This window comes from Rhipicephalus sanguineus, chromosome 9 (assembly GCF_013339695.2).
Source record: "Rhipicephalus sanguineus isolate Rsan-2018 chromosome 9, BIME_Rsan_1.4, whole genome shotgun sequence".
In the NCBI taxonomy this organism is placed as follows: Eukaryota; Metazoa; Arthropoda; class Arachnida; order Ixodida; family Ixodidae; genus Rhipicephalus; species Rhipicephalus sanguineus.
The window spans coordinates 39,576,762-39,720,940 of record NC_051184.2 but is presented as its reverse complement, the minus strand read 5'-3'; the positions used below and the strand labels follow the sequence as shown (position 1 = coordinate 39,720,940).

At 46.3% G+C, this 144,179-nt stretch overlaps 2 protein-coding genes and 1 non-coding gene across 9 annotated transcripts in view; 1 reads left to right on the top strand and 2 right to left on the bottom strand.

The window, feature by feature from the left end:
* The window catches only part of LOC119405035 (catenin delta-2), a 136,145-nt gene extending 97,664 nt beyond the window's left edge, over window positions 1–38,481 (top strand). For 5 of the 7 annotated variants that reach the window (XM_049419165.1, XM_049419164.1, XM_049419162.1 and 2 more), the window contains 10 exons: window positions 912–1,032; window positions 2,008–2,124; window positions 10,184–10,344; window positions 11,357–11,601; window positions 12,472–12,737; window positions 20,993–21,143; window positions 22,552–22,784; window positions 25,110–25,365; window positions 28,747–28,892; window positions 35,715–38,481. In XM_049419165.1, coding sequence (XP_049275122.1) covers window positions 912–1,032; window positions 2,008–2,124; window positions 10,184–10,344; window positions 11,357–11,601; window positions 12,472–12,737; window positions 20,993–21,143; window positions 22,552–22,784; window positions 25,110–25,365; window positions 28,747–28,892; window positions 35,715–35,861 — 1,843 coding nt within the window. In that variant the 3' untranslated portion in view covers window positions 35,862–38,481. Of the gene's footprint in view, window positions 1–911; window positions 1,033–2,007; window positions 2,125–10,183; window positions 10,345–11,356; window positions 11,602–12,471; window positions 12,738–20,992; window positions 21,144–22,551; window positions 22,785–25,109; window positions 25,366–27,412; window positions 27,433–28,742; window positions 28,893–35,714 lie in introns of all 7 variants that reach the window. The other 2 variants (XM_037671789.2, XM_049419161.1) reach the window with 2 other exon arrangements.
* Window positions 38,482–44,308: 5,827 nt separating this feature from the next.
* LOC119406126 (U6 spliceosomal RNA) lies at window positions 44,309–44,411 on the bottom strand. The gene has a single exon (XR_005186553.1). It is a non-coding gene; the product is annotated as a U6 spliceosomal RNA (small nuclear RNA).
* A 10,126-nt stretch (window positions 44,412–54,537) lies between these two features.
* LOC119405034 (uncharacterized) lies at window positions 54,538–106,179 on the bottom strand. The gene is made up of 21 exons (XM_037671786.2): window positions 106,060–106,179; window positions 100,296–100,448; window positions 96,959–97,161; window positions 96,369–96,569; window positions 95,533–95,644; window positions 94,735–94,876; window positions 93,907–94,041; window positions 92,650–92,739; window positions 90,829–90,933; window positions 87,358–87,684; window positions 81,349–81,402; window positions 80,578–80,712; window positions 74,217–74,255; window positions 72,744–72,842; window positions 72,270–72,383; window positions 69,931–70,047; window positions 67,678–67,855; window positions 65,312–65,512; window positions 63,129–63,346; window positions 56,603–56,798; window positions 54,538–54,636 (listed from the first exon to the last, which is right to left on the bottom strand). The coding sequence occupies exons 2-21, from the start codon at window positions 100,395–100,397 to the stop codon at window positions 54,585–54,587; spliced, it is 2,820 nt and encodes a 939-aa protein (XP_037527714.1). The 5' UTR covers window positions 100,398–100,448; window positions 106,060–106,179; the 3' UTR covers window positions 54,538–54,584.
* Window positions 106,180–144,179: the final 38,000 nt, after the last annotated feature.

Below are 144,179 nucleotides of genomic sequence, written 5' to 3'. Positions count from 1 at the left end.
GAGGAAAAAATTGGCTGCGTATCTGCGTGCTTCGCTGCAAATGTCGTCGAAAGACAATAGAGGAGGCGCTGCGTGAGATATGGACGCCATCTGGCAATACGTCGGGTAACATGAGCTTGTGCAGAGGGCACTGAGGAAGGAAAGTTCTTTCTTTCCTCCGTGGCAGAGGGCTTTCGTCAGCGTGCATAGCGTCGCATTTTCAGTGCAGCTTAAGAAACTAGGGTCTTTAGAATTACGTATCTATGTATGTTCTGGTAAAGGAACACATCACCTCATACTTACCTAGTAATGTTACGCCTCAGATATGCGTAATGTTTGCTTTTTGATCGACAATGTACACAAGTATGAACCGAGCCACAAGTTCAAGATAGCTGGGCCTTCAGCAAGTGGTTCAACTTTGGCCAGGTGGCTGAATCGGGTGACAGACAGACAAACAGAAAGACAGACAGGTAGACCAAAATTTCTGCGTTTAAGTTCCCCAAGAAAGACTATCGTCTTTAAGAAAACGGCTTGGCCGCTGAGTGCACGTTTTTAAAGGAGAGTCCATATACAACGAACTACTGATATAGCAACCACTTTTCGCGACACTTTCGAGTTCGTTATAAGCGGGTTCGACTGTGCTCAGTATTTGTTGCAATGCATTTTGGTATTTTTATTTGCCATTTCTTCTTTTCTTTTGCTTTTCATCACATCTTTATATTCTGGTGCATTTCTGCAATAAAGTTTTGTTGTAAGTCGGTCTATTGTCACCATTCTTTTTTTGTTAACGTTTTTTCTGCGCGGTAAGCCTTTAACTAGAGTTGCTGTATTGGTTTCCTTAAGGAAATCAGAGTTTCGCTTCCGTTTCTCATATGCCAGTTGCCCCCATGCTGACAAAATGGAACCTGAAATTAGTTCTGTGGTTATTGCAGAGCTTTGGGAGGAATCCCGCTCTTGATCGAACTTCTGAACCAAGACTTCCCTGAGATTCAGAGGAATGCCTGCGGTGCCCTTAGGAACCTCTCTTATGGCCGGCAGAACGACGAAAACAAGGTAAGCCTTGGCCAGTCTTGAAAAAAAAAAACTGCTTGTTTGTGTACTGCATAGAGGCAATAGCTTTCATTTCTGCTAAGCATTTTGGCATATTCGAAGTTTTTCAGCCATTTCATTCTTACAGGCATGTTGCCGCAAAGTGTGAACTAGTATCTGAAATATTATGGTGAATTTACTTTAAGATCCCGACACGTTACACATTGTTTTTGAAAAGCTGTCACACATTGTGTAAAACTGAGCAAAAGCACTTGAAGCCACAATTTTCTATCATGTAGAGTGAAATAAACAGTTATTTTGTAATTACCTTCCCAATGTAAACTTAACGCCATTCGCTGTTTTCTAGTAACAAATATCTAGATGCAGGTGACATGTTGTCACTTGCTTTTCAGCATAGCTGTCATGCTCGCCGTTTCTCCAGTTCATGACGTAGACAAGAAACTGTGATCATCATGCTGGCACGCACTTGCTTCGTCATCTTCTGCTTCACTCCCCGACACGTGCCATGTGCGGGTAATTTTTTTGGAGGGTACTTGGATTAGTCGAGCTTCTGTTAGCATTTAACGTGTTTTCACACACTCCTTTTGTGGTGGTGTGTTGTGTTATCTTAACGATATTTCTATTTTGCCCTGGCACATTTGAGTTGTTGCACGTCAAATAGCGGACTCTGTTCTCGAGTTTGCTAGATGTGAAAGCTTTTAGTAGGGGAACCTGTGGACTTGCAACGTTTCATTTTTTTTGTTGCTTTCATGGAAACATTTCTTGGAATTATTTCATCACGATAGGAAATTGGGAGAGTTGGTTTTGACACATGTGCGAAATTGTGCAAAAAAAATGTTGTTCTGTATTGTCATCTTTTTCGCACCTTTCCACATGATCAACAATTTCATGCTTGAGATGTCTCATGTGGCAGCCGTGATTTGTGAACGTCAGCTTCATCCGCTGACATTGCACATGACTCTCTCTCCCGCGGTGCAGAGAGCCATCCGCAATGCGGGTGGCATACCGGCCCTCGTTCGTCTACTGCGAAAGACGCCTGACAACGAAATTCGCGAGCTGGTGACCGGGGTCTTGTGGAACCTCTCTTCATGTGAGGTAAGTGCATTCTGAAAATTGAATCTTCTGGGTTCGTGCAGCTTTAAAATGTTGCTACTTTTGAAGCCATTTGTAGTAAGCGTTCTTGTCAGCCCTCTGCTTTGCATGATGACTGTCTGGCATTGAGAGCTTTCTTGGGGTTGTAGTCTGAAAGTGTGGAGGACAAGGCACTGCAAATAACTGAAATTCTGAAAATTATCTTCCTTTATTTTTTTTGTACAACAAAGGGGAAAGCATTGTAGACAAATGCCACATACTGGTAGCTCAATTGCTTTGAGGGTAAGTACATAATTACAGCAGGCTCTCAGTAAACAGAAATTGCTTAAAAAGAACTGCTGCTTAAACGGGACAAGTTCCCCTGATATAATTGGTTTCATACTTGGATTCTGCACCCCTGCTGCTGTCTCGGTAAACGGAACTCCCGTTAAACGGAACACATTTTCCTGGTCCCGTCAGGTTCTGTTTAATGAGAGTCTAGTGTACATTGTAGAGAAGTGAAGATGCCGCAGAGAGTCAAAATATTAACTTGAAGTGTCACTACAAACTAGTGTTGAAAGTTGGGTGAGTTGGTACGGGCTGAGCTTCTAACAAACTGCTGTGCGGATTGTTAGAAGATGCTCGTCTGTCTCTTTGTTTTTTGTGTCCTGTTCTGCTGCACACTTTGCTACAAGATGTCACTACACAAGTTATCCTCAGTTGAAATAACATTCACTCGTCAGGTATGAAAATGTTTCAGCTTAAGTAGACTTTCAGTATATGGGAATCTCTTAAATGGAATTGCTGCTTAAATGTAACAGCTGCCTATAATGGGGTTGCTTTCGTACTTGTAATTGGCATTCCTTTTAATCTTTCAGTAAATGGAATTCCTGTTAAATGGAACATATCTTCCCGATGCCTTCAGGTTCCGTTTAACGATAAGTTTTTAGAATCCATCAAGTACGAGCAGATTTACATTGATTTGCCACACGTTTCAAGTGCTTTTTCTCTCCTTTTGTACCAGCGAGCGTGCTGAAAGCTACGCAGGCGGGGGGAATGACAAGAGGGCAAGAAGGAGCTATGTCTCTTCATCGGCTTACATCATGACTTTGAGCACTTTCTTTTCTTTCTTCGAATGCGCGGCTTACTTTCAGGCCCGTATTCTGAAATGCTCCTTACCTCAGCGAGGGGGCCTTAACTGCTTGAGGACGCCTTACCACGTATTTTGGAACGCTCCTTACTAAGGTTCTCTTACTGAGGCCCTCCTTGGTGCTCCCTCAAGTTAAGGTAGCTCTGGGGCTACCTTGAGGCCTCCTTACCTTGCTACTTGCACTGAAAGGGCGCTTCTCTGCAGTACTTTGTCAGCGACAGCATGTCCGATTTCTTATTTTTGATGGATGCCTTGCACTTGTACACACGCTCGCTATAATAGACCTTTTTCAAGCAATCCCAGAACCCCTCGCGGGCGCGTGAAGCACTATGGGAAAAGTGTGTACGGCGAGCCCGCCGGCTGTTCCGTCGCTTGCTGCGCGTTGGCACCGTGGGAGCACCAAACGCAAAAAAACGCGTCGCCGCTGGTTGACTATTATTAAATCCAAAATACTACACATGTCTGAACGCACCTGCATGTATCTCTACGCATGAAATGCGAAAGGAATGATGCAGTACGTCAGTGTAGGTATTACCGAGCGGATGTATACCGGATGTAGCAGTTAAGCGGCATGCGAGTTATCACGGGCCGACACATGCAGTCAAAACGTGCTTTCGTGAGCAATGTGAGCTGCAACACCGAATTCGTATTTATTCAATGATTACTTGTTCACAAGCCGCTATGGCATTTAATGCCATAGTGGCTCGTGATCGGGTTCAACCAAAGTGTAGAGAGGTGTTACAGTGTTCAGGTATACAGGTGAATATTTGATTTTAATTGACAAGTCACTCGCTGTGCAAAGAAGTGAGCACATTCTAAACGTGTGTAAAGAAAAAGGGATGGGACTAGAATTCACTTGCGAGATGCCTCGCTCTGATAATTTGCAGTTTCTTGATAAATGCTTTTAAGTTTCACTGCGGAGCTTGTTTGCGGGCAGTATAACCCGCGTTCAGTGAAATCTGTGTTTAATTTCGAGTCGGCGCATTAGAATATTATTAAACGAGGAATTGTGATGTCATGATTATGCAAGGCATTGGAAAAAAAAAACTTGCGCACATAAGATGAGCAGTAGTTTCCAGCTGCAAAGTGATCAAAGAGGCGGGATGTCCTGCGCATCGTTGTATCAGTTTGCGAAAATCTGTTCGCATGCATGGCAAAGAAAGATTAACACGGACGTCCTCCATCCGTAAATAATGAAGAAACGATAAATATTGCAGTTATTTCACACATGTATAAGAAGTCGCATGGCCTGAAGAACGTAGGGAAGCGATATGGGGGTGAAGGTTGTGTTTGCCGCCCCAACTAAGCTTAGTCGCATTAAGGTCGCAGGGGTCTGCGGTTGGCAAAGAAAAATGCGGTCAGAGGCATGCCAATTGTTTTGTAAATTGTGTAGGAATTAACCGCAAATATCTCTTTCTTGTGTCAACATGCATGGCCATACTGGTTGACGTATTATTACGCGCCTCAGCGAGCATCGAAATTCATTGAATGGAGCCGTCTCATGTCACATCGCTATGTCAGTCATGGAAATGTAATCCCATCTTTGAAAGCACAGTAATTTTGTACCATCAACCTAATCAGACAACGCGAGAAATTTCCGAGGCATATCATGTCACAAATAACGCCACACTTTGTGTCAGTCAACGTTCTCAGTCGTTACAAGACAAGGAATTCAACTTTATTAATCGGCTGTAAGTACGCGCCCTGATTGTTTGACTTTTTGTGCCTCTTTATGACACGCGCGACGCACTCCCATTTTTGTATATACCGTATATAACGCGTGTAAGGGCCGCACTTCTTTTTCAAGAAATGAGGGCCAATTTTCAGGGTGCGCCCCATACACGCGACATTATTTTTTTTTTAAGTAAAAACGCACCAGTTAGCGATCGAAGAGCGTTTATTGCAGTATACGACATTTCTTGCAACATACGTGCTCAATCGTCGTCACTTGGCGAGTCCTCAGACTTGGAGTTCGAGATGAGATGGTGTGCTGCGAAGCGCCTTCACCCCACAAGCAGTCATCTTCCGTGCCATCCAAACTGTTAGATATCCGGTGACTTCAAAACTTCGGGACACAATGTCCGTCGACACCGAGCTCCATGCAGATAGGATCCACCCAAGTACAGTCGCCAAGGCTAGTCCCTTCACACGCAGCATGTCCGTTGTGAGTGCAAGACCATCATTCCGCACTTCAGTCACATAGCGGAGCAAGTCTTCTTCCAAATCGGGAAACTTGCACTGCTCACCTCGGAAAGCACGCTTAGTGCTGTTGGTGTTTCGCAAGGCTTCTTTTTGAGCACACCAACGTCGAATTTTCTGCCGGCGGCACGTTTCCCATGCTCGAGAGCATACTCGATCACCTTCAACTTATAGCCAGCAGTGTAGCTATTCAGGTACTTGCCCATCTTGCCAAAACGTGAACGCCGTGTAGAAAACAAGCTAGCACGAAGGTCATCGAACAGTGCAGAAAACTACAGCAAATGGCTGGCTGAACTGCACAAACCGAACAACGCGAACGCCATGCCAAAGTTGGTGATGCTAATGCCGATATGGATAGTGCCGATAGCGCGTTTGTATAGAGATGTGAGAAGCTAAAGATAAAATCCTGCTTTAACCTTTTATTGGCGGGTCTATGAATACTAATAAAAAAATTAAAATTTTTAGCCCACTTCATGAACATCTTAACACGAATAAAATCCAAAAATATATATACAGTCGAACCCGGTTATAACGAACTCGAAAGTGTCGCGAAAAGTGGTCGTTATATCAGTAGTTCGTTGTATGCGGACTCGTCCTTAAAAACGTGTGCTTAGCGGCCAAGCCGTTTTTTTTTCTTTGTGCACTTTTATTAAAGTTCTAACAATCCCTTCGGTGACAAGCTAAGCCTTTTCGCGTCGTGAAGCGACGCCTGCTGCGTGCTCACGAGTGAATTAACTGCCTTTGCAATGAGCTGACACCGTTTCACCGAAGCGCGGTACCGCGACGTGGAGCCGATCATCCCTGGCTAGTTGCGTGCAGCGCGTCGCCTACTCGGCTCGCGGAGTCGCTGCCGGGCTGCTTGCTGTATGCCGTATGGGCGCGTTTGTACATTCGCGCTTGCTTCACTCCGGACCATGCACGGGTGCGGCGACTAGCCCCTTCGTTCAACGCGGTGAAAACAAGCATTTTCCAAGCAACGCGCACTCTACGTCTCCGCGATGCTCTCGCGGCCCTGCACGACGACGCGCGGCTCACTTGAGTTGTCACCTAATCAAACACGCAGTATACGCTCGCTGTCAGTGCATCGACGTTTCTCGGTGCCCGCGCCGCTCAACAACAGCGAGCTACTTTCGTTTCTACAAAGCGACGCGCACTTTAAAGCGGTCTCGCACGACGCGGCGGCGGTGAACTTGCGAACGGCAGCATAACTAAGCATGGCGCGCTCGTACCGCCGTCAATCCGCAGTGTACGGCGTACGCCACACGCGCAGCCGAGCAGATATCTACAGATGACCGTGATAAGGTTGTCAACTATAAGGCATAATGGCACGTTCATCGACGGCCGCCACCTCGCCTTCGCTCTTTTCTGATGCTTATCCGCGAAGGCATCGCCGCAGTCGCACGGAAGTCGTAATCACCGATCGACCGGTCTCTGCTGTTACCGAAAAGACCCATGACTTTTCGCGGCACCTTGTGGCGTCGACGAGTTTAGGGACGCAGTGAACCTTTTTGCGATGGAAAGTTATCGAGGTTATCACTTCTTGCATTTATGCCTTCTCGCGTTCCAAGGCATTGTTTGGTTCATCGCAGGCTGTCGTAGCTGCAGAGAACGGCGTCAGGAAAGGTTACTGTGCGAAAGCTGACATCAAGGCTTCATGCTGCCTACTATTTTTTTTTCCCTCACTGCCATTCTACCACTGAAGAAACGCCTGGAAAGTGAGCGACCTCGCTCGCAGCGTCTGAAATCTGCGTGCAGTGCTCGCCGATCTGGGTATCTTAGTCGCAAGTAAACTGGAGCGGGGCACGCGCGAGCGCGCGCCCCTGTCACGCTTCAGAAGGCCTGTTTTAACTTTTTTCGCTTCGTATGCACCATATTTTTACCGCGACCGCGTCTGCAGTGTTCGTTGTAGAAGTAGGAGGCTTTGAAAAATGTTCGCTATATCTGGATGCAGCTTCAATGGTTAGCATAGGAAAATCGTAAGTGCACCCAAATATGGTCGTTGTAACCGATAGATCGTTATATGTGGGATCGTTATAAGTGGGTTCGACTGTATATACTCTGGTGATGATGATGATGGTTGCGTTTCCTTGCGCCATCTATCGACTACGCCTAGAAGCTTACGCGCGCGCGCATTTTGAATACGTATTAGTTGAGGAAAGTGTGGGTGCGACCCTAACGCGGATTTTTTTTTTTAGAATATGCACTTCAAAAAAACGGGGTGCGGCCCTTACACGGGTGCGGCCCTTACACGCGTTTATACGGTATGCTTTTTTTCACGCTTGCAATAAACTTTAAGTTGTGTGTGAGCGCTGGTTTGTGCATTTCCTTCCTTGTACTGCTCCTTTCTTTTCTCGCTCCAAGTATTATTCCAACATGTAGTTATAGCACCAACAAAGGTACTAACCTTTGTTGGTGCTATAACTACATGTTGGAATTGTTTGTTGCATATATGGTGCGAGAGACCCAATTAATGTATCTCATTTCCCCAAATGCCGACTACACTTTCTAGTGTACTCTTAAAATATCAGAACCTCACACTGTACTCGTCGACAGTGTCGATGGACGTTGATACCAAATGCATCTGCGAATTATAGACCGCTCCTGCACTTCATAGGCAACAGAGTTTTTTTTTTTTTTTTTTTATGCCGTAAGGCGCACTGGCGCCAAAAAAAAATTAAATGAAAGGTGACGCTTCTGAGCCGCTCAACTGGTCCAACAGTGGGACAGACGGAAATCTTCGAGAGGCCGTCGCAGCTAAACACCTAAGTTCGTGATTGAATTGCGCAGTAACATGTTGCACCTTGCCAAATTCACTGTGTCTAAGAAGTCCTGGCACGGCGCAAGCGGAAAGCTACAGCGCGAGGCCCGCGCGCCCGCCGCGGCGGCTGCGGCTGCGTACACACATTTCCCATGAGCGCTTGCGTGCCCGTTGGTGGCGCTCGTGTGCTTGAAAAAGGTCTATTGTATCCCCGTCGTTGTTGGAAAATTGCTTGCCAGGCGTGGTTTCTAGCGTGCGGCTGAACGGCTGTCAAGAATTTTCGTAAAGATTGCGCAGCGCGAAGAGGACAAGGCATTTTACAGGAACAGAGAAAAAAGAAGTGACTCGAGGAAAGCGAAACCCCCTCATCGCCCACCGTCTTCCAGGAATGACAGTTCTTGTTTGGATGAGGCTAACGATATCCCTATCGAAAATTCTCATATGACACATATGCCTCATATCCAATAATCTCGTATGAACACATATGAATCATATGTGTTCATATATGAATCATATGTATGATCATACGAGGTTAATGAATATGTGTCATACGTGTCACATGAAATTTTTCAATAGGGATGGCTTCTAGGGGCGATATACATTGTTCAAATATTCCGACCATCTGTGACCCCGACGCACCAAACTGTAAGACTAGAAAGAAATCGTCCACATATATCTCAATATTTTCAGTACTTGGGTTCCTGGGAACCGCTGCTGTAAGACTCGTCTTGCAAAAAAAAAAAAAAAAAAATCAGGTCTATTTATCAAGGCGCGACGACCCGATAAAGGCACCCTTGTTGTGAATGTAAGCATAATAATTTACTTGAACATAAGTACAATGGAGACAAATTTGCACCAAAGTGAGGAAATTTCACAAGCTTAACACTGCTCGGTTATGAAAATCAATCGACGTCTTCAATTCTTTAAACGTTCTTTATTTCTCGATCCCACATAACAGGCCGTTGAAATGCATCAATGAACACAGTGAGCTCCAAGCAGTGTACACGTTATTATTCATCGCTATACCTAAAAAATATTCCTTATTCTTGCTTGAAAACGGACGTTTAGTCCGTATTTCACACGTACTGAAACACACGCCTTACCTTACTGAGGCGGCCCTTAGGAAAGGAAGGTTGAAGGAAGCTTTTGGAATACGCTGGCTCTCTCGAGGAGCTCCTTAAGATAAGGAGGCATGAAGGGCTCCTCACATGAGGTGACGAAATGGTCTGAGGTAAGGAGCGTTTCAGAATAGTGTGATTGTGAGCGTGCGTAGGGGCACGTGGCGGCATCCCGCAGTGGACACGGCAATGGCACTGTCATTTGAGTTTATGGCATCATTTGTCGAGAGATGAGGGAGTGATTTCTAGCTGACTTTGAGAATTAATTGAAAATTGCAAGCCGCGTGCTGTGCTGGTAACGTTTGGCTCATGTGTTCTCAGGAGCCTCCACTACTGACAGGCAGCGTTTTCTGACCATGCTCAAAAAATGTTGCAGGGTCCCTTTAATATGTCACTACACTGTTATCCTCAGTTGAAGTAGTGGTCACACAGGTTAACATTCACACATAAGGTTTGAAAATGTTTCAACTACATCTGAAAACACTGTCAGAAAACTAAAATTTCACGCATATACAAAAGGTGCATAGACGTTAATTTTGTCTTCTCGTTTGCCATAAAGCTGTATTAAGTGCAGACTTGCACTAACCCAATTGCTTAAGTAGGATGGAAAACTGGGCGAGTTGGTGTAGATTCATTGCAGCTAACAGCGCGAAACACGTAGACGAGGAAGCAAGAAGTGGACACAGCACAGCGCTTGTCCACTTCTTGCTTCCTCGTCCACGTGTTTCGCGCTGTTAGCTCCAATTTCCTAGTTCGCTGCCTGTCTATTGGCACAGTTTGTTGAGTGTCCCTGCACAATCTTGGCTCGCATAACAATCACCCAATCCCTGTGACAAAGTAGCCGATCTCTCTGTGCAGGAGCTGAAGAGGCCAATCATCGACGATGCCCTCCAAGTGCTGGTGAACCACGTGATCATCCCCTTGTCCGGCTGGGACCGCAACCGCGACAGGGGCGACCACACGAAGCCCCAGGAGATCTACTGGACCATCGTCTTTCGCAATGCCAATGGAGTCTTGAGGTGAGCGTGACAGTTGACGTGCACTCTAACTCGGCGCACACACTCTGCAGGAATGCCCTCCAGTGAGGAGGCAATCCTCTGTATCTACAAATGACCAGGGCAGCTTTTTCAACGTACAATGCTGTTGACACTGATTTACAAAGTACGGTAATAACGTACTGAAATGCGAAAATTTACGGCTAAGTAAAGCATGTGCAGTTCTTTGTCATGTTGATACAATTTTGACTTAAACACTGGCATCAGAGCCAACATTACCTTCAGCGGCCAGGTTTGCCACCACATGGCACGCTTATCACAGGCATTTGCTCATAGCAATTGTTTTGGTGAAAGAAAGACCGATGCTGTGTTTCAATCTGTGAGAAGCGTATGTGTGGCACTCACATTTCTAGCTGCCAGAAATTATTTAACGCAGTTAACATTCATTAGATACTTCATGTGCTTTCCACTATCCATCTCTGGATTTAACCAAGTTCATTCACACCAACTGGGCTAACTGATTATGTGCTGCCTCTCTTCATCATAATGGGATAGATTACTGATCATATTACAGTCTTCAGTCATCTTCAGAGGATGGATGCACTGTCAGTGTTCATTTGTCAGCATTATAAGGCGCAAGGTGGAAAGAAGTGTTTAAGCTGACCGATTATTTGTGGCTGGCCTACCATATTTGCTTGCATAATACTGCGATATTGGCTACCATGTTTGCTCATGTAATACCAGCACATTGTGACAGTGTTCGCTATAAAGGATGGTATCAATGATAGTGTTCGATATCAGTTGTTCCTTCCCCTCCCCCCTTCTTTAAATGAATGGTTTTAGTGGGTATGAAGGGGTGAGGGCTCAATGCGTGCGAAGGCTACGCTGGTTTCCCTGCGTGTGCTACTTTTTCATTCGCAGTTTTGAACCATTGGGACAATTTTAACGGGAAACATGGTCGCGAATGGATTCGTGTCACACAGCATATACATCTTTCGAAACACCTTCTCGCTGTGGCGTCCATTTCTCTCACCAGAAACGTGAGCTCTGCCGGGGAGTACGCGCGGAGGAAGCTACGAGAGTGCGAGGGCCTGTGCGACGCCCTGCTCCACCTGATGAGGACGGCGGTGCGCAAGAACGACATGGACAACAAGAGCGTGGAGAACTGCGTTTGCACGCTGCGCAACCTCTCGTACCGGCTGCAGGAAGTGGAAGACCCCGAGTACGACAAGCACGCGCCGGCCCCGACGCCGTCGCGCGCGACGGGCGCTGCCATCAAAGGTGCCTTTTCAAACGTGTTCCATTGTCTTATCATTTCTGTACGTTGCAGATCGGTTGAGTGGAAGCTGCTAGTTGTAGGAATGTTCACGAAAGGGAGAAATTGTAATTCACGGACTTATAGCACAAAGATGAAAAGGAAATTGGTTAGGATTCCTCAGCAAGAAAGCTTCTCAGTTGACGAAAAACTTATTTTTCCTATTTGTTGTTCTTATTCTTCAGTATACAGGATCTGTCCTTAAAGTAACGCGACTGGGTCTGGTAATAAAAAGTTGTTGATACGATCAGTACATATTCTTAAAAATCTTTAAAATCGTTTCTTGGGCGCCAATGTACCGATTCCAGCACGATTCCCGCGCTTCACAGGCTTCCTGAAAGTGAGCTGCGATGAGCTCTTTCAGAGACTGTAACAGCCCATTGGGTGGAGGGAACACCATTGAAAGGGTGACCTATCTGGCTTCTCTTGAGCTTTGGGAGCAATAAGCGTGCCGGGCTCACGTCATGGCTGACGCAGCCCTGATACAGCCCTGATGTGAGCCCGGCAGACTTCCTCCTGTTCCCAGATCACAAGAGAAACCTGAAAAGTCACCATTTCGACAGTTTTCCCGCCATCTAACGGGTTGCCACAGTCTCTGAAAGGGGACACGGCGGTCGACTTCCAGGGAGCCTTCACAGCTTGAGAATTGCGCTGGAATCGGTGTATCAACACCCAAGGAAACTATTCTGAAGAATTTTAAGAATATGTACCTGATAAGATCAATAATTTCTTCTTACCAGACCCAGTTTCATGACCTCAAAAATAGACCCTGTATGTATTCCTGGTAATTGTTTGAAACTTGTTACGCATGTTGTTCTCTCACGCTCCTCGTGCAGTGGGTGACAGCTTGGGCTGTTTCGGAGCCAAGAAGAAGAAAGAAGCCCTGGAGAAGCAGAAGAAGGAGTCCTCCGGATCGGCCCTGGCGTCGGCTTCGGCCAGCACGTCTCCGCGGCCGCAGTCGGATCCCCCGTCCGGCATGGAACTCCTCTGGCAGCCAGAGGTTGTGCAGCCATATTTGGCCCTGCTGTCCGAGTGCTCCAATCCGGAGACGCTAGAGGCAGCAGCGGGTGCCATCCAGAATCTGGCCGCTTGCTACTGGCAGGTAGGCTTTCGGGAAGCGTGGGAAATTGAAGCCAAGTGTGGTACGTTTCTTCGGGTCTCAGTACGTTCAGCTGGTCGCTGCTGCACTCCAACCTGAATTGTGTTAACCTGGAGCCTGCACCTGATGCGAGCCAGAGGAAGCATGCCAGGGACGAACGTGTAGTCGCTAGCCAGGGCAGTTTGAGGCTGAACAATAAAACATTGCAATACTGTGCACCAAAAAAAAAAAGCATGAAAAGAGAATGTCAAAAATCTGCTACTACTGTGGGTACTACTCGTGTAGCTCACTACTGCACCAAGAGTTACAATTCTAGGTGGTCCGATTACTGAGGAATTGCTCCCGAAAGGTTCAAAAGAGTAATAAAATTAAGCTTTTGAGAAAATGCAAGAAAACCGGTGAAGCTCATTTTGAACATCATGTAACAAAAGATGTTAAAACATTTTTGTTAGATGATTGGTAGCCACCAGTGATGTAACCTGCATGCCTACTGCTGGAGCATACATCTTTCAGCAGCAGCATGGCATGTAAGGTCTAAATTAGGGGTGTGCGAATATTCGAAATTTCGAATATTTTTCGAATAGTGTTTGCTATTCGATTCGATTCGCACTGAAATTTTACTATTCGAACTATTCGAACTTCCCAAAGACAAATGCAGTCAACGTCCGGTTGAAAGTGACCCCTTCAGAGTTTCAATATGCTTCACCTCATTACACTCTCGTATTGCGGCAAAGCCGCCTTTCAAGCTCCGTTACGGTCGAACTTAGCCAAGAGACAAAGTTGATGTAATCGGGGGTCTGCCCAGAGGACCGGAGCCAGCCAGAGTCCCGGGGAGATGTCGAGGAGAGGAGCCCGGAGCTGTTAACAGTAACGTTTATTACATATTTACAGGTAGCGTGTTGCTACATGATGGGGTTAGCATCATGGAAGCTCTCGGAGCTCGTGAGAGCTTGAGAGAACTTGTGAGAGCTCGACGGGAGCGCATCGGCGCTCGCATTTTATGTCCTGGCCTTCCCAGGGTTCCCTGTAGGAAAAAACAATGGAGGCCAAGACAGTCCAATGAAAATTTCCATCTTCACCTCCGCCCCCAAAAGGGGAAGGTGAAACGCCGCCTCCTTCCCAACCCACGAAAGGAGAAAGAGGCACATCCAGTTCGTCCCATGGCGAGGGAAAAACACTGCCCACCGCGCACACACGGCACAGCACGAAGACGTTGAGTCTTACGTGGAAGTCAATTTCGTAGTCTGTTGCAATGATGGGTATGCGGCGCCAGGCAGGCCACGTGTTGTGGAAACAGCGGCAACAAGGCGCCACGGGGAACGTGGGAAATGCATCCGCAGACGGTTCCCAGACGCTGGGTCCTTTGTCCGGGGCACCTTGACGACAAAGCAAGCCGCCTCGACGGCCAACAACTCAGTTGAAGCACTCGACCAAGCGGACAGTTCAGCGTCGGAGGTGCTTTCCCCAGTACCTATCGATGTGACTGAGCCGGATGACCAATATGGTAATGTGAACGGTGTTGAACCCAATGCAAAGTCGGTTGAAGGCGAACCAGAAGAAGACAGCCGATTGAAAGGGCATTACTCTATGATCAGCGATGAACCTGATGCGTTTTCCGTGGCGTCTCGGGCCGCAGAATGTATTTCCTATAAGGTTTTAGGTTCGTCAAAAGTTCGCGTGCCAGAGGAAGGCACTCCCGTAAGCGAAGACGTCGTTCAGACGCTGATGTCTCGATGTGCCTGGAAGCAACGCCTTCAGTTTCGGTTGATGCCTGGTTACGCTGCGGCTAGAAACTCCGCTGAGCGTCCGTGGGGTCTCATGCAGGGGTACAGACGCGCGTTTCAGCAAACGGGCTTCACAGCGTCTTTGAAACGGTTGTTTCATGAGCGTCTGAATGATGCCACTCGTCTGGTTTGGGACGCTATAACTTGAGCGTCGAGTTCAATGACCGGTCGCTGCTATGGGTTCCTGACTTTGGATAACGGATTTATATGTTTTGTAAATATCCGAGTTTTGTATGTGATGTGATGTACAGATATTGATGTCGGATGTGAGGTGAAGTGCCTAGCTTATGTGGCAGCTCTTTGAGTGTAAAGCGATCAGGAAATTTCGTATGGTTCTTTGTCCGTGCATTGAACAGTTGGGGCTACCGGAACTTTATGTTCAATGGAAGTGTAAGGGTGCAAAAGTGCATTGGCTTGGGCTATACTAGTAAAGTGCAGTGACTATTAACTGGTAGACTTTGCTGTTACCCGTGCAGCATTATGCGATCGCATTGCAACACTGGTTGAATTGTATATTTACTTGTCGTAAATGATATACCTTGTGTGCGCATTGACTGTATCCGAAACGGGTTAGTAGACAAGAGGTGTGGTGCTTAGAGTCTGTCGGTGAGTGTTACGCGCACTGAGCGGCAGTTTTTCGACCAGAAAAACTTTTCGAAAAGGGGGCCTATGTGATGTGTGGTGCGCTTTTGAATTGTGCGCCTTGGGAAAGTGCGCGTGATAAAGAGAGACGACAATTGGAGTGCGCGCGCGGAGGTGGGCAGAGTGCCGAATGGACGACGACGACGACGAATACCTTCACGAGGGCACGAGGCGCAAGGATTCGACGTACAAGTGGCCCAATCAGAAACCAACACGGATCAGGTCAGGGGCCAATTACTTGCTAACACCGAGGTCCAGCAGTCTCCAATGAGGAGTGGACAAGTGTGCCCGAGGGCAGAAAAAGCATGGACTGAGGAGAGCCGGGGAGTTCGAAGGGAACCAGACAAGCGGAAGGTTGGAACCGGACCGGGCGCTGAAGACAGGCCGTCGGGTTTCGGACCCGAGCCTCCAGGACTTCAACCGGCCGTGGCCTCCTGCCGTCGCGTTCCCGAGCGAGGGCACCACAGCCATGGTACCCGAACTCCACCCCAAGGCCTGCGGACTCCAGTGCCGGCAGGCAACGTAGCAGCAGCAGTTGGGCTACGGGCCCGAGCTGTGCATCGAGTTGCCTGGCCGAGTTGTCAGTTGGTCAGGCGTGCCCAAAGGGTTTTACGAGGGGCGCAGACAACCTGAGAATATTAGACGAACGACCTTCGTGTTGTCGCCGCTCTTGGGGCATCTCTGGAACCGCTGACCCGGAAGAAATCAGGGTAGTCTTAGCCTCAACGTCTCATGCGTCAAAGCGGCGCCAAGCCAGGCAGGCCGATCATAACAGCCCGTCCACCGTCACAGGAGGTCTCGAAGGGGTTGCAGCACCAAAGCACTCCGCAGAGACCGTAGATCTGCTCCCTTGTAGACGTTGACGCAGGCTGCACCAATCTCTGGACCTGAGCCATGGCCAGCAAACGCCAGAAACGAACCACGCAAGACCCGAGGCACAACAAACATAGAGCACTCAACTGACCTCGAGAAATGCCAGGTTACAGTTATGGTAAAACTCCCTAGAAATTTACAATTGGTGCGCTCACTCGTGAAAATCAAGAATCAGATAACGAAGCCATAACAAACTCAGACCTACTACGTGCGAAGCAAATCAACAGCCTAACGTTTTGTATCATTTCCCAGAGAGATTCACAGCGTTCAAGGCACGCAGGTGCTACGGGCGAAACAAAACGAAAGGAGGTAGTTAATGAATTACGCCTCTCACAGTATAAGTAAAACTCAAAATCAAACTTGCGCGTATGAAAATAAAACAAACAGAGAAACAAAAACCTACACTACACTGATGCGCATACTAACAAGTGTGCTGCAATTTACACAAGGTTTATACAGAGGCTTTTACCCTCAGCCTACTTCTCTGTTAAAAATCAACATGCGCAAAACCCTCTACACGGGTGTTAGGTTTCGCTAAATGTAAGCAAACACTCAGTTCATCAAGTATCTTAATGTCTGCAGTTATCATGAGGAAGAAAATAAAAGTTACAAAAATCGACATATTCCTTGCTCATCTGCAGACACGCGAACATTAAAAGCAAAACAATTCAAAACTGGATACAAGAGAAATTCTTGGTAGCCTTACACTGTCCGAACATTATGCGGATAAAATAAAATCAACAAAAGCAAAAACCTACACTACACTGCAAAAACATAAGGTTTAAACAGAGGCTTTTTTTTTTACCTTCAGCCTACTTATCTGTTAAGATAAACTTGCGCGTAAAACATAAAACAAACAGAGAAACAAAACCTACACTTCACTGCAAGAACAGAAGGTTTAAACAGAGGCTTTTACCTTCAGCCTACTTCTCTGTTAAAATCAGCGCAAAACCCTCTACTCGGGTGCTAGCTTTTGCAAAATGTAAGCAAACAAGCAGTTTAGCAAATATCTCAATGTCTGCAGTTAAGATGAGGAGGAAAATAAAACTTTCAAAAATCGACACAGTCCTTGCTCATCGGCAGACATGCAAACGTTAGACAGCTAAACAAAACAATAATAAAACTGGATACAAGACAAATTCTTAGTATCCTTCGTGACACTGCGTAATTTAATGCGGCACCCTTTCAGACGTGCTCTGGGGGGACGCGCATACCACAGTTGTCGATGGGCCAGATCGCGACGGAGGGACAAAAAGCCAACCCGTCCGAAGCACACAGTGGCGGTGACCTTTGTTCCGCGGGCCCCGAACTTCGACAAAGAGGCACCCGGACGCTTAAGCTTCCTCATTGTGGGTCTCCCAGAACAGCGGTCACCCTCTCGCAAACTTGGGGGAGGACCTTTGTCGTTACAGTCGCGTACGCACCACCTCGCTTTACTCCAACGTTTAACCTTCACCAAAGATGATGAAACCAGGCGACCACTTCGGCGTCTCTTTTTCTTGGCCCTCGCGACACGCTTTATGCCTAATCTCGATTTGTGCGAGACCCGCAACTTTTGACTTTTAGAGAACTTTTTCGGGGTTTCCAGCCTCCGCTCGTGGCAACTTGGACCTTTCCCCTTTCCCCGAAGTTTTCGCTGGCGCCTTTCTCTTTCAGGGCGGCACGGAACGCTCCCCAACTCGGCAATAATACTCGGAAGTACATTGCTCAAAACTCCAGGCGGCTCAACTGGCTTATCCTCGGCGTTATTTCTAGCTGTCTGCTCTTCAGAAACAACGCTACAATCGACACTTGCTAAACCAGCCGGCTCGCCATCAGATGTCTCTCCTTGATGAGAGTCATCACCTCGCGCTAATCTAAGCGCTTCATCCTCTCGTGGTAAGCTAAGCGCCTCATCATCTGAACTTTTACAGTCTGCTTCGTTAGCGCTTTCTGCTTCCGGAACCTCATGAGCAGACTCACAGGCCATCGGATCCGTCATAGCTGCCGCCGATTCGTCACCAAAACAAAGGCCTTTCGAAGGCATATCCACGTCATTCTGAGAGGGATAATGCTCGGGCAGGTTTTGGGACACCAAAGTTTCCGTGGCGAGCAGTCTGAACGGTCCCTCACTCTCAACGCGGGCTAATGGCAAACACACACTTTCATTTTCAACTACTTGCCATGCACACGGGCGTTCCCCTGCGGTCACCTCATTTGTCAAAGAGTACGGATGTACACTATCAAACGTTGCGGAAGAGTCCCGCAGTACGTTTTCCTCAACTAATTCCTGAATGGGGGGTTTCAATTGTTCCAGATTATTGTCGCTGCTGTCCCGAAAACAGAGAACATTCCTAGGCTTGCGGCAGCCGATTGCGATGTGACCTAGCTCTTTGCAACGGTGGCATACAACCGGCTTCCTAGCCTTAAACGCCTTTTCTTTCTTTCGATCTTCTGAGTGGCTCACTGTAGACGTGGACTTAGCAGGACTGCCTTTCTTTTTCTTATCTGAGGCTGCTTTCTCGTTATTCGGGTTACTTGATGCCTGATAAAGTACTAAAGCCAATCGCCTTTTCTCAATTATCCTGTCTTCTTCAGCCCATCTTTTGTTCTTCTCAACTTCCTCCCAGCACTCCTCAATTTCATCATCCTCCGCCCCGCATTCCTGAATAGCCTTAATCAGCTGTGACTCTCTCTCTTCTCTCCCAACCTTAATTCCCAGCTCTTCACACAGTAGTAAGAGGTCTGGTCTCTCTAGCTTCTTTACCAACTCCATGGTCTTCACGAGTGAGGACTTTCTACCCGCCGTGACGTTAGGTAGCGAACAAGCGAAGCCTAGACGCACGGTAAAACACTGCCAGTTTTAGAACATGAAAGCTAAAATGGTGAATAGCTGTGACGTATGGTAGCGGTACAACGAAGCCTATACGCACAGAAGATTACACACAGATTTAGAAAACTTCAAAAGCTAAAACCTGGCAAAACTCAAAGAAAGTCAAGCACTCACCATATCGTTGAGGCCCGAGTCAAGCATGGGTCATCCCGTTGCTGCTAACCAGTTGGTGTGTTCCAGTTGTCAGCAGCATCACACCGCTGCCATCCAGTTGATGTGATCGGGGGTCTGCCCAGAGGACCGGAGCCAGCCAGAGTCCCGGGGAGATGTCGAGGAGAGGAGCCCGGAGCTGTTCACAGTAACGTTTATTACATATTTACAGGTAGCGTGTTGCTACATGATGGGGTTAGCATCATGGAAGCTCTCGGAGCTCGTGAGAGCTTGAGAGAACTTGTGAGAGCTCGACGGGAGTGCATCGGCGCTCGCATTTTATGTCCTGGCCTTCCCAGGGTTCCCTGTAGGAAAAAACAATGGAGGCCAAGACAGTCCAATGAAAATTTCCATCTTCACCTCCGCCCCCAAAAGGGGAAGGTGAAATGCCGCCTCCTTCCCAACCCATGAAAGGAGAAAGAGGCACATCCAGTTCGTCCCATGGCGAAGGAAAAACACTGCCCACCGCGCACACACGGCACAGCACGAAGACGTTGAGTCTTATGTGGAAGTCAATTTCGTAGTCTGTTGCAATGATGGGTATGCGGCGCCAGGCAGGCCACGTGTTGTGGAAACAGCGGCAACAAGGCGCCACGGGGAACGTGGGAAATGCATCCGCAGACGGTTCCCAGACGCTGGGTCCTTTGTCCGGGGCACCTTGACGACAAAGCAAGCCGCCTCGACGGCCAACAACTCTTCCTAAACTGTCAGTTGGTCAGGCGTGCCCAAAGGGTTTTACGAGGGGCGCAGACAACCTGAGAATATTAGACGAACGACCTTCGTGTTGTCGCCGCTCTTGGGGCATCTCTGGAACCGCTGACCCGGAAGAAATCAGGGTAGTCTTAGCCGCAACGTCTCATGCGTGAAAGCGGCGCCAAGCCAGGCAGGCCGATCATAACAAAGTCCGGTTGGAAATAGTCCCTAGATTTTCAATATGCTTCACCTCATCACACCCCCGTACTGCGGCAAAGCTGCCTTTCAAGCTCCGTTACGGTCGAACTTAGGCAAAAGACAGTCAACGTCCGTTTGGAAGTGGTCCCTAGATTTTCAATATGCTTCACCTCATCACAACCCCGTATTGCGGCAAAGCTGCCTTTCAAGGTCCGCTACGGTCGCAAATGTACTAAGAAAACGCTGGTTCCAATATGGAGATGAAAGATGTGGCAGAGTTGGGGGCTCAATTAATGCTGTTTTTGACCTGAAATTTGGGCAGGAAGTCCGAAAAATCGGACGCCGAAGCTTTTTAGCATCCAAAATTTCAGATGTTCTTATATATCGACGTCTACGAGGCAGATTTGGAACTCCGGACTTGAAGGGAGCACACCCTTGTCCGCCACATCAGTAGGCCTTTCACAGCAGTTGAAAGAGGAGGAGAGGTTGAGGAAATGGCATCTCTGCCTATCACGTGTAAAGTGTTGTCGGCAACACTTTTGTTGCACCAAATCATGTACATAAATACAATTCGGCCTCTACATTGCCTCACTCTTGATAAGAAAGACAACTGTGAAATATGACCCCACCAGCGCTTCATCAACCTAGCGAAAAGAAACACTTTCATGTTGCGATCTCACAAGAACATACTTAGGAATTCTCTGCAACTTTTTTTGTAATTTCACTTCGAATTATTCGAAAAATGTTCGAGAAATATTCGAAAATTATTCGATTCGATTCGCACTCAATCTTTATTATTCGAATTCGCTTCGCACCCAAAATTTTGCTATTTGCACAGCTCTAGTCTAAATGCAAAAATATATGTGTGCTTTGGTTTAAGTGCACATTAAAGAACACTGGGGGGTAAAAAATTAATCCACAGCACTCAGCTACGTCATGCACCATAATCATGTTGCGATTTTGCCACATAATACCCCAGAATTGAATTCACTGTCGATTTCCTTTCTTTTGCACGTTAACAATGAATTGTGTGTGCTTGCTTGCAGCCAAGCATAGACATCAGGGCAGCTGTGAGAAAAGACCGGGGCCTTCCTGTTTTGGTGGAGCTGCTCCGGATGGAAGTGGACAGGGTAGTGTGTGCAGTGGCCACGGCACTACGCAACCTTGCCATGGATCAGCGGAACAAGGAGCTGATCGGTGAGTTGTTCAGCCACTTTCATTGCAAGGGCGACCAAGACTTCCTTTACTTATTTACGATACCTCGAATACTTCGAAGAGTGGGGTTCTGCATGAGGGATGGGTAAGTCCATCTATAGTTGAATGCTTATACATCAATGTGGTCTGTATAAAGAAATACTTGCAAGGTCCTGAGAACTTCCTTATAAAGGTGTTTGGCTGCAATTACCTGCTAATGTGACTGTTGAAACCTAACAACCATTCTCATTGTAGTCAAAATGCATATCTTAGTTTCGCGCTTTTTGTATGCCATAATGCGAAAGGATGCGCGAGTTTTGAGAGTTTCAAAAGGAATCAAGACATTGTAAGGAATGGTAACAGTTCAAGTCTTCATAAAAAAAATAGTAACAAATATACTGAAATAGCTAAGAATGACAGTGAACAGCAAGAAATAAACAGAACATATGCAGTGTACACATCCTAGAAATGTCACGAGAGCAGATGGCATTAGTACCTTGTCATTTTTACTGCTTAGCATTTTTTGCAGCACCGACACTAAAGTCATAATTATGATGCAAACTTTCCTTGACAGCTTGCTAGCTTGATAACAACCTTGCGGCATCATTTACAGTTCTCATGGATTAATATGCTACAGTTAAGGGCTAAGTAATGCGCATACTTCTGTTTCCACAATCTTCAGTTTGTGCCCTATTGATGTAATTTTTACTCATAAAGTTACATCAGGGCCAAGATTACCTTTAGCAGCCAGATTCGTAAGCAACATTTAGGTTATCTCGAATGGCATATACCAGTTGGGTTAAGAGTTATGTTTTGTTTCAATCTGTGGGCACTGTACATCTAAATGCACAAACGTTGTGGAGATTATAGTAAATGCAGTAAACCTTGAGAAGAAGAATGTGAATGTGCTGGAGTTAAAGGGATGCTGTCTGAAGAAATGAAAACTCAGAGTCCCTCACGCATTCGCCTAACTCGACTCCAAAGTGAAAGCCATCTTTTCTTCTTTTTCTTCTCAGTCAAAAGTATTGATCCCCCCCCCCCTCCTTCCGAAATCTTTCTGCAGCTGACATGGTTTTGCACTGCCTCCATGATCGGCCCACCTTTGACCAATCGACGATGTCATGTGATGACGTCATCACGGAACGTCATGATAATGTCACATATTTTGGCTGTCTGTGATGTCATGGTGACGTCACCACGTAATGCTTTTTTGCATCACTCGTGTTGATGGCAGCGCCACCAAAGCCGACGGCCAATTTTTGTGTTTGATCAGGCATCTAAGAATTTTGCCTTACAACTTCAGTGACTCTCTGATGCAACAGACAAATTTTGTTTGTACAAAAGTGCGATTGAGAACTTTGTTCAGTGTATATCTCTTACGCGTTTGTCTAATGCACATGGTCTGTTGCAGGCAAATATGCCATGAGTGATCTGGTCCAGAAGCTGCCAAATGGCAACCCGCAGCACGACGTGGGCACCTCCGACGACACCATCGCGGCTGTGCTCGCCACGCTGAACGAAGTGATTGTGCGCAACAGTGACTTTGCACGCTCGCTTTTAGAAGCTGGTGGTGTCACGCGGCTAACCTACATCACCAAGCAGAAAGGCCGCTTCTCGGCACGTGTTGTCAAGTTCACGTCTCAGGTGCGTGTGATTTGTCTACATTTACTCATCGTACGTGTTTTGTAGTTTCCTTGCGAAATCTACCAGAGGGGTAACTCTGATCCTAATCAAATGTGGTGATCCAGTCAGCATGGGAATTGTGGACATTGCATAGATTTGTGTTAGCTTCGTCCTTTTGCCTTTGCATAACTTTGTGACTTTGTAAGCAGGAGTCACGTGCGATAAAATGGCGCGTTTTGAATGCGACAGTTTGCCGTGGTTACGCAAATGCAGAGTAACGACTTAATTACCTTGACCTGTTTGAAAAACCTGTACCTTGAAATCTAGGAAGAGAAAGAATGAGTAATTTTTTTTCCCTCAAGTCGACCTCTTAACGCCATCGCCAAAACGTCGACTGAGGTTGACGGATGGGTTATGTTCCTTTGTTGTTTGGGTAGCATGTTGGACTTCTCGTTTCGATCCTGATAAGACCTCAGTCAAGAGTCAAGATAAATATTGATCTCAGAGTGAAAGAAGTGATGGCTGGTGCTTGGAACATCGTCAAGCAAACGCTCTCATGAACTGTTTTTGTAAAGCAGGCTTTAGTGCCAGGTGACAACCTTTCTTTAAGCCCTAAATATGCATGCTTTGTACTTGAAATCATCAATATACAGTCAAACCTCGATATATCGAACACGGACATATCGAATTATTGCCTATATCGAACGGTTCCTATATCACGTGGGAAATCGCATGCATTTTTAATTTTTTTATTTCGAACGAAGTTTGACGTATAATGGATATATCGAACTTGGCCACCCCAAACCGCCCCCGCTCCGTTGACAGGCGGCGAGCTTTCCCGCAACTCTCGAAAATAGCGGTAGCGCGGTGGGCGTTTACGACTGCTGCACACATCGATGGCGCCGAGTGCGCCACTTGAACGTAGCGGCATACGCACGCCGCAGCCTTGCAGCAATGACGCAGTGCACTTGTTGCACCAGCTCCTCCTTGATAGTATCGCCAGGCATCCGTCGCATCGGTCGTTGTTGTGCTCGTGTGTTAGGCCTGCCGCGCGTTGTGGTGTGTGTAGCGATGGCTGCAGACGCGAAGAAACGGACGACTCTGACTTTTGCAGCAAAACTGGAAGCAATCCAGGCTGAAGGCCTGGGATTCGGACCTGGTGCGTCAGGGACGGAAGGTATGCCTTATCGTCGATAACTGCACGGCACACCACACCGATGCCCAGCTGAGCAACATCGAAGTGGTATTTCTGCCGCCCAACACCACTTCGAAGCTCCAACCGTTGGACCAGGGCATTATCCGCACATTTAAGTCTATCTACAAGCGTCGGCTGATCGACATTTTGCTTGTAAGACTCCGGATGGGCCAAGATCTGAAGATCGATCTTTTGGGCGCCATCCAAATGCTCAAGGCGTCGTGGGAAAACGTCAGGCAGTCGACGATAGCCAACTGCTTTCGGCATGCGGGCTTCGGTGGATGCACTGACGAAGCATCAGTGGAAGAATCCGAGGAAGCTGAGTTGGCATGCGCAGATGAAGAAAGCGAGCTCGCCGAAACGTGGAGCAAGCTGGAGAGCTTTGTTGGTGCAGAGCCGCAAAGCATGTGCATCGAAGACTTCGTTGGAGGTGACGACAGCACTGGTACAACGGCGGAGCTAACGGATGTAGAGATCGTCGCCGAAGCTACCGCTGAGCAGCCGAATGAAGACGCTGCCGAGGTGGATCCCGCAAGCGCTGATGGTGCCCCGCTCCCGACATCAGCTGAGGTCGTAGCCGCTTTGGCCCTTGCGCGCCGCCACTGCAGCGCGATTGAAGGCACCGGCCTTTCACTTGTGGATCGCCTGGACTATGTTGAGGACGCAGTCGTCAAACACGCCATTGCCAACAAAAAGCAGGCTACTCTTTTTCAGTATTTTAAGCCAACACAATAAATACTTTGTTTGAATCTTCAAGTGAGTATTTACTGCACCACGATTGGTTCGTTGGTTGTTTTCCACAAGTTCTTGACGCATTTTTTACGTGATTTTTTATATCGAATTCTGGATATATCGAACTATTTCGCGATCGCCGTGCCGTTCGATATATCGAGGTTCGACTGTATTGAACTGTTTCTGACCCCATGAAGTTTGATCTATCCGGGATTGACTGTATTCATGTTGTCCGCGGGACCGGTTGTATTCATGTCGTCTGCTATGAAAAGCTTGTCAAGCTTGTCATGAGCTCAGCATTTTCAGGGCGTATGTTTTGACTACCATTTGGCACATGTTTATCTCGCATGACTTTTTGAAACGTCGTTCTTCATTTTCATTAACGTTTTTTTTCCCTATTTTATTTTTTACCGTACTAGCTCCTGTACAACTTGTGGCAGCACGTTGAGCTGCGGGAAGTCTACAAGAACGCCGGCTGGCGCGAGTACCACTTCCTCACGAGGACGCTCGTGGCACGCAACTCTTCATCGTCGCCCCCGTCGAGCGCCAACAACACGCTGAGCCGGCCAATCAGCTCCCAAGGTGGCACCCGCTACGAGGACCGCACCCTGCCACGTGTGGCCCGAGAGCTTAACAGCGGGCAGCCCCCTGGTGAGCATCACTTGCATAATTGGGGTGGTGTGTATTTGCGTGCGTGTGGTGAACTCTAGAGCAGTTTTGTCACTGCCACCAGTAGCTTGAGCAGAGAATGGTTTCATCGGGCTAATGTTTGTTTTACCATGAAGTAGGACAGACAATTGGACGAGTTGGTATGGATTCATTATTATAAAAACGGCGTGACAGAGAGATAGAAAGGACTGAAAACAAACGATACATTGGCGCTCATGCTCATATGTTTTCAGTACTTTCATCTCTTTCCTTCTTGCCGTTTTCATAAAAATGTTTTACTTGCTCTCTTCTTGTAGCACTTCTCATATAAGTATGTCGTTTTCGTTCACAACTTTGGTACTTCTTCTAAATCTGTAATTATTTCTGTGTTCAGTGCTTACTTGCATGTGGTATAAACCCTTTTCAAAATCTGCAAGTGTGCTTCCCTGCACTGCATATTCGCCCAACTAATGGCGGAACCTGCCATCCTTCAAGTGGAGATGAGGTCCGAGTCGCACATGCTGGGGCTTGTCTATTATGCATGTTTATATCAAGGGAGCTGAGTCTACGTTTTCTGCATCATAGCGCATTTAAACTGCGCTTGAACACGCTGTTTGCAGTAAGCGACTAGCCGCGATTATAAGCTAACTGCATCAGAGGAAGGCTAGCCTTACATTTATGAAAAGGGTCTGTTCTGGCATACACAGTAACATATCTGCCAGTTCTCCTGATTTGCCCGGTAGACTCCAGAATTTGGAGCAGTCCTCCAGAGTATACCGGCACAGACATAAATCTCCCGAAAAATAGCACTAGTGCCACTGTGAAAATATAATAATAATAATAACTAGACACATTAGTTCTAAAATTTTCTGATCACATGCAAAATGCTTAGGCCACTGTTGCCGCAGTACACTATAGTGTCATGCTGAAAAGCACGTTAAGATTGACAAGGGGTTACTAGCTGTCACGGGACACAAATTTTGTCCCTTAATTATGCATGCGTGCACACGCCGTACAATTACAGCGAAACCTCATTAATTTGAACTCGGTTATTTCGAAATCCCACTTAATTCGAAGGATTTCTGTGGTCCCGTATTTTGCAATGTAAATTTAAGTGGATAATTTGAAGCGGCGGTAATAATAGCCCACCAGTGCGGCCATGCACATTTATGGCTCTGGTGACTGAGTAATCGACAAGCTCTAAGATGATGTAGTTTTTTGTTTTTTGTTTTGAGAAACTTGTCACAGGACTTTGAAGTTCCTTGAATATCCTTGAATTCTTTTCTTTGAGACCTGTACAAACCCTGCCTACATTTACGCATTGTCATGATACAGAACAAAACCTATGCAACTCACTTTAAAACTGATTACACACTTGAAATTAGCGTTAAGAGCTCTATAAATGGTTCATGTTTTATTGGTCTAGGATAAATATTAAAAAGTGTCTTCGAATAGCAACTCCCCTTAAATACAAGCTAATGACACTGAATAAATTATTTGTGCAGCATTTAAAAATACTAATGACTAACGCAAGCAACGCCCATCAGCATGTGCCATGATAATCATTAGTGTAAAGTTCTCTGTTACCTTTAAATTGTTGGTAATGTTTAGTTGGGACAGGCCTTACGAGTCTAGCACTGGCTGCCTATCCGGGCATACCATTGTAGCTGGCTTCTAAAGGCTGAATTTCACATAGCGCTGCCACTTCACAATGAGTTCTGTTTAGTATTACTGTTTGAATGCACTAGCTACATGTTTCGTTCAGAATGAATTAAAGAAACACTCCTTCCAAGGTGATACGAAACGAAGTGTGCAGCCGATCGCACTGAAAGAGACAGTGGTAAATCTGTCACAGAGGTGATAAAAAGTGCATATGTCTTACTGTAAAAGTGACACATCGTGCCACTATGTATTTCACTGCTAAAAGATAACATATTTGCGATGTCATTTGTGTAGATGACACATTCCTCCGTATTTCTGAATAACTTGTGCGATTTCGTGAAAACCCCAAGCTACTTTTAAAGCTTGCTTTTCTCTAATATATCCCCTCTCTGTTTCTCTCTTTTTTTTTCAGTGAACATGCCATATAGTCGGGTAAGCTCTTTGCTTTTTTTTTTCTTTCTTTAATGATGTGGGGATAGTTAAAGGGGTCATGAACCACTTTCCCAAGTAATGATCTAATGACCTCAGTATTGGAGTTTACTGCCTCCCGAATCGATTGCCACAAAAATTTCTCGAATCCGTCAAGAATTAGCGGAGTTACGGGGGTTTGGCGCACGCTCTCAGCACTTTCTCTCTTTTCTCGTGCCGACAAGCGCACTGGAAGCTAGACAGGGAGGGATGGCACGGGGGAAAGAAGTTATGTCAGCGCGCGTCATGAAACGTGATCGCTCTCCCGCTGTGATTCGCGTGCGCGAGCGCGGCTACCGTGTACTGAGGAGTGTGGCGCCGGCAAGTGGCGGCACCCCGTGGCAAGAAGCGCATCTGATCCGAACGCCGCTCTCGATTTACGTCGGCTATCGGCCAATGAGGATGCTATGTCTTTTGCGACGCGTCGATGCAGATCGCGACGTCAATCGGCAGACGCCCCGCCCACCGACGAGAGTGAGAACCGGCCTCTGTTTGAAAATAGGGCTCCTGAGAAAACAACAACATCGCGTTCCGCTTGTAGCCTTTAGGCGGCGCGCACGACTGCGATATTTGGCTGAGCATTTCATAGCCGTGTCAGCTTTCCGCAGGATGTGTTTTTTCAACAAGCCCAAGGGGTGCTTCATGACCCCTTTAAGCGTAAGTGAAACGATAGTGAACCTCTGAAGGGTTGGTGTTATCACTTCTTAGCTTCGTATCTTTTTTAAACTGTTCTTAAATTGCTACCTCATATGAAGTGCATTTCAGCTCTGTCCTTAGCACAAGTAAAGATGATTGTGTTTTGTTGTAAACTAGGCAATCATGTCCCAGAATGTACAAATTTATTCTCGTGTATAGGAAATATTATGTCAATGCCTCCGCCGGCACTCTCAGGTTTCATTACTAGGGGCTATGCGTTGCAGTCTGGTCGGCTGTCATTCATCTGTTGCAGTCAGTGTAACATAGCTAATTGTAATGTTAATGTGTGGATCATAGCTAATTAGCTGCTAATTATGTTGTCAGTTTACTCTTGACAGAGCTTACTTCCCCCTCAGAAATTCTATTATCAAGAGATTTAGTGTTATCTGAAATGCCAGTCTGTATGAATTTATTGTTTTTTAAGTCAGCATTGTTGCTTTGCAAAAGAAAAGGAAAAGCTAGAATTGTATAACAGAATGCAGATGACCAGTTGCTGTGAAAACAGATGAACAGATTTGTTAGCTGTTCTGCTGAGAGCTCTTCAGCAATTCATTATATATTGATGTTTTGTTATCCAGTCAGAGGAGCTTCCTCTGAGCGAACTCAGCCACGGTGGCGGCGGTGGCAGTGCCGAGGGTCAGCCGGGCTCTCCGCAGCCCGCACAGCCACAGCAGCCGACGCTGCACCGCCCACCTGTTGGTGGAGTCCCGATTTTCCCACCGGGCCCTGTAAGTGGCCATCCTGGCATTGCTCTTGCAGCTTCTTCTTTATCTGTTGTTCTTCATCTTCTGTACATCATTTCATAATTAGCAGGGCACACTGCTGAAACGTAGGTATTGCACTGGTGGAAGTCTCACTCCGCACATTGATGATGTGAGCGCTTTCGTACGTTAATTTTCTATGGAATTACCAAAACTGCATAACTTCTACAGGCAGTGTCGTAGAAACACTAGTAATAAAAATTGTAGAAGTCTCACTCCATACGTTTCACGGAGCGGTTGCTTTTTGTCTGCAGTAATTTCTATGGAATTAACAGGCAAATGCAGGTATGGAAGTTACGGAAGTCTCACTCAGCACATCTTGTTCTTATTTGTTGTTCTTATTCGTTAATTTTCTAAGAAATTAATGGAACTGCATAACTTCTACGGAATGAACAGGTGGTGTCTTAGGAACACAAGTAATAAAAGTCGCAGCAGTCTCACTCTGTACATTTCGTAGAGCTGTCGCTTTTCATCTGCAATAATTTCTACGGAATTAACGGGCAGTGTCCTCAGTATTGATGCCGCAGGAGTCTCAGTTTGCACATTTTGCGGTGCGGTTGTTTTCGTCCGTTCATTTTTTATGGAATTAACGAAACTGCATAACTTCAACAGAATGGAACAGGTAGTGTCGTAGCAACCCAAGTAATGAAGTCTCGCTCCGTATGTTTCATTGAGCTGTTGCTTTTCGTCTGCAATAATTTCTGCGGTATTAACGGGCAGTGTTGCAGACACGATAGTATTGAAGTGACAGGAGTCACACTTTGCATGTTTTGGATCGCAGTTGTATTGTATTTGGGTGGCTGCGTTTTCTATGTAATGCATAGGCACTTCACATATTACACGATTACAACTTGTAGATGTAAAGTTGTGCCAATGCCCCGCCACAGTGGTCTAGTGGTTATGGTGCTCGACCGCTGATCCGAAGGTCGCGGGATCAAAGCCCGGCCGTGGTGGCTGCATTTTCGATTGATGCGAAAATGATTGAGGCTCGTGTACTTAGATTTAGGTGCACGTTAAAGAACCCCAGGTAGTCGAAATTTCCGGAGCCCTCCACTACAGCGTCCCTCATAATCACATCGTGGTTTTGGGACATTAAACCCCAGATATTATTATTATTAAAGTTGCGCCGAGTCGCACATTATTCGTTCGCCTCCGCGCTTCCAGTGTTCCACATACCGTGGCTTTGTTGCGACAAACATGTCACTCCGCTCGTTCGGTCGAAAGTAGCTGCATGTTTGCGACACCTTCCATGCGATGATTGCATAATAATTGAAGTAAATGTACAATAATTAATGTTCCGTCAAGGTACACGACACATACCTGCATTTCTCATCTAACACAGCATTTGGCTGTCCGCGAGTGATGGGAGAAATGTCACTGACCTGCGAAGCATGAGCTGCTGCATTAACAGGTTTGCCATAACAATGATGAGGATATGGAAAATGATATGAGGACAGATTAGCACATGTAGTGAATTACTGGTCCTGAGGCAAGTCCTGCATTGTTTTCAACCTGGATATCTTGAGTTGTTCTCGTAGCTGGTGCAATTGCTTAAGCCATGAGTGTGTGTTAAAGCAAGCGTAAGCTTTCTCTCTCTACCATCTGTTTGTTGTCTGTAGTATAGATGTAAAGAATTGTTTGTGTTCCACTCCTCTGTCTACCTCTTTCGGTTGTGGTGGCTAATATTAACGCGAACTAATAACCCTACTCTGCGAGACTGTTATTAACCAATACTATTAGGGAAAATGTGTTACGTGAGATGTCTGGTTGTACTAACGTGCATGTGTTACTACGCAAATTTTATCCGACGATAACCGCATTGAAACATGAGAGGGTTAATTCAGAACTGTGAGTTCTCTAATTGGGAACATTTGCTAACGCAATGCCCAAAGTTATCACCTCTCATTATATTCATTGTCAGTTCATGAGAAACGCAGATGTGGCCAATGCATCAGTGTTTTGAGTGAAAGCACAAATTGGAATACGTTAGAGAGAACTAAGCATGGAGATATGTGAACGTTGATTGGGTGAGCTGTGTTCTTCAGGCTGTTCTCATTCATCACCAGTTCTCGTCTCTCGTGATACTTCTGTTTGACTCACCAGTAAGTTTCTCTTGCTGATGCAGTTTTTCAGCTGTAGTTATGTAGCCATAAATTGGTACAGGCATTCTGTTGGTGATTGGGGATAACTCTGGGTGTTGTAATTGTGCCATGTGCTGTCTATGATTAACACGTGCTTCTGTGTTCACGCTTGTGTCGTTCCGTGCCATGTCTGACTAACTGTGCTCTTTCCTTCAGCCGCCCGGTTTCTAACATCTTCCCGACCTGGTCTTACACTCCTTTAACTAAAACAAAACGTGGTGGGTTTTCCTTGGCTTTTTCTACTCTCGCATGCTTCCCCCTTTCTCTTGACCATTGCATGTGGCTGGGACGTTGCTTATGAGAAGTGTGTATTGTTTCGTTCGTGTTGCCTTTTGCTGTGTCACACGTACCAGTAATGTAGTGATTGCGGTCAGCTTGCAGTAGAGACCAGGTTTCATATATAGTAAATGCATAATTTCATATTAATCTGTAATTCCATATTGGATCCAGACCGAAAATCAACTTACAAATAATGCTAATAAATAATACAAGTTCAAGTTCAGTTTTATTTGCAAAAGTGAACTTGAACTTGGACAAACCAAGTTGATCTTCTTGGCAATTTTGTGGCAATTAGGGGTTGCACATAAGCTTTTCTCGTGTGTCTATGCTATTTGCATTGGTAACGATGTTTTGTTTTCAATTAGGGAGAATAATGTTATTTCAGTCCTTCAAAATGTTTTTTTGGATGCTTGGAAGTCCATAAAAGCACTTTTACATTAGTTCTGCAAGTAAGCTACAGCGATGTCCTTTGTTATTCAGTACATTTATTCTAGTTAAACACTCTAAGCATCAGTGCTTCAGCTACAGCTGCTTATTAGTTGCTTGGGCAAGGAGCACGGTAATTGCTGAGTTAGCTGCTACTAGGCAGGCAACACTTGGCATGTGTGCATACTTACAGTGGGGTTTTTTCTTCATCCTGAACTCCCATAATTAACAAACATTGTGGCAAAGCATGCTTGAATTTGCTTATTGCATGCTTTCTTCTTAACGTAGCTGCACTTAAGAGCCGTCTATATTGTTAGCTTGTTGCCAACATATTTCTAATTCTTTGTCAGTGCAACGAGAATCTGCAGCATGCCTTACGTTGGTCATACATCTATGACATCTTTAACAGAATGCAGCTGTCCTGTTAACTTGAACAGTGCAGCTAAAACATTAGTCATAAGGCTTCCTGTAGGCACTGCAGTTTAAGAATGAGCGCTCTTGGTTTAAAATTATGTCTGATATTATGCACCTTTCCAACGAGGGCTTCTTGGGCGCCACCATAATCTCTTCTGGGCTGTTGTAAATATGCGTGACCTCCCGAAAATGCACTGCCGAGACATTGATGTTGGCCTTTGTATCTCCATGAAACAGTCCAGAAAGGAGGTGTTCCCTCTCTCTAATGGAAAGGTCTATACGCTGCTAAATGTTGATGCTAGCACAATAAGTGCATCTGCATAAAACCATATCCTTGATCTATCATTCTGTATATCTATCTGCTCAGAACTAGAAACCTATATTTTATCTTCGTAGGACACTTCACTACAGCTGGCATTATTTTACACAGTATGGGCCTTACACTCTTTATGGTGACTGGTTTAAGGCTGGCTTGATGCTTAATGAAGCATTCTACTTAGCGGCCTTTTGTTTGCTGTGTTGACCTCGAGCCCCAAAATATAGGGGAACTCAGTCATAATAAAGTCGCACATGACACAAAAATGATTCTTTTGACACATATGACTCTTTTGCATTTCCTTCATGAAATACTCATCGAAAGCTTACATTCCATCAGCAAAAATAAATACTTTTCGTAGTTGGATTTATGCAAAAGAGACGCCTGCATTTGAACATTAGAAAGGTTCTCCCATCATTTAGATGGCCTGCTGTCAGTAAGTGCCCGCGTTACAGATGAACAATGCTGAATGGCAAAGACGCTTTTCATCTTCATTAATAGTACACAACAGTGGCATTGATGTTATGCCTTGACAATGTGCGCGGTCTAGCCAAACAATATTGTTGGAAAAAACATGTATGTTTGCTGAAAACATCCTGCTTCAAGCTGCTCTTAAGTGTTTCCAGTTGCTAAGCAAACTGTAACTGTTATTGTCTCAAACCCATCCTCAATGTAGCAAACACTGGTGTTGCAAAGTAAGTCAGAAACGCATCTCGCCACAGTATAACAAATAGTTGTTTAGTACAGGTGTTGTTTTTTTTTTATCATTTTATTACCTTAAAGGGGGTCATTACATAAGGGGTGGGCATGTAAGAATTACCTAGTACCTAGTTGTCCTGACATTAGGTTATAAAACACTAGTTATTTTGTCCAAGCTGAAGTGGTGATGGCAGCGATGTGCTAGCAAAGGCCGTTCCAGTCCTTTGCTAAGCAATGAAAAAATTTGGATGACAAAGGTGGCAGTACACAAACTTTAGCAAGCAACATACCGGGTGTTTCAAGAAATGCGTCCAAAATCCTCAAAAATGAGGCAAATACGATATTTGCTCGATGCCTTCAGAATTACTTCTTCTGTAGCCACAGGCATCTTAAGATGGTGACAGACAATCATTGGGGACAGTAATTAAGAAAGCTCCATTAATTGCCTTTTAATTAGTGGAGTTAGGCAGTTATGTCAAACAGGAGAATTGAAGTCCTTCATGCGAAGAAGCCATTGCAGCTTTGAGATGTCGAAAAAGCGGCCTCTAGTAATAATTGCAAAGTAAAGAAGTTCAACCAGATTCAGCGGCGAAACCGAAACGCGCAAGAACGCAACTGCCATATTCTTCCGAGACGTCCAGTATGAGTGAGCATCATTATACCAACCATCAACCGACTTCGTTGAGTGGGTGTGCGGGCTGCGCTTGCAATTATAGCACGCATGGCACACATACGTTAACGAATGCCGAAGAACTACACCTCTGTAACCGCTGTTTGAAGAGCGACGTCATTCTGGTCGTCTGCTTGTTGCCCTCATCGGTGCTTCGGTTTCGGTTTTGCCTTTGAAATTGGTTGAATTTCGTTACGCCACAATAATTACTAGATGCCGCTTTTTCTTTATCTCAAAGCCGCAATGGGTTCCTCGCGTCAAGAACTTCTATTCTCCCTGTGACATAACCGCCTAACTCCACCAATTAAAAATTTAATGAAGTTAGCTTTCTTAATTACTGCCCCAAATGATGTGTTTAACCATCTTAACATGCCTGTGGCTACACAAGAAGTAATTCTGAAGGCACAGAACAAATATTGCATTTCCCTGATTTTGGAGGATTTTGGATGCATTTCTTGAAGCACCTGGTATAGTGTATGGCCTGTGTACAGCAGCACATTTAAAGGTGTTAGAATGTAATGCGCTGTGCAAAGCGAACTGGCGCAGAACTTGTGCAATAACGGGACACAATACAGCAGCCGTAGGGCAGGTTGTCCAAACTCTATTCTACTTAAATGATGGTATGTAAGCAATCCGTCGCATATGATGAAGCTATCTTTTTTTGTGTGTGTGTCTGGTGCGACTTCATTACGATAAGGTTAACCTTCGCACAACGGTGCTGTCAGGTATGTGACTGCGAAAAAGATGAGAACGCAAAGACGCTAACTTACGGTCAGTCTTGGGCTCCGTTACTAAAGGTGTATTCAGACGGGGGAGGAATGCTGGGGGGAGACGGGGGGATTGTGACCGCGACGTCACGGATTAGCGAGTGGGCGTGACCCCCCCGCGCCTCCTCGGAGGAGACCGGGGCCGAAAGGACAAACGATCCCCCTGCGGTGGGGGATGTGGCCGAATTTCGGGCTCTTGTTTGGCCACATTATTGCACTTGCTCCTGCAGAGAGCGGCAGTGGGTGTCCAGTCTGCAGCTGGATGGTCGTCTGCAGCTCGTCGTCAGCAGCTCGTCAAACGGGTGGTGCAAGCCACCAGAGTAGTCTAGTAACACTGGTCTCCCCCTCCGTTTGCCTCATCCGTGTGAGTGGGGGGCATTTGTGGAGACTTCTCCTCGCGAGCTGACGTCACTAGGCTCCGCCTTTACCCCCCGAGCATTTCTCCCCCGTCTGGATACCCCTTTAAAAGCCAAATGCTTGCGCTTAAGAAATCGTGATGTCGTATTGATAAAAGAAAAGTCAAAAGAGAAAGGCAAAGGTGGATGACACTGGTGCTTGCATTTCTCGCACAAAACACGATATCCATTTGTCGTGAATTTAAATCAAAATCTAATGCATTGCATGTGTACGTGACACTTTAATTACGTGTAATTCGAAGGTTGTGGGTTTGAATACCATAGATCAGAAGGCTGATTTTTTGTCCACTTTAATTCATTTCTACTGATGTCATAGTTACTATGCTACAGTTAAAGACGACAATTAATGTCTTCTGTGCTTTCCCTGGCCTAATTGTGTGGTGGATTCATTTGGTTGTGTCTAACTTTAATTACTAGTCTTACAGTAACGGGAAAATGATGAGGTTACTTGGTCAGCAGAATGTGTAACTGGGTTACTTTTCCGCTCTAGATGACTAACTGTCCCACAGTTTAGTTCTTTATGGCATTAGGCCCATGAGTATGCAGTGTGTATCTTGTGTATTTTCGTGTCCTTGTTTAGTTTATGCTTTGCGTCTGTTTTGTGCTGTTGCATCTGTTTGAGCCCGTCTTCTCGGATATCCATTGCCCCGTCTCTCAACAGCAGCAGCAGCAGCCTATGAGGTCTCCGCCTGAGCCCGTGTACGCCCAGGTGAACAAGAAGAAGGACCGGTATCCGAACGATCAGGGGCCCCAGTACCTCGCACTCGACAGCCAGTCGTCCCAGCCCGCCGGAGACTCCTGGGTGTGAGATGCGACACTGTGGCCACTGCGACTTCGGCTGCAACGGCTTCTCATCTTTCTTGTTTCGCCATGTTTTGGGACGTTCTCACACGCCAAGGCAACATGGGAGAAAAAAAAACAGGAGGGATAGAGCGGAAGAAGACTGTGCACTACTAGCCTGAGGAAGACGGCAGTGTGTTTTTATTTTACGTTCGTGACATTTATTTTTTTTCTTTGCTGCTCTGATTTCCAGTTCGCATTTTTTAATCATTGAGAATTATATCGAATTTTATTAGAAATTTCGCGCATGCGCGCGGGTCAGGTGCAGCCGAGGTCTCCGCCGCACACCCTCGCGTTTTTCCGGGGTGGCGCCTGCACTCGCGTGTAGGACAGCTCGAAGCCAAAGCCAGTTCCTTGTTTTAGTCTCTCCTGCTTGCCAGTGACGAGTCTGTATCTCTAAAATAGCTTTTTTTTTTCTTTTTTTTTTCTTCATGTTTCGCACAGTGAAGTCTTTCTCGTGGAACAGCACACCTGGATCTCTTGCAGAGAGATCACGCGCATTCTCCCTCCCTGGTCTGCCTTTTGCGCAGGTAGCAGTCGTTGTTGACACGAACAAAAGACGAGGAGACAACGGATGCCTAGGAGATGCTCTCTGACTGTGTGCGCGCGGGCGGTGAAAGCAGCATGACACGCACTCACCGAACTTGTTTAAAAAGGAACAAAAAGGAAGGAACACAGGGCTGAATTGTGAAATGGAATCAAGGAAGTCAAGACCAGGTCTCCCCACACTCTCTCTAGAAACGCTATTTCCTGCACCCCCCTGTATGCTGCGCAGGGGGGCGTGCGGGGCTCCTTTAACGCCATCTCGTTAAGTGGCATAGCAAGCAGCTGTTTGCAATCAAGGCAGCTGTCTCTCCGACGTCAGCCGCGGCGTAAGGATACAGGACGTCGACGCAGAAGTAAAAACAAAAAAAAGGCGGTGCGTTCCCCTCCGTTACTTCAGTGCGAGGGGAAAGGTGTCAGGGATATATATACATATATACCTGGGAAAGTGGGAAAGGAAATTTTTTTCCCCCATTGCCATTTACTACTCCGAACGCTTACTACTACTACTACCGAGTACGCTCTGTCATCATTACTACGCTGTACTATTCCTGATCCTGCCAGTGCCAACAAGAGTGTTTTTTGCCGTGGTTTGCGGTGATCTGACCTTTTTTCTTTGCTTTCGTTTCGTTTTGGTGAACCGCGTCGTGTGTGTCTCAACACCCTTGTCCCGTCCCGTTCCCCATGCTACCCGTTTCTCGCTCCCCGTCTTCCCGCTTCGTTCGGTTGAAAGTTTTTTTCTCTCTTTACGTCTTTACCGTGGCAGCTCTCAGTTCTGCTGGTTCCATAATTGGGTCCTTCCATCGTTGCACACGTGCCCGTGTGCGTCCGTCTCTCTCTCTTCTCAACGTAAACCTTTCACACGGAAACTTTGCTCAAGTGTCGCAGGGGTATCTTGCGTTGCATTTCTTGGGTTGTGCTGACGACGACAGAGGCGGGACGAAGGGATGTCGTAGACGAAGAGCGTCTCTTTTCCGCGTGGTCGCAGCCGACGACTCCTTTCACGAAACAAAACGTCGTTTGGCGGTGCGCGGCTCGCGGGGACGAACGGCCCGGGTAACATTGCACCGTGCACTAGGGCGCCGTGTTGCCAGACGCTGGTGCTGAGTCTTGAAGCGATTGCGGCCCCGGTTGGTAAGTTGACGATGAGAGCGGCCGAACGCCGCGTTTTGCCCACTCATCGTCGTTTTAGTGGCTCGGGCTGCTAGGAGCAAAACAAAACAAACAAAAAAAAGTACCACAACTTCCACAGCCTGCACTCTTTGCCATTTTTGGAGCCGTTTTTGTCTCCGCCATTCCAGCAGCTGAGGTTTTTTTGTTGAGAAACAGTGCTCTCGATTTGCCTTTTTTTTTAAATTATCCCTCCTCTTGTTGTTGATGTTGCTTTTCCTGTCCTCATTGCCGCATAGTACTTGCATTCATTTGTTTCATAGGCAGCGCAGATCTACTTAAGCACCAGTCATGTGTTGCACGTTTTACTTGCGTTATATTTTTTTTCGTTGCGGTGCATTGGCCAGCGTGCAAACGAGTCTTGTGTCATTATGTAGGTATACTCGTGTGCATTCTTTGGACAGTATTTAAATACTTTAGCAAGTTTTATTTCGGCAGAAAGTAATAGTGTTCTTTTAGCTTCTTTTTTTAAATATTGTTGACATTACTATAGGCGCTGTGTTGCCCCATCATTCTGCCAATGTTTGCTGTACAGTTATAAACCCTCACCACTGTTTCCTTGAGAACAGTGGTGCAATGCTTTATCTCTGTATTCAGCCAGTGTGCTTGTCCGTGCAAAGGTTTCACATTCCATTCTGATTTTAGTGAGGTTGCTTAAAGGGAGCTTTCTTTTATCAAGGGATGATGAACTGTAATTTTACGCAACCTTTTCTTGATTCTCGTGAACATAGGCAACTTTTTATAATGACGTACCGTAACTTTTACATTATATACCTTTTTTTTTTTTCAAATGAATAGTGTACATTTTTTTGGTTGTGTAAAATGTATCTGACAAGAACTGTAACATCTGAAATAAAGGTGATTTTGAGGACCAACGTGATGTGTGGTTCAATTCATACAGCTTATATGTGGTTTATGTTAGACGATTAGCGATGCTATATGTCTTGCCGAAAATTTAGTGTACTAACACTGAAGCATAGACACGGTAAGCTTATTTGCTTGTTTGTCAGCACAAAACTGAGCATGGATGCACCTTTCACTAGACAGTATAGAAATTGTTTTATTAACTAATGTAAACAGTGTCTGATCAGTCTAGAGTATCTCTACAGCCATTGTACCTATAATGCCTTGCCCATGGAACAGGATGCACCTTTGCAGAATTACACGTTGTTGTGCCATTTTCCATAAAAAGTGTAAAGAGAGAATGCACAGGAACTCTGTGAGGTACAGTAGTATACATATGTTCATACGTCAAGCCCATCACCACTAGTAAAAAGTCCTTTGTGCCATCAACCACCACATATCGCCATCATGATCACCACCACTAGGAAAGCCATAGACTGCTGACATGCTAACGCAACCTTATTGATTTCATAAGGGACAAGTTTACGGCTAAAACAGTGCTATGACAAAGGGAGGACGACAAAATGTTCACACTGGAGCAGTGTTGATGTCGAAGGAGGGAACGTTGCTGTGGTGGAGGTGGACACTCAAGTGAACAGCGAAGTGCTGGTACAAAAATGCTTCAGGTTCAAACTGCACAGAATAATCGACGTGAGGCGTTCAAGGAGATATAACACCTTTTCACAGGAGCACCCTCGCACCCATGCTCGCACCAGTGCGCTGCAGGGGTCGAGGGTATGTTTTCAGTGTTGCCATCGCGCTTTGGGCTGCGCATGTTGTATCTGTATGCTTGGTACGCTTGGATGTTGTGTGTGAATTAGGCCCTTCCTTGCGATAAAAAGCGATTGTCATGGCCGGAAATGGTGCGTATTCAAAGAACCGATCGTCTGGCCATCACTGTGTCGTGCACGGGTGCACGAACAATCAGCGGAAAAGGAACATTTTAGGCGTGATTGTGTGCCCGCAGCACAGCACGCCGCGCGAGGATTGCAAGTGTGACATGTTCTCGCTGTATCACTTTCCGTCGTCGCCGGAATTGCAGAAGAAATGGGTGGCGTCGGTAAATCGGAAAAACTTCCGTGCTTTGGGCTGCGCCAGTGCTGTGTGTGTGTTGCTTCGGTACGCGTTTGTGTGACTGTGTTATGCGCCTGTGTCCGATACGAAGTGACTACCATGGCAGAAAATTTACTGCATTCGCATAGCAAGTCATCTGGTCATCACTGTGTCGTGTACGGCTGAACGAACAAGCAGCGGAAGAGAAATATTTAAGGTGCAATCGTGTGTCCGCAGCGCATGTACGCCACGCGATGAGTGCAAGCGTGGCATGTTCGCGCTGCATCGTTTTCCTTCGTCGCCTGAATTGCGGCAGCAGTGGGTGGCTTCACTAAATAGTAAGAACTTGCGCGTGTCGCCCTGGTCACGCCTCTGTTCCCGGTGTTTCGTTGGCGGCAAGAAAAACGACGAGAACAACGTTCCCAAGCAGCATCCTAGATAGGAAAGAAAGGTACGCAAGCCACTGATGGCTCACCTACTAACTCGTGAGAATGTTGCGGATTCACACTTCATATCGTCCATAACACAGCGGCCGACACAGCTGCAAACTCCGCCTTGCCCGGTTACTCATGTGCAGCCTGCGCGCGCCGTACTTCAGCGGACGGCCTCGCGGAAACCCACGCGCGATGGGGCCTACTGTTCACGGCTTGCGATGGTGTCACATTCCCCTTCACCAGCACGACTTTTTCCTTCACTGCACGTAGCTGCGCGACTCCAGTGCCTCGTAGTTGCACACCTGGCGAAGACCCCACGCATTCGCCTCAACGAGATATAAACAATGTTCGCTCGCGGTATTTCTGGCCACTCACAGGTCTCCTCGACCTAGTCTTCGACGTCGTCGGGGTGAATGTAGGTCAACTGTATCTGTGAAGGATTGTGCGGTGTTTACAGTTTACAGCTGACAAACTTACGCGCCGCGAACGAGTATGCGCGGAGGTTAGAAACTGATGGATAATCCGTAGACATTTAGTACGCCAATAAAGGAAAGCGGTAGACAGCTGCAAGAACGCTCTAGTTACCGATTATTAACACTTCACGCCGTGATCGACCTGGTACTACGCTGGCTGCTACTGGTACCGACGACGAAGCACTGCCGTTCGCAGACGCGGAGCTAATTCTTGCGTCGCACGGGCGAATGCGCGCAGCTGAACGGTTCAGACAGCGACGAATAAGTCAATGGCAGCGACGATACCAAACAAAACAGCTTAAAAAAAACGAAAGATCAGCAAACACAGGCTTTAGCAGGGACCTCACACCAACAGATAGCGCGCCGGTTCGAGTACGCGCAGCCCAAGATGGCGATTTCGCCAATCTTGCACGTTAGACGGCGCGCATTTCAATATGGCGCCTCCCTGGCGTGAGAATTTGAAAAGGTGTATATAGAGTGTACTAGTGTATACATGATTGAGTGCTTACTTTTGCATCTCCTTTCTTTTGCACCTTGCATGTCTCGATTTTTTTCATTTCTTTCCATGCCTTATATGTTTATTGTTTTGCACAGCACACGAGTTAACATTTTCTTCATGAACCAGATTAGCTTGCCAAAAAGTACTCTTCAAACTGTAGGCCTTTGCTTGCCCTTCTACACTCTCCTTTGTTTGTTCTCTTATTCACCTTTTTATTTATTTAGAGCTTAATCTTATCGCTTTTTCTCTGACAGCATAGGTATGTACTAGGTGTGTCAGTGCCTGTCTGTCCTAAAACTCAAAAAAGACACACCTCTGTCCTGAACCCAATCGTGCATTTAGAGTCAAAGTTCGGGGTTCTTTTTATGCCCTCTTTGAATAGGCAATGAGCTTCTGTGAGCTCAAATCATGGATGTCTAATCGTCGACATAAGAGCGGGCTCCCGTGGGCACTGCTGTATTTGATCATGTGGTGCCTTTATAGCAGAATATAACGCCGGTGTAGAAAGATACAGAGGTGCTGCCAGGGCTTGGCTACCCCTCCACTTCTGTTAACACTTCCAAAGTGCACGGACAACTCACCGTAGTTTGTACAGACTGGGGTTCTATTCTCGCGTGAGAGCTAGAATTTCCAATTCCAGTTTAATTCTCACTAAATGCCATGAATGGACAGTTGAAACATTTGATTCAAACAGCAGTAGTAGTAGAGTTCTTGAAACAGTCGCATGCTTTTATTGTTATACTAGAAAACAACCTTGCATGTCGGATATCTATTTATTTATTGGGAGAGGGATCAATTCCAGGTAGGACATAAACGTAAGAGCCTTCGATTCATAGTAATATGTTCACAATATTCACAGCAACGCAGCACCCTGGAATGTTGTTTTCAGATGGTATCGGCATGATGTCTCTCTTCTTTATTTTTTATTGTAATGGCAGTTTCATAAACAGTCGAAGCGCACTTTTTGCCGTCGCCGTCATGTTCCTGTAAAGACCATATGGATAAGATCGCCCCGCGCGTCGTAAATTGTATGTGCGAGACGGCTTAAGAGATCCGTCAGAAGTGGTCTAATGAGATGAGTAGACAGCTTATACCTATAGGCGTGCGCAGTGTTCCCCATTAATGAGGGGGGGGGGGGCAATGTTTCGTCGCAGCGCCCCCGCCCCCGTTCGTCGAGTCCAAAGGACAGCATAGTTCACAATGGAAGAAAAAAAATTAAAATGAACCGATGACCTGCTTCTCACAATGGCCTGCCTTTGGTCTATGGCTTTCCGGGAGCGAACACGGGAAGTAAACAGTTCCTGGAATGCAACATCAGGGGGCCTTCGGCCACCATTGCGCTCAAAAATCGGAGTGGCCGTAACCCTGTTCTTTAAACGATGAGGGACAGGTCCCGCTGAGTAAACTTACGGGCTGACTTTGCGTGGCCACCCCGTGATTAGGGGAGGCGGCCACGCCTATGCCCATACGCTTGTATGTGCTGTAGTTTCACCGCTTACTTTGCGTTGAGGGGCACACAGCATGAAAACCGCGTCGCTCCCTGGAGCGGCCGCATTCCCTTATGCCGACGTTTTGCAGAGTTACGCCAGATTGGATCTTGATGGAGTTAGCTGCTAGCCTTGTTTCGACTTTGCGGCGAAACTTTTTTTTTTTTTGTAGCTTTCGTTGGCGTCTGGAATGGCCCATCCCACGATAATCGAAATGCGTGTATGGCCCCAGCCGTCGACTTCCCGGTAGACCTCTACTGAGCGGCGTTATCTGAGTATCGTAATATGGCTCAGTTGCACAGTTCAAAGCGAGCGTTCAGCGGTATCTGAACAAGCACAAAAAAGGGTTAATTTTCGGAGTATAAAAGATTCGGATAACGCCGTGTTTATGAGCTTTATGCCAGAAGAAAATCTCCGTCTTGGAAACTGCTTCAGCCTCTTCAAACAGATCGTCGTAAAATGTACGGATGCATCTGTGTCTGTCAAAAATTTGATTCCTGAGTAAAATGCTGTTGAGGAGCTAAACTTTGTCATTTGCTCAACAGAAGTTTCTCCTTTGAAGATGGCGGTGAAGGAAAACGTCATTGTCGGACGTCCTACTCCAGGCGCAAGAAGGCGGAGATCGTTGGTGCCGTCTCCACGACCATAGGCGTGCGCACGGGGGGAGCAGGGGGGGAGCCCCCTCCCACCTCTAGTCACCTAAGAGGGAGGGGGTCGCAAAATCTGCCTCGTACATACGTTGACTTAGAAAGGGGGGGGGGGCGCTGCGATGAACCTCCCCCCCTTCCCATCCCGGATGGGGAACCCTGCGCACGCCTATGTAAATGGGCAAACTTGTCCATTGTTTATTGTCACCGATCTCGGAGGCGTGTGCGCTGGAGATAGATTGAGAAGGCGCAGGTAGGCACAGCAAACATAATTTAATTACACACAAGAAAAACTATAAGAAAACACTCAAAATAACTAACAGAGAAAATCTTATAACCACAAAAGAAATATGCGAAAGTTAACAAACACACTTCTCAGTACTTTGAGACCTACGACTAGCGTCGCTACTGGAGTGTCTGGCCACGTAGGCCTCGCCGTCGAGTCGTAGTCTGGATGGAACACGCTTACTTGGTTCCGTCAAACTCCCTGAGTCCCGCCTCCGTGGGGTTGGATCCGCAGTCGATGTTTCTGACGATCCTCTTCAATCGTCGCTCCGATACGTGTCGGTTAGCCACGCTGCCGTAAGCCTCTTCCCGGACGCTGACGTGGCCAGGCGTCGCTGCCGCTTAGGCCTAAGTACGAGCTCGGCCCCTGCTGTACATGATGACGTGGCGTCCCGGGGATTGTTGCTGGCCGAAGTTTGAAGGGGGACTGCTGCTGGTGCGTCCGGGATTGCCGCAAGGATCAGGGAGACAATGTGCTGGAAAATTCATGTAAATGGGCAAACTTGTCCATTGTTTATGAAGGACACATTCCACTGGAATTTCACTGGCTATTTAATCTGTGACGTCATGCATGTTCAGGATCAGGGAGACAATGTGCTGGAAAATTCAGGACAGGTGCTTTTAAAAGGTCTGGACAGTTTGAACTTGCTGGTGTGGCTTCTTGAAATCAAATTTTGTTACAGTGGTTCTTTCAGTCGACCTACTAAGCAGTGATGCTGAGCAGTTCCGTAAAAGTACACCACTCCATTTTCCTCGCAATAAGAAAAAAAAAAGTTTTTCTCGGATCATTCCTCTTTTACTGCACGTAGGAATGAAGACCTGCACATGTTTCTTTGCAACATGTACGTTAAATGAATCGGCAAAAAAAACTAGCTAGCAGTGTGACCACTGAAGCATTGGTGATTTCCACAAACGTGCTAAAAAAATGTGGAACGCTTCAAGACTTTGCGTGTCATCCTTGCGCAGGGGCCATGCTAATCTTCTCTGTATAGTTCCAATTTTAGTATATGTACTTTGGAAGTCCACTACATAGCCATTTGTTCAATTATATATAGTCAAGAACTGAACGGTAACTTCGAAGCAGTGAGGCTTCTCCAATACTCATGGATATTGCAGTACAGCATTTAGTAATCTGTAGATAGTGCAACTGTTGACGATTATCCCGACGCTTGGCAAGGACCTATTATGTTAACAACTATAGACGTACTACTTCAGAACGAAACAAACGCATCTAGGCACCCTAAACGCATTTACCCGGTCCCGCCCTCTCGTGGCTGATGTACCAGTTAACACAAGCAGGCGCGTAAATTCAATATGGGGATAACTCCTGGTTGAATTCAAAAAAAAAAAAATTGCAGTGGCTTAGCTCGGCTATGCCAGGATATACGTAGCGTTAGCAAAGGTTCAGCTGATTATTCTTAGCTTTCCAGATTGTCTAGAATTAGCTTGATTGTCATGCTTACTGCTGCACCAATGACACACACACGGTATACGTATTATGTGGCACATGCATATTTATTTTTGCTCAACGTCAGGTTGCTTCTCTATTGCCACAAAGACGGCTTGGTGGTCAGTGAAGTAACACGCTCCCGTCGCTCAGCATCCTGGCGATGCCGCTTTGCTAGACGTTCCTCCCTTTCCTCCAGTGTCTCCGCAGCACGTTTAGCCTTCTTCTGGTCATTCTTCGTACGCTGAACCGCTAATTGCCAGGTAACTACTTCGGGATCCGATGAGATAAACTTCTCGGCTCTTCTGCGCCGTCGAGCAGCATTTGAGCTCTCCTTCTCCATGGCGTTACCCACCTGCAAACGCCAGTCAGAGGCGCTATCAAGCGGCCCCAGCGCAGTGTCAGACGGCGACTGCACAGCGAAGGCTAATAGCTGCGCGCGCGCTGGCGCCACTGTGTCTACGACGTCACTCCTCTCGAATGCGGCGCAGACCAGCAGCGGCGAGCCGCGCGCGGCGGTGTCGGAGAGCGCGTGATGGCAGCTCCGGTGACCCATCTGTGTGACATCACTGATCCTCGCGCATGCGCTGCACGGCTCATGACGCTCCACGCGAAATCGGCTCCGGCTAGGCAAGTGTAGCTAACGCTACAAAAATCGGGCGTTGAGCCGACGCTTCCCCTCGGCTTTACTCTGCAGATTAACAGGAGTTCTTGCGCATAAAAGTGGGCGCGTGCGCACTGCGCATTTCCGTCACACTAGGCGTAGTTGTGGCGTCGGCTGTTGCTGGCGGCGCTATTTGGCGGCGAGCGATAGGGCGTGTACGCCCTTGCGTTTGCAGGGACGGCCGCGCAAGTACGTCCCCCCCCACCCCTCGCCTGAAGTTTTTCAATATAGCATCTGCATATATACACGCACACATACGCACTCACGGACATACATAAAGTATGGTTAAACTCCCCCCCCCCCCCCACCCCCCAAAAAAATTTCTGTCTACGCTGTATACTGTCGTGCGTGATCATATATTTCACTTCGTTTTGTGCGTTTTCCACTGCGCAATCGGAGATAACAGCGCACGTGTAGCCGAATATTGCGATATCTTGACCGTGTCAGTGCTTAGTGCTGGCATTGTCCACGTGTTTTATGAACAAATAAGTGGCGAGGAAGATATAGCGCTTGTAGAAAGGGTAGTGACGGCGAGAAAGAAACCGCTCTCTCGTCTTTGAACCATGAGTGGTTTAGGGTCCCTTTAACGGAGAACACTGTGCACGCCTATGCGCAAACCATCCCGATTTTCTTTCCAGGCAATGTCGATATCTAATGCTGCGTTATATCATGCACCCTTTCCCGTTCCTGTCGTGATAGCGGTGATAGGCGATAATTCGCGTTGCATGATAGGAACTTCGTTGCGGCGCGAATCCACCATGGCGGTCGGTACATTGGTGTCGCGTTAGGATGGCTTTTTTTCTATCGCCGTTTCAAGTTCCGCGAAGCGACGGGCGCCGTTGTAAGCGAGTGTTTATGCAACGAACTTTCGTGCTTTGAAATTTCCATGGTCGAAGGAGCTAGGCCATGGAATGTGCAGCCTGCTATGCCCGGTACAGCTTGGACGCTTCCCAAAAAAAGATGCGCCAGCTTCCGCGGTGCCGCTGGACAACGAACTGGTGCCACGTGGTGTGGGTGAGACGTGACCGGTGCGCTCTGCGAATGCGATCGAAGGAGTTCTAGTAGCATGGTGATTGCCGACGTCGTGCGGTGTTGTGCGTGTCCGACAGTGGCGAGTGTGGGACGAGACGTGACAGACCGTGACCGTTGTTCTGGCCGCACAGCAGGAACTGCTCTGCGGAGACATGTTTCGTGCGTGGTGCCGTCGCTGCTTCAGCTGCTGGTCGCCGTTACAAGTGCATGGTGGAGAGACCACTGCTGCGACCACCGTCCCGAGCTCACGGCACTGTGTAAAGTTGGTGAGCAAGAACCGTATTCAGTTCAGTTTTATCGAGTTTGTAGAATCGGCAGCTTTTGCCTGTACCTTTCCACTTCTTTTACGAAGATGCGCGCTTACGTTCAGGTCATCAGGCCATCAGGTCTTCAAATATGATTGGCATGTTCGTACTGCAAGTGTGGTTCTTAATTTACAGTACAAGCATCAAAGAAGGTTGATGTCCGAACGGCTAGTTTTTAGTGTTTCTGGTGTTGCGGACAAATTAACTTGTAACAGCGTAGCGCATTTAAGCGGGTACACAAAAAGTATACCGCGTAGGTGTCATGAGTTGTATAGATGTGGTACAGTTATAAATCAATTAATTGTCATGAGTGCGCCCGCTCATGCGGGCGCACTGATATAACATCGAAGCGGTTATAGTGTATACCATGTGCCGTCGTCGTAGCAGCTACCTGTCACGCAGTTCACGTGACCAGTGAAGGGGGAGAGGATAAATAAACCAAATTTTGATGATGATGATGCTCGAAATGGTAATGATGCACGTGCGTACGTGATCTCGCGCGCTTACAGTTTCCGCTGTCCGAAGGTTTTCACGGCGTGCAACTGGCTGAATTTTTTCATACGTTATTAGCGAGTATAAGCAAAACAGCGCAAAATGAACGAGGACTAACGAAGAGTGGACACCAACGTGCCCAGTTCTCAATGCTTTTCATACGTTCTTTTATGTATTTTTTTATCCTAATGATCACTCTGTGCAAATTCATCACGGACGGTCGCGATCCGCTGTAACCTACTGCTTCAATCAGATGGCAGGTGCCAAGTGGGTGGTTGTATCCTGATGATTTAAAGGCGTGAAGTTTAGAAGGGCGTTTTCGGTTGGGCTTGTTTGTTATTCACCGTATACCGCGAAAACAATACGGCGAAAACTGACGGAGAGAGCAACAATGTCTCGCTTGTGTCCTCGATCTCTTCGTCAGCTTTCCGCTTTGTTTCATTGTTCGACGTAAATGTATTCTACTACCACTCGGTACTGATAAAACGACTGGCATTCGGTAAACGACTACCACTCGGTACTGGATAAAACGACTGAAGGGAAGTGAGAGTGAGGTGTGATGGTGAGGGTGAGGAGAAGGGGAGTAGGTAAAAGCATAGAGGAGTACATGACTGCGAGGATAATGTAAAGAAAGTGGAGAGGGTACAGCATAGCATAGTCATGTACAGCCATAGCCATGGTACAGTATAGCAAAGGGGTACGTGGGAAAGAAAAGTGGGTGTGAGGAGAGAAAAGAGGAGGAGAAAGGGTAAAGCATAGCATAGCCGTGTATGGTATAGACCAGATTTTTCTTAGCCTCGTAGCGCGAGTGTCAGCCGCGCCGCTACTCTCGACACCAGGCGCCGCCTGGTGGTGCAGACGACGGCGGGGGCTGCTGATGGCGGGAGGTGATAGCCGCGCTTGCGTCGCGTGTTCGCTTGTGTCAGTGCTTTCAGAGCTGTTAGAAAGTTGCAGTCTTAGTTGCTTGCTTGCCGCGTACTAGGAACGGCATTGCAATGTATAAAAATTCGTCCGGGTGGCATTGCGCCGTCGGGGTGCCCGAACAACGAGAGAAAAAGGAAGCGGCTGATGCAGCAGACCTGCGACGTTCACGGGAACACGAGCGGCTTGTGTTTGTGCAGCGTGTATTCCAGACGTTTTCAAGGCCCTTGATTTCGACAAGTAATAAGTGAGCTGGTGCTTTTGCTCAGGAGGCCATATTTTCTACCTATTCAAACGGCTGCACTGCAAGTGTATGGGTTAAAACAGGACCACCTGCTGGATGAAAAAAAAAAATAAACTGAATTACTAGAACGACAACGACGAATCTTGAATTGAGAAAGACAGTATTCATGCACCTCACCAGATATTTTCTCAAACTGCGAAGCCAATTAACAAATGTCTCTTAATTTTGCCTGAAGACTTACAGGGGCCACCGCAGCTGCTGAGAGGAAACAAGCTTCAGTTATTAACATGCACAGAAATTTGAACACGCGGTTGTTTCATCTTGCTTCCGAAATCAAAATGCGGCCACCTTGGTTGTAAATTTGTTCAAAAAGGCGCAGGTAAACCTCGATGTAACGAACCGTTTCACTTTTTACAACTTCATGTGTATAGAACATATGTATTTTGAACCTCACAGCCGCGAGGTATGTCGACCTGTGGTTTCATAACAACGAAGTTTTACTGTGACAGCAAAGGAAGGTCGAGGCGATAAATCCTGATCCGGCTCATTTGTGATCGAAAGTGCCCGTGTGACAGGGATCTTGTCATTGCAGGGGCGATCGTTCAATTGCAGTTAAGTATATCCTGAACGAGGCACGTCGCGACAGAAAGCGCACGCGTGTGCGCCGCTTGGTCAGGATCGAACTAAATCAATATCGGACTCAAACGTAATCTTCGTCTGTTTTGATAGTGATTCAAAGCACCTGTGCGACGGTGTGTTCTTGCAGACTGCTCTTTAAGAACACAGAGGTTGGGGGCCGGCATGCGCGCTGCGTCTAGCTTTGCTACAAGAGGCTTCGGACACTATGCCAGGCCATCCTTTCGCAGTAATTAATGAAGCCGCACGTAATCTCCGCTACAGCGTTCTGCGTTAAAAACTGAAATAATCGCCTAATTAAATTCATCCCGTTGCATTTTGCGAGAGAGCACAAAACAGCCATCGTGCAGCACAAAGTCGGACGGTAGCGTGGCACGAAAATATCTGTCGCTGCTGCCTTTCAGAAAAAAAAAAAAGAAGATACAGCTTACTAGGCTTCATCTGGCCGTTATCATACGCAAATGCGTAAGTTTAAAACGTTTCTTGATATGATACAGTTCTAAAAAAAAAGAGAGAGTTGACAACTGCACGGCGTTGCAACTATTCAAACTTTCGTGACGATGTTGCTGAACGTTCTCGCGATGTTTGGCAAGCTCCCTGGCACAATTCCACTGTTCGAAAATGTTGTCGCATGAAAGAAGATGCACGTTCCGACATTCAGAGAAGACTGAGCGGCTGCAGCGCTCGCGAATCTGCCATCGCCCGCTACTGAGAGCCACAAACGTGGTGCACCGCGCTGTACGCCAGCGCGTTTCAGCAGCCCCCAAGCAAATGCTCGCACCGCGGCGCCTCGGTCGGCCAAACATGGCGGCCCCCTACGAGCGCTGGAAATTCTGGTCTATAGTCTAGCAAGGGGTGAGAAATAAGTGAGGGTGAGGAGGAGGGAGTGTATAGCATAGTATAGCGGAGGTGAGAGGAGGAGGGAGGTGAGTTGGAGGTTGTAGACACGCAGGTAAAACGGAGAGGAGGTTCCTTTAGCGCTAAAACATGTCCATGTTCACATAGCTTTGCATCTCTTTCCATTTCACTGCTGAGGTTTCCCCTCAGCTCCACGGTACGTTGGCCTTAACGAGGTTAAAGGGACACTAAAGAGAAACAATGAATTGGTTTAGATTGATAAAGTGTGCTCGGAGAACTCTTGTGTAGTTTATTTCACCACCATAGGTTTATTATTAGAGGAGAAAACAAAGTTCAAAGTTTCATTTTTAAATTTCGCGCCGAACTTTGTAATTCGTGACGTGAAAGACTTCAAAGAGCATTTAACGTATTTTGGCGCCACTGGTTCGACGAAATTTCCACAAACTCGTTATGTCAAGTCTCTGGCCCCCTCAGAGGACAATGTACTTCGATTTAACCGATTAGGAACTACGTGGGCCCAAGCAGGCGCCGTCCAAAATATGTGACGTCACGGCAAATGGTGCGGGAATTCCGAGGTGGCGTCGCCACCCGTATTTTCTTTTTTGCGCGTTTTCTCGCTTATTAAGCGTCTTCGCGCAGAAAGGGTGGTGTTTTTTGGTATCGTGGAAGACTACTTTACTAATGCGAGAAAAATCGTTTTGCTCTTTAGTGTCCATTTAAATCAGTTAAAGCCACGCACAAATTTTAGAGTTGCGCATTATCGGATCCAAAAGAGTTAGCTGCTAGCCTTATTTCGTATAACATTACAATTTGTTGCTATCGCATTCATTGCGTCGCCCTTGCGGCGAAACTTTCTTCTTTTTTTTTTGTTTGAATTCTTTTCGCCCCAAGCATGCGACTCGGATGCCGATGCGCCAGTGTTATCACGAGACGACCCGGGAATGGCTGTTTGGGGGGATGGATTGTAAGAACTAACGATAAAAATTGTGTTTGGTGAAGAAGACCGAGAGTGGCTTTGATGGAGACGTGAAAGCGAACATGAATTTGTCCAAAATTTCAGTTTTTATTTTCCTTGACCGGGGGGGGGGGGGGGGAGGGAGCTGTGAAGAGCTGTGGGTTGGTCGAGAATAATTTGTTGTGGGGGTGTCAAGATCGTCCTGTGGGGAAGAAGGGGATGTTAGGAGGGGGGGGGTGTCTATGTATCTGAAAGCGAGTCACACATTTGCGAGAAAAACGGAAAGAAAAATTGTGGTGCTCAGCCTTATATTAAGCACGAAAACTAATCAGATATGAACATAAGGGGAATTGAGTGATGCCTAAGTAAGGCGGGCGATTCAAACAGTTACAAATTCTTAGCAGCACAACAACCGAAAAGGGACAGAAGAGAGGACACAGAGCGCTAACTTCCAAATGTTTATTTTAAAACGCTTCACCTTAGTACATTTGCACACTCGCACGACAGCCATGCGCGACACATAGCAAACGCACTTCAACACGTCAATAATCCTAAGGATATCTTCTCTTTATTGGTGAGAGCAACAGACGGCTTGCTGATATCCATCTTTCAAGGAAAACATTTTTTTTTCTTCTTCGATGATTTCTCGTGTTGTCCGATCTCGGCTCTTGGTGATTATGCTACAGTCTGAAAAACTTGGTTTGCGACCACACGGGCTACAATGAGCAGAGAGCCAGCCTTATTTTGAACGATCCATGTTGTAAAAATGCTCTCTCAATGCATCGTTTCCGCAACGACCCGTTTGCCCAATGTAAAGTTTTTCACATGACAAGGGTAACTAACTGGCACACCACTTTGCAAGCACAATCTCTTAAGTTATTCTTATGGTTGATGAGACGCCCTTTCTTGGCCTAGATGCAGGGACGGACATTTTGCGCGACATGCTCACTACTGACAACTGAACGTTACTAGGGGGGGGGGGGGGTGACTCATGGGATCCGGACCTACAGGTCGAAGGGTATTGGCTTGGGCTAGTTGGTATGTCATGACGAATTGTATTAGCGCCTGTCCTCGTTTTCTCTGTCTGTCCAAGTACCCCGTTTGCGCTATACAATTCGCCTCTACAGGTAGCTCATGAGATTGACAGGCTCAATTTTTCTGGGGCTGAGAAAACCATGTTTACGTTAATCCGCTGCGCAACTTTCTTCAGAATGGTACGCCAACTTGTATACCGGCTCATTACTTCTAATTTGTATACGCGAAGTAATTACTTAATGCTATGTAGCAAATGTTAGTTATTAGTTGATTAAGCATTTTGATTCATAGTGCAAAATAATGTGTACCTTTTGAAGCAATCAAGCTCAAGGACTACTATGATGGTATCTGATTCAGGCTATTTTCAAGAATTCTTTATCGTCTTAAAAAAAAAAACACCCTATTTGTACTTCAGGATTTTCGTCCTTTTGGCTTGGACCTCCTTTCTCGTTTTTGATATTTACGTTCTGGGAGTTTATTGGCCAACGGGAGATTATTACATAATATATTAAACAATCCTGCTCAGTCAGCAGCTGCTGCCTATTTTGAGGTCGTCAAAACGCCGTGCTTCACGCCAGAGATGAAGAAACTGTAGGGGAAGGGGACGTACTTTTACCTGCGTTCATATCGAATGCTGAGGTTGTGTGCTATACCGACTTTTTGAATTAGATATTCCGTGCGAATCAGAACGGTGAACGACACTGCGAAGTTGATGTTTATAACTCTGGCTATATTTACAGATATGAGTACTTATGGACTTAAGCACAGCCTGTCATACGATTTCTTGCGCATTGAATTTATCAAGCCCTTCAAACTTCTAATAATGGCCTTTATAAACGCAGTTCCCTCGTTCTTTTTCTGGTCTCTATTTCGTTCTCTTTGTTACTTTGTTTGTTTATCGCTCTTTTTTATTCGTTTCTTCCTTCCTCGCTCTTCAGTTCTGTCCTCCCTTCCTCTCTCTTCCTTTCATTATCTCTTTTTTTCTGTTGTTTTTGTCACAATCTTTCTTCTATTCCGCATTCATTGCTTCCAGTGAAGAAGTGTTGCCTTACCTTTCTTTTGCTACTCTAATTTGTCCTGTTCATCCTCTCCTCTTTAAGTGACTGCGCCATTTCCTCCTAGAGTTGGACACATTGCTTGACTCATACCTGTGTGGGTTTCGAGAGGGTCGCTCCACCACTGAGCATTTCATTTGTATCGAGGCACACCGATTTACGAAGCCTTCGTTCACAAGCATTTTTTTTCTTTCTGTATTTCTAGACACGGAAAATGCCTATGATACTACTTGCTGGTTTGGAATATTGAGAGACCTTTCACAAACAGTCATGGGGCGGGGCGAGGACACTTCTGTACTCAGATAAAACTCAAGAAAAAAGCGGCTTTTCGCCGTCAAAGGACCCCCCCCCCCCCCTCCAGATAATGGTGTCGCGGCCTCCATGTGACACGCTTGACACGCTGCTTTGCGATTCCTCTCGTGAGCTCGGCGCGAAGGCGGTCTGCCGTGGGGTCAAGCTGACACGGCGACGTCATTGGCTAGAGGGGGGTCCTTTGACGGCGAAAAGCCGCTTTTTTTCTTGAGTTGTATCCGAGTATAGGGTTTCCCACCCCACCCCCAGCAGCTACCTGTAGCGGCACTGCATACGGCCGATATGGCTGCAAAATTTAGAGGAAATTTGGGGTTGAAAGGTTAACCAGAAACACCTCAGACATCGCAACAGCCTGTTTATATTGAATTTTCTGGCCATATATTCCACAACCTTTTCAGGCAAGAAAATTTGAAAAATTTTACCTCACATAATTGGTAGTTGCCTAACGATGCAGACGTTCTCTGAAAGAATAATCGTGTCGTCCCTTCTTCAATGTCAAGGCAATTATAATGCACAAAGTCACATGCACATTTTGAGCCATCTGATAAACAACGTAGTACTTTATAGAAGCGGAACTAATGAGCTGCGCATGTGGTATCTAGATACATGCAATAGAAAAAAAAAATGATGTGATTACCAACACCAAGTATTCGTGTCTGAATATTTTAATATCCGACTAGGCACCTATTTAAACCGTGTACCGTAAATATCCATTTCTTTAAATCCGGATAATAGGTATTCAGGACCGGATAGCCAATTTAGCGGATACTGTGTTCACTGCTCTCGCCACTACGCTACCCGCCGCGGTGGTCTAGTGGTTATGGTGCTCGACTGCTGACCCGAATATCGCAGGATCGAATCCTGGCCACGGCGGCCACATTTTCTGATGGAGGCGAAAATGCATTATGCCCGTATACTTACATTTAGGCGCACATTAAAGAACCCCAGGTGGTCGAAATTTCCGGAGCCCTCCACTACGGCGTCTCTCAATTATGTCGTGGTTTTGGGACGTTAGCACTCATTATCGCCACTCAGCTGCCTTAACAACTTGGCGATGAATGCTAGTTATCCTTCGAAAGATTTGAGATACACAACTGCCCTACACTGCATCCTTCTTGGTCCTCTAGGAGCGGGACAGGGCGCGAAAGGGAAGTGCACAGAGATGCAAATTCATTCAAACTGTATTTAGTGCATAAACGAATAAGGCTAGATCCTCGTGATTTAGGAAGACCCGCGTGGCCTCAGAGGTTGTGCCAGCTCCACATGATTAGGTCTTCGTCCTTGCGTCCCGACCTGCATTGACAAAGAAAAACAAAACGCAAAGAAAATGTGTACACCATAGAAGACGCATATACACGGACAACTCTAAAATGCCTGTCAGTGAGTATTGTACATACGTCGCTCGACACCTACGTATGATACGGTAAGATTACACTTTGTCGCCGCTGTGATCAACGCTTCTGTAATCGAAATGAGCTTGTAATGAACAATTCACTATATACCAGTTGTATCACGAGCGTTGTGGTGGATGTTATGGTGAAGAAGTGTACACTTGAATGCGTCAAGCATTTCAATATAAAGGCGTTTTACTGAATTACGCTGACGTTAGATGTACGTAAAAGTTTTTTAGCGGAACAGATATATATTTAAATAGTGCTGCGAACACCACCAGAGAGTTCTCATCCTTGAACAGCACTGCTGCAAGAGGAGGAAATTATATATGTATACGCAATCGAAATGCATACTCGAACGATTATAAGAACTTCAGTAATAAACGTTTACTTTATTTAGGCTCCATATTTTTTTTATTTGAAATAGTTTACAGGCCCACTGGGCATTGTGCAAGTGGGGCGCTACAATACACCGCTGTATATAAAATAAATATGATAAAAAACAAGAAAACAAACGTTGGTATATCTTATATAAAACATGAACGCAATATATGATGTAATACATAATGCATATATAATACATAGTAGATAAATAGTATGTACATAGTGCATAACATATACAAATCTAGCCATCTTGACTGACAACTCCAGTGAAAATGTGCAATTAGTTGTTGATGGAATGTGTCAGGGTTGGACAATAAAGGTATGTTGTCTGACAAGTTATCCCATAATCTAATGGCACGTGGAAGTGCTGATTAACATTAAGTTAAAGTGTCACGATATATGCGTGTAAAACTCAAATTGTTATGCAGTCTTTTCGACGTGTGGGACGCGACATCGAAATGAAATAAATGATCTATCAGAGAGTAGATTATTCATCATTTCTTAAGGAACTTTAAAGTTTTCACATGATATACACAGGGGGTCCGTAACATGGCCTCTCAAGGGAGGCCGCTACTGTGGAGATTTTATTAAAATAAAGCATTTACCTTAGGGCCCCTGGCCTCAAGGGCATTTCTGAGGCATTTGTACTACCCTACAGTCTTTCATTTTAGCATTGCGAACACTAATCAATCATCCTAATCACATACGTTTCATATCACACTCGTGATTTTAGTAAATATATATTTTTGCGCATCTTCGTGCGAAGAATTTTAGGCCCTTATACAGCCACTAAAGATCATCATTGATCACACCCTGTATCATGACTTGGTGCTCTTCGGCCACCACTGGCCCTTGCGCCATAAAACACCATAGATCAGTATCATCATCAGAGTGTACAATCTCAACGGAAAAAGATTAGCACAAGTGGTCGGAGTTGCAAAATCGCGACTGTTGTTCACGAGCACGCCAATAGCGAGATTGCCAAGCACTTTCCATTATCCAAAGAAGAGGTGGCCGGCGGACCGGCGGAAAGCAGCCCATCTTGCTGTTGGCCCATCCGAAAGCCCATATGTATCTTAAAGAAACGCTTGTTCATTGCTTATCGGCAGATATGTGGCTACGCACATAATTTCTTTTTTTCTTTTTTTCGCTGGAATTGCGAGCAACAGTATATATCGCAGTTGCCCCGAAGAAGCTGTTTGTTGAAGTGCTTTCTGCCGGCCACCCCTGCTTTGGAAAATGGAATGTGCTTGGCACTCTCGATATCGGCGTGCTCGGGAAAAACAGCGCCGCGTGTCGCAACCTTGCCGCTCCGGCAACCAGTCACTTGTGCCAACATTTTTCCGTTGAGACAGTACATCTACTTGTGGCATAATGTATACTCCTTGTAGTCTAAGTTCGCAAGGCATGTGCCCGTCTTTCCGTCAAATATTGAGTTGAGACAGAACGGAGGAGCACTCTAGAACACGGGTGTGTCACTTCACCTGTTGTCCACGGGATCAGAGGTGGCGCTGACAGCCGAGCTGGCGCCCGCATGCGATCCGGGCAGCGCCACTACGCTTGGCCCGAGCACCGAGGCAGGCAGGTGGGCGCACAAGGACCAGCGACCCTTGTGCAGTAGCTGCACGTCGGCCAGCACGTGGCCGTCGCTGATGCCGCCGAACATGTACAGCGACTCGCCTGCAAGCACATCGTAGGAGATGCTCACTGAACCGCATTGCCGAAACATCCAGGCAGGCGTTCCTCCATCAGCTTGCATATGCTGCTTATGCTTCAGCTTGTTCAATGTATAAACATTTCTGCAAGCAACTCTTACAGATACTAGGCCCCACGTTCGCGACATATGTCTGGCTGAAAAGAATAAAGCAGAGGCACCTCAACAGGCTAGAGCACCAAGACAGCGCCTTTTTGCTCATCGTTATTATCGGCTAATCTTATGTCCACTGTAGGACGAATGTCTTTCCCAATAACCTATAATTAAACCTGTACTGCGTGAAATGGTTCTATTTTATGCCTGCAAATGTCTCGATTTCTTGATATCACTCCTCATCTAACTCATTGTCGTCAATAGCCTGCGTTTACCATCCCTTGGTATCCATTCAGTTGCTCCCACTGACCATCGGTCTGTCCCACTAACCCATCCCATCTGTACCATCTGGGTCTGTCCCATCGGTCCCACTGACCATTGGTATCTGTCCTACGCATGACATGACCCGACCAGGTCGATCGTTTTAGGGGCGAAGCTCCTTAAGGCGGCACCCGTTCGTCCCTCGTAGTCGTCGTCATCGTAGTAGTCCGTAACAAGTCTTACGCTTTGACCTCCAAGGTGGTGCCGGTGGGAGATTTCTCCTGTGCGTTGTTGAAAATAAAAAATTCGCAGCGTGCGCGTTAACTAAAAGCCGAATTCTTCTGTCTCTCATTCCCCATTAGCAGCCATTGGCATGTTCCAGTAGGAAACGTTAGTAGAAGTAGAAGTGTAAGTGTTAGCTAAAAGCCGACTTCTTCTGTCTCTCATTCCCATTAGCAGCCATTGTTTACCTCCAAGGTAGTGCCTGGTGAGATTTCTCCTGTGCGTGATTAAACAATAAAAATTTTGTTCAAAACGCCGTTGATTGATGAAATAAACCAACGAAAGACGCCAGATGTTTTGTAAAAGCAGAACGAAAGAACGCCAGATGTTTTTCTTAAAGTGTAGTAGTAGTAGTTGTATGTAGCCACCTCGCCCGATCGTCAACGGGCGAGGTGGACCGGCAACGGCGCGAGGACCCTGCCGTACGAGAGTTAAATCACACTAAAAGACATACTTTGCGGGCGATACACTCTAGTGAGCTTTCAACTTTTCGTCTTAATGTACATGATAAAGAAATTATTTCTACGAAAAACGCAAGGCACACCTTGAGCAATATATTTGGTTTTGGGACGCTAAATGGAACCATGAGGCGATGCGAAGCCGGAGCACTTGCACGATCGCGTTCCGTTGGCTTTCGTTGGGCATGCTACCGACCTCGCGTCGTGGAACGCGCGTCCTGTCTTCCCTCTAGCCTTGCCTTTAATTCGCACAGGGCGAGCGGGGAATGCGGTCGCTCTTGGCGCTCTTTCGCTCGGGAGCGGACTTCTTCCTTGCATTTCACCGATCACAAGTGATAATGAAGGGACCACGTAAACCAACAGTACAATAAAAGTTTGATGTTTAATATATACACGATGTTTCACACTCTTTATATTATGTACTGGGCGCATTTCACGGAAGAGTTTCACGGTTTACAGATGATTCCCTCCGTAGCTTCGCCCCACTCATCATCATTCACCCCGTGGATATGCTGTGATTTTTTTTTCCCAATTTAATGCGAAGTAGGATGTCGCCCAAGCATGTTTTTCTTTTATCTGTTCTGCTGTTTTCCTGTGTCTTATTGTCATGCCTATCATTTTCCGTTTCATTGCATGCTGCGGGGTCCCTAACTTTTGTGTTTCGTTGTTATTCTCTATGTTCCTGCACCATCAGTTAGAACCGGCAATATGCAATGACACACTTTCCCCTTTAGCGATGGCGGTAAGTAGCCGGTAATCGTTTGGGAATGTCTGCCGTATGCACTCCAGCCCATTATTACTCTTCAGTGAATTTCGTTTACATGCGTAGGCTTGCCTGTTAGTAATTGATCTAGATATGCGTACTGTTGTACAGATTCCAGGGTACAATCACCAGTAGTGAGCCGTCATTCTCTTGACAAGCCACCAAGCGTGTTCCTTGTCTTCTGCATATTTATCTTCAACCTTTAACATTCTATCATCAAGGCAAAGAGTAGGCAAGCTCTTCCAAACCACAAAAGCCTTAAAGTCTCAAACAACCACTCGAAATCGCAATAAGCCCACTAGTGGAAAGGTTGTTTATCGTATCGGCTAAAACTAGACCCGTTTTTCTCATTAGATGTGGATTTAGACTTTTATTTCTTCACTAAAAGTCACCAAAAATGAGTTTCGGCGCCCCATGCAGCGGAAACACAGATGCAGAAGTGGCCGATCACATGACCTACCGGTGTACGCAGTTAATGGGCACTTTATTAGTATTGATATATAGAGTACACTTTTTTCGATTATTTTTTCCGATTTCAACTGTGCAGATAAGCCTTCGTTTGTGGCGAGCAGAAACGTGGCACCGCCTTCACTTCGTGTACGATCCGGTGCTCATGAGTGGCAGCATGAAAGGGGTTAGCCGAGGGTCTGGTAGCAACTGCCGACCATTTGGAGAAATACCAGAAGCGCCTGGCTCGCGAGGTGGTAAAGAAACTTCATGTGATGACGAGCGTTCGGAAAACTTGTTCTACCTGCTTTTTATATCAAAAAGCGGTTGAAAATATCAAAGTGAAAGTGGTGAACCACAGTTGCGCTAACTCCTGTGAAAGCAGAACGTTGAGAAAAACTGCAGTTAGTTGAGCGGAATAAACAGTTTCTGAGGAGGCTTATCGGCATTGCTATCACTTATCAGCATTGCTGGAGGAAGGACTCTAACCTTTTTAGGGACTCCCCAGATAGAAAAATTGTGCTTACAAAAATTCGGCAGATCCCACTTATTCTGGGAGTCGATGTCATGCGAAGCAGTAGGCGAGTAGTGGCTTCTACCGAATTTGTTTTTATTGCTTTCAGTCAAGCGTTACGAGTTGCACCGACTTCATTGTGCATTTTGAGTAGTTATGAGTATATCATAGGCAGGCCTGTAGCGAGGAATTTTTTTAGGGGTGATGGGTAGCGGAGCATTTGCTGAAGACCTTGCTATTTGAGGAAAGCACATATTTTGAGGAAAGTACCTATATGAGGAAGGAACTATTTGGTGGGAGGGGCCTCCTAAGCCACACCCCCCTCTCCCTGGCTACGGGATTGACCGTGGTCTTACGAGGCACGTCGACTACACCGACGCCCAAAGGGTATCCTATGGTCCGACGTGAAGTCGCTACTCACCTTCAAGCACAGATGTCAGTTTTATCGAAATGAACTGCACACTACGGTGCGATGATGTGCACATCATAAGAAGCGGTTTTTGCTGTATTCCTCCGGATTGAGCGATGTTTGACCATAGCTTGGCGAGTCATAGGAGTTAATATGTGTTGTTTATTACATTCTTACAAATGGCGATAGCAAACACTGCAACCGCAGTTGACGGTGCCGCAATATGAAGCCATTATAGGGTCTTTTTCGTAAGCAGTTTCAAGCACTGGCGTAGCTCTGTGTATGAATACTTGACTTCGACGCAGAATGTCTGGGTTCGATTGCGGTTCTAACTGTGATTTTCAATCTTCCCGTCCCTCTAATATTTCCCTCACCGAGAACGCTGCCGAAGGCGGTCCCACATTTTCTGCGACACAGCTCTATAACGCGATCGCGTAAAGATTTTTGATTATCTGTTATCGCCATTCCTGGGTTGACAAAACTGTGAATCACCTGTGGCTCATATCCGCATTTCATGGGCCGTGGTATACGGGTATGTGCCACATGTGACTGAAGGAAGGGGTTTCATGACGTCAGCGACAAGTATCTCAAGCCATTGATGTAATCACCTGTTCATCGCGTTCGTCATACACTAATGCCCTCCCATGCAAATTTTGGTATGTGACAAGCTAAGAAGACGACCACAATAGCGCATAGACGTACGTGACTAGACAGATACGTAGATAGAAACGCTCTAAGTGTCTGCAGTTCGCTAAGAAATGCTTCGCATTTAAAATATCCACGCAATTTTAGAGTCAACAGCTGCAGGTATAAAACCACTATCGAGGGGGAGTTCTCCGTCGCGCCGTAAAAAACTGGGTCTAGAGAAATCGGTTGTCAGCCCCTTTAATAAATAACCGACAGATGACAGCGACTACCTCAAGAGATACAATTGAATTTGTGGAACCTGATCAAGAAGAAGAAACTCGACATATGGAATTAAAATGTTAAAGAGGTGACCGTTCCAAAGCAGCTAAAAGGAAACTGTATAGGAAGAACCAAAATGCACACAGTAAGAGATAAGCAGGGAAGTCTTATTAACAATTTTAGTGGCGTTATGACACTGTGAAAGCAAAGTGGAACATTTCACTGAAGTTTAAAGCGTAACTACCAATGACGTTAGAAAGGCCCTACGTTAGAATGACCTATGGAAAGCGGCCAGAGTTATAGCATAACAACCTATGTGATCTGAAGAACTGAGCCCGAGAAGAAATTAACGTCCAGTCAGGGTGTGATGAAGCGAAAAGTTATTGGCGTAACTATAGCAGATAGGAAGACCGCAGAGTGGAGCAGAAAACTAACGGGGCTAGCCAATATCCTAGTAGATATTAAAGGGGCCCTCCAACACTTTTTCAGCATGGTCAGGAAACGGTGCCGATTGGTAGTCGAGGCTTCTGAGAATACGCGAGCCAAACATTATAGCGCAGTACGAGACCTGGAATTCGCAATTATTTCTTAGTCAGCTGGAAATTGTTCCCTGTTCTTTCTAGAAATGATGCCATATACTCAAATTACCGTGCCATATACCAAAATTCACGGCCAGATTGGCTGATTCGAGCATCGTGAGTTGCATAGTTACCGTGACCGCCGCAGGAGGCCGCCACGTGCCCACGCGCTTGCTCGTAATCACATTGAAAGTAAGCCGCGCGTTCGAAAGAAAAAAAGAAACAGTATTCAAGGCCATGACGCGCACGTGACGTAACGTCTGTCCTCCTTGCCATCCCTCCCGACTTAGCTTCCAGCGCGCTCATCGGGACGAGAGAAGATAGAAAAGCAATTACAACGTGCGCGACAAATCTCTCTAACCTAGCTCGTACTTGACAAATTCTGAAAAATTATGCGCCGGTCGATTCGTGGGGCAATAAACTCCTTTAATGAAGCCATTTGATGGTTACTTGTAAAGACGTTGCAGGGCTCATTTAAGAGAAAAATAAAGTGTACCAGCACAGGTCACATCATGAGGACAGACAGTCGACAATCAGAATGTTGGAATAGATGCAAAGAGATGGGAAGCACGGCCGTGGGCAGCAAAGGGTTAGCTGGAGCAACGAAATCGAGAAATTTGCAGGCAAAAAATGGAAACGGCTGGCGCAGGACGAAGTGGGTTGGAGGTCATTGGGAGAAGGCCCTTTGTGCAGCACTTGTCATACGACAGGCTTACGATATATATATTCTTTTTTAACTATGTTTAGCTACAGAGTCGTCGCAACTCTGAAGCTTTGTATGAGAATTACTCCATTTTGTTCTTCAAATTATTTAGACACTGACTGAACTTGGGTTGTTCCTATGCCAGTGGAGGGAAACGTTTAACTGCACTACACTGCCTCAAAGTTCGAAATGACGCTTCCTTAGAACTGTAGTTTCTTTGTCCCAACCTTCATGTATGTTTTGCATGCAGACAGTAAAACAGTCATACAACACTGTTGCGTGTGCTGTTATCCAGCCCAGCGTCTGCAATCTTACTTTGTGCAATCTTCCATTCTCGAAAACCATGTGAAACACTGGCAGGGACAGCTGCCAAACTGACACCAACAAACATACAAAATGTGCATGCCGACGTCGAGACATAAGGTGCGTTCTGAATCGACAGAACGTCCTACTAACGACCGCCAAGCTGACTCTGTTCAACCAGTTCAGCGAAACATCGACGTAACATCGTCGTGTATCTTGCAGAGTTCAGCACAACAATTCAGCGTAGCATTGTCGTGTATCTTGTAGCGCGGGCTGAAAAAATGACACCCATGCGAGCACCATGAGGTACTGTCCTTTACTGTTTTGTAACGTGATACTGATGGACAGGACACGGACGAGGAGAGACACACCGACAAAGCTAGCCTTCAATGTTGTTGGTGTCTGTTCTCATACGTCTCATGTTCGCGAGTATCACGTTACATAGCCATAACCAAAACCAACTAGCCCAGCTGCCTATACGCTTAGCTCTACTGCTTGTAGCATCACTATGAGAGAACAGTTCTGCGGTCTGTACACGTTTGCGCACGGGCACCGAACTGCACGATCATCTGCACTCACCGAAGACCACAGCGTCAGAGCTGTGGCAGGGCCTCGGCATCGATGCCAGCGGCTCCCAAAAGCGCTGGTCATCTGACAGCCGCAGCACATCAGCCACGCTTCCAGGCTGCAGCTGGTCCAAGGAGACGGAGCCTCCGAGTGCCACTAAGCTGCCCGAGGCACAGATCAGGCCTAGGTAAGCGCACGCTCTAGGCAGCGGTGGCACCGTAGATGTCCACCTGCATACACATGCATACACACCACGTTGTGTGTATTGACTTCATGTACAAAGTGAAAATAATCGCGAAGATACTGGCAGAAACAGACAATTTAATTTCTCCTAATCGTTATCACCAAGTCTCCATCTTCGAACATGTGCGAACATACTGAATAATAATGATTGTCAAGGTTTAATGTCCCAAAACCACGATATGATTATGAGAGACGCCGTTGTGTAAGACTCCGGAAATTTTGACCTCCTGAGGTTCTTTAACGTGCACCTAAATGTAAGTACACGGGCCTCAAGCATTTTCGCCTCCATCGATTATGCGACCGCCGCGGCCGGGATTGCCTGTCAGCATGCAGTCGAGCACCATAACCGCTAGACCACCGTCTCAGGTACAAACATACTGAAGTACAGATATGTACGAGTGTCTGACATTTATACTTCAAAAATGAATCGAATGAACTTTGTTATTTCATTTCTATTCGACTCGAGAATGTGGATGTCTGGAGGATTGGTAACCGTCTCGATTGTAACAGATAACACGTATTTACAGCCTATACAGGAAAAACCACATGGCGTTGAAGGGCTATTTGGTACATGTTACTTTGAAGGAAAAAACAGCGCGAAGACTGGAGGCAAGAAAAGAGGCACAAAACACAAGCACTGGGTGCTGCGCCTTATTTCTTGTGTCCAGTCTTTGCGCTGTCTTTTCTTCAAGGTACCACGTGAAAGTTGTGACTCCCGAATTATTGTGCTGCCGATGAACCAACTGTTGTTGCGGACACGTTGGTTATCCATTTTTGTTTAGAGCTTATAAGTTGTAAAACCAGCTACTCTACTAAAACGTTGCCCACGAGATTTCACCACGAGTTACAACACAGTTGTATACCCGGAAGTGCCGATTTAAACATAAAAAGATTAACGCAAAGCCCGAAGTTGTATTTTAAATATATGGCCGTACTGAAGTTCTAACCACAGATAACCTGGAAAACTAATTACCAATGAAAGAATAGCGATACTGATTAGGTTATTTCTGAAATTATGATTCGCTGCATTTCTTTTACAGACGTACTCTGCAAGGCGAGGAAGTTTGTTCGAATCTTTCTTGATGCATAACAAGGTGTAAACATTGCAGAATCGAGGACTGAAGTTAATACTAAGAATTGATGGGCTTTAACCTAACAAAAACACGATATGATTATAAGAGACGCCGTAGTGGACGGCTCCGGCAATTTTTACCACCTGGGGTTATTTAACGTGCAACTCAATCTAAGTACACGAGCCTCGAGCACTTTCGCCTCCATCGAAAATGCGGCCACCGCGGCCGGGATTCGCCACACGCAGCAAAAGACGAATATGCATAAGAGTCCGACCACGTGACCTTGTACTGGTGTATGCTGTTAATGGTATTCATAGTATTAGTGTTGAAATACAGTACACCTTCATTTGTAGTGAGCAGAACAGTCGTGCCGCCTTCGCTTGATGAATGATCCGATGCTTTTCGGTAGGTACTTCTCAGTTGGAGAGGTATCAGGAGTGCCTGGCTCACGAGGAGGTAGGCAAAGTGAATTCACACGACAACAAGCATTCGGAAAACTTATTCCACCTGCTTTTTATATTAAAAAAACGGTTCAAAATGTCAAAATGAAGGCGGTTAACCACAGTTGCACTCACTTCTGTGAAAGCAGAACGTTGAGAATAATGAACAGTTTGCGGGCAGCTATCAACATCGCTATCACTTCTCAGCGTTGCTGGAGGAGGGACCCTTAACTTTTTAGAGGCTTCTCAGATCGAAAAATTCTGTTCAAAAAATATCCACGCGTCTTTGAAGTCAACCACTGCAGGTTTCCCCACTACCAAGGGGGAGCTTTTCGTTGCACAAATCGGTTGTCAGCCCTTTTAAATCTTAGCGTGTGTGCTGTACACACACGAAGAAAAGCAAATGCAGTCTGTTCACAGTAAGGTGTCCAGTACGCACGTCTTTGTCCTGGGGTCGTAGCAGTGGACGGCTGTGCAGCATGCCAGGTCTTCCTCGGAAGAACCCACCACACCTCCGGCGACCCATACGAGAGAGCGGAACAGCGCCACGCCCATGGCCATCATGGGCTGCGGCAGTGAGCCCTTCATCTTGGTCCACTTGTTGCGTTTCACGTCGTAGTACTCCATGCTGGACACCAGCCTGCAATGGCAGAGTGGAGGGGCTCGGACTTCGGGCATCTGAACACCTTTGCCCGAAATGGATTTAGAATTCTCGATACAGTCCGGAGCCTCTTCCGTGTAAGACACTACTATATGCGGAAAATGTACAACCGAGTCAGCTGACATGCCTTTCTGCCTGGCTCGATTGCACAATGATACGGTCGCCCATCTGTTGTCTCAAGCGTATAGTGCTTGTAAGTACATTCACTGTTTAAAGAGCTTCTCTTGAGCTTGCTTCATACAGTATTGCCTGTCTTGAACTCTTCGACTTGGGTTGTCTCATAACCAATTTGATCAGGAATGAACTAGTCTAGACTAGCACAACAAGTTTTGATAGGTGACGTAACCTACTGCGTTACGTCGCCTTCCTTGTTTTTTTTTTTCACTGGCACCTGGTATTTGCTGGCACCTATATTGCTATGGTGACTCACCTTAATTTGCATTTGATTCTCTTTATGTTACTTTAATTCAGACATGATTTACATCATGCGTGAATTATTACTTCTTATCACTTCGAGTGTCCTTACTACATTAATTCCACCACCAACTCTCCCTCCCCTCTCCTCTCCGAGGCTTTCTGCACCTCACATGGTGTTGCAATTCCTCTGGGATTGGCCCACCTGTCTTTTGGCACCATATGTGTTCACGCTGCTGTATGCCGAATTATTTTTAATGAGCCATATAAGGCCTTTTCCTTATTGTTGCTTTCATCTTTCGCGCCCTTCCATGACGCAACGAAATTTCAGGAGACAACCAGAACTGTAAGAATATGTGTGTTGGTACTTTTATTAACGTCACAAACACTGAAGTACAGGGCAACAATCAGAGTAAATGACTATCGAGTGACAAGCGAACAACGAAACCATAGCGAGATTCCAAATGCTCCGCCAACGTACAGGCTACGTGGTATGCCGTTAAAAAGGGGAAACATACAAAGACGTTAGCCTGTTCAAACACAGGCATGGTTTGAGGTTGCCCTTCGCATTGATGTGAGTGTGCTACTGTAGTTCCCGCCAAATTCAAATGCTAAAGCGGCGTGTCCTTTTACAGCATGCCTCATCAATAAGTAAATGGTTACATGTGATTGTTTATAGAAAAAAGTAGTTCACTACTGCAACTGCTACTGAATTAAAAGAGGTTCCATCAAATACAAAAATACAAAAGATATTTATTAAAGTAATCGGTTAAATGTTATCGATAATGCACAAGTTTCTTTCTCATACGCTAAAGTCTCGAGAGAGTGCGAATGATCGCAGTACAAAGCTTGTGAAGCGTGTCTCCCTGAATGATGTAGCAAGCTCCACTGCGCGAGTGCTGCTGTTCTTATGCCAGTATGTGAAGGCATGAGATGAAAGCAAAAGAGCCATAGCTGCGACAGTTTACGTTTAGCTTAGGCATTTGTTCAAAGCTACTATCAACAAAGTGTCTGCAGGCACACGAAGACGGTTTTGCACCAAACTGTGATATTTAATATTATATCACAATATTTAATATTAATATCTCAACTGCAGTTCACAGTCGTGCACTTGAGTGTGAGCACGCTTAATAGCTGAAGCACCTCACTTTTCTATCACTATATTTAATTTATCAATTAACAGTGGAGCTATTTAAGCTTGGAGCAAGGCTGGTGTCGTAGACAAAAAACTCGATAGGTATGTGCCACAGAAAGCAGGTATGTGCCAAGGAGCTCCTAGCATAGCATAGCCATGCATAGTACAGTGTAGCAAAGGGGTAGGAAAAGGAGGTGAGGGTGAGGCGGAGTGATGTGGAGGAAGGAAAGGAGGGGAGAGCTCAATATAGAAAGAGATAAAGACAGAAAGAAAGATGAAAGGAAGAAGATGAAAAAATGAAACAAAAAAATACTTGTGATAAAATGAATAGAATGATTCCTATTTTTAAACCAAGATGAAAGAACTCAATCTGCGTTCACCACGTAGTGGCGCTTGCTTGCCAGCTTCACCGTTTACTCAGATTTCACAGATGTGGAACTGGCTTTAACGTTTTTATAATTGTGGAGGGAGCCAGCGACGTATTGTTATATTTGAGAATAGTTGAGCAATCAATCAATCAATCAATCAATCAATCAATCAATCAATCAATCAATCAATCAATCAATCAATCAATCAATCAATCAATCAATCTCACCTGCGTCCGAGCGTGAGTCCGCCAAGGGCCAGGATGCGGCCATCGCAGTACACGAGCCCATGATGGGCGCGTTCCGTCTTGAGGTCGGCCACGCGGTTCCACTGCATCTTGGCCACGTTCAGCCGGTAGCAACGGCGCGTGCACAAGTACGGCCCATCAGCAGACTCCAACATGCCACCTACGTGACATCCGCGCGTACTGTACCTAACTTGAACTCGCTATATAAGATAGACCAGGGGTCGGCAACCTGCGGCCCGAGAGGCAGTATTATGTGGCCCCCGGCACGATGTCAGAACTGCCTTCACCTTGTCACTTCATACCTGAAGGCATATATATGGCAGTTTTGACATCAAATGGGCTTAGACAGGAACAAACAAACATAGCATCGAGTTGGCAATACGACCTATGCTTGTAAATTGCAACCTCATGACATGCGTGCTGAAAATAAACGTGATTTATATTCCAGTTTTGTACATTATTGTCGATTCGCCTATTTTTTTCTCTTTGGCTGCAAAGTGGCCCCATCCCCGCCCTTGTTGATTTGCCATCCGGCCCCCGCCGTGTCGGCTTCATGCAAGTCGGCCCTGCGTCTCAAAAGGATGCCGGCCCCTGATGTAGACCACTGAATAATATCAATACAATATGTAAGTCTGTTGCAGAGTACGAAATAATTTTTAATATACAGTTTCCTTGTGCAGAGCTGTGCAATACGATGTATATTGTACACAGTGCTCCATTTTTAACACGATACGTATAAAGCAGGAGTGAAAAAAATTCATGATTACGCACTAAACAGGCAATGAAAACAAAAATTATGCATTCCACAGGAGCGTAACAGTGGTGCCATGAGTTTCTGCACAGGCGAAAGCAGGCAGACGCGTCCACGTTTTGCCTTTGTCAACGAAAAACAATGCCACCATTCGGTTTTCACGAACAATTTTTTTATATATCATCGCAGGTATTTCGTGTTTTTTGTTATTGACGAGATAGGCAAGTGCATTGCACCTAAAAGTTATACAAATTCTGCCACCGCGTTGCCATCTTATTGCGAAATTTTAGTGCAAATAGACTGCTGTTTACGCAACATATATACAGCATGAAAAGCTGTTTGTTGGACAAAGGTGGGTTGATGGGAGGAAATGAGGCGTGATTTCTATGACTGCTCAAGCGATGTTGAAGGCCTAGTCAGCGCCCCCTGGCTTTTGCTGAATGCCAGAATCGTGTCTATAGATATTTCCCACAACTTAATTTTATGAGATCTCTTTGCCCACTTCAGCTGTTGTCAGTGGAACCACAATATCGCTGTCTCGTGGTCCTCTGCATTTCCTTGATGGTGATACGTAATGCACATAATCGCACGCTTCTGCAAAAAAAAAAAAAAAATATCTGACTGTTCGGGAAAGCCAATAATTACACGCAAAGCATCTTTGTATAGTTCACAGTTTGACCCACCATTGCGATATTGTACTTTTGTACATTTTCGTGCCTACTTTTACCAGTCAAACGCGATACAATTCAGAAGCAGCATATTGCGCTAACTAGTTTAGTAGTATGGCATATAGATGCCAGCATTGATCTTTGCATCCAGAGATTGGACATTGGCTACCCGAGGTATGAGGACAACCTTTTATTCGATTCATGTAGGCTGGACGACACCTCTTGACGGGCCGAAATACCGACAAATAACAAGCAACTGACAGTATGTTGAGATATGGACGATATGGCCGATATGGCCGATCCGACAGTAACACCAAGCGTATGTTAAAAAATTACACATCATCTCCCCCTGCGGGCAACCATGGTGGGATACGAAAGCATCGAGTTTCAGTTTCTCTTATGTGACTTATGAGACGGTGGTTGTCGAGGCGTTTGAATTACCGCTTGCCGACGCTGACATTTGGCTTCCCGAGCCTTCCTCTGCTCCGCGGCGGTGGCGCTGCCGCTACAGCTAGCGCCGACGTTGACGTTGTCCATGGCGTTTCGCACACCGTCGCACAGAGAGAGAATGACGGAAGCACAGCAAAAGCGCGCTTTCGCAGCCTCGCAGCTTCGAGATTCGCTTGCCGGCGTTGCCGTTTACGTTCAGCTTCGCGCGCGTCCATAGCGCCGTTGCGAAGGAGAGTGCAACGAGAGCGAGCGCGCCGCCGTAGAACGGACACTGCCCCGAGCATAAGGTGCTTTCGCATCTAAAACAGCAAAAGGCCAGTGCGGTTAATTGTCTAAACTTGTTCGTTAACTATATGCGGCACTCACCGACGACGATGACGTCAGAGTCTACGAGAACGGTCCGGTGATGGTGCAGCGGTGTGGGCAGAACGCTGCACTGCTGCAGCGTGTTGAACGACGGGTCGAAGGCCACCACCGAAGAGCCTACATTGGCATTCACAATTCATTAACACATCATCTTACTTCCGCAGTGATTGGAGCAAACTATAGGCGTTGTGGCTGGAGTTCCTAGTTTTTTTGTGTATTTAGTTGCAGCTCTTCTAGTTCTCACATCTGAATAAGTATTGACGACTAATTGCTGCTCTAGGCACTCTTTAGTGCTGGAACGCTCTAGTAATGCCATGATTCGTATTCTCTTCTGCAGCGATCACTGTGCACTGAATGGCTTGCTTGTAGCGACGTAAATGTTGGTATGCTTGTTATACCGTGAACCTGTCATCCACTGAAGTGTGAGAATTGTTCAATCTATTTAATGACAGCTGCACAAAAGAGTAGGCACAGGCAGAGTAATAAGTCACCTGGAAGGTGCATAAAATCCGACATTACATTCCATTAGGCGTACATCATCCCATCATAGTGGGTTCTTCTTTACGCTCTGTTCTTTCATTCTCCTTTTCCCTCCCCCGCCCCCCCCCCCCCGACGAAGTATGCGCACAGAGACAGTTATCGAGCACTCTTCTCCCATTTTCCCTCCTTTTCCTCTCTACCTATCCCAAGAATAATAAAGAATCACATCTCTTTGCTATCCTCAAACCACTATTACTACTTGTCAGGGATGAAAAATTGGTCAATACGGTGTGTTGCTGGGGGTGTTGTCTTACTACTGGTCAGGGCGGTGGATAAAAAACTCGTTGTCTCAGGGACTCAATAGGTCACATAGTGAAACATAGTGTGAGCAGTGTGTATAGCGTTGGAAAATGACACGGTGAATCACTCGCAGAATGTAGATTTTCATAAAAATCGTTCACTGTACAATACCTCTATGTATGAGGAGCTTTTAGCCCGAAAAGAATTGTCCTGTCGCACAAGACGTTCTAAAATTTGTCTCGAAACGCAAACGCATGGCTTAGGTAATCACGCCAAGAACTCGACGTACATTAATATGATCGCTCTCGCTCTCTAATCGTAGTTATACTGTTTATTATCATTCTATAAGAAACCCTGCTTTTGAGGCTTACACGATCTGCGTTTCAACGGAGACAGCTACCATAACACATTTTAACGTAACGTTCTCCACCAATTAATAACACTAGTTAGTGTGCGTGTCTGCGATACTGCGTAGCATGATCATCTTAAAGCTGGGCGTTATGCAGTAAACATGTGGTTCTAACTAGGGGTGTGCGAATATTCGAGTTTCGAATTCGAATAGAATACTACCTAATCGAATAATTTGATTCGACTTTCGAATAGCTACTATTCGAACTTTCGAATAATTCGACAGGACGAATATCTAAAACGCGACAAAGACCAATGGTGCATCTTGGTGTAGGTGGGGTGGCTAAAACTAACGCTAACGTTGTTACAGTAGGCCTTTCGTTAAAACTTTAACCGATTTCCTGGTTCGAAAATGAGCGCATGTTTACTTTAGAGGAGATTATGTTATTTCAGCACGTAAAAAAAGAAAGACAAGAAAAGTGGCAAGCCCTTCTCAACTTCGCTTCCGGACTTCTTGCATAGTTCGGTCGCGTATGCCGCAAGGGCCGTAAAACATCCCGACTTTGGCCCGCGAAATCCTTGATGATTGGTTTCAGATGCGAAAATTTGTTCACACTGCGCAGTCGCCACTGCCGCACTGACCACTCGTTCAGAAACTCCGTTCTATCAGAAACTCCCACCGTTACGGCGCGCAATCAAAACGCTGCTGTGAACGGGCGCCCGAAGATTTTCGGGCCCAGAGCACCCATGGCGATGGAGCACAATAACGTGACCATTGTCAGATGAGCCGTATTGCATGGCCATAAGAAAAAAGAAAAGCTATCTACCGTACCACCCTCTGTTACCCATTAGGAGGTTAAAAGTGGCGCTGCTGACTAGAATGGCGGCTCTTCTATATCAACCTGGTTGCACGCCCATAAAAGCTGGAAAAAGAAAAAGACTCCCGAACAAGCGCGCAAGCTGTCACCACGCCATAGCTTCCTTGATTTTCTTTCTTTCGGTGCACACTTCGATACTATTCAATATTCGATTCGATATTTGATATTTTCGGCCCCTATTCGGCACTATTCGATTCGAGATGAAATTTCACTATTCGCACACCCCTAGTTCTAACTCTAGTGAAATGCTAGACATGTCTGTGGCACGAAAATTGAAATGTCTGGTGTCACGCCCACATGTACACGGAAAGGGAAGCAAGCAGCATGACTTACTGATGCCAGTGTCCAGGTTGAGGCCTCCCGTGACCAAGATGCTGGGCAGTTCAATGGCCGTCACCAGCTGCACCTTGCCTATATGCTTGGCCATGCTCGGCGACACTGCGAAGTCTGCATTAGATGTGTTGCTGCTTAGCTATTTACTAAGTGTGTGTGCTTATCTGGAACTTTTGAATAACGAATCCGAAGTTGTACCATCCGACGATCGAATCAGACAGTCGCTATTAAAATCCAAACATTCTCAACTGTAGATTTTGAAGTGCTTACATCATCGACTGTGCATGATGAAATATAGAAAAAACTAAAATTGCGACAGGTTTCATCCAAAATCAAACAAACACTGTTCAGTCATTACTATGAAGCAAGACCTGACGGCAAGCGATTAGCCTCGGCCAAATATTCCTGTTCTTGACCTTCTGCATGGTTAAAGCTAGACGGCACTTGAGGAAATCATTAACATGCAAGACTTACTTCCGTGATGTTGCCTGCTGAACGGATCGAGGCTCTCGAAGGATCCGGACAAGTTGGTGAACGTCGACTTTGCATCATACGGCCAAAATCGACTACGTGCTGCATGAAATAAACAAAAAGAAAGAAAAAAAGAGAGAGTGCAGGACAGTAAACATTGGAATATATCAATAAAAATTACAATGTTATTTCCGGTTACGTCCGTTATATCAACACTGCCGAATTCTCAGACTCTGTCGACGTTCACAATAGCAGCCAGTTCTAAGATGTCGCAATATGCGACATCTTACAACTGGGAGTGAGCAAGTTAGGCAGGCCCCCTTTGAGGACGCGCTTTGCGTTCTTGTAACGCCTTCGGCAGTCTTTGTCACCGCGCCTGATAACCAACACAAGTTTATCTGTTGGCTCTAATATTGTCTTGTGGCGCTGTTTCAACTATGCGATTCTCAAACACAGTTACATGTTAAGGAAAACTAAAACAACTTAGCCATCTTTGCTTCTGATAATGGAGGGTGCACCTGGACAACCATAAAAACGTTACTTGAGTAAAAGTTTTATTGGTATACTTATTAGTTCATAATTGGTTGGTTGGAATTACCTCAAACTGAAAACTCACTCCAGTCCATCAATACCGGTGCTATACACTAATTTTCCAAGGTTTACCACGCCTAAATCAGAATACTGAGGTGTTAAATGCAGCATGCAATTATGCCGGGTAAACAATACGTTTCCCATTAATAATGAGAACTAACAGACAATATTTGTTATTGTCTGTTAGTTCTAATTAATATTGTGTCTAACAAAGAAAAGTCATGGTAGCAAAAAAAATGTTAACATTGTGCTAGCGCTTTTTAATGAAGAGTAATTAGTGACCGAATTAATTTATGAAATAATTATTAGTTCATAATATTTTGATTATTTTAATTAATTTCTTAATAGTTATTTCGATGGTATAGCATAGTACTACACAGCCAAAATTCAAATTTTCCATTCAGAACCAAAATAAGTGCCCTACTTCTGCACGGTGAAAGAAGAAGATGCCTCAACGAATTGCGCGAACAGCACGACTGCTTTTCTGGAGCCCTCCATTTCCGGAGCCCTCCACTACGGCGTCTCTCATAATCATATCGTGGTTTTGGGACGTTAAACCCCAGATATTATTGTTAGTAATTTCTTCGTTCACACGTGACCTCACTTTCTTGTACCAGGTCTGCAACATAATTAGAGCAGATGCTAAAATGGGTTCTAGCAGAAGTACAAGCGATTTTTTTACAAGTTTATTGCTGACTGGCCTACAAAATTGATGATTCCAATTGAAATTGCTGGGCTTGAAAGGGTTAAAAACAATCATAATCATTTTCTAACGTCGCTAATGCAAGATTCAACTTCGAACATGTGATACCGTAAACAACCGTAGATCGTCTGCGGTGCAGAAACACCAGCAGAAAATAAATTGTGAAAGAGAAAAGAACTTACATTTTCGATCGAAGTCATCCGCGAAACCCCATGCCGCTTCTGAAATAGAACATTGCATTCAGCATAATGAGAACTAGAACTAGGTGGTAACTTCGCTTCCAACAAATCAGCTTGCCATTGCGAGTTGCCTGAGATTAAAGCATAAAGTTGATGAGCTCGCCAGCCAGCACATTGTGATCGTTTTGAGCAAACTTTTTTCTATTTGTGTACCTCAAGCAAATGCTTTATTTTGTACCAATCACTCAAGTCAAACGATGAATCCTTAGCCGAGATGCTTGAGGCCCGTGTACTTAGATTGAGGTGCACGTTAAAGAACCCCAGGTGGTCGAAATTTCCGGAATCCTCCACTAAGGCGTCTCTCATAATCAGATCGTGGCATTGGGACGTTAAACCCCAGCAATTATTAATTACTAATCCTTAGCAAAAACTTGGTATCATAGAGTTCTATAGTATTTTCAATCTTTACGTTTGCTTTTCTCGCTAGCTGAATCTTGACTTAATCTGTTGCTGCCACACACTTCTATGCATTCTGTGCATTCTGTGTGTGCATTCTGTGCCACACACTTCTATGCATATGTCTTACATCAGTAAGCATTCTTTACTGCGGAGATACTAAAGGGATGCTTGGACAGCAAAAAATGGCGTGTTTTGCAAACTCCACACCAAACTATCATCTACAAATTGACGATATCCTGTTTGTACGAGCATAAATGTGTCATTAGGAACGTAAATTTTATAGTTAAGGGAAATTGGAATTTGGAAATTGGGAGACTTAAGCCGCATGCCCCAACAACAGAACATGCCACAAATGGTTTCGCTTGAGCACGCCATGGGCACGCACAAATCGCTTGCACCTGCAGGCTGCATGTTTTATACAATTACGTATTCTCATATAATCCATGATTTGCATTGATATGCGTTCCAACATTATGACACTGCCTTCTAATTTCTTGCTGAATTGTTTGTTTCCAATATAAATCTATCCAGTAAGGTAACATTTTTGTACAGCTACTTAAATAATTTAGCCACTTACTACTTTTATTCACTATTACTTCTAAATCGCTTGAGAAGCAGATTGTGTGACTATCCTGTGATTTGACATGCTCGGCCTCCCCCTTTTCCCCCTACTGCTTAAGCTCTGTTGTTCTCTTCGTGCCCGCACAGTGCTGGTTTTTAAATGGCTGCAGATGAATCCTCAGTCGCAGTTTAACTTCATATTTGCAGCAGAGCGCTGCATTATCAAAGGTACTCCCATGAACAATTAGCCCCTCACCCTTTCATACAACACCATTTACTACTTTATATTCGTTCGTTCTACCCCATGTCACTCCGCATTTTATCACGGCTGCATCGCTTCCCTTTCGTTTTGCTTATCTATCCTAGGCATCCGTTTCCCTCCTAATATTTGAACTCGACTACCATCGGCATCTAATTTTATTTATTTATTTATTTATTTATTTATTTATTTATTTATTTATTTATTTATTTATTTATTTATTTATTTATTTATACTGCATCCCTAATTATGGGCTATATTCAGAAGTGGGAAATGCTACACCGTACTTGTAAAGCAATAAAACAGATGAAAGCAAATAACCTGCAGTTGTGAAAAGAAAATACACACGCAAAAAGGAGAATAATAGAAAAAGTTAAGCAATTTATATGTTATCAAGGTCCTCGCCAGTGGCAGGTAAATAATCTTTCAGTGGTAAGGAATGAATGTTGCAGGGCAGAGAATTTCGGACATGTGTTGTGCAAGGGGGAAAATACTGTATTTAAACGTGTCAGCACGAGCAGAAAGAAATGTCTTATGTTCATGTTGTGAAAAAAAACAGATACAACATTTTTTTAGTAAATGTGATATGCAAACCACTAGAAAGGCCAGAAGTGGAATTAGTATTTGCACAAAAAAATTTTAAAGCTTCAATGTGCTAATGAAAAATAGTGTTTGCTTGTCAGGTTCTTGTACAGCCTGTAATGATGAGAAACTGCGGCTGAGTTTTGACACATGAAATGGACTGATCCTCGTTGCACATCGAGTGTGCTTATTTCACAGAGTTTGTAGCGGCACCTAACAATGGACGCATATTCGAGAGCATGGCGAACTACTGTTTTATATAAAAGTAGTTTAGTGTCACTTGGGGCCATGGAAAAAGTGCGGCGTAAATAGCCAAACTTTTAGGGCTTTTCTGTGTACGTATTCAGTGTGGTTAGCCCAATAAAGATGTCCTGTTAGAATAACACGAAAATATTTATACCTGGACGCTCTTTAAAGTTGACCGTCATCCAGAAAATAGTCAAAAGAGAAATCGCTCCGTCGAATGGTGAATAACTATACACAATTCTTTTTAAATTCAAACAACCTTCATTTGCCACGTTTTTTACCAAGCGCGATAAGACATGAGGAGTTGCGTAAAACGATAATGGTCGTGGGTGGAATGAATGAATTGATGTCATACGCAAACATGTAACCATGCATACAGTGTGATATTAGATGAGGTGCCACGGGGTAAATCATTAATAGATAGTATAAATAATCATAGGCGGTGCGCAGGGTTCCCCATAAGGGGGGGGCGAAGGTTCATCGCAGCGCCCCCCCCCCCTCCCGACCATACTAAGTGATGTATGGGGTTGACGTTGCGCCCTCCCTTCTTAGGCGACTAGAAGGGTCAATGTACGGGGCATATTTTTCGCCCCCCCTCTTAGGTGACTAGGGGGGGGGCGCCCCCCCCTGCCCCCCTGTGCGCACGCCTATGTAAATAATAACGGGCATAATATGGACCTCTGGGGAAAGCCGGATGTGCGGTCAACAGGAGATGATTCTGCTCACTTGAAAGAGAAATTGTGAGCGATAACGGAGAAAACTAGCTATCCAGGAAACAAGAAGGGTTTTCGTCCTACGAAATGCCAAGAAGCCCATGTCCACTGTGGAGCTTCACCCTTTTCACACGTCTGCAGAAGCTGGATATCTCTCTGACAGTTTACTAAAAGAATGATGTCCTCCACCTACATTAAATAAGAAACACGTTGCTGCGCTATCGCATCGTCCCTCTCACATAAAATATTGTAAACTAATTTGCTTGCCCCTAGCGTCGTCTATTTTAAGACTGCCTTGCATATTATAAACTATCCTTGCGGATATCTATCACACTTATTAACCGTCGTCATCCTCACATTGACTAAGTTACGATATTTTTTTATTTAGACTGAAATTCGCAAGAAACAAGGGACAGAGGCGAGGACACAAGAAACGAGCGCGAACTATGAGCTCGTGTCATTTGTTCCCGCCTCTGTACCTTGTTTCCGGCGCTTATTGGGGCTAAATCACCAAGTAATCAGTAGTTATTAACCCTCTCCTGAGTTTGCCCAGGTCTCCATTCTAGACTATGGCGGAACAGTGCGATCGACGGGACAGTGGAAGACCACACAGGCACTGTATTTCTTTGTGTTCTTTAAATGGGCCTCGCAACACTTTTCCAAGCAACTAACGAATGACTTCATTAAAGGAGTCTAATGCCTCACGAATCGACGGCCGCAAAAATGTTTAGAATCCGTCAAGTTCGAGTGTAGTTACAGAAATTTGTCGAACGCTGTAATTGCCTTCTCTCTTCTCTCGTCCCAACGAGCGCGCTCGAAGCTAAACAGGGAGGGATGGCACGGGCTGGGTGGCGTTGGCACGGGGGAAAGAAGTTACGCCACGCGTGTCATGACCTTGAGCACTTTTTTTTTCTTCGAACGCGCGGCTTACTTTCAGTGTGATCGCGAGCATGCGGTGGATACGGGGCGGCCTCTGTAACTATGCAGCTCACGATGGTCGAATCAGCCAATGGCCGTGAATTTGGGTATGTGGCATCGTTTGTTGAAAGAAGAGAGAACAATTTCTACCTGATTTTGAGAATTAATTGTAAATTCCAGGCCGCATACTGCGCTCCTATGTTTGGCTCGCGTGTTCTCATAAGCTTCGGCTACCGATCGGCAGCGTTTTCTGACCATGTTGAAAAACTTGCATGCTGAAAAACTGTTGTATTTGTATTTCTCGGGACTTTCGTCCTTCGGCAGTTGCTGCCTTCTCTGTGGTCTCCAAAATGTCATGCTTCGTGCCAGAGAAAAGAACTTGTTGAGGAAGAGGCATACTTTTACATGCGTCCATATCGAATGTTGAGGTTGTGGGCTGTGCGTTTTTTTTTGTAAGATATTCTATTTGAGTAGAAATGGTTTACGACACTGCGAAACTGATTTTTAAACTGCGGTTATAAGTAGATAGAAACACTCGATAGATGACGTACCATAATGATGCACTTCATAGCCTCTCATTTGATTCCTTGCCCACTGAATTCATTGAACTATTTCCAACGCTAACCTTTTCACTTTGTAAACTAATTTTTAAAAATGTTTTTATAACGGTAAACGTGCACTGGAGATGATGACACAGTGGAGGAACACACGTACACACATAGCGCTATTTTCAAAAGTTTATCTTATGATCCTACCACTACTTATATAGCAAAACATGAGCACATCTGCTGCGCAGGAGTAAGAAAACATTACAAGGCAATATCACCTGGGTAAACTACATTGTAAACAACGTAATTTCTTCTTTCCCTTTCGAGTGAATGAAATACCACATAGAATGAAAGCCGAAAGCTGTTTGCCTTTTAGTAAGTTATGTGGATTTGGAACTGACGTGTGATGCTTCTCAACAGAACTACGTAGCCGAACGGATGAGCCTACTTGCTGGGTCGTTGGCGAATCAATCTTCTAATGATTTCTCGGGTTTTATGTGCCAAAACTATATGATTATGGGCACACCATAGTGGAGGGCTCCGGATAGTTTTGACTGCCTGGTGCTCTGTAACGTGCACTGACAACGCACAGTAAACGGGCGACTAGCATTTTGCCTCGATATAAATGCCAACGCTAAGGCAGGGATCGAACCCGTGCGTATGGGTCAGAAGCCGTGCACTTTATCCACTGAACCAACGCAGTGCCAAAGCAATCTTCTCAGTATGAAGAATAACGTTTTGCAAGCTATACATTATTTTTATTTAGATACACTAGTACAACAAGATAAAAGCAACAACACACAGTAAACCCTCGCGCTAACTAGGTCATCACAATTTAAAATTTACTTCGTTTTCCTTAAATGTAGAGTGGCTCTAAATAAAACGATAGTAGGTCCACAATATTGGACACAAAAGAGGTAGCTGCAGTTTCGCAACAATCTGCCTTATAAAATTGATATGAGAAAAAAAAATGGATCTTAGGTTTCTTGTGTAGACTTTCTTACACATGGCTGCGATACACGAACGTTTTTTTTTTTCACATTCCTGCTGAACCTCCACCCGACAATGTGATGCAGCACGACAACATGACGCAGGCGCCTAAAATGCATGCACTGCGGTCTAGGCGCAGTATACATTGTGTAATGTGATTTTGTTATAACGAGAATTTAATTTAAGTAGGAAAAAGTGATGGAGAGAGAGGGAGAGAGAATAGGTAATCTTTCAATAGTCGGTTACAAGAAGTACTGACACAAAAATTTTGCATATTGTTTTTTCTGTTGCAATAAGGAGCTCACGACCCACTTATCACGGCTCGAAACATTGTTTACTCGAGCGCGCGACGGTTAATTATGTGGAGACGGCTTCATAGCGCCTAGTCACAGTTTCGGTTTCAAAGAGAGCTGAGAGAGGCGGAACCCAGAGTGGTTTTATTGTAAACAGCTGGCTACGTAAGCACATAAAACCGCGTTCGCATGAGCACCGCGTTGACAACTCTTTTCAATGAAGGCTTCCTGTGTGCGCGCTATGATCCCCTCTGGGACGTTGTAAATATGCATGACCACCCAAAAATGCCCTTCTGAGGCAAGTACTTCAGTATTTGTACTCCCGTGCAAATCCATAAACGAAGCGCCGCCTTGCTCCGTTGAAAAGGTGTGCTAGGAGGCTCGCAAGGATCATGACGGCCAACACAAACTCGTGATGCAGATGGTTCTTCTTTGTTACATTAAAACCAAGTTGGTGTCGATGTTGTCAGGTGTTGGGCTTTGCGCGCAGTTGCGTGATACACGCGATTTAAAAATGATTTTAAATATATACTAGGCAATATTAGCTGTTGATATTTGTAGATGATGCGCTTGTGTCCGCACAGATTTACCCCACAAGTTATCTTGCCTTCAAAATTTTGTCTCAGTACTCCTTCAAAGTCTCTTTAAAATGTTTTAGTATGAGTGTTCGAAATGTAGCGCTTCATATAAAGGTATTCTTGTTGGCCGACAGAGGACATGCGCGTGGTCAGACTGAGGTGCGTATTTTTAAATATCGCTGATAATGATTAAAAAGTATAAGACTGGCGTATGTACCGCTTCGCGTCCGTACTGTCTGGAAACTTGTGGGGCTGCTGATGTTCCTCTCTGGAGTCCTGGCACGCGCGGTCCGGGTGGACGGTGACCGCGCCCGAGGTACCTCACCCGCACAGGACGCCGTCTCTTGAAAGCCTGTTAAGGACCAATGTCCGGCGTTCATCAGAAGTGTTCAGTCATCCCCCAAGACAGTCGATCTTGTGCCGTCTTTCTTAACGCTGTTATGATGCTGCTATTATCTTAGCGACAAAGACAACGCAAGCTGGAACGCCTTGACCAGACGTCGCACATAGACTTGTCGCAAGATCTCCTGATTGGTCGCTATATTGTTAGTCCAAGCTACTTGGTACATTGATCATTAAAATGGTTAAGCAAGCATGAAACACATGAGACTGAAAGGAAAATATGAACACAACACTGTCCACGTCTCTCATTATGTCCCGTATGCTTTGCGCCAATGTAGCTGTTTCAGCGCTATTGCAGTCATTGTGTGGGCAGGCAGATGGACACTAGACAAACAAGTCACCGTGTAAACTTCGTGAGACATGGTATACGCGCACTGAGTGTTATATAAGATTAATATGCAGTGCATTGGTAATGCAGCGGCACTAACGCAATACCTTTAGGCTTTTTTTTTTCATGCAGGCTTCTACGTACACGCTAGGCCCCGTAGCCAGGAATTTTTTTCGGGGGGGGGGGGCACTTGCTGAAAGCCTTGACTATTTTCTTCTGCAGGTAGCAACCTAACGTCCACACGGCAAGAAAACTCACTTTTCATGTCGAATTCCTTGTCGAAGTCACATGGGAAAGGTGTTGTCATCCTCTCTGAAAAGACACACGCAGAAGGGTCTCGGATATATTGAAAAGTATGCAGCTGGTAATCGTGCTGTACATGGTGAAATCGCTCACTGAATCCACTCAACTAGATGGTTCTAATTATTATTACCTTTGCTCGATAACACCTTAACAGTTGAAAGCAAATTGCGAAGCGTGACTTAAAGCATAAGAATCATTGTCTAGTATCATTGTCAAGTGTTACAAAGTGAGAGTACTTGGCTATCTTTTTTAAATATCCAATAACGAAACATATTCAACGTTTATTGAATCCAGTAGATGCTGCTCCGCATCCTTACAATCTCGTTTTTCTGTCATTGTAACGCAGTAAGAGTCCTCAACTGTTACAAAGTGAGAGTACTTGGCTATCTTTTTTAAATATCCAATAACGAAACTTATTCAGCGTTTATTAAATCCAGTAGATGCTGCTCCGCATCTTTACAATCTCCTTTTTCTGTCGTTGTAATGCAGTAAGAGTCCTCAAAGACTCATTCGCCCTTTTAAAATTCACATAGTCAAATTTTAACAGGGTCCGAGTAGACGCAGTCAAAATAGGTTGCGTCACGGTAAGCTGGTGTGAGAACTTTAGCGCCCATGTTTCGGTTTTGCGTCTCTTCTAGTTTTTTTAATTTTTCGCACTGTAAGTGTGGCTCTCTCTAAAGTAATTCAATAGCGCAATTTTCTAATACATTCTAAACCTAAATTTTCTGCTGGTGTCCTATTTACAATTTGCACATGCTTTTTACCACTTGCACACAAAAGCACAAATTCTGCTCGTTACTAACGGACATTATTTTGTTATATATTGTTACAGTTTCCAGCTACAATATTTAGGCCGGTTTTGTGCAAAGTCACATTCACCATTTGCAATTCATTTCTCCACTGAAGGATAGAGCATTGCAATTCGTCACCAAACCTAATGGCGTTCTTCGGCCATAACTGACCCTTGCACCAGAAAACACTACGTCATCAATCAATGAACTAGCACAAGTCAGCCGCATGAACGATTGTTAGGTGCATGTGGGACGCTTTTCTGGTCGAGTTGAATATGCCAGCTGCTGCTTCAAAAACGCCAACAAAAAATAATGGCTGATATTGGTGCGGAAAAATTAATGGCAACGGGGATCTGGAGGAGGTTTAAAAGGCATGGTGGTGATGGCAAGGGAGCGGAGGGGAAGAGTCACGCGACTTTAGCTGTAGTATATAAGAAATGAATTTACGTATCTCTGCTCTCACTAGTGATGTGTCAGTGAGCGCCTTTGTTCTTTACGGAGTTACGCAACGAAACAAAAAAAATTGCGGCAGAATATTCTCACTGCAACAAATATACAAGAGGTGCATTCGCACCATGTGACGTCCCGAGTAGTGTAGGCAGATGTGGTGACAGGCCAAGAGGATGTCGTGAAGGGAACTTCCGTCAGAAGCACTCAGTCTAGAATGGTCACACGATAAAGATGAAGAGGACAGAGTATCAGCTGGGTCAAACCTTTGTTATCAGACCGAGTATCAGCTTGCTCATACTCCCAGGCAGCACGCCGCCATTGGACCGATCTCGGCCCAACGTCGGCAAATGACGGCAGCAATATTGGCCCCACGTCGGCAAATCACGCTCGCGCTACTTTCACCCGCATCGGCCCGACGTCGGCTAGCCGCCTTTGGGCCGATGCGGGCTTGCCGGCTTCGGGCCGACGTGGGCTAGCCAGCGTCGGGCCGAGACGGGCCTGCCGTTATTCAGCCGATGATGGCAAGCCGTCATTGGGCCTATGTATGCTAGCCGATGCTGGCGCGGTGTCGGCCCCGCCGACATCGGGTAGCCGCCGGCGTGACCGTTTACACCCGTTATTATGTTTTGGCAGTGGTGGCTTACCGTGCGTTAAGTAAGGTAATACTATGGTAGTACTGTACCGTCGAGGTCGGCACGTAGCTAGGTTATATGGAGACACCGGCGGTAGTTGCTCGATGCGTAAAGTAACCTGATCAGGCAGGCTGATACATGTGTTATAAAGTAAAATGGCTGCGTGCCGACCACGGCAGTTCGGTATTACTGTGGTTACTGTACTGTAAGTCAGCAGCGCTAAAATAAGACTATTCGCGGCCCAATGACATTTATTGACTGCCATTGGTGCCATATTCGAAAAATGCTTCCTAATTAGAACGACTGCTCCACTGATGTCTTAGTGTGCGATTAAGACCCACAATTCTGTCGAACCATGCAAGGCCGAGAACGAGTCAATATTGTCTCAAACAAAACTAAATTGATGAAAGGCCTGCTGCACCAACTACGCATGCGTCTGAGAAATTAAGGAGCAACACATTTGCAAGGTGATAAACACAAATTTATTCACAGATATGAACACACGCCAGCAGTTCCGGAGTAATTATGCCATAAAGGAATATCTAAACATCTATAGATACCGTAGCCAATATCTAAAACAACCCCACAGCCACCGTATTCCTCAGAAAAAGCAGGACAATCCTAATCGAGAATGGGATCAGGCGCAAAATCATAGGCGTGAGCAGGGTTCCCGTTCAGAGGGGGTGGGGGGGCGAAGGTTCAACGCGGCGCCCCCCCCCCCCCTCCCTATTAAGTCAATGTGTTTGGCAGACCTTGCGCCCACCTCTTCTTAAGTGACTACGAGGGCCGGCCGCCCCCCTGCCCCACTGTGCGCACGCCTATGCGAAGAGTTACAATCACTTCAACGTTATGCGCGGCACATTCGCTATAAATATTGAAAGAACTAGAACGGGCAGAAATAGGAATAAGGATTAACAAAGAATATCTTAGCTACTTGCGTTTTGCGGACGATATCGCGCTTTTCAGCAACGACGGTGCCGAATCACGAAAAAAATTCTGGAGATGTAAACGAAGGCAGCATTAAAGTAGGATTAAAGACGGACCCGAAGAAAAGAAAGATAATGTTAGGCGGCTTGCCGAAAAAGCGAGATTAAGAGTGGCAACTGGACTAGAAGATTCTGTATACGCGTGAGCTAATTACGAGCAGAGGAGCACCCCCCCCCCCGCACGTTTATTAAGTTCGCTAAGGAACGGTAGGCATTCGCAACACATGACTGGCAATTAAATTAGCGTTATCCTTTAAGTGGGAATTGCAATTTTTTCAGTGATATCTTAAGGGCCAAAAAGATGGATAAACTGCTGCACGCGACGCGAGAAACATTGCGAGCGGTACCACAAGATCCCATGAACTCTACATCTAAACAAGATAGACACGCACGCATTCCTAATCTAAATGTAAGATTGTAACAGAAAGGAATCGTGCATAAAAACCACTCACGTGTGCCCGTTGGATCGCTAAAAACACGAGCGAATAAAAAATGCAAGCGCACCATATACACAAAACACGATGGTCAATAGAGAATACGCGATAAGAAGAGAACAAAAATCTGATGACACGTAACAGCAGTGAACACGCGGCCTTATATGAGGTGAGCGAGTTCAAAATGGAAGCAGGGGGCCACTGGTTTCTCGCTGCGGTGATCTCTGCCAAAAACAATGCCGGAATCCTGCCGCGTATCCGTCTCGTGCACGATTTTGACTTTCCACCACACATGTCCACACACCGCACTTCTTGAAGAATTCTGCTGGTCGGAGTGAAAAAAGCCTGCTCCCGCAGCTACGATTGTCCCTCCGTCTGGACGGCTACCCTACCCTGCCTGGTCAAGCGAGTTTCGCGACAATGACGGTGAACGAGGGGAAGGAAGGGAGGGGGGGGGGGGTAGAGGTTGAAGAAGACGAAAAAAAATGCGAATTCTCCCTTCTTGAAAGCACGGCTCAGCCTACCACAATGGTGTGCGATTCCCCCTGCATGTCTATGGGCATGCCGTTTGAGAAAGGCGTTCGTGGAATTTTCAATGCATCACTTGTTGCCACATGTCGCTGCATGAAAACTTTGCGTACACCACGTTGGAGCCGCATTTTTCATCGTATTTCACGTGCCATAATAATAATTTTATGCGACTGTTTCTGAAAGCACGTGGGAAGCAATCGTTGAGCGAGATTTTTACTTGAAAAAGATATGTATGTCGCAAAATGGACGGCAACGAAGTGCAAATGCGAACTGTTAAACACGTGGCAAACACGTGTTTGTCAGTTCGTTAAAGATGGTCAGCGGGCTAGTTGATTTGTAAACATTCAAACGACAAAACGTGTCTTCACTTCGCCCGGTCTTTTTTGCACCATACCTATTTTTCTCAAGTAATGAACCAACTAGCTCAGCAACACGCCTTGCTGAGCTTTTACTATTTTCATAAAGTAAAATTATGTGACATCACTGAAGCAAATGCGCTTGTTACGCTTCACCCAAACACGCGCGTGAGTAAATATGTGTAAACACAGAGATCGGAAACTGTCCGTGTAGTATATGAGCGCTGGCGGCACACATTCAGCGGCTGAAAGGATATAGCGCTATAAATATGATGACAGGCTCGATTTATGCACAGAATTAGTATTCACATAAAACTTCTTCCGCTAAAAGCATTCGTGCGGGAATGTTTGGGTGAATTTTGATTCCGGATACATTAGCGAAGTCGGCCGACCAGTGGCAAAAACATTTACGAAACAGAAGTACTTCGAATTTGGCCCATGAAGTTAATGGTATGTGTTATAACGTTTCAACATTTTTGATAGCGTTGAACAACTGGTCAACGAAGTGGCCATCTAATTTCAGTCAGTTATTCTTCTAAAGACCACCTTTTTTTGGTAGAAAAGTGACTGTGCTAGTGATAGTTGTTAGTCATTGTCATAGCAGAAACTAATAAGAGAATGCAAGCTATTCAGTCGGCGATACTTCGCGCCCCGAGTCGTACGTGCGGCATTAGCACGGTACAATATTTGAACTTTGTTATTTGTGCTAGTACAGCAATCTATGTAGCGGCTACAAATATTCAAGCGCCTAATGCTCTATTGAATTACGATTGTATGCTAGGCGGGTGAGCTACCGGGCTTCTTCGGCGGGCTAAAGGTAGAGCGGAACGTCCAGGTTATTCTCGTCACTGACGGCCGGCAACACGGCGTCCAGCGTCGTTGAGGGGCTTCCGTGAACTAGTTTGGATGGCGTCATATGTGCGCCGTTTCTTACACTGCCGTGTTAACTCCAGGTTATGTGCGGAAGATATTATGGCGTCCCATGTCATGTGTTCGACGTACAGTATATTGCCAGCATGTCGGCGAGGGTTTCATTAACCCGATCGGTGAGGCTATTCGCCTGCGGGTGATGTTCGTCGGTGACTTGTGTGGCTCTATTGCAAGATGGTTTGCGTTAGCTCTGCCGTAAAAGCCGTACTTCTGTCGGTGACGAGGACTTTTGGAGCGCCGCGACGCAGGAGGACGTTCTCAACAGGGTATGTATAACTGTCTCAAGGGAGACAAGACAGTTCCAACATCGTCGGTAAGCCATCGGCTCCGCCGATGTCAGCTGAAGCACGGCAGAATGACGGCATGCTCGGCCCAATGTTGCCGGTGAAAACCATCGGCTCGGCCGATGTCGGCGAATGTACGGCAAAATGGCGGCTAACTCGGCCCAATGTTGCCGGTGAAAGCCATCGGCTAAGCCGACATCGGCGGGAAGACGGCAGAAGGCCGGATAACACGGCCCAATGTTGCCGGTGAAAGACCAACATCGGCTGAAAGGCGGCAAAGACGGCCCTATTTTGCCGGCGAAAGTCATCGGCTCCGCCGATATCGGCGCCAGGCTGGCAACGCTGGCCCGAGGTGGGGCCGCGCACAGCCGCCGTAAAACCAATATCGGCCCGACGTTGTGTGCTGCCTGGGCTTCTGTCATCAGACCAAATTTGAGAAAACTGGCTCATGGGGAGGCTTCACTAAAACGGCTCCCGTTTTGTGCAGTAAACTATTTGAAGTTCTAAATGTGTCAAAACGCACTATACCACATCGATAGAACCATGGAGGCGAACGGCCAGCACCCTAACCTTTTTCCGGGAAACTGAACTCGAAGCTTCTGTTAGGCCTGGGCATCGAGGGCGCAGACTGCACGTCCCCCACGATCTGCACCGTGAACACGGATGCGCCTGCTGCGGCTCCGTGTTGCGGCTGTTGGGATTGCGCCTGTTGTTCGCTGGGCTGCTGTCGCGGTGGCTCTGTTTGTTGCTGTTGCTGCTGCGACAGTGGAGACGTCGATGAGGTGACGGCAAGCTCCTGGCTGCTCCCTCCTGCCTGATTCCAGGACACGGCGAACGTGCGTGGGCTCTGCTGCTGCTTCGGGGGTATGGGAAGTGCTTTCTCCGGCGTCGTCCTTACTGTAGATAGAAAACCTCTGTTTATTTGACTTTTTTTATTTAGCTGGAGAGGAACAAAAATAAACCTAAGAGGTAGCATTACAGTCTTAACCTTGTGCTACCTAAAGCAAGCCCGCTGTAGGCAGATTAGCGGCTAAACTAGAGGGTGCAGGTTGGATTCTTGGCTACTGTAGTTGCATTTCGATGGAAGTGAAATGCAAAAGCACCCGCCTGTGTACATGGACCTAGATGCACGTTACAGAATCCTATAGGGTCGAAATTCAACCCATGTCCAACACTATGGCGTGCCTCATAATGATATAAAACCCCAGAATTTAATTTTAATTTTATAAAATTTTTCCTAGCGTTTTTGTCTAATCAATGATTTAGACGTCTTTTGCTTATCTGGATTGCTGACCAGTTCACGTATTTGTTTCCTCGAAAGTACAATAGGGCCTATGTATGCGATGGCTGTCTTCAAAATATCGGTGTCAATTGAAATTATTTCAATAAGTTCTGGAGTTTTATACGTGCGAAAACCACGATAGGATTATAAGCCACGTTGTGGTGGGGGACACCAGATTATTTTTTGAGCGCCTGAGGTTCCGCAGTGTTTTTGCATATCACCCCCATCAAGATGGTTTTTGGCATCGGTGGTCGGGCGGTCGTCAAAACAGGGAGCCAATAAAATACCGTAAGGTTAGCCACATCATGGTGCACCGTTGGCACTTACCGGTTAGGCAATGTCACCCCTAGCAGCGCAAAGACTGTCAGTGAAAAGCGCTAGCCTGACCACCGCTGACACCCACATGTTTTATGACAAATTTACCGGTCATTTGGCTGGTGAAAGGTGACATCGAACCCGGGCCGTTACAACGTGAGCCCAGCTCTTTGGCAACGTGCCATAAAAATTCGAACGATACACGAGGCTTTACGGAATCCGCCTTTTGCATGTCTGTGTGGCGCCCTCTTGCGGACACTACCAAAAACAAACCGTGCGGCGTCGGTGTGCGCGTCTGCTGCTACTGCCACCGCTGCCACCAGTGCTGCTACGTAGCACGAAGCTTTATTGCTGCGACACATGTGATGAGAGGCCCCGTCTGAGCGTTGTGTTGAGGCATGGAGCCCCTGGGAGTATTTACATACCCGACAGCTTCTTTTCCGTGACCAATGGATGGAGCCGGTTTCAATGAAAATGCCGAGCAAAAAGCAGTTGAATGCTTTCATGGTGGCAAGTGGTTGGCAGTGCTTCCGGCAAACCACAAAAGGACAGAAGTTCTGCGATGAAGGGTACGTGCGCAACCTCATGTTCAATGAGTTGACTGCCACGTCCACATACTGACTTCTGAGAAGTATTTGCCTCCCTTCAGTGAAGGGTGGCTACTACATCGTGCATGCAGTCGTGAGGAAAACCACAGGAGACGTACTGGCATGGCGCTGCCTCTGCCCAGCCGGGTCAATATAATTTTTGTTTATTGTGTCATTCCTACTAATCATACGAACTACCGGGCCTCTGCTTTGGCGGTTTCGTGCCTTTTCTTGTACGCGCTGCCGTGCGTGAATAGCGCTGAAAGGCATCATTCTTCTTAAAACCATCGGTGTAGACGAGCAGTGATGGCACGAAATCGGGGTGCCTGAGCGAGTTGGACGGCGAACCTGCAAGATCCGTGAACATCGCACTAAGGTTACCAGAAACAAGCAAGCACGTTGAAACTTCACTAACACAAGCAAAACGCCGCAAGATTTATGAATCGGTGCGCGGCAGTTACGTCAACAGCCAAAATACATGGATGTTTCTTTCTTCCCCGTGACTTTTACGACGGTACTGCGCTGACGGGCCCCGTCACCGTAGTCAGTGCCTTCTTTCTTTCTCGCTGAACAGCGAATGTGCTTCGACGACAGAAATGAACCACTGAACTTCAGTGAATGACAGGCGACGAAATTGCACTCTTTGGCATTCGTTATATTCAAGCGGAGGACTTACGGCGACCATTTTTACGACGCCAAAGTAAATAACAGCGTAGTTATGTTGAAACCGAAGCGAACCTTGGGGCTCTTAGCCAAACTTTGCTGTTGCCGTAGCGAGAGCTTCGTCGCTACTGAACTGAGCTGTGCGGCGAGCCGGACACGAAGCGCACATTTGTTCCGCGCCCTGCAGAAAACGTGGCATGTTCTTCGCGTACGCCACCTAAATTATAGCAATAATTAGCACACATACCTTTAACGAAGTGTTTTTCGCACAGTCGTGCCAAATCCGAAGGCTGCCACGGACTGCCGTCTTCATTTTGGCGCCTGACAGCCCTGATCCACGCTTCACGGCGCTGACGATCACGTTTCACCGATGGGAAGCGGAAATATGAATGTTGCTGCCGGGCACGCCTAGGGAAGTGCATCCATAAGCGGCACACGTTGCCGGCATCGCGCTAACAGAACCAGATATATAGATAAATATGTTTGTTGTGCTGCCTGCACATGCCAACACCACCGCCAATGCCGCGGCGAGAAGAGAGGCAGCGGGCGTCTGCGACGGCGCCGCACAGATCGTTTCGCAGAGTCGCCGCCAGGGGGCCGCGCATGCGCTGTAGAGGCATGCAAAAGGCGGATTGCAGCAAGCGAGGATGCCACGGGAGGGAAGAAGCCTGGATGTGAAGATGTGCTTTCAAGGATTTTTTTAATTACTGCCTGTTCAGTACTTCCACTAGCTTTGAATTTTCTTGCTTATGAATGGTGGGCACTTTCTTGGATCCTGCTGGGTGGTTGACCTCGTATCCCATTGCAATGTACTAACGAGCTTAAAGAAAGAAAGTGGGGGGTAGGGGGGGGGGGGTTCACGCCGAAAGCGTGGAAGGGAGGTAGGAGTTTCGCTGAATTGTGGTTGTCAAAAGTGAGCACTACCTGACAATTTCATGGTGATAAGAACCGTTAGAAACTTCTAGAAGAAAAACAATGAGTTTCACAGGATTTGTCATGTCAACGAAGCGCAGCGACCATCCCCTTTGAATTGTGGCGCCGCCGTACATTTTCCCCGAGTCAGGAGTTAATGTTTAAAGCAAGGAAGGACGTGACAGAATACGTTGGTGGATTTTCACCTTACTGCCCTAGTGACGACAGCACCTAAGAGCTGTAAATCAAAGCTCACGCTAGCTGTGGTTCCCGTGCACTCACCCTTGTCCTCTTTCTTCGGCGGTGGCACCAGCTTCAGGAGGCTGGCCTGTGACCGGAGCAGGGAGTCGTCCGTCGCCATTCCGGACTTGTCCCGGACACTGCGCTCTATAAAATAACGCGTCGCAGACACTGAACTCTACAGTTCCCAGCAATGCCACTTGACATATTTAAATGGACACTAAAGAGAAACACTATTTTCCTGGTATTAGTAGATCGCAATTTCACAATACCGAAAGCATCATTCTTACCGCGGGGAGACGCTCGGCAAGCGAGCCGAGCGTCTTCAATGCAATGCATCATGCGGGAAGTTGAACTACGAGTTTGAGAAGCAGTTCTTGGGTCAGTATAAAAGAATTTCTGAGCTAACGTTGCTAAAAGAAATGCCTGGCAATGTAAAGTAGGAAATACAAGGTACATACAAACTATGATATAAAAATACTATGAAAAGGAAATGTACACTAGCACATTTGACAAAAGTGTAAAAACTGCAAGGGGGTGGGGTGTACTGGAATAACTGGATTGATAAGGGACGAAAATGATTCTTTTCCATCAGCGAATAACTAACGTTAGCCAACATTAATGAACATCGGCACCAGCCAACATAAGCTGCTTGAAGCTAAAGTGTCTTGTCAAGTCATAAAAATACAAGGGACATAGCACATAAATTTTACAGAAGCAGGTCCTGAACTGAAAACTTTCAGGGGGCCTCCTATCGTTTACATATGTTAACTAAAGGACAGGTGAGTGGAAGATCAATCGATGTACAACAATACTAAAGCATAAAAGAAGCAAAGTGAAAGCTCGAACACAGTCCAGTAGAGACATTCATGAATATGGAATAACAATGATGAATGTGAATGCTTAATTAGGAAAATAACGACATTTGAAATGGGAATACTAGAATTTTGACAAAAGCCAAGCAATGTGCACTTTATGCATTGCACAAAGATTGTAAATACTGTAATAAGCACTGCCGTGGCGTTAGTGGTGTGCCACAACAAACATAGCAAACACAACAAAAAAAGCTCAATTAAAGTCACTGCGATGCACTTACACGTAGAAGCATAGTTTTGATCAGCACTTCTAATGAGCTGCTTGATAGGTGGCACGAAAAATTGACCCATGTAGGGCAAGCTAGAATGGCGAGGTCCTTAAGGGGGGGTGGAGGTGAGGTGCCCCTGAAGGATCTAGCTGTAGGATAGCTATTCTGGCACTACAGAGGAGGAAGGTGCCGGGGAGTCGGGCAGCTGTCCTCCCCCCCCCGTCACTTAACCAAATGTGGCAGCACTAAGGCCGGCATTAGTGAACATCAAGCTAACACTAGCTGACGTGAGGTATATGTTAGCTAAATTAGTGAACACTAGCATTATTGGATCGACACTAGCCATGATTTAGCCAATACAGTGCATCAATGCCTGGCATTTTTCAGCAGTGTGCCAATATTTGCAAATATGAGTAATGATTTTGTCGTCGCCGCAGGTGCAGTTGAGTGTCGCTTTGTCAGCGCACGAAAGGCTGAGCCCATAGTAGTTAAGTCCGTGAGACAAGTTTGAGATTTAATTTGGAATAATTCATGTAGGGTTCACCACAAACAATAAACAAACACAAAAATTCAGCCAAATGGATGGGCAAAAGGACTGACAGATATATTGTAAAATACTGATAATCGTATACCTTGTGCTGGAGCGTCGAGAGGCAGAGGCTGAGGGTATACGGAGCGTTTTTCTTTGGTATGCAACAACGTATCCTCCTCTACCCAACACATTCCTGTAGATTGTAAAAACACATTCAAGGTACGTCAAGAGATAGATAGGCACTTACCCTCCTTGATGACAACTTTGAGAATCGGCGTGAAGGGTTCCTTCACGGGGCTCGGCATCGTTCTGGTCGAAGAATCGGATGTCACGCTCTCTGGAGGAAAGCATGCAGCCACATCAGTTCGCTAGTTGCATGGGCAGCTCGTTGATTCACAGCAGCATTTATAGAGCTTCAGCACAGGTATTATTTATGTAGAACAATTTTTTACAATTTTGGTTTAATTTTTCTCCAGATATGGCCCAGACCGCTGAGCAGAAAACAGTGTGTAATCAGCTTATGGCTTAAAACTGCGTTTATGGTGCATTCTTATTCGTACACCGAGTGTGGCAAAAATGTCCCTTTACCCCTTATGAAATCCTGAAGAGGAAATAGCTTTGTGCACTTTGTGCATTAGCAGCTGTGGTTCACTAAGAAGTAATTCCAACTCGTCCACTGTGAGCGACTTTGTTCACTGCTTTGTATTTCACACAATTATAGGCATTCTAGTCACTGACGTTATGAGCATGCAAAGAACAAAAGAAAAAGGAAATAAAGTAAATTACGTTATTTTTAGAAATTAAGTTGGATATGAAAGTTGGGATAGTTTTGGCACACTGCAGCGCAAAAAGAAAAAAAGGAAACACACAACGGACGGAACACGAACGACGAAGACGAGCGCTGAACTTGCAACAACCTTGCAGTGTGCCACAATTATGTACCAACAAGCCCAACTCGACACTTTAATTGGGATAGTTTGTACTGCGTTAAGTGCGTCATAGAACTCCAATAAAAAAACAACACTGAGAGAAAGATTGCATGAATAAAAAGGTGGTACACTAACAAATGAAGGTTTAAAGAAAAGCGTGATGTGACGATGGAAATTGACACTTAACGTCAAATTTTACTTGCATCCTTCAAGAAGGTTCGAGCCACTGTAAACCTTGCTGTCATGGTTTTGGACCATAAGTATGTTCTTACGCCATACCCTATGTCAAACAAGAAGCCTGCGTTAGAACTGAGAGCTTCAAATATTGATGAATTGGGCTCGTTGGCAAGCGCTCATCGTTCTCTTGAGCTAAGTACGACACACTAATGGAGATGATGAAAAACGACACAAGTTGACACAATTGCGTCCTTGTTGCCTCAGCCCACTATGTCAAATGGTGCGTTTCGTTACAGCCAGTGTTCATCTTGTTCTTGATGTCGTACCTGACGCCAGAACAATGGTCAACTGGGTACGCATGGCCGGGATTTTCGCTTCGTGCTGCCGGTACCTCTTACCGTTTGATTTCACCGACTGCGCCTCTTTAGATGCCTCGACGCCGCTTGTGTCGTTGACATTCTTGAGAGAACTTTCACGCAGATGCGTCCGTGGCGCATAAGAGTCCGCTGTCCCGACATCCGTGTCTGCAACGTCTGAAAAGCACGCCACCCTGTCAGGAAATAACGATTTCTATCACGTATCCCCCTATATAGTGCCATTCTCCTTGGTGTTCCATTGACATTCCATGCACAACTAGAACCACCAACACAGCACACCAACTCAGCTACTGAGAAATGCAACTATTCACAATGCACCCAAACCTGGACGCTGTAGCAATGGAACAAGACAATTTCAGAACGAGCAATGTCACAATTACAATAAATGTCAAGAATTATACTTCATTGAAATAACAGTTGGAAGCAAACGATGGGCAGACATTTCGACATGATTAAGACGGCATGTTGTCTAAGTCAAATCAACAGTTAGACAATTTAGACATGTCTAAATCCCTGTCCGTTGTTTATTTCCGGTGGCTATTTCAGGAAAAAACCTACACACTCATCCAGCTTGCACTTTTAATGAATCAGTAGCACCCAACGTAACCTAAAGGAAGCATATTGAAAACCACGGCATAAAAATATGTTATTGACAAAGCAAGAGAATAGAACAGCCATTACTTGTTTCGATTCAACGGCTACTGGAATCGTACGCAAGTGATGTAACGTGATGTCACTTGAAAGTCGCGTCCTTGCCATTGGTTGTCATATATACATACGTTTGTAAGCACGTTACAGTGTTCATCACGTTTCTTCAGTGTGCCAAGGCAGATTTGTGCATATGCTAACCAGTCATTGAGACTCCCTTTGCTTGGCGGCGCTTCAAGGCTAGATCCCGGCGCGCCTTTCTGACTCGCCAGGCGGTCTGCAGCGCAGTGGCGGCACGATGTCGCCGCTGAGCCACACTGCCTTCAGGAGGTCCCGGAAGTGGCTGCAATGCGCATGGCAAATGAATGTGGCAAATGGTTAAAAAATTACTAACATTACAAGTACCGCCATGGGTTATCAAGAATGTAATGCAGCAGATTGGGCAAGTGCTGATGTGGCTTGAGGGAGGGGAGGGGGGGGGGCAACGCTCCTTTTGCACCTCCCTGCCGACGCCCATGATACACACACTAGTAATAGTTGTCACCGAGGGGGGCGAAGGTGCTCTTTGGTTAAGAATGAATGGCAAACTCTTATGCGTCTTGCAAAACTCTTGCAAAGATATGCATTAAGTGAAAAACAAATGTAGCACTCTAGCATACATAAAACATAGAGGGAAGGAGATTCCCATGGAACGTTGCTATAGGGGAACGGTAATTTCGCATACGGTAGAAAGATAGCAGAGCAAGGAGGGCGTGGCGATCACTAAAGGCTACCGGGGAGGAGGTCACTAAAGGCTACCGGAAACCGATCGGTACTTTAAATGATTCTGCGTATCGGGTCGTATTCCTCTGCAGTCAATGCGTGCGTGACTCCCGAAGGAAACGCAAGATATTTGCTAGCCGAAGCCTGGATGCCTGGCGTCATGCTTCCTCCTAGTCATTTTCGTAACTCCATGCTAACACCCTTGTTATCCTACTGACAAGCGATGTTAATACACACCCACAATGACGTCTGGTGCTGATCGTCCGGCTTGGGGCAAAGGAAGGTGCGCGGCTGACTGGCGAACCTTGAGAGCAGGTGCTCGCGGCCTTCCTCCTGTAGCGACACCACCCTGTGGACCACAGCATCGCGTGATTACACATAGTCTTCAGTCGTAAAACAACAACAACAAAGAAGATAGTCATCTGAGCTATCGGATCGAGATTGAAGCGAGTGTTGCTGCTATAACACCAGATAGCATGCATTAAGCAATGCAAGCCAGAATTTTTTTTCTGCGGTCACCAGGCAGGTGGGGAGCACAACGAACAGTTATGCAGTGGCATCAAAAGATCAAAGGAATAATAATCAAACCATACAATACAAAATGGCAATACAAAAGGAAGGATGTAAGAATAGACACTTGCTGAAGGCCTGGATATGAGCAATATAAGGAAAGCACCTATCTTTCAGCAATTATTACCCCCCCCCCCCCCCGGGCTACGGGTTTTGTACAGTGCATGTTTGAGCCATCTCAAGTTTTTGAATATCTTTTTCGTAGAAAGGGTCCCAAACCAGTGATGCATATTCATGCTTAGGTAAAATATGCACTTTGTATGCGAGTATTGCCTAATGTTGGCTCCTCCAAAATTAAAAATAAGGTTTCGCAGAACTGTACATTGGGTGACTCGGTTGAGCTTCATATTGGACAATAGTGTACGCAGAATACCGACAACTAAAGGAACGTAGAATGTCAGGCAGTGCCTCTTTTGATTATTGAAAACCAAAATACAAAGTTTGTGGTACGTCTATGCGCTTTAATTCGCGCCAGATGGCACGTGCAGCAGTTCACTACGTACCCAAAAGCGGCGAGGACCATGAAGGCGACCGAAGGGAAGCGGGTAATGTTGCTCAGGAGCGGTGGATGGAAGCAGTGGACAATCTCTTCGCGGCTCATCAGCGAAAATCGCACGCACTTCAGCAGTTGCACGACGTACTGCTGCCGCTTGCAGTAGTCATGGTTCAGCCAGCGCAGTGCTGCCAGAAACACGGGCACTTCCCTGTACGCGATGCAGAAGAAAAAAAAAAACTCACAGTTCCTCAAAATGAGCGTTAAAGAGACAGTAGTAGGAGTTGTATCAGTAAATTATTTCTACAAAGTACCACAATATCAATAATGATCAACTTCTACTGCGAGGAGACGATTGGTGTGTCAGAAATGACACAAGAACTAATGACTGGTGGCGACGTCATCTTAAGATGCTGCACCAGTTCGCCATGCCGTGGATATTGGTGGCACCCAAGTGGGGCACATTTAAATTTTCTTATCTGTAAATATAGATTGTGGCCACAACGGCCCAAATTCAATGGCTGTTGACTGCCTGTTTTTGAAAATATTGGAACAAGTTCTCTTTGCCACGAACGAAAGCGTGATGAAAGTTGTGCTCACCCCGAAGTTCCGAGCCGTGAGCAGCTGAATAGCGGCACAACCTCAGCGACTGACAGCCTCAGGAAGCGCTCGTCGGCCACCACCTCGTCAAAGCGAGATGCCACGAGTCGCAGAGCTGCCTGGCGGTCACGGCCGCTGCTTCCCTTGTTGGCCGTGCGATACCACACCAGCAGGCGCTCCATCTTGGACCCTATCAGCGATATCTGAGGAAACGTGAAGAATAGTTGTGGGTGAGGCGCTGTACAAACATGTGCATTTTTCCCTACTGCTTCTAAAAAGCGTGTCTGAAAAATGTTCCAAAATACTTGATCTTGATATAAGTTTAGGTGACATTTGCTCGATCTGACTAGCTGTGCTAGGTCAACTGGAATATATCTTCTCCTAATGTATGGGTGTCGTGTGCAGTGTGACAATAATGAGTGCACATAAGAGGTCCAGGTTTCATCAGTCTACTTGGACTGTTTTTGTAATGAGTCAATTACGTCCGAGGAAAGCAATTGGCAACAGTTGGGTTTCCTAAATAGAGTACAGCTACCAAGGCTTCGAATACTACCGCTCTGGACTCGCCGATTACACGTGATATGTTTTCGTGTGCATGAGTGATGAATAACTGCAATGACATGCTTGGCAGTTCGCGATATCCAAACATCTAGACCATATTACCGTCGACGACCGCAGCTTTTCATAAGACGTGGCAGTTCTCAGGCATGCGAGTTTCAGCTGAGTCTCTGATCGACTCCTTCGAAACACTCCTGAATGACCACGTTCAGTCGTTTGTGCGCTACCTAGCTCTGCGAGTTTTTTAACTTATTTTATTGGGTAAGATTTGGGCAAGTTCGTTTGTAGTGAACGGGGAGAAAAGGACAGAGAAGGCACAGAAAACTGAAAAAGTACTGAACAGAAGGCGTTTGTCCAGTGTGCAGTGTCTTCTTTGTCGCTGCTTTTTTCTTGCATTGTCTTTGGCCCCAGTTAACTGCCAGTCTCACTGTTCACACTCTCTACATGCGTCCTTTCCTTCTCTATTGCCCCACACAACTAAATGACATTCAGATATTGACTTAGAACTTAGAATCGCTTAGATTCACTTAGATTCAGATGAACTCACTTAGACGCGTGCGAGTACTGATGATCACGCAGTGGAGCGTTGCTATAATTTGCTGGTACTGTTCTGGTAACCTTTAACCCCTCGCAATTCTTATTGACCTATTCTGTTTACCTATGGAAACCGAAAGCAGTGAAAGCCTGTGGAAATAGAAAGCATATGGAAGCTGTTAGCGAATGGCTTTTGTGGAAACACAGTAGCACTTACATACCTAAGATAAACAATGACTGTACACAATTATACTTACGTCGTGGGTTTTTCTCATGTTCCCTTTCGTTCATCAGAAGTAACAGTATCTGGACATAACAGTGGTTTATGTGTGTCATTTTGTTATAAATACAGCGCAACTGTAAGGTCTGTGTCTATGCTGATAAGTATATTCGTTCACCCTTACCAAGACAAAATTGAGCTATGAAGGTACAACTGGCGAGGCCACTTTTCATATTTCCCATTAAGTCACTACGTTTGTGACGTCAGTCTTGCGCTACGTTGATTAACTGTAAGTAAAACTGTGCTGCCTGCTGGCATAAGAAAACTCATTTGTAGCTTTACTGTTGCCTTCAGAACGCGCTCAGATTGTTGTCTGTTCCGATGTTTCTGTAAGACCTGTGATAAGATAGCCAGAAAGTCAGGTCGGGTGTGTAGGGCTGATGAGGCCAAACGTGAAGTCTAAGTGGGTCAGCTTTCTCATTATTTCACATGCGATATACGCAAGACAGTGGCACCTTTGAAGATAATTCTTTGACGTACCTCAGAGTTTACAGTTACATAGCTTCGTTTTTTTTTACTGGGTGAAAGAAAGTTCTTATGAACGCCCCGACATATGGAGTGTTGATGACCAAACGTGTTTGTGTGCGTTGAGGCATACCAGCCTTTCAATCTTGTTTCTTTTTGCACTTCCGTTTTGTGGTCTCCATCACATGCTAAACCATCCCGTGATATTTGAGCATGCATGTTTCTGACTAAATTACAGATCTTACAGGGGTGCAACAGGTGCGCCAATTGCGCTAATTTGACACAATTCATAATTTTTGCGCCAGGCTGAGCCAAAACCATGATATTTGTTGAAATTGTGCCGTGCTGCACCAAAATGCCCCACCATCCTCAAAATTTCCTCAGTTGCCCTAATTTTAGAAAGAAATGGAGGCCTCGTTGTCCACCTGCAGATTTGGCAACATCGTCCAATCAAATCTAGACATGCAGACCCTAACCCTGATACTAACCCCACCACGAAAGAAAAGAAAAAAGGACAGCGCTTCTAAAATTTCCTGGCCTTATTCTACCACGTGCAGAATGCTTTTTAAGCCACTTTTTTTTTCGCAGTACACCGGTGCCTTGTGAAAAAAGTGTACTACAATTTAGAAGGGGTTATTGTACTAGCTGTCACAGAACACATCACATTTTGTTCCTTAATTGCTTATGCGTGCACGCGCCGTATAATCAGAGTACTAGTATGATTGGTGACGTCTAAAAAATTACTGGCAATCATTCAGAGCTGTGTATGACGTTTCTGTGGCCCTGAGAAACAATAAACAAAAACGTACGCTGCTTTTCTTTTTTCGCCACCTCCACTCGCTCCTGCTTTAAGAATCTCCCGAATTTCGAGGTCACCAGGTTGGCAGGTCCACATTCGCATTTGCAGCGCCTGTCAAATGATTTGACAGGCGCTGCGAAAGCTAATGGGGACTTCGTCACTGCTTGCACTGACGAGCGGTTAAAACAAACTGCTTTTTATTAAAATAGCAGTGCACACGTGCACTGTGCATGAGTTAGCTGTTGTTGAATGGTTCGTACATATTTTTGTTTTCTTTTCTGAAAGTAAACCTTCTTTGTCATACTGCTCCAAATTTGGGATTTCATGCTACAAAATGGATGTTTTTCTCCAGTAACCCGTTCAAATCTGGATTTTTGTGCTCCAAAAGCCACATCTTGCTGTTCCTAAAATTGCTCCAAATCTTATTCGGCTGTTGCACCCCTGTTAATAGGACTGCTTCTTTTTTTTTCGTGGGCTCCTAAAGCTTGTCCAGGCATTAGGAAATATGTTTGAAAACACAGCGACAAGGTTAGCGCAACACGTGATTCGGTCAGTCAAGTGTAAAACTATTAGACACATATCGACATTTCTATAGTGTTTCCTGTCAACTACGAATTTGACTTAGCGGGTTGTTGCAAGATTGACAGAGATCTTAGAAGGCCGTCGATTTTTTTTTTTTTTTTTGCCGTGGAATCACTCACCCTCTTGATCTCCTTGATGGCTCGATGAATTCCAAGCAGCATGGAAGCTTCGTAGATGTCCAAGGCCATAAACGGATCCGCGTCTAGAAACCCAGTCTCCATGAAAAGCACCAGGGCTTCGAAAACTTCCGGTTTGACGTCTTGAAGCTCCAGCTACAACAGATTATCCAACCAGTTTGATTGCATCTTTGTGCTTAAGACAGTCAGTTTAACGACGAAGTTAAATGTGATAATTTACTCTGGTATGTACACATTATACTCCATGAAAAAATAGGAGTGCCTGTTACTCTTCTGGGCAAGCCCCGACGTGTAACATATACAAAGCTCTATAAAAATACCCGTCACCTCTCTTTTGGCTGAGAGTCGGTGCACTGTAGGATTGTACTCTGACTCTTAAAAATAAAAGGCCACATGACCATGCTGAGCGAGCCATATGTCTCTTGTAGGAAGCTGCTAAATGAAACAAATCACACTCACTGGAGTGTCAAGCGGCTTATTTCAAGTGAGTTAACTGACTCTTGCTGTAGTTTTTCGTGTGACCACTGATGGAAAAAGTGAAGTATTCCTTTTTATTAAGTTCAATGACACTTCCCGTTACGCCATGCGACTACAAAAAAGATTGAATTAATTTAGAAAACACATCAAACTGACTTGGCTTTTGCTGCAGAGTAAAGTAGGAAGCGGGAAAATTTGGTCTGTGGATTCCATTTCACTATTTCGTGACTGTGGGAAAATCGCCACATTTTGTATGTTTTAGTACTTATTTTTAGATGCGAAGTATCTTAAGGCGGAGCTCAATCCGGTGGTGGTGGTGTGCGGCGTGACTACTCTTACTGCGCATGCGCATACCCTCTCCACACACCTCCTCTCCACTCCCCCTCACCATTCCCCATGTCCTCTACCCCTCCCCCTCTCCACTCACCCTCTCCCCTCTCCCATACCCCTCTCCACTTCCCCTTTCCACTCTTCCTCTGAAACGCGGGCTAGACATGCCGAAATTCTCTCCTGCGCAACGCCGCGATGAGCTCTAGCGCATGCGCGTCCCCTCCCCTTCTCTCTCCTCTCCTACGCCGCCCTCTCTCGCCCGCCTGTCGACCGCGTTCCCCGCTCGCCACTTGAGCGACAGTTATCGTGCACTCCACACCCAATTTCCATTTTCATTTCCTTCTTCCTTTTAAGAATCACCTCCCCCCCCCCCCCTGCGAGAATTAACGGCCAGGCTAGATGGAAGATGACGCGAGGTCGGTAGCATGCCCAACGAACGCCAACGGAACGCGATCGTGCAAGTGCTCCGGCTTCGCATCGCCTCATGGTCCCCTTTAGCGGGAGATGGTGTAATTTTGTTAGGAATGATATGGTAGATACAGTGTAATAGTATATATCAATATGAAGCTGAAGCTAAGTGATTGTATTTTTTAAGCCTATTACTTTGAAAAATTCATATAAGGTATAATATGCAAGAATATTTATGAAATAACTAGATTTATTGAACATTGCATAGAACATTTTTAATTTTATGCCCCCAAAATGAAAGAAAAACAAACAAAGAATAATCTGAGATAGGAAAGTTTGAATGATATAGCACAAAAAGGGTATGAGTTACAATATTTTTTGTCTGCCCAGTGAAAACTGCATTATTCCATCAGCTTACACGGTTATATTCTTTGCTCGCAAAATTTTTCAAACACAGTAATACAATAAACAAATTTAAGAAGAGGAACAATTTGCTATTGAGCTATAGGTATTTTAGCAAGTTATGCTTAATAGCAGCACAGAAAAAAATCACGTACCGAATAATAGCACTGAACACGGCACCAAAACATCCTAAAGCATGGCTTCACCGCACGCAATAGCTATATTCTAAACATGTAAGCTACAAAAAATGTCTTCACATTTCAATGTCTGACGTTATGGAAATTGGTGGAACCACGTCTGAAATCTCTAAGACGTAAAAATTTCACCATCTCCCACTAAAGGGAACCATGTGGGGATGCGAAGGAGCGCATCGGTCGACTTAAAGTTTCGTTCATCACGGGCACCTTGCCCGATGTTAACGCGTCCTTGCATGTAGAACACACCATGGAATCACTGTAGTTGCTGTTAATGGTCCCGCACTCTTGTTGGAGCACGCCACGTGGGTTCATCGCGCGTCTGCAGAATCTCGTTCGCCGACGCCATCACATGATTGCTGAGAGAGAGGCCACAGCGTCTTACCCAGGCCCGAACGCGCTAGCACGTGCCAGAACACGTGGTTTTGTCTGCGTTACGCCAGGCTAGGACAGCATACGGCAGCCTGGGCGCCTAAAGTGCTCTGCACATATTATCATCAAGGCGGTCGAAGAAGACTTCTCCTTGGCGCGAGCTTCGGTCAGCTCTGCACGTATCATCATCAAGGTGGTCGAAGAACAAGACAAACAAGACTTCTCCTTGGCGCGAGCGCGCGCTCAATATGTTACAGATGGCTATGGTAGGTTTTAGAAAGCGGACGGTCGCCAATGGAACTACGGACAAAGCCCAGCGCAAAAGGTGCTTCGCATCTAAAAAAATTCTTTTTCGAAGGTTGGTGTGCCACTGGCCAAAACAGGCATTACAAGTGGCATTTGTCCAGTCATCAAGTATCTTGTCGCCTTAGCACTTTTTGTATTCTCTCCGCTTCGTCAGTCGGTAGGACTTGTTCTGAACGTACTTGCTTTTGGGAGGTGCATTCATGGAAGCTAGACGATGCCCATACAGATCAGCAGGCAAATGAAATGCACCATCTCTGCGGCCGTGACCATTTCCCAAGAACCATCATCTTTGGCATAAGACTGCTTCTACGAGATTTGCAACCACGCACACTCATTTTTGTTAACACAAATCCTGTTTATTATCTCCGAACGCCGATTGTCCTTGTGACACATATCGCTTCACTGCACAACACTACTCTGAGGTCACGGCCGGGTAGTTTTCTTTGGCTGAACATTGCTCTCTCCTGATTGAAGGTTATGTCACCAAATTTTTACCATTTACTGTTGAGACACTACAAATAAAAGGTATAATAGTGCGAACATCCTCACGATATTTCAATCGGAGTAAAAGAATCTATGCGCCAGAAAGCTTAGCGTGCTGATTAACACCCGACTACGATCCGGGTTCGTTCTACGGTTTTTTATCATCAGATATGTTCATAATTGACATCATCCTCGGAGTGACTTCTGCTAGAAAGAGCAGAAAAATCGCTTGCGGACGCAACAGAATTGTCCAAGGAACAACATTTCTGAGAGGGTCTCGCTATCGTTTCGTCTGCCGTTTTCGCGAACAAACCAAGTGAACCGCTATGCAGGAGACGAAACATTAGTGCTTACAGAAGGTGCCAGATGGTGCAGCTAGTTGATAGGAGCGCCCATACTTTTAAATTCTCGTTCGGCACGTTCGGGTCACCGGTGACCCACGTTCTATAGGCGTGGTCGCGAAAGAATTAAGCAGTTTAGGTGGGCCTCATTTACATATTTGTGCGAGTATTGTCAGCTAAAATGTGCGACTGCAATGTGTATTCCCTGATATTCTATAAAAGATATCGCAGAAATCTGCATCATAGAATGCATATTTATTGCATATGATTTAGGAATAAAATTAAAAGGCAGTGAAATGTTGAGGCATCAATCTTGTGACTTGCTATATTGCATTTCCTGTTCACAGTCAGCAGTCCTGAAAAATGTTATCTGAAAACAAGACGTAATATTGTAGTAAGAAAAAGGAATTGTATGTATGAGTTTGCACAACACTCCACAATAGGAGATCTACGTAGAAAGAAGGATAGGATCATAACGAAACAAGAAGTGCACAGTGACATCACAAGCAACAGTGCATTTGCCATTATCACGTAAAACACAACTTTCAGGTAGTAGCGTTTGCAACGTTAAACTTAGTGACAAACTTGCAACACAGCCAGGGTATCCCAATGACTCCTATGGCTGTGCTCAAGGGCTATCCAGCTGCTGTTGCCACATTACAATGGGAACAAAATCTCAAACCTTTAGTGATGAACTCAGCTTCACTAACAACTTAAAGAGCCCAAAAGGGTCAAAATTTATTTATAATCAACCTTTATCCTCATTATCAGGTTGTGACTTAGGCATGTAAATACGCAAGATGTACTGGTATATCAGCTCCTTGTAGCATACACATGCTAAACATAATTTTACAAACTTTCTATTGCCGTACACCAAAGGAATCCGGCCTAACCACTTCATATGAAAACACTTTTTTTTTCGAAGATCGCCGGGGCCGTTTGTACCTGATAAAACGAGCTTGCACCACGGATCGTACGATACATAGCTAATTAATTAATCGTGTATGTACTTCATGGCTTTGACATTAGGTAGATACCCAAACTTAACGCATCTAGGCGCTATAGAACGGACGTCGGAGGGCTTGCCTCGAACTCGATGTCGTGCGATAGCTCGCTTCTACTAACGATTTGCATCGTGCCGAAATAACTGAAACTTCTTTCGCGTTGTACCCGCGCTTCGCTTTGATGAGCTTCCTACTTTTCTGAAGCGTGGAGCGGGTGGGAAGCTTTCCAGGGCCTTAATTTGCAGGAAACCGTGACTCGCCACGAGCGAAAGAGGGGAATTTATTGTAACTTATGCAAATTCGCTTGCGGACGGCTCTCTTTGCACTACTCAGTTAGCGCCAAGTGTGCGATGAGGGCGGTGGTGGCGGCTTTTTCGCAGCGCCGCCTGAGCAGAGTAGCCTATAATGACTGATTACACCTACTGCCGCTAGAAGCACTGGAAGTGCCGAAATATATGTATCTGCAGCGCCTTAAACATCTGTATTTAACCAATCGAAGCCAATGTACTTAATACGTTTAAGTGTTCTCCACGCGGATCGACCTTTTTTCACGTTTGCACGCGTGGGCGCACGCTACACTCTGAAAATCACGGCAGAATTTGTTAGGACCCTCATGACCGCGCATCTCAATAGCGATCTCGTGCCTGCGGCAGCGTTGGCCCAATCTGCACTAATAAAAAATTAACTACCGCACTTGATGTGGTAGTTAACTGCATCACGCAAAAGTGCGAAAGCTTGTAATAAGCATAAAAGGAATACACTGTTAACTCGTTAGTGCCAACGAAAACATGAAAGCAGTACACCCACCTCTTACAGGCGCGTGTGTTCGATGTCCGCAGCTCCATCAATATGGCCCCATCAAGCGTCACCAGCGTCTCTTTCATAACGAAGCCGCCGCGAACGATATGGCGCCATGGCGCGTTTTCTCCATCTCGGAGCTACAGAACACGCAACAGACACGAAGAGACAGCCGATATTGAGAACTGAGAGAGATGAGGAGATTCCGACAGCGACGACGATCCGCGGCGCTGGCCGCCGTTGCCTCGTGATGACGCATACGGTGTCCTATTGCGCACGATAGCCGATCGAAATGCACTGCACGGAAGTAGCGACCTTTCACAACGACTCCGGTGACACTTCGCGAGCATGCAGAAAAGTTGACTCCATTGACTCTTACTTTCTAATGTTACCTCTAAAAGGGGTCGAGAGGAAGCGTCTATGATTAATTGGCAATGCACGCTTTCATTTGCCAAGTGCCTGTTCTGTTTTGTTTCTCGCTTTTCTTTAGTTCTTTTTTTTTTGTTTGGGGGGGGTGGTGCATGTGTCATGTGTCGCCTCATTACCATCTGAGGAATATGGAAACGCGTTTGTAGAAATTCACCGCGAAAAGCGAGGGAAATCAGTTGCGAATAGGAGCAGCAGATCTTACCGGTATTTTTAACGCTTCTTGCGGGAGCTTGTGGAAGCATTTTGCGAAGTAGCAGCTGTGTTTCTTCAAGAGCTCCAAGTCAACTTCAAACGTCCTGCCGCCTACACGGACACTTACTGTGCCACCTGCAATGTCACGCACCTCTGTAACACAACCAGTGAGTCATCCCAACAAATAGCCGTCTATGACCACTACAGATACGAAGTTCACGGATGTACTACGCAGAGAATAAGATCAGTCACAAGCTTTATAAAGAATTTTTGAGCGAATGCAAGGTGGTATGATGTCCGACAAAGATCTGAAGAGTCACTGCAGCGAAGTTGCAGGTTAAATGAGATTTCCAAATGATGTGAGAAAAATGTGTCCACTCGCTTGGGCACAGTCGGCTTCACTTGCTTTTCCATGCACATAATGTAAAGATAAAGATAATGTAACTGTACAGTCAAGGATCAATACAGTCAACTGAGAAGAAAACGAAGACGGCTTTCGCCTTCGAGTCGACTTATGCGAATGCATCAGAGACCACGCGACCTTTTCTTCAAGTGAAGGCGAATTAAGAGCAGTATTGGTTTTAAACTACCATAGAATATTGTGAAGAAAACAAATACATACCTAGTGTCTGGCTTCTCCCCTAAAATAGACAGTAATATTGCGGCCATGAGACAGATGCATCAGAGTCGTACAATGCACTCGCAGAGGCTCCAAAAGGCTCGAAACAAACAGGGACGCCTTTTCCTTTTCTTATCATAAAACATCAGCACGTACACACTTCCCCATTTCGGAACACTGCACGCTTAACATCTTGCCAAACTGGGTGTCGCAGGAAAACGCTTATTATGCGAAACGTACTTAATACGTTTCCCCCGATGCACTACGCGTATTACCGACATTATTACGTTATACTGTGCGTTTGGCTAAGTTTGAAGTCCGACTTTCAATGCACATTTCTAGCTTTTGACATGGGACCGGCCGTTGTCTCATTCCATGAACTATGCTAAGATGATGTTACGTACCAGCGAAATATATATCAAGAGAAAAACAGTACACACCACGGCCTCCGAGCAGGGACAACGTGCACGCGTAATGGCGCTCGGAATCTCGGAGGCCACGTCGAACACACCACCAAAGACTACTGAATTTTATTTCGCAAAATTGAAAAGTTATGCGAAAGCTGTACAACGCGTTCCCGGCCTCCAGAATTAAAACGATCTGTCTGTCAGCCTCATCACAATTTGCGGGAAGAAGAGTGCGTATTGTGGTCTAGTAATGCTAATCATAGGCGTGTGCAAGGGGAGGGAGGCAGGGGGTGCCCTCCCCCCCCCCCCCCATCCACTTGTTAATACTTCGTTTTTGCACTGCGTTCCGATCTGAAGGCCTCAGTGGGAGGGGGAAGGGGTTGGGCTGCGGAGTGAAGCTTGTTCATCGACATCGCCCTTCCCCTCTCGTCCCCTAATGCCTATGATGCGCGCACGTATGATGCTAATAAGGCAATTCTTGCACTCAGAGTGGCTGACGCTCCCGCCGAAAATACGTAATAAATTCACTCTTTACGGTTAGGGCTGGAAAACAATACACATGTACCACACGCGACGCGTAGCAAGAGTTGCTACCCCAAGCTGATCTAAGTACAGAGCAGCAAGCTCACCGACATGTTGCTCTTCAACAGCTACTCGACGACTAACTATGGTCACAGCTGAACAGTTCGGTTGCTCGAATGGAACAAGCGCGTGACAGGTCGCGCGACTTGGCTGCTGCTAGGCGAAGTCTCGAGCGCACGGTGGCAGATGATGACAGCGACGCTGTTCTAACCCTTTCAGTACCAAATTAATTTCGTTCGTTGGAAGCAACTAGTTTTTAGAATTTCGGATGCGCATAATCAAGCTAGTCCGGAAAAAAAAAATGTGCTCGCACTTTTCGGTCAAAATTAATTTGCGATTGAAATAATTTATAAATTACTAATAGTATTTTTAATGCTATTTATTAATTTCTTGCTTAAAACTATTGTGATGGTATAGAATAGTGCCAAATCGCCAAAATTCAAGTTTTCGATGGAAGAAGTGCCCTACCTCTGCAGGGTAAAAGAAGAAGCTTAGCGAATTGCGGGAACAGCGCGAGCATTTCTGTAATCTGGTCGTTTACAAGTGACCTCACTTTCTTGTGTCTACCAGGTTGGCAGCATATGTAGAGAAGATGCAAAATATGAGTTTTAGGGGAAGAACAACCCTTTTTTTTTCTACCGGGTGGTTGCTGAGCAAAAAGTCTTCTTAAGAAACGAAATTGTTTTTAAACCTCTCTGTCGCTGAGTGACCTACACAGGCCCGTAGCCAGGGGTGGGGTGGGGGGTGCAGGGGGCCCGCCTCCATCCCCCGAAATTCTGATGGAGGGGGCTGTTTCACAGAAAAAAATGATAAAAATAGGCGTTTTTCAAAGCTTTCACCAAGTGCTTCCCCCCCCCCCCCCCGAAAAAAATTCCTGGCTACGGGACTGGACCTACAATATCGAGTATTGCAATTGCCATCACCGGGCCTGAAAGGTTTAAACCATGGCATTGAACCACAATGAGGGATGGGCCACGATCGGGTGTCTACGTACTGCTACTATTCATTGAATGTTTTTGGCCACTGATTAGTAAAGCTCGAATTTCCAATAGCCGCAAAGGAGGGTACTTAAGCAAATAAAGACAAAGTGCAGTCTGCGCGCACAGATTATGACTTAAAATGAACTTAAGGAGGGCAAAACTGCGATTAGGAGAGGAGGAAGTGGAATGAAGTTTATGAAGTGATTCCCTCGTTGGTATGAGCCGGTTTCCTAATTGTTCTTTTTGCGGAATACGTGAGACAACGCAGCACTATCTCATTTCCTGTAAGAGGTACTCTAGCTTGCGCAAAAATAGCTTAGGTGTCGTTTTCTGTCTGCTTAGATTCGAATTAAATGAACAAAATGTACTGTCTTTCGGGGCTTTTTCTCTTGGCCACAGTGACGGGAAGATTGCTGATGCATTGCAGGAGTTTCTTAAAGGGGCCCTGCAACACCTTTCTTAGTTATATTGGAATAGTCTCATTATTGACGTATGACTCTTCACGAGTCATATGCCGCAAAAATTTTTCGAATCGGTCAAGTCTAAGTGGTGTTACCAAATTATAGAGATCACGTTCCGCAGCTTTCTCCCTCAACTCAACGCCGCCAGCGCGCGGAAAGCTAGGCAGCGAGTCGACGGAGGGAGCGTAGAGGAGCGAGGCTCCGCCCAAGAGCGCCGGCGGAGTTTTTTTCTTCATTTTTTTCTCTCTGACGTCAGCCCGCAACCACGTGGTCTGTGCCGCCACTTCCGGTCGGCTTGCGTCGTTCTCGTCGAGCGGAGTCGATCGCACTGTGCATCGCGCGTGCTTGAAAACTGCGCGTCGGTTTGGTAATGTTGGGCACCTCGAACGCCGTAGTGTTTTCATCGCTCTGCCAACCATGGAAGCAAACCTGCGCGCTCGTTTGGAACGAATGACAGCTGAGATCGGTTTCGGCCCATACTCCGATACACCGCCTCGTAAGACGGCACTGGCAGACGACCCCGAAGCGCCGCCATTACCGGACGCCAGCATTGTTATCGGAGACACGCTGCGCCCGTGCCTCGGTCGGTCGTGAGAACGTGCCGACGATGCAGTTCTCAGCTGACGAGGCAACACTCGAACGGCTGCCACTCTCAACGGCAACCGGCGATGGTCAAAAGCACAGAAATATTCACGTTTTCGGCACTGCGCATGGCGAAGAAAACGGAACCACGCAACTACGAGCAGACGAGCTGTCGGTGAGACCGGAAGTGCTAATATTAATGTTTATTCGGTGTTTTTAACGCGATAACATAATATAAACATACATATTATCTACTTATTGAACTCAAAATTAACAACGAAAGTAATAATGAGGGTGTTATCGTGATTATAACATCAGCCAATGGTGGAACTGCCGACAATCGCGTCATATTTTGCGGACTAATACATCATTTGTCGAGAGAAGAGGGAGCGATTTTCAGCTGACTTTGAGAATTTATTGTAAATTCCAGGCCGTGCGGATCGCTATAATATTTGGCTCGCGTGTTCTCGGGAGCCTCGACTACCGATCGGCAGCGCTTTTTGAGCATGCTCGAAAAGTGTTGCAGGGCCCCTTTAAAGGTTCAAAAAGATTTAGGTTTTAAAATCTACTTCAGGGCCCGGGAGGCGATCGCGGCCAGAGGATTCCTGGAATGAGGGACCCTCCCACCTAGAGCGACCCCAAGCTTAGGAGCTCGGAGACACTGTTTTGGCAAATTAAAAGTTTATTTCATCATCATCCAAATTTTCATTTCTATTTGCTTTTCTTTTTTTTCCAAATTCTCGGTTTTATTGTTTCAATTCTATTCTATTATTATTATTAGAATCTAAATTCTAATTCATTTATACTTCTTCCGTATTAATTAAACAAAGTTTGAACTTCGATTTGAAGTTTGCCTTTAAAAACTAACCGGTTCTTCGCCATTACCCCAGTGTGGGTATGAGCCACAGCTTTATAGGGTCTACTCTACTCTACCCTTTAGGCGTGAATTCTTGTTCGTGTCTACTTCGCGCTGTTTTCAAGTATGGATACGTACCAACTGGCTCGCATTCACTCGATTTTAAGTTTCCTTTGTCTTCATTGATGAGTGGTTTCTTCGTCCCAGGAAACCGTAGCTCCCCGCTGCTCGCTTCGCCCGAATTAACAGCATAAGCATGTTAGTGGCGCCTTCATTCGCCAGCAGGGCCTCGAGCGAGTTGTGTAACTGGTAAGACGTGAGAGAAACAGAAGGAATTTAATATTTTACAAGAGGACTAATTTGAAAAATATTAATTAAAGTGGTATGCGTTTCATTGCTTGAATAAAATCGCAGTGCGCGTCGAACACACAAAACCGAGATCCCGTAAGGGTTCAATGTGCTATCGTTTCGTGAGAGCGGCTTCCGATGAGTAATTTTTAATTATGAACCGCTGCTCAATTGAAGAATTACTGATAGACCGAGTTTCATGGTAGACGTGGGTTACCAAACAAGAAAAATGACGTGTCGGTTGAATGGGCCACTTGCAGACTAGTGCCTGTACTACAAATAGCGCCTCTAAGCAGCGTAGAATGACGTCGCTGCGATTTACACAGAGTGATTTGCATCTAACACAATGCTGCCTAGCTGCTTCGATTGCAAGCTCAATTCTGTTGCCACCGATGAATTGAAAGATATTTCAAAGGTGGCAAATCTCGTTTTGCTATGGTTTGTGAGAATTTGTGTAATCCTGTTACAGGCCTTCATCCTCGTTAATCAATCCTCTACAACCGCTTCCGGTTCCATTTGTACTTCGCACATTGATATATTATTAGGCACGAGTTCAATCCAGACGGTTTTTTTTCTTGAATCCATATACTTGCCTCCGTCTACTTTACGATAACTGTTCCTTGGTATGCACATGACATCTGCGCCAACGAACATTCGACCACAGCAGTTCGTCTTCAAGCATCCACTCCCAGTGCGGAAAAGTAAGGCGCTCCCTTTAAAGTGGTTCCTCTTCGATATTATTCAGCTTCGAAGTCGATCTTCGTTGTCCTCCTATTGTGCTCTATACTCAAATACTTCCACCTGACATCGTCGACTTTGTTTGATCGTAACTTCGACGTTTGCAATTCAACCTTGACTTGAGTATATTGATTGATATTAAAGCCATCGTTTTCTTTACGAAGTACCCACTGAAACAAAACATTACGATCATCGCCTTTGACGTGTTGTGAGAAAAATCGCCTGCGTTAAAGTTTGTTTGGACTATTGCTCATGGATATATAGATGGAGAAAAATTTACTGAGGCCCATTAGGTTGTTGCGATCCGTCGCGTCGGGACCGAATGCCCTAGCCTTCCGGCCGCTTCGCGGGCTCATATCTGGCAGTTTTTAGCCCTTCAGATGCTGGCCATATCCTGCTCTCTAGGATAGTTTGTTAACCGTTATGAACGTGCGGAAGCTATGTAAAACGAGTTTACCAATATTAATTTGTCGTAATCCCTACCCCCCCCCCCCCCCCAGGAAAAAGGCATGCCACTACCTTAAATACTGCATAGCGCATGTTCTACACAGCACAGAGAAAGAGTACTGACACACAAGACTAGCTCTTCTGCTGTGCATCAGTGTACTTTATCTGTCTTGTACAGAATCCACGCTATTCAGTATTTAGGATTATGAACGAACTAGCCCAGGAACGAATTTTCTGAAGCATGATATACGTCTTCTTTGTGTGTGTGTGATTAGGGATTGATGTCGTAACGCCCTTCAACATTCCGCGAGTCGTTCAAGATATATGAAGACTCCGAAGTGTCCAGTGCGTCATTGCAGTGAATCATACGCTTCACTGCATTGCAGTAATGCTTTCGTCACTTTAATGAAGCACATGCTTCAATGCAATGGTCACAAACGATATTCTTTCCGTTCATTGACTCCGATGCAAATAAAGAGTAACTATTGTCCACTTGCTCCTTATAAACACCAGGAAAACGTTAGCAGCATCTACAACAGCTATAATAAAACTATTGCTTAAGACGATGAAGTGAAAGGAGTAAAAAAAAAAGAAAACACCGTAATCTCAGCGCCGTGTCCTGTTTTCGCGATCAAGTATTGTCCCTTCGCCTAATAGCCTAAATAATAACTTTCGTCTAATATGGTAATGAACTAGCCCAATGCGGAGGGGTCATGAAGCACCCCGTGGTCTTGTTGAAAAAACACATCCTGCGGAAAGCTGACACGGCTATGAACTGCTCAGCCAAATATTGCAGTCGTGCGCGCCGCGTAAAGGCTACAAGCGGAACGCGAAGTTGCTGTTTTCTCAGGCGCCCTCTTTTCAAACAGAGGCCGGTTCTCACTCTCGTCGGTGGGCGGGGCGTCTGCCGATTGACGTCGCGATCTGCATCGCCGCGTCGCAAGAGACATAGCATCCTCATTGGCCAATAGCCGACGTAAATCGAGAGCGGCGTTCGGATCAGATGCGCTCCTTGCCACGGGGTGCCGCCACTTGCCGGCGCCGCACTCCCCAGTACACGGTAGCCGCACTCGCGCACGCGAATCACAGCGGGAGAGCGATCGCGCTTCATGACGCGCGCTGACGTAACTTCTTTCCCCTGTGCCATCCCTCCCCGTGTAGCTTCCAGTGCGCTCGTCGGCACGAGAAAAGAGAGAAAGCGCTGAGAGCGTGCGCCCAAACCCCGTAACTCCGTTCATTCTTGACGGATTCGAGAAATTTTTGCGGCAATCGATTCGGGAGGCAGTAAACTCCGATACTGAGGTCATTAGATCATTACTTGGAAAAGTGATTCATGACCCCTTTAATGAACAACAACAAGAGAAAATAAGTACCGTAAAACACGACGATACGATAGGCATAATTTTCCTCCAGCCGAAACTTGCAGCGCACAAAGAAAGACCCAGACGAGGAAGATGAAGACAGAACGATGTCCTTTTCTTTTCAACAAACTGCTTAATGAGCCAAGGAGATACATATACGTTGACCAATTGCGCGCAGGCGCCACCAACAAGCCCATCCTTTCAAGTTAATATTCGACAACTCCGAACAAGGCTCGCAGGTATGGTGACTCCTCGCATCCACGAAGTGTAGGTGAGGTCGTTCACTAGGAGAGAAAAAGGCCACTGCATGTCTAGATGTACCCCTTGCGTGTTTGGACACCGTTGCGCGCACTGTTGAAGCAAAGCGCTGTCACGCGCCGTTTGTCAACGCTCGCGTAGAGAAGGGCCAAAGTTCATTAGCGATATAGAATGGCGAGGCACAAAGAACAACAAAAAACAAACAAACCAAAATGCCATTTCCTCGTTTCGTCCTTCATACCACGCAAAACTAAATGAAACAAGCAACGGCGCGCGCGTGCACGCGTCGACCGCAAAAATATATTTCCCGCCGCTTGTGGACAGAAGAATAAGCAATACGGAGGGTTGCGTGCATTTCGGGTAGTGCCTGGCTGTATTACACCATTACGATTGTTATATACGCGTGATTCACACCGCCGAGCAAACATTCGTTGTTGCTTCGTTGTCATCGTTATACTACAAGCAGTGCGACTAAACACTCCACCGCTCGGGTCGCCACCTCGCGTCGAGTTGTGTACTAACACACAAAGAGGCGCGCGCGCGCGCGCGCGCGCGAAGGTGTTTACACTATACTTCGGAAGCAACCGCGTAGAGAAAGAGAGAAAAAAAGAAACAATGGTTTATGAGCACGACTACGCCATTTGCAAAATGTAGTGGAGATTTGCGAAACCGAGGATCCTTCCCCGAAGCTGTCTAAGAGAGTACGCGAACGCTTCTTTCTTTTTCTGCGCGTGTGTTCGTTTCACCGAGGCCTCGGGTCATGTGAGGTGACGATAGTGAGAGTACATCACGAATATATATATACCTCACTCGCCGCCGTCTGTTAACCTTTCACCCACGACGGCGGGGTATCGCTGCCGCTTCGCAGCGAATGAACCCTGGGCACGCGATGTCTATAGCAACCGGTCATCAGAAAACAACTCGTTCTACAAAAGAGCGCACGCTGCGGCGGACGAGTGAATGATCCGTGTCTAAACAAGGTAACGGAAACGCTTTCCCGATTGTGCCCGTGCGATGGTGATGACGCCATTATATTTGTTATCATCGCGTCTGAAACGTGGTGGCGACTAGTCCATAGCCTTTTCGGTGCAATCGTGTGTTTCTTCATATATTACAGTCCACCACCATGACTCTTTCGCTCTCTTTCTTTTTTTCTTCATACGATCTTCTGCTGTAATAATGTGCGTATATCGATGGCTGTCCTATCGATCTCCTTACATTCCGAGTTTTTCGAAATATTTTTTCACGAATATTATAGGGCAGCGTCTCATGCATCGCGCGGCTGAGTCCTTTGGCCAGAGTTACTGTACATGCTTCCGTTAGGTAGCATATACAGTAACTCTACTTTGGCCCTATAGCGGCATCTTCGGCTTGCCTGATGACTTGTAGTTGGTCCTCGATGTTTGAGCTAAGTAGCGCGGTATCCCACTGCTTCGCATTCATAGATGTGTTCTTTGGCCCCTTCACGATGTTAGACAAGCCCGGATAATGTGTTCGAGATCCGCCCGATGGCTACATTGTGTACATCTGTCTCAGTAGAGGTCTGGGTAACAATGACTATTAGCGATTTGGAAGGTGCTTGTTCGTAATTGCGTGATTCACACCACCGAGCAAACATCCGTTGTTGCTTCGTTGTCATCGTTATTGGCCTCGAGGCCCACCACTGGAAACGCCGGCGCCACCGTCGGCGTGACGTACTTGGCAGGATCACGTGGTCTCCGCGGCCGCGTCGGCTGCTTGTGGCGCACTGCCGCGTGCTTTGAAAACGAGTTTCAAGTCCCACATGCGCTGCGGTCTGTTCAAATTCGGAAGTTTTCTCTCATTTTCTACTCAATTGAAACCATTTTAATAGAGTGGCTGCCTCCGAAGGCGACGAACATGGGGCTCTACCGCTCGGTGCCGCAGCGCCGCGCTTACGCAAAGGAGCCCAGTGTCAGCCTGCACTGGTAACCGCGGGACAAGAAACAGCGTGAAGCATGGGTTGTAAAGCTAAGAACCGGCAAGTAGCCATCCGCTACGAGTCTTGTGTGCAACAAGCACTTCCGCGACGAAGACTTTTGTTACTGCGTCGGGCCTGCGATGTTCGGTGAGTAGCAGACAGCGCGCACTGAGACGATGGCTCGCGCGCGCTTCCCGCCGGCAAATGATGCTTTTCTGCCACAGGATGGTAAAAGCGCTACATTTTACCACGTGCGATGCCATCTCAGAACCCTCTAATGCGACCTCTTGATCGTCGGCCCGGTGCTCAGCGTCCACAAAATCGGCTGCAGATGCACAAGTCATTGTTTAGATACGTTGAATTAAAAAACGCACAGGGTCTCTTATGCATTCGTTAAAGATGACTAGAAGGCGAAAGCCATCTTCTTCTTGTCAGTCGATGTACTGATTCTCCCGCGTTACTGTATTTTCTTTCTTTTCCTAGGCGTCGCATGCTACTACATGCTCGGTCTCGTAGACTGGTTCTCCTTCCACCAGCAATCTCGAAGTGGTGAAGCTTTGGTCTATGAATTTGTTGATCACAGAGAGCGGCAAGTTCACTGGATTGCAAACGGAACGATAATAAGGAGCATTAAAAAAAGGCGTCGCATTTGCTCACGTTTTGTGTGAGCACCAAACGAAACGAATGCGCTGAATAAAGAAACAGAAGCAGCGGCATTTGCCCGCTGAGAAGACCGATCAATACGCAGTGCGAGACAACTTGTCAAATGACATTGAAACGTACCCGAATTTAGACGGAAAAAGAAAAAAAAAAAACACTGAATCGTCGGGACGGCAGATCACAAAGTTGTCATGCGCACCGAAGCCGCAGTTGTAAGGAAATTGTTTTTGAACTGCTCTGATAGCGTCCGCGCAACAGTAGTTGTTGGTTTACTCACAAATTCTCATGTTTTGCGGGCTAAAGTTCACAGCGCGGTGCCAAAACGCGCTCGTAGCAAAAGCGAAACCATCAGTACGAACATACATGCAGACACTCATGCATGTAGGGGCACCGTCAGTCGTCGCGAACCCGTGCGATCGCTGGCTTGAGGCTTCTTTCTGTTATGCTCCGTTTGGTTATACAGGCAGTCTACTCCAACGAGATATTTCACATAGTTTGCACTCAGCGAGCGTCTGCCTTTCACGCAAGAAGCCGGTTCAGGGGTCTCCAACGCGGTGACAGCGTGAAGCGGGTGCTTGGTTTTCTGCAAAGAGACAGCGACTGTAGACTATCTTGTGCTTTCAGTTCGTCGAAAATGATTATCTTGACAGTAAAGAACACAGTTCATTTCGAAAGTACTTACAGAAATGCCCTGGAGGGCTTCCGCGAGGTGTTTTTGTAGAGCGCCGACAGCAAAACCTATGGGGAGCGCGCCGGCGGCATCCTGCCTAGCACGCAATCGAGGCGCGTCCGATAGAGGGCGACTCCGTAACTCCTCGAGGCCAATACTACAAGCAGTATAGACCAGAACACAGCGAATTCCATGCGCATCGCCATATTTGCATCGCGCGTCGCGCCATCTATCGCACACGCGAGGAAACAACGTGCGCGGGCTGCCACGCTAGCAGACGCCGCACAGAGCAAACGTGAAACTCCCGAAACTCAGCCCGTCGGAGAGCGTGTTTCGCGTCTTTTCTGGCCTGGACATTTTCGCTGATTTTATTGGAACATCAAGAACATCTTGCTCATGCAAGTCCACAATGTATACAGTACGTGCTGAGTGGGCTGCGGAAGCAACCTCGTCGGATACGTACGCTGTTACATTTGTAAAAAAACGTTCTCGCTGTAGTACGCGTGAATCGTAATCGCAGTGCAGCTCGCGAAAGAGTGAAACGATGTTTTGTTGCCCCATATTACAAGTTGTGCACAAAGTTTTGTGAAAGCTCATCATTTCAGCATTCATCGCGTAATAATTAGAGTACGCTTTACGGGTAGTTTCGCGGAACGTAATTTTTGTTTCACGAGCGCTCTTACAATAATGCGTCTTGCTCACAAAAGCGTGCTATCAGAGAGTATCACCTGCAGTGACGTTCATCGATCCCTTTTGGAAGCTATCTGCGCGATTTTATTCTTGTAACGATGGTGTTTTACAAGCGAAACTGTGCTACTATTAGTTAAGCCGGTTAGCTACGTCTGCGACGTAAAGGACACTGGCGCGAGTACTCTTTACTTACGTGCCAATATATGTATTATGTGCAGCTGGATGCGTCGTGTCCAAATAAATTTGGGGACATCGAACACTGCAGTGAAAGCACGAAATTCTGGCCAGCTGTTGAGGAGCACCGTGCCATTTATTACCTTTCGAAGACGAAATCTCGAAGGCGTGGATGCCATCAAAAGCACTAAAGCTTAATACTACGTTGAAAGTGGCAAAGCATGCTGATTTCTTGTGCTTGAAAGCACTACCTTGCACTACATTTTCGTCAAAGGAAACGCTCGAAGGTATGAAGTGCACCCCCACACAAAGCTCGCGCCTGCCTTCAACCCAGCTGCGTGTCACGCAAATTAGGTTCGCAAAACGAAACAGGTGGGCACCACACTGCAGAATACACGCATTTAGTGTACTTACTCGAGCATTTTCACTCGGCTCCTAGTTTTTTTGCTTGAATCACAGTTATCCACTCGCGGCGAAGCTGAAAATACCGCACCGGCACTATTTCCGTGGCGCGTCGTATAATCGTCGCAGACAACGCTATTATCCTCTTGTTGCGCTGCTTGTTTTGGCATCCAAAGACGACGCAGTAGTGCCCAGACGAGCTCTTATACGCTGAAGCGGCGTGAACGGGTACTTTTTTGCACTTTAAAGCTTCAGAACTGCAGCTTGCCCTGTTTACTTAGTGCAGCCGGCGCGCGCCTCGGCAGCCCGGTCAGCCCGGCGTCTGGGTGCGAGAGTATCCGCTCGGCTCGCCAGCAGCCTGGGTGCGAGACAGGCGTGCTCTGGTGTATAGGTGCCATGCTGTCGCCTGCTGTTTATGCAATGAGGAGAGTGTGTGTGTGTGTGTGTGTGTGTGTGTGTGTGTGTGTGTGTGTGTGTGTGTGTGCGCGCGCGCGCGCGGGGGGGGGGGGGGGTCTAAAGCTGGCTCCCTATTCTGTAGTGTTTGGTGATTTCATTGCATTTGACCGTGCGGTCAGAAAATTCGGCAGATCCCACGAGTTGTGCGAATCATGCGAAGCAGTCAGCGAGTACTTCTATGCTGTATTTTATGGCTTTGAGCCGAGCGTTACGAGGTGGATCGACGTGTTTTTGTAAGTGTAGTAGCTGTGTGCACATCGTGGGCTTACCAGGCACGTCGACAACACTGGCGTTTAAAAGGTAACTTATTGTGCGACGTAACGCCAGCCCTCACGTTAGAGTACATACGTCAGTATTATCGAAACTAAGTGCACTTTATGATGTAATCATGCGAATATCATACGTAACTGTCATTAATATATTCCTCCGGGGTCGAGCAATGCCTCAATATAGCTTGCTGAATCATAGTAATACAAACGTAATGTTTATTAGACTACTATAAAAGCGGAGCCAACACTGGAGCCACAGACGTTAATGTGATGTGACGCTTGTATCGTAGGAGTACATATGTAGGGTTTATTGCTTTCTTGTAAAATTAGCTAGCCAGCACCACAACCACAATTGATGTTGCACAAACATTACGCCCGCATAGGCTGTTTTTCCAGACCAGTTTCCCATTTCTCTTCTCGCCGTGCCAGACATAAACTGTCAATCACCTGTGGCGCATACCCGTACACTGCGGCCCGTGGTAAACGGGTATGTGCCACACGTGTCTGGAGGAAAGGGTTTGACGACGTACACGACAGAATTTCAGGATTTTCACTTTATTCATGTCATGACCCGAAAGTCGTATTCGTCAAATCCTCTAACCCTCCCATGCCAATTTTGGTCTACACCAAGTTAAGGAGGCGATCATGAGAGCACCCAGACGTAGGCGGCTAGATACATAGACAGAAACGCTCACAGTGCCAAAGGTTCGCTAAGGAATGCTTCGCATTTAAAAATGGCCGCACCATTCCTGTCCCTGCTCGGCTCGCTAACTCTCGAGCTAGGGTGCGTGCGGTTTCTTTGTATGGGAGGGCGTGCATATTACATAATCTTCGCGCTCTCCTCGAAAGTTAGTTACGATCCTTATCGCCTTTTTCGAGACCCTTCTGTTACCGAAGTCGCTGATTACGACGCCGGCCGTTGTGGACGCAAGCGCCAGCGCTATAGCCGTTTCCTCAGCGATTTCTGAATTTCCTGTTTCAATGGTGCCGCTCCGCTGACACGCAGGTGGCCCGCTTGATTTGAAGCGACCGCATCTACATATACCACGTGCGCGTTGTTTTGAAACTTCCTGTGTAGTGCTTCCGCTCTTGCATTCCTTCGCTCCCGGTGATGTTTCTGGTTAAAGGGGGTGTTATGACGTGCTCTCTGGTTTCTTTTGGGATATCGTATTCATCCCTGCTTTGGCCAGCGTATGTTATTCGAAGTTTGTTCAGGATGTGTCTTCCCGTGTTGCTTTGCGCGAGTTGTTCATATTTTACTATCATATGAGCCTTGATAAGTTCGTCTAGCGTGTTATGCATTACCGAAAAAAAAGTAACGAAATACGTTACGCTAAAGAAAAAGGAACGCGTTACCACCCTGCGTTACCCATAAAAAGAGTAACGGAAGTTACTTCTGCCGTTACCCCTTAGTCAGAAATCTTAATGAGTATGTCCTCGCCTCAAGGACCTACAATAGCAACTTTATAAAACTCATATTTATATGTCACATTAAAGTTGTCGCCCAAACAGTAATTTTACCCGAAATACTGACTAAACGAGAGCAATTTGCACAAATCTGCCGTATCTTCGCAGAACTATAGTGGGTTAAACTTGCTCGCATAGTTACATGTGATGGCTTCTAACTCTGGGGCACGTGGGGATGCAATTTTTCGGAATGGGTCAATAAACAGAAAGTGATCGATTTCATCATCAATGAAAACATAACTGAACAAACTTGCAGTAATTATGACGGCGTGCTTCTACCACTAAAATGAATGCCCAAATTTTGTAGCAGTAAAGTCAAGTTTATTAAATAGTTCAGTTGAGTTACATGGTTAGCGTTTTACAGCAGGGGGTCCCAAAGTTTCAGAGAAACTGACAGGGGGACCTCCTATGGCTACATGGATGGGTATGCTTCAATGGCATAAATCAGGGGAAAATTATTTGCGCATATAAAGAAGTCTTTTTTTTTTCAATTTGACCTGTGTAATTGCCGCAAATATTGCGACTGCGTATGTGAAAGTGTTCAAGATCAGCCTCGCTGTCGCAGTTGCAGATAGCAAGAAGTAAAACTAATCTTGAATACGAAGTTTATAAACAAGTGCTAGAGTAGTGCAGGAACAGTTTCCTAATGTAAGAACAAACTGCTGAATATAAGCAACAGCTGCGTTTCAAAGCTTTGATCGGTCAGCTTGACTCGCTGATTAGCGAATACGTCCACCTACGCTAAATAGGATATGGTGCTCTTGTATTCACTTTAAAGAAGAGCTGGTGAACGCGCGGAAAGTTTTCTTCGAGCCCGCTCATGGCGATGGTATGCGGCATCAAAGGTACCGAGACGGTCGCTCATCTTCAGTTGGCGATTACGTTCAGAAGACATTTCTGAAGAAGTCATCCCCCTTTGCGCTGAAGGTCACATTGAGTCTTGATGTCCACAAGCCCAGCAGACCTCGATAGCTCGCTTTTGGCGGTTAGGAGGACCGCATTACACTTCTCTTTATCGACAATCAACGGCAACTTGAACATCGATAACAAGGTAGCCGAAACTACAGCTGATCCATTTAATAAATTTCGGCAATTCCCTCCCCATTGCAATTTCCCCCGCGCGAGGTCGCTTTGTCAACGCTTGGCGGGCCGACAGCAGTCCGCCGCAGCGACCAAATAAGGACAGGGCGAGCTCTAAGAAAGGCGCTCCTGCAAGACGAAGGAATTTTGTGTAAGACTGCGAGGACAATTGGAATGAAAAGTAACGGGTACATTGAGGCATTGAGCATCGTGACATCTCACGTTACTGAAAAATGGTAACCAAAGTACGTTACCCGTTACAGTTCCTGAATGGTAACGAGTACGTGAATAAGTTACTGAAAAAAGTAACCGGTAACGCCGTTACTTGTAACACGTTACCGCGAACACTGTGCATTTCTAACGCTTCGAACTTTTCGTTAGACGTGGCGATCGACATGCGGAGGGCTTCCTTATATGCCTTTTTGAGGATGCATTTTATCTTTTGCTATTACGCCACTTGCAACTCGAGGTATGGGGTCACATACACTATTCGGTCTGAAAATTAATATGCATAAAACTAAAGTAATGTGGAACAATCTTGGCAGAGAACAGCGCTTTGCGATAGGTGGCGAGACACTGGAAGTTGTAAAGGAGTACGTCTACTTAGGACAGGTAGTGACCGCGGAGCCGAACCATAAGAGTCAAATAACTAGAAGAATAAGGATGGGATGGGGCTCATTCGGCAAGAATTATCAAATCATGAATGGTAGTCTACCACTATCTCTCAAGAGGAAGGTATATAACAGCTGCATCTTACCGGTACTCACCTACGGAGCAGAAACCTGGAGACTTACAAAGAGGGTTCAACTTAAATTGAGGACGACGCAGCGAGCAATGGAAAGTGATAGGTGTAACCTTAAGAGACAGGAAGAGAGCAGAGTGGGTCAGGGAACAAACGGGGGTTAAGGATGTCATAGTTCAAACCAAGAAGATGAAATGGAGATGGGCCGTGCACGTAGCACGTCGGCAGGATAACTGACTGGATTCCAAGAGATGGCAAACGCGTGAGGGGGAGACAGAAAATTAGGTGGGTAGATAAGATTAAGAAGTTTGTAGGTATAAAGTGGGAGCAGAAAGCACAGGACCGGGTTGATTGGCGGAACATGGGAGAGGCCTTTGCCCTGCAGTGGGCGTAGACAGGATGATGATGACACTATTCGGCTGACGAAAGCTTCGATGAGCTGCGTTAAGTTGTTCGCGATTCTTCGAATCAGTCCAATGATTTGCTGGGCGTTGTTATCCAGTATCTTTATTACTTCCCCGTTACGTCCGGTCTAGGATAGTCGGAGTCCCAGTATGTTGTTTCGTAACTGAGGAATTAGGTAACTTCCTGCTAAGATTGTAATGTTGGGTCGTTCTTGAATGCGACTGCGTCCTCCGCTTGTAGGTCTGTACAGTTTTAACTCCGATTTTTGGGGAGAGCATTTCTGGCTGTTGTTCTCCCCGTATCACTCTACCGTGTTTACTGCTTGCTGTAAAATCTCTTCGGTGTGACCGTCGCTGCTAGGGTGACGTCATCCGCACACAGACGGTGCGGTCCAGCATCGCCACACTGAATGGGAAGGGGGAAAGCACCGAACCGTGACGTGGTACCTTGTTGCGTAGTTCCATTCAGGGGCGTAGCCAGAAATTTTTTTCGGGGGGGGGCACCTCCTTGATGTGAAGTGGGGGTCGGGCAGGCAGATATGATCGAGATTTTGAGCTCTGTGGGGGGGGGGGGGGGTCATGGGCCCGGTGCCCCCCCCCCAAGCGAGTTTCAAACCCTTGATTATATTATGCGCCCCCCCCCCCCTTGGTTACGCCACCCATGATTACGGCTTTACGGATAGTGAGGAGATCTTTCACTTAAACGTACTCTTCGGCCTACGTGTGGCCTCATGGGTGACGTTATCAAGCGCCTTCTGCAGGTCAAGGCCCAGAATGGCTGTCATATCCAGGGTGTGTTTTTCAGCGTCTATGACTTGATTCTTTAGCTGCAACATGGCGTCCTCCGCCTAGAGTCTTGGTCTAAAGCCGATCATGTATCTGATGAGACGCGTTAAAACTACCGTTCCCATTAGCTTTCCGACGTCAATGAGATAGACCTGAGATTTCATGTGCGCGAGAGGAAATGATTATATTATATAGAATATTTCCAGGTGCTGTTTAACCTAGAAACGATACAGTCAACTACACGCAGAGAAACCGCTTAGCAACAATGAAACGGGGGAAGGCATTTGCTGTCACAATTTCTGCGCGACGTTGAAGAAATAAACTGGTATGCATTGGAACTGCATTTGCCAAAACACAGCGTCTCTGTCAACGCTCAATAAGCGCACTCAGCACAACTTGTGTGTTTCAAACTAACGTACTAACGCAATTCCACTCACCATTCCAACCAAAGCGTTATCTGCAGCCTATAAGTCAACACACCACGGCAAACGACTTATCCGTCTAACCGAGCACCGGAGGCCCTATATATCTACTTCTCCGCCCTCATACTCGTGTTGGCAGTACTCTGTATAAATTTTGGTTGTTGAGTATTATGCTTTGGTGTATGTGCTTTACTGATGAAACGAGGCGCTCGTTTCACCTGTTCGTAAAAGTTTTTGAATTGTTAGAGTGACGTAAAAATCACATGATCTCCCGCTAGGGAATCATAAGGCGATGCGAAGCAGCGTTTCAGAGGAGGAGTGGAGAGGGTTCGCACATGCGCAGTAAGGGGTAATCACGCCGCACACCACCGGTTTGAACTCCGCCATCAGATGCTGCGCATCTGAAAAAAATAGCCCAGCTTACATTAAAGGGCCCCTCACCAGACCACACGGCAAATTTTAGTTAGACGCTGGAAGTTGTTACGTGCCGAATGAAGAGCAGTATGCCGCAAGAATTTTTCAAATCGGTTCGTTACGAGCTGAGAAAAACAATAATTTGTAGCGACGCGAAACCATGATGCGAGGAAGCGAGTTTCAAACCCTTGCCACTCGCCCCGTGCAGCCTTCGGAAGCCAAATCCCTTCACTGCCCTCTTCACTTGACACATGAACACGTCATGCGCGTGCGTATGACGTGCCCGAGCACGCGAGCGGCGTTGCACGGCCGCTACTTTCTTTTTTTTTTATGCAGCGGCCGTGGGCGTTGTGTCGGCGTTCTCAGTGGGACGGGCACGAGAGTGGCTGTATCATGAGCCAGTGCCGCATTAACGTTTACTTCGACGCGGTAGAGTAAGTGATCATAATGAGTGCTCGAACGCGTCAGAACATTACTTTCGTTTCCAGGGCTGGCGTCTGCTCGATGCGCTAACCGCGGGGGCACATTAGCCCCGCATCTCGCTGCAAATCATGGGAAGAAAATGAAAAAGACGCACACATTCTCTTTGTGTGTCTCATTATAAAACTACACATGTCGTGTCAAATAAATTATCGCAGTGTCACGTGCTCCTGTTGGCGACGTCAGAGCACAGTCGTCTACGTAGGGCTATTCCCTCATTCTCTGGGCGCGCGCGCGCCCGCGAGATGAAGGGCAAGGAGAGTTCAGCTTGAAATTTGACCCATTTCCGTGGTGCGTAGCGTTGCAAATTTTGGCAGACGTGATCGTGAACGCCCAGTGTATGCATTGCGCTCGTGGGTTTTTGTTTTAGATGCAGCACACCACCACCAGATTTCAATCCGGTGGTGGTGTGCGGCGTGACCACTCTTACTGCGCAACGCCGCGATGAGCGCATGCGCGTCCCCTCCCCCCCTCGCCCTGTGCGAATTAACGGCCAGGCTAGAGGGAAGACACGACGCGCGTAGCGTTCCTGTTCGCTTTGAATGGATGGATGCAGCATACGGCGCGGGACTTCGCCCCAGCTGAAGAACCCGGCGAGCCAGCTCCTAAAAAAATTACACCATCTCCCCGCTGTTTCGCATCCACACATGATTCCCTTTAGCGGGAGGTGGTGTAATTTTTTGTTCGTCTCTATTTTTCTTAATTTAAATTCCGGACGACGCAGCGAGCCGTGGTAAAAGACAGTGATGGGTTAAATGACAACAGGATAGCATAATGAGTTGGGGAAGAACGTGTGGGAACCGAGCTCCACAGAATATTCACCTCGGTGTGCTTGTTTGCTGATCCTTCACATCCAGTCGCTTTATACTTGGCTGGTAATTACATCCATGGCTCCCTCTTTTCAATCACCGTGGCTTTAGAGACAGGCGGATTTGTATCCACGTCCATGAGTTTATTTCTACACAAAAAAATTGGGTTTGGGCTTTTCTCAGTTCAAAAGAGGGCCAACGTTTACTGCAGTAATTGAGGTGTTCGTTGAGGTTCTCGCAATGACCGCTCTTCCGTTACGTGTACTTGTTTACCCGACTTCCTATACTGGCGTAAACAGGGTGGTGAACATACATAAATGATGGGTGTACCCCACCCAGGGGACTTGCTAAGTTCAGGTGGGTATATTTATTTATCAAATACTGCGGGCACGTAGTCCAAGAAGGGAGGGCAATAAAATGGTACAACACTGAACACGTTTGGAAAAAAAGTGGGAAAGAACATTGGAAACAAAACAATATTACAGAAATAGAGTTAATATGTCCGGCAAAACGCTATAAAACAAATCAATAATAATGAGGATTATGATGTTGATTCGATTATAGAATTCTTATAGAAAGCATTCTTATATATAGAAAGCGATTATAGAAAGCATTCTTAAATATGTTCGTTCTCGCGAAGTAAGGTGTTAATGCAGTGGTACTTGCAGTCTCATTGAATGCGTCGTGTTGCCCGCCAGTAAACTGTCGCAGATTAGTTTCGAAGTCCGCCCAGCTCCTTACCTATTCGAGTAAATTACTTATGGGCGAAGGAAATGCTTGCAACAGAGAGAGTACCGTATAGGACTCAGCAAAGGTCCATAAACCAGTCGCAGCGCCCGTGTCGTCCAGCTGAAGGTTATAGAGATGCGCTACCGGTCTCAGAAAGCGAGAAAAGAAAAGGCAGGGTCACTTGAACACTCGCTTTTCGTTACGAATTGTGCCATTTCTCCATAGAAAGTCAGGGGCAGCTTGCACGATGGACACTGCCAACGTGTAAATTCACCCATGGTTCTAAAGCAAGAACAAACAGAAAGCTTTCGATCCATGGGTGAATTGTACGCGGTTGGTGGAAGTCTTTCGTGCAAGCAGCCCCTACAGTAACACCGTTAACGGGAAGCAAGAAAAAGAAAAAAGCAGCGACAGGCACCTGCCACTAGATGCCCGGGGGGCCAGCGAGATTCGACGGTGTGCCGAAAAAGGGCACGGCGTCGTCAAATCATGTCCCCCACACTACAGCGGCCCAGTGCTGCCTCAGCCCGCATCCTTCGTTAGGGATCGAACCTCGGCCCGCAGAGTGTGAGCTCGACACCCTGCACACTAGGCCACCGTAGTGGCACGGCTATCTCTGTTCGCGGCAGCTACACATAGGCACGATATCGTAGCGGCCGACTCTTATCGCGTGATGGCCCACTGCGTGGATAAAGCCTGCCCGTGGGAGCCGCAATGCGCGGCCTGGATGCGCATAAATCCGCGCACTTCTCTAGCATCACTGTTAGTGAATGAAGAGGCGGGGAAGTTTCAGATCAGACGCACATGGAGGGGAATGCTGCAAACGTACATGTTGTGAGGTAGAAGTGATTTTGCACGTGCCCACACAGGCCCCCGCCGTCCATAAAAGGTGGGATATAGCCAGACGTGTACACGTTAGAGAAAATAAGTAATCGACTACAGTGGTCAATTACAGAAATGTAATCAGTACTTGTGCGTTACTTTCCTGCAAAATGTTCTTCCCGTAACACAAATACGTGTACTCGAACTGCAATGAACTCTGTGGCCTTGCATGGTAGAGGGAAGGCTCGAGGCTTACTGTGGCTTCTTTGGTACAGTGCTACACGGTTTTCAAAATTCTGGCGCACGGGTAAGGCCAAGGAAAGGTGCAAACATATCCGGTCTAACGGGACGAGGGTCCGTACAAAGTGAAGTATTAACGGAAGTAATTGATTACCGGTAATCAATTGCATCTAATATACATGCAACGCGTTACGTACAACTCTCGATATAGCCTTCAGATCGAATGGTTCGGTTCCGAAACGTGAGCCCTAATCCGGTTAAGGTTGACGAGTGGGCCAGCCTTCTTTCTTGACGTGCTCGCCCTAACCCAATGCTACTGCCACGTCCTGCTGTGCAATAACGTGCAGGCACGGAATGCCTTTTCGCTGTATCGTCCCGTCATCGCTGCAAATTTCGTGAGCAGAAATATTTAGGTGCACAATCACGAATTCGTCGAAGGTGTGCGGTTAGCATAAGAAAGAAAGAAAGGGTTGTGAGCACGTGTGCGTAGCAGGCGACACTACTGAGCACACGATCGCTTACCCTGGAACGAAGTGAGAGATGTGTCCAGAACGTGCAGTCTGAATTTCGGGTATGACCCTTCGAAGTTAGCCCGGGGAGAGCATTGTACCTGCATTACGACCGCGTGCGGTTGGCGTTTCTTGCTTTTCATTCTTCATTACGTAAGGTATTTGTGTAGCACATATGGGGCTGTTTCTGTTCAGGAGAACGTGGAAGCGATTTCACCAGAGATTACTCTCATGGGGCCTGCACGACAACAGAAGACCCCGTCTTGCGTGTTTACACCTTACGGGCCAGCCGTCAAAACAGTGTTTGCAGTAGTCAGAAAATAGAAGTCTCCTCGCACTGAATCTGTGCGCATTGCCTCCACAAACGACGTTTCTTCGGTGAGCAGCTGTTGTTGCAGACACCTACAAGAACGATAAATCGCGAAGATGTATCTCCAACAAACTTTATTTCATAAAATGGTTGAGTAGCAGAGACCCTGAAGTATGTGACTTCATGGAATGGCGTAAGAAGGTACACAGGGATACTACTTCAAAAACAAGCTGTCTGCAAGGTCCAGCGTTGATACGGCTTTGCGCACGAGGCCATCCTCCTGCGATTGAAGAAACAAAGCAACGCTATTGAGCGAAATATAGCTTTCATTGTCGATAATGCTGAACAGAAGAAATATTTTAAACCATACAGAAGAACAGCATTCCCTTTCACTTACGAAGTGTCGCGGACAACGAAATCTGTTTCGCCAGCACACCACTGGAGTGATACGCAAAAGAGGCAGTGCACAACCTAAACTCGACACGTCTACAAGGTATCTTTCAGGAACACTACTTCTTTGTCATTCAAATCTAGTGATAGCGTGCTAATGTACTGACCGCCTCAATAGTCTCTGCTTGGTGTCGTTACAAATGTGGCGCAAAACCACAGCTCTTGCAGTGACCTGCCAAATGCACGCCTATGTTGCTGCTGACAGCCAAGCGGTGCTCTTTCGCACGATCGGGGATCTGCAAGAAGCATTCTAACACACCGTTCATTAGTCTCCTATTCTGAAGTCCTGCGCAAACATCGGGCCCATATTACTCCATTAAGGATCAATTACGCATATGATAAGTTTCGAATGTGCACTGTCCAATGGTAAAAGCTGCAGTAGAACGTATACATTGGACAAGCAGGCCGGTGTTTCAACAGTCCTATAATGGAGCACCACTGCAAGCGCTGTGGTTGTGCGCCACACTTCCGCCAAACCAAACTTCTATAAGGACGGAACTGAGGCGTTCCTAATAAAACGGTCACTCAGTGTGTTGGCACCCTAGCAATAGATTTACGTGACAAAGGAGTGTATTATTCGAAGACAGCTTGTAGACGTGAGACGTTTAGGTTGTGCGGTGCCTGTTTTGCATATCACTTCCATTGGTTGTGTAATGGACACGTGTGCTCACGTAATTTTACAGCCCAGGTCGAACAGTTGTAAGTTAGCGCTGGAGTTCGTCAGTTCATGTCTTCACATGGTCCTTTCCCTTCCTGCGCCATACCCATCGTTCCCATAACGGACGCGATAATTACAGGACCGGTGAACATCAGCTCGTTTTGTAGGAATGAAATCTACCCTTACGCCTACAAACTGTAAGGGGTGATCATGAAGCTGACCTTTGTTGTGCTCAGAAAACTGGAACGTGAAGTACTGCCACAGAGACTGAAAGAACCAGCGAGGCGCTGTCTAAGCATCGACAATGTCTCGTGCCTGCTCATTGTTCATGTGGTAGCGCGATACATGGGAAATCAGCAGACTTTCTCATGTTCGAGCCTACTTTCCTAGGTAAATGTTCGCCCACAAGGGGCACAGTGATGTAGCAGGCTTCGGTGAAACCGTCAGTACACGCGTACGGAGGGTTCGCGCAGGTGTGTGTACACCTGCGCCACTCCTTAAGCGCCACGGTATCCACAGGATACCGTGGCGCTTACGGGACTCTTCGTACTGTGCGCATTGGTAGTGATTTCTTGTAGGTTATGATACCATGCCGGTTCGTTCGGTGAGATTGTTGCCCTAGGTGACTAACCTACGGCGAAGTGTTCTGCACACCGGAGGCCTTGCGACGGTGGTGTTGCATTCAGTTTCGCTCACTTCCGTGATCATTGTGAGAGGTCACACGACAGCCCTATCGTTACTGCATTGCATCGAACTGCGGCGCCCAGTGTAGTTTCCCCTGCGGTATTCATTCGAGGCGATGTCTCGAATGCACAAGTGTACACTAGTCTTCCGACCGAACGCGACATGGTCACCTGCGCTTCAGAATTGCAAGTGGCAGTGTTATGGTCTCTTTCGGTAACAATGGCAACGTTTAGAACTACTTTAATGGGCCCTTTCAATTCGTGTTCCTGATCAACAATTTATGTGGCAGTGTATCTTTCGCTATGTTCCGTTGCCTTCGCCGCCTAGTTTCGTGCAGCAGCTGTCCGTTTTATTAGACCGCTTCCTCGGGCTGGCGCATCATATACATAACTTGATCCGTTGCTGCTGTATACGTCAGGAGCCCTTTCACGCAGTACCGTATAGTAGAAATCCATATCGATCGATTACTACGTTCACTGCTTTGCTCACGCACATAAAGTATATGCGTAGGGGAAAGTCGGGAGGCAATTTCACGATTCTATATGTTCGTTGAACGGAGAGCGATGTTTCATCGTTTACAATGAAACTTTTGAGACACACTGGTAAGCTGCCACGTTTCATTCACCCGCCGCTGTGGGTGCAACGACACTTATTTGAGCAATCGAAGCGCCCCTGCTGTATGTAGCCTGCAATGTTTTCACGGCACCGACAATTGAAACAACGAACTGTTTTCTGGACCGATGTGGCCAGGGGCAGCTCTTTAATCTGAAGTGGGGGCCGGGTAGGCACATATTGGAGAATGTCATTTTGCGCTCTGTATGCGATGGTAAAAAAATTACGTTGAAGTTTGAGAGAGGTACCGTCGAGATACTGAAACGTGAAGAAGGCGATGTTCAGTTAACGAAAGCTCCACCCGCCATTACAGCCGGGCAATGGATATGCTAGCCTAATGAGTACGTATCCAACGACCCTAAGAACGGAACTTTCTCTAGCTTGATGGACTAAACAGAAGCGTCTCGCATGTGCCCCCCCTGTTGCTCGGACCTTCAATCACAACGAAGTCTGGTTCTTGCGAAATATGGAATGCAGTGTCCGGTTTAGCACCGCACCTTCGACATACTCGCGCGCTTGCTAGCCACGTATTGGCTATGAACTGCGCGAAGAGTGCGGCCTTTACCTGGGATGCCTCATTTATACCTGTCCTTGTTTCGAACATCCGCGCTACGCCCTCACGACTGGCGCTAGTTCACAAATCCATCACTAGGGCCTTGTCACCCGCATCCAGATATGACTATTTCGAAAGCGGCAGGTGCAGTGCAGTCCTAATTGGCTTCGAGATAATAGTGCGAGCTGCCGCCAGCAGTGTGCCTTTTCAAAAGGTGGTAGGTGAGCTGAACCAATTAATTCAGGAAGTCTATTGGCCTTTTCTGACTCTGGTCTGAAAAATAACCGTGGATCTGTAGTACGCCGCTGTACAGTGCCGTCCACTGTTAGGGTGAACGCGGCTCAGAGCGCCAGTGCCATCGAAGCGCAGCGGCGCACACGGACGCACGGGAGATACCTTCCGTCGTCTGCTTTATCACTCGAGCGCGCCGCTCTGTAGCAGCCAGGCGCCGGTCTTGCTTGGCTGTAGTACAGCAAGAGCGGCGCGCTCGTGCGCGCCTGCGCCGCTTCGATGCGCGTCAGCTGCACTGGCGCTCTGCGGAGTGCAGCCACGCTGAGCCGCGTTCACCCCATCAGTGGACGGCACTGTACACAACATGTCCGGTATGTTACTACAGCAAATAGTAATGCACACGCCCTGTATCTCGCAGGTTACGGACACGCAGCCACGTTCGCTAGCGCCGGTGGCATCTCGATGTAGCGACCACTACTGCCAAGGAACCGCGAGTCCCGACGTTGTCAATAAACGATGTGTCTGTACCATTCTGCGTGTGTTCCTTTCCTCGACTGTACGAAGACGTAGCACTGTCAAGGACCAGGAAGTAAGTTACCCGGAGTACTTCGCTGACATCATTTCTAGGGCAGATAACGGGGCATGGTATATTGAACAGAAAATGTGGAGGACAATCACATCGTACCGTTCGTTGCCAACAGCGCTCTCTTGGGGTTGGGTGTGCAAAAAGCTTCAGGTCATTTCAGAACTGTGATTCCGCAGAAGAGTCTAAAAGCCTTTCTTAGTGATCGCTCAGCACACCCTAGATTCGGGGATATTAAATCGAAGATGTGTGACCGAGGAACACCGCAAGGGTTGTCACCTATGAGGTGCAGTCCATTTTAGGCGACATGGGACTCCGAAGTCTAAACTCGTAGTGCTGAACAACAGGAGGAGGGGTAGAAAACCGCGAGGATAAGTCCATTTGAGTCCTCAATACTACACATCGTTAGCAAGACTGAGGAGGGAATAAGAATCTTAGGGAGAATTCCTAACATACACGAAGGGTTGGGAGAGGTCAGTGCCATGAGACTGGTCCACGCCTTCTGTCACTTCTCCTATGTTGCTGGTATGCTTAACTGGACACCGACAGAAATAAAGAGGTTCAACCAGTTAATGCAAAGGCTTCTCACAACCACAGTGGGATTGCCGGTTGGTACACCCAATACTACATTTATAGCCGAGATCTCTGGAGCAAAGACAATTCAGAGGTAGCGTGGTGCCCAACTACAGATTCAGACGAGCACACAGTAGAGATAAAATATAGCATAACAGAGCCAATTAAGACAGCTCCTCTCCCTAGCAATATGCACCCGGTGCACAACCAGAAAACAACGACGGCAAGGGCCAAAGCTCTCCTGCAGGAGATACCACAGGACAGACAACATTCGGCTTTTGCAGATGCTGTATTTGTAAGCGGAAAGAAAGCCTTTACGGCAGTAGTAGTACATTCAGATGAACTCCCTCGGGATGCTATTACAATCATGCCCACAGATGCGACAGTCATGGAACAAGTCGCTATTACGGAATGATAATTGGACGCGAATTTACAGTGACTCTGAGATTGCTATTAGACACTTCACCACAGGCTTTGCCACCAGAAGTGCTGCCCAACTGATCGGTGTGGTGAACAGGAGAGAATTGCGAGTGCCACACTGTAAGTTAACAAAGCTCAAGCGGTGACTCTTTATTAGCAAGATGTATCCAGAAAGAAGTGCAATGGCATCATTACTCCAAATTACATGCTTTGGCAGTGTCCTGTGACAAGGAAAGAGACTGGTGGCAAAGCCTCCTTCACAGTGGAGCACAATTCACGCAAACATTTCGCAATAAGTTTTACGTACGAAACAATGGAGGAAGTTTTAATTAGAAATGCAACTATTTCCAATTACAAGCCTTTCGTACGTGAAACTTATTGCGAAACGTCTGCGTGAGATGGAAGTGACACCTGGACAAGTTCAACCACCAGAGTATGCATTCTTCTACGATTGTGTACCATATTTTACACTTTTCAAACGAGCGTCGCGAATCTCAAGAACGAAAGCCACCCGAAGCCTTTTACTTCCCATGGTGGCTAACGCGCCGCTGAAGGAGCCTGCATAGACACTAGCACCGGATTCCCCTCTCAACATTATAGTAGGAAACTCTGCGGCTGAACAGATTTGAATGACCGAAAATTATTTCAGTTTTGGGGCTCACGCGAGAGCACAGCGCACGGTCCACAGCAGTATTCGAAGCAGGTCCCAGAGAAACTACGTTCCACTTTTCTTTGTGTTGGCTTTTCGCGCAACTGCGCATGCGTCTTACGCTAACCGCTTGCGGGCTCCCGTTAAGTGAAACCGCCTCATGTTTCCAAATGATGCGCCAGTGCGACATCTCGCGCTGTAGTCTATGGGAGCAGCAACGCATGATGCTTCAACCAGCATGGAAATGATGGGTAGCACATAGTCTTGCTTGAGCGCTTCGTTCTTTCGGCTACGTGTGGCTTGTCGATTTCTAAAACTGATAATCGTAAAGTTCAGCTGTCCCACTTTAAAGCCAGTTTCGCAATCAACGAGCCATTCCTTCATCCGCAAGCACGAAGGTTCGGCAAATCGATGTACTACCTCTCGTAAATACTGTAGGAAACTCTACGAAGTGCCACATGTACTGCTTAAAAGGAGGGTCTAGGTGCAGTGTTCTACCATAGTGCAGCTGACGTTTCAGGACCAAATTATGAATGTTGCACTCCACTCGCCGTGAAGTGGCACATACACACACCATTACGTCCCGCCGCCTTTGAGCATGGTGACATGCTCTTCACTCACGAATTTCCTGCGCTGCCTTTATTGTACGTATAATTTGTCATTAACTGGCAGTCGAAAGCCGCTGTAGCAAGAACGGTTACGGGAATAAAACCGGCGTAATCAATCCCGCGCAAATTACCCGCACACGGGCAGTGGTTGTCTACCAAAGATACCTGCCATAACCGAAAACATGCGCAACAGCGAATGGAAAAGAGAATCGACTGCAGGCGCAGAGCGCTAAGCTCGCTTCCTCACGCCGTAACAGTCGGTCACCGTAAGCGCAGGAAGGAGGGAAAGGGCGAAGTGACAGACACGCAGAAGCTGCCGAGCGCGATACGCCAGGCTACGAACGACGGCGATAAGAATCAGCCACTGTAAGCGCCATCTCTGCGATATCACGAAGATCACACATCGATCCTGTCTATGTGTAGCTGCCTTGTGCAAAGCTTGCCGTGCCACTACGGTGGCCTAGTGTGCAGGGTGTCGAGCTCACACTCTGCGGGCCGAGGTTCGATCCCCAACGAAGGATGCGGGCTGAGGCAGCACTGGGCCACCGGAGTGTGGGGGACAAGATTTGACGACGCCGTGCCCTTTTTCGGCACACCGTCGAATCTCGCTGGCCCCCTGGGCATCTAGTGGCAGGTGCCTGTCGCTCCTTTTTTTCTTTTTCTTGCTTCCCGTACACGGCGTTACTGTAGGGGCAGCTTGCACGAAAGACTTCGACCAGCCGCGCAAAATTCACCAATGACTGCAAAGCTTCACCCCGCTTGTTCTGCATTCTTTTTTAAGAGAGAAGCTTTCCAGCCATTGGTGAAATTACACGCTGGCAGACTCCGCCGTGCAAGCTGCCCCAGGGAACTGTCGGAATTACGACAAACAGCAGAAACAAAAAGAACAAGCGAGTGTAGTAAGTGAACCAACTACTTCTCATTCTTTCGCTTCGTAGACAGCTAGTGAAGCCGATTCGCGTGAAGTACCTTCGGGTGCATCCCTGCCTCGGGCGTCGTGCGCCCGAAACAATGCTGAATTCATTTACGGATCGATGTAAGACAGAGTTTCGCCCGAGTGGTTCTTCTAGCGGTCTGCTAAGAAAGAATTCCTGCTGTCAATCAATAACACAATCACCCTTTTTGACTTCCTCATACCTCAGGAAACCGTACTGTTCCAATGAAGGTGCAACTACGTCGACGAAACAGCCGTGAATATCACAACTTGTCCGCAGGGCATACCTCCAGTTGAGAAAGCGTAATATCTTGTTGTGACAAAACGAAACGGCGCTTTGACAGTTTCCCCTATCTTTGTACGTTATGGTTGGGCGCAGTCAGGGGGGGGGGGTTCAACCTCTCCCCTCCCCCGAAAATTTTCAATTTTGCTTTACGTATATATACACAAACATATATAAAGTATGGTTGAACCACCCCCTCCCGAAAAAAATTTCTGGCTACGCCCCTGCTTCGTAGAAATATTCTTTTGGGGCGTTTCATCGCAACTGTCGACTAACGTACAATAGCAGAGAGCTCGACTAGTTCGTACGCCTTCATGTCAATGTAATGGACGGAGAGAAGTCGTTTGCGATGTGTTCACTTCCCTGTTGTTGCAGTGTCTATAGTCTGTACCTAACTGTGACATACAAAATTAACATGACAGGTTAACGAACAAGCTCGTATCATCGGCGTCTCACCGAACTAAACAATCAGACCAGGGGCGTAGCCAAGAGGGGGGGGGGGGGTTCAACCCCTCCCCCCCCCCCCAAAAAAAAAAATTGTGGCTACGCCCCTGAATCAGACCCATTGTTTCTCTACAGGAACACCAATATGTTGCCAGTTTTATTTTAACGCGTGTGACCGCCTATCATCCTTCAACATAAATCGCAACCATGGCGCACATGATCCCACCATTTCCATGTTTCGACCTCCGCACTACAGACGCCAACAATATTGGACATGAACAGACTAAGTAGATTGAAAGGTTCGAGAACTTTCTTCTCGCATGCGACATCACGACGGCTACATGCAAGAAAGCGCTTCTTCCGCACTACGTCGGCGAACAAGTCTACGACGTATTTCGTTCGCTTCCCGACAGCACGCCGCAAGATCGAAAGTGAGTGCTTGCGTTGCTCCGTGAGTGGACTCAACAAAATGTTGGTGGATCACTGGACGCCTTCTACGCGTAGGTGCAAAACCAAATCATCCTCGCCACAACATCTCGTCTCCGGAAGTATGCCATATGCTCCACTCACTTAACCCCTTCAGACGCGACCTACGAAGAACTAACTGTCTCTAAATTTGTCAATTCGATACGATGTTATTTCAAGGCACTCGATATTATATTGCAACAAAAATAATGTCTCAATACGTTCATTCATATGTGTTATAGCAGTAGCTCGTAATTACTTTCTACTTAAACATCTACTTATTCTGAACCAATTCATGCTCTGTTTTCACACAAATAGAATGAAATCTCAGGCTAGAATTAGAGTGCATATTCATTTTCGGGTATGTCCATGTCGAACAAAGAAAAAATATACTTTCGACGTGGGTCGCGGGAAGCGGCACGCCGAACGAGTCGTCACACATGGCAGCGCCTTCAGCAAAGTGATCGTATGCAACAGTACACTGCACAATGAAGTTAAATGAAGACCTATTTATTATGCAAGAGGTTCAATTCATCCAAAGCTCAATGTATCGTTCTCCTTCTTAGCCCCTAATAAATACAAATAGCAAAAACAAGTGGTGTACACAATTGTGTACATAGCGTCTCAAAGGGTTAAGCGGGGAAGAATGTTCGAGAATGTATTCGAAATCCAGAAGAACGTCGATGGCAACGCAGCAGTGCTTCCAGTGCACAAGGATGGACAACAACACGGCCATAACCAAAGAGACGGACGAAAGCTGCCACGAAGACTGGTATGCTACCCTACACTGAGGAAAGGGGTAGGGGGGAGTTTTAGAGAGAGCACGCATACAGCACGGCCTGGGCGTTCATGACCAGGCCCGGCCGCGCCCGCTAGAGGATATTAGTCGATGATGATTATTAATGATGCCTTGCGCTTTGTAGCGGGCGATCGGACGGATAATCCGGTGTGTACATGCATCGAAATGTTGCTTTGCCCGCGGTGGCAGCTGAGCTGTTTCGCTCCTAAGTCCTATAGGACGCGGGTGCGATTCTCGCGGCCACGGCGTCCGCATTGTGATGGGGCGAAATGCAAGAACACCCGTGTACTTATCTTTAGGTGCACGTTAAAGAACTCCAAGTGGTCGAAATCAATCCGGTCCCCGCTACGGCGCGCCTCGTAATCATATCGTGGTCTTGGCACGTAATATCAAGGAATGTAAAAGAAATGTTGCCTACATAGCACATGGCAAGTCATTACAGTAGTGAAAATAAAACATAACAAAATTTATTTAAAAGAAGTGTACAACGAACATGCAAATCCGGGACATTTTCTTTAATGCTCTTTTCTACACTCGCGTTCGAAACATCAATTACACAATTTTTTAAAGAGGCTCCTGATTAATAATTTGTTGCAGCAAAATAAAAAACGTTAGCGTTATATATGGTGAATAGCCACCAAAAGAAGATGAAATATAAATCGCTCATATTCTAACGTCGTCACGCAAAGGTTATCGCCATGTACAATATAATTATGTAATCAAGCTAATTGGCACAGAATGCCTTAGACAATGCAAGGCATAACGTTCGCGTATGCTCGAAGGCCCGACTTAGGCCTTTTAATGAGCGGGCCCGTGCACTGCTCTATCAGCACGCACACCTCCCAGTCATGGTGACGCCATTGATCTACAGCCGCCGCCCTTACAAAAATATATGTACACAGTCTATAGACTGTCTAAATCTATTTTTGTAAAGGCGGTGCGAGTCTGATATCTTCACAAATTTCAGCGTTTTAGTCGGGTTCGAGTCGAGTATGGTAAGTGGAGTTGGAAAGCTGAACAACGAACACATCCACCCTTTTGTGGACGACACGGTCCTACCTGTCGCACGTCCACACAGGCGTATCCCGCTTGCCTTACGTGATGCCACAGAAAAAGAACTTGAACGGCCTCTTGTCAGAAAATATCATTGAGCCAGCCGTTGGACCTACACCGTGGGTGTTTCCTGTGATAGGTATACCTAAACCACATCAGCCTGATGAAATCCGACTCTGTACTGACATGCGTGTCGTAAACACTGCTATCCAACGTGAACGATATTTGTGCCCGACAGTGGATGACATCATTGTTGCCTTAAATGGAGTAACAGTATTCCGAAATCTTGACGTGAACAATGGATATCAGCAGCTGGAACTCGACGCACCCTCAAGGCAGCCCACGACGTTCTGAACACATCTTGGCTTGTTTCTCTACAAACGCCGAAGATTTGGCATCGGCAGTGCAGCTGAAAATTTTCAAAACACCATTCATCAAGCGCTTAATGGCATCCCTAATGTTAGTGACGATATTCTTTTCTTTGGACGAACGAAACAGGAGCACGACACCTCCCTGGAAGCCGTTCTGCAGCGACTCCAAGAAGCCAAATTGACACTTAACGAAGCGAAGTGTCACTTTTATCGACTTGAACTGGACTTCTTTTTTCAGCTGATGGCGTTCGTCCTGATCACAAGACAATAGCAGCCTTCCTACAAATCAAAACACCGGAGTCACTACAAGAAGTGAAGTGTCTGCTAGGAATGATCAGCTATTCAGCACATTTCTGAGAAATCTTGCCGACCTCACGCAGCCTCTAGGTGAACTTGCATTGAGGAATGTTCCATGGCAGTGGACACAACGACAGCGAAACGCTCTTGGGAGCCTAAAACAAGACATGTCCGATGCCTCCACTGCTTGTGCAAGTAGAGTGCTCACTGCTCCAGTGGAAAGCCGCTATTCTCAAATAGAGCGCGAGATGCTCGCGGCTATGCTGTTATTGTGCCGTATAAATTTGTGTAATTTGAGATTGTTTTGATAACTTTCTGATATGTTTGTGTATTTGGGTGTTTTAATTATATATACCTGAGGAAGCCCTGCAGCGAGAGCAGTACCACATCAGGGGTCTCTAGCCACCTCCTTTATAGTCATCGAGGCGAAAATGTAAAGAACCCCAGGTGGTCAAAATTTCCGAGCCCTCCACTACGGTGTCTCTCATAATCATATCGTGCTTTTGGGACGTAAAACCCCAGATATTATTAGTATTACCTCCTTTTGTCCCGCAGGCAGTATTGTCGAAGAAATCAATATATTGCTGCGAATGCATCGCTCCCAAGGTGCCTCGTAACGGCGTCTTTCGTATGATCCCTTCGTACTTGCTGTTTCTGTGCTCGATCGAAGCTCTCGGATGCGTGTTCGCACTTCCGGAATCATCGGCGTTAGCGAGCAGTGTAGATGTGCACACGTGTTGTGCGTAATTAACCATTCATCACTGTGAGTAGCTGCTGAGTATGCCTAAGTACTGTTTATCGAGGGTACGCCATTCATTTCGCGTCATTTTCGCGTGAACTCCCCGCGCCGCACAGTCAACATAATTAGTAACCTCAGAGTCATTAGGGCGCACGTGTCTAAAGACTGTGTGTTTACAGCAGGTATTGTTTTAATGGGCTTCTCGTTAAGTCCTCCTCCCTACCTGAAGCTGCTGTTAGAACCTTGGAAACACTATTTCACTTCATGGTTTCCTGCGTCTTCTCTATCCCTCAAAATTTGCACATCGAAATACTCGTTTTATCAGACGCTTCGTTCATTAAATACCGCTGTTCTCTCCTTATCTTGTTTCCACCGAGGACAATTAGATGTGAAATGTGCTCATAATAGCTCGGGAAAAAATTGTATTCCATCCACGAGTAGCACGAAGCCCCGAGGAAATCTATACGGATTCATACAGAAAGCTTCCCAGGTGGGGAGAAGTTCATCCCGGACTTACTGCAAACTAGAGGTTGAGGCACACACTGAAAAGCATAAATTCCTGGATAGGAATGCAGCTGCTCAGTTCTGTGACTGCGAGAAAAATTTCTCTGTGGAAGAAATAGAAGGCGTCAGTGATCATTCAAATTTGTTCCCTAACGTTCCGAGAGTCTCACATAACTGCATACAGCTAACGTTATGAAAGCTCATTATGCAGTATAATTGACATAACCGGACGGTGTAGCAAGGGCACTATAGCCAAGCTACTAGCTATTTCATTGGTAACTTGTGCCTTCGAGGCCAAGTATTAAGACTTATCTATTAACGGCTAAGTAAGGGGCACCAAAGAATAAAATGCGCGTGGAATGTGTAGAACTATATCATTCCAAGGGAGAGCAGAACATACGAAAACGACTGATCGGTTACCACAAGTGCAGAAACAAATTCCCTTTTTATAGGAAAAAGACAACTAACTGCCCGACGGAGCGCTAAGAACATATACTTGAAATCAGAGCCTCAGCAAAGAACGGCCTGCATGGTGTAAGACTTTACTTCGGTTTGTTGGGCTTATGTATTAATGATAGTGGTTTATTCCTGCGTCGTTTAGCGAGTCCGCAATACAGTCTAACGTATACTTTAGCAAAGGTGTCTCGCGTTAGGACAATCATCGAGAGTAATCTCGAAGCTCTCTCTCTTTCGCTCACATACTGTAGGGCGGACTTCACTTGCTCGCCCATCTGCCGGGCAAGGAAGTTTTTCTACTAAAGCCACATTGTGCGGTGATAGACAAAATGTGCATATTCGCTTATATACGTAGAAGGGAAAACACCGCGAATTTTTGGACGAACACAAAAGGGAGACAGACGACGACAGGCGCTGACTTACAACTGATCTTTATTTCGGTGAAGTCGGCCCATTTATACCATGTCAGTGAACACACACGTGACTGCCATTAATGTGCTATCATCACTCTGACATCAACATCACCGCATCTGTGTCACAAACAAGCGTGAATCATCTGAATGATAAAAAGTCAATTTCTTTTTGAGATAGGGTTACAGATGCCATACTAACACATATATCTTTAAGAGGTACTATTTCAGCTGCTTCAATTATTTCTCTAGTCAGCGCCTGCCGTCGTCTGTCTCCCTTTTGTGTTCGTCCTAAAATTCGCGCTGTTTTCCCTTCCATGCACAATGAACCAACTTGCCCAAGCCTTAACCATAGAAAGCTTTATTTCGTTTATATAGTTACCCACCGCGGTGGTCTAGTGGTTATGGTGCTCTAATGCTGACCCGCCGGTCGCGGCGACCGCTTTTCGATGAAGGCCAAATGCTACTAAATACTACTACTAAATGCTGCTACTAAATGCTAGATACCCGTGTGTTTAGCTTTAGGTTCATGTTGAAGAACACCAGATGGTCGAAATTTCCGGAACCGTCCACTACGGTGTCCCTCATAGTCACATCGTGGTTTTGGGACGTGAAACCTCAACAATTATTATTACGTTTATATAGTTAAGAGTTCTGAAAAGAAGGTGTCTCACTTAGCATTCTCCGGCACCTATGCGTTGCAAATGCTTCGTGTCGTCACTCACATTACACCAGAAGCAAAGGTATACACAGCGAACGAGTAAACATTCAAGAGCGCAGCTTCCAAACAAATATTTTCCAGGTGCATGGTCTGCGAAAGGGGTAGATCATCGCAGCGTTTATGATTTTCACCCTAGCTTCAATTTAGCAGAACTTAGAGTTCTGTTGTCCTTGATGCCCGACTGACATAGTTATCATTCGCACCATGCATACTACCACTGCAACGACGTCGACGTACGCCTAAAGAATTTTTTTTTTTATTTATAGTATTACTGGCGAGAAACCAGCCTGAATGTATCCCTATCCTGACGGGCACAGGTACTGGACTTGATGGCATCTGTGCTAACGAAGCCTTACAAAACACCACTGAGCCACCTTTTTGAATGGTGGTTGCTTTGAACTGCAGTGTATCGTGCAGTTGCAAGTTCATGAATAGGAAACTGTTTCGCACGCATATTTCAGCAACGCGGCATTACTAATCTCCACCAGTTGCTTCTTTCGCGAAATCTGCGATCGCTTTAAGGGTGCTGTAAAGACACACATGCACTACCATTTTCTGTCTTGAAGTCACACGGCTTCGGAAGTGAGAGCAGAGACTTGCGACGTTTGGAGCCTACCTGCAATACACAATGAAGATTCCGCCAGTGTGCACAGAGGTACACATATTCAATGATGCCTCTGCTGTTGCATACGCATGGCAAAGTGGCGGAAGTATTCGTAACGGGGCGCATGATCGGCAGCTGTCGACTAATGCTGTGAAAATGAGACAAACGCAGTTTTAACCCTCTGCTGCATTCTTTAGTAATACCTCGCACGTTTTGTTTTATGAAACTGCGATTGCTTGTGACGGCGAACAATGATGCACACATCTCGTCCCGCCTAAAATGTCCTTTTTTTTTTCTCTCTGCAGGTTGCAGAAACTGCTAATCCGAGTCCCCGACTTCAGGCGCATACACTGCCAGCTAGACCTTCATCCTCACAGCGTAAAGCGGCCTAAATAAACCTGAAGAGACTGCAAATTATATAACTGCTGTAGCACACGCCTACTTTCGGCATCAGTACACAAACCAGTCTTGCTTAAGAAACAAATATTCGTGAAAAGGTCTCTCACGTATAACGAACCGTCTACGTACCCTTCATAAATGAACGAATTGCTGCCGATTTAGCAAAGGTACGTACAGTGATGAAGGAACCGTCTAGTGTAACAGTAAGTGGAGCTATCTCGATCATCTTACTGTTAATCTACATTCGACAAAAGGCGAAACATGCAAATTATATTATTGTCGTACGAGCAGACGCAACCTCTCCAGTGCTGTTCTCGTCAATATATCTAACCGTATAGCAAATATACATGAATGCCACAAGTAAGGGAAAGAGAATCCGTAAGCTAGCAAGTTTCTACTACAAGGCACGTCACACCAAAGGTTTCCCATTCAGGAGACCTACGCGCTGGAGAAGATAGGGACTGCATGCTTCGATAAAGTAGTCCGGCTCTTCTACTGATTGGTTGTGATCGTCCAACAGGCAGCTTATCAGTATCGCCACAGGCGTCCGCACGGGGAGTGCCCCCCCCCCCTAATTATGCGGTGAAAGCGCGAAGTCCGTCCTATAGCTTTACTAGCTGGTACCTGCACCGTCATTGTGAAATTTTGACGACAATGGAGGCCGACAGCTCATGACATCTGCATTCAAAGAACTGCTTAGTTTTCATCGTTGCCCACGGAATGCCGGGGACCGAAAGCAGGCCATTTTTCCATGCATTGCGAAGGTTGCGTTCTTTCGGACTCGACCATTGGGAGGGTGAGTGCGGGTACTTCGGTGAAACTTGTCTATCTCTCAAGGAGAAACTTGCGCGCGCCTAAAAACATTGCTGCATTGACTAACGACTAGTGTGGCTGAGGTATCACAGTAGGTTCAGGGACTTATCAGCGGAAGCCCGCTACGGCGAAAACGTTCTTCGTCGCAAATGACGCTTTAATAGCTTCGATACAGTATATATATGAAGCAGGATCGATGCGGAAAGAAACGGTAATATACATTTGCGATGCAACTTTCGAAAGCTATCTCTCAAACCACTCAATGTTCCTATCCTAATTGTATGCGTTATTTGGAAATGCCTGCCGCATGCGCTTCACCTCACCCTTATTATTCGGCTAATTTTGTTTTCAAGCCTAGGTTTCACCATTAGTAATTGATCGAAATTTGCGAAGTCTTCCACAAGTCATATGAAATTGTTGCCAATCTCCTATCCTTGCTTACTTGTCAGGCTATTGAACATTACATTTGTCTTCTGCATGTTTAGTTCTACTGCTGTACAAAAAAATCTGCTCTGTGAAAAGCACAGGTCTCTGCCCATCATGCATTGCCTCCGGAGAAAAAAAAGCATTTCGATTTTCTTTAACTTCCTTGATTCATTCGTCACCCTTTTCGTTCGAATCAGCGTTCTGTTTTTGTGTAGGCGGTTACAGGCTATTCGTGACCGAAGACTGTCTTGTGTGTGCGCTGCGCCCCTCTCTCATTT

Excerpts from the sequence above, each read along its gene's own strand:
- LOC119405034 (XM_037671786.2), bottom strand. The coding sequence starts at position 100,397 with ATGGAGACTGGGTTTCTAGACGCGGATCCGTTTATGGCCTTGGACATC. Across the intron at positions 81,403-87,357 it reads GTTCAGTTTCCCGGAAAAAG|AGAGGATGACAACACCTTTC; the intron begins GTTAGGGTGCTG and ends GTGTCTTTTCAG. Across the intron at positions 56,799-63,128 it reads CTCTGACGCTGTGGTCTTCG|GCGAGTCGCTGTACATGTTC; the intron begins GTGAGTGCAGAT and ends ATGTGCTTGCAG.